The sequence below is a fragment of the Phyllostomus discolor genome, chromosome 3, assembly GCF_004126475.2.
Source record: "Phyllostomus discolor isolate MPI-MPIP mPhyDis1 chromosome 3, mPhyDis1.pri.v3, whole genome shotgun sequence".
In the NCBI taxonomy this organism is placed as follows: domain Eukaryota; kingdom Metazoa; phylum Chordata; class Mammalia; order Chiroptera; family Phyllostomidae; genus Phyllostomus; species Phyllostomus discolor.
Genome location: NC_040905.2, coordinates 184,331,504 through 184,475,682, shown reverse-complemented (window position 1 = coordinate 184,475,682; position 144,179 = coordinate 184,331,504). Strand labels below are relative to the sequence as shown.

General features: G+C 42.8%; 1 protein-coding gene and 2 pseudogenes across 2 annotated transcripts; 1 reads left to right on the top strand and 2 right to left on the bottom strand.

The window, feature by feature from the left end:
* Positions 1-839: 839 nt before the first annotated feature.
* On the top strand, positions 840-5,227 carry LOC114490336 (annotated as a pseudogene).
* A 40,625-nt stretch (positions 5,228-45,852) lies between these two features.
* Positions 45,853-121,355, bottom strand: MELK (maternal embryonic leucine zipper kinase). Of its 2 annotated transcripts, XM_036021924.1 has the most exons (18): positions 121,314-121,354; positions 112,856-112,950; positions 110,627-110,712; positions 108,301-108,417; positions 102,796-102,939; positions 101,410-101,478; positions 99,466-99,558; positions 94,808-94,906; positions 80,215-80,283; positions 78,653-78,751; positions 72,176-72,262; positions 64,108-64,239; positions 60,404-60,526; positions 56,113-56,344; positions 53,182-53,263; positions 52,029-52,197; positions 48,994-49,097; positions 45,853-46,387 (listed from the first exon to the last, which is right to left on the bottom strand). In XM_036021924.1, exons 2-18 carry the CDS (start codon positions 112,911-112,913, stop codon positions 46,210-46,212), a joined length of 1,941 nt encoding a protein of 646 aa, XP_035877817.1. In that variant the 5' UTR covers positions 112,914-112,950; positions 121,314-121,354; the 3' UTR covers positions 45,853-46,209. The 2 variants fall into 2 exon arrangements, with proteins under 2 accessions (XP_035877817.1, XP_035877818.1); XM_036021925.1 differs by lacking the exon at positions 99,466-99,558 and having other exon boundaries at positions 121,314-121,355.
* Positions 121,356-143,750: 22,395 nt separating this feature from the next.
* On the bottom strand, positions 143,751-143,845 carry LOC114514710 (annotated as a pseudogene).
* Positions 143,846-144,179: the final 334 nt, after the last annotated feature.

Sequence of the window (144,179 nt, the reverse complement as noted above, 5' to 3'; positions counted from 1 at the left end):
AAATTAGGAGACGGCAATTGTTGGATCTATACCATCTATAGAGAAGACGTATACATAAATTAAAGCTTTAATGATTTTCTTGGATTTGCTGCAACTCCAGAGAGCTAGCGGAAAGCTGTCTCGGGGAAGGCCTGACTCTCCCCAAAACTGTTCTAGGTTGCTTAGCTGCGGTGATTACTTTCTCTTTTTTTCCCCCTTTTTTCCTCCGCCTCTCAAAGGCATGGAGTGGGGTGTGGGGGCAGAGAACCGCTGCCCTTTGTTGCGCAAGAGAAAAAGTATAGGCCTTTTTTTTGACTTGTAGACCCAGCTGCTTCCAAAACAGGATGCGTCCCCACCCCCAACACACACACACGCGCGCGCGCGCGCACTCACCAACAGCTTTCTTTTCTGTGAACAGTCTGTGGGCAGAGTTCAATCCCACATTTTCATCAGATCTGGAAGAACCTCCAAGGGCGTTATTAAATATGTGAAATACGCCAGAAATATTCAAGCAATCCCCATCTGGCCCTGGGAGGGAGGAAGAAAGGACTGGGAAAGTAATAAAGTGTGTTTATTTTTTAATCTAGATGACATGTTTTACATCATTAAAAAGGACAATTATTTTTAAAATTCAGCCTGCACGCTTCAATGGCTCGGGAGGTCTGCCGCCACGGAATCCGTCAGAACCTCCCTGCGCAGCCAGGCCTGGGTCCATCCTCAATGCCAAGGCGCTTTCTTAAACGCTCAAAACCACAGAGGCAATTGTGAGTCATTTTAAAAGCCTTCATCTCTGAGTCACCTTTCCCGGGAGAAGGGGGTCTCTCAGAGGATCCTAAGCTCAGGCAGAGTTTCAAAGGGCGATGGAAGTTGGACAGGGTTCAGAATGCCCAGCCCTTGGCCAAACCACCAGTATCTCTGGAACAAAGCTCGGGTTGTCCCATCAGGAAAACCCTGCCAATTGCTCTCCGGGGTACGCCCCACCTCGGAGCTGTAACCGGTCCAGAGTCGCACGTCAGCGAGGGAAGCAGCAGGGACTGCTGCCCCCTCCGCTGAGGCCAGGCCCAGGCCTCTGTACAAGGTACCCAACGCCCTCGTCCCCCTTCCTTCTCCTCTTCTGCTTTGGATACACGCCTGAGGTCAGTGTATTAAAGTGCAGTTCTGCACTTTAAAGTGCACCCCTTTTGGCTCAGCAAATGGATTTTTAAGAATATTTAGGGAGGCAAGCAAATGATTGAAAAAGTGCAAAGATTAATCTTAATGACATTTATCATGGTGTTATTTATATTAGGTCAAACCATATGAAATTGCCATTTCTTAGGTCAAGAATAGCCAAATGTTAGAAATTTCATGTTGTTCAGTTTAATAATATTTTTAAAAATTAGAAACCCCGCCCTCGCTGACGTGGCTCAGTGGATTGAGCGTGGGCTGTGAACCAAAGCATCACAGGTTCAATTCCCAGCTAGGGCACATGCCTGGGTTGCAGGCCAAGGCCCCCAGCACCTGCACATTGATGTTTCTCTCTCTCTCTCTCTCTCTCTCTCTCTCACTCTCTCTCTCTCTCTTTCTCCCTCCCTTCCCTCTCTAAAAATAAATAAATAAAATCTTAAAAAAAAATTAGAAACCCCTAAATGCCCCTTAACAGGGATGGTTGGCTGCATTTCTGTGCCCATTGGAATATTATGCAGCTGTTGGAAATGATGTCCCCAAAGTGTATTTGGTACAGCATAAAGATTCAGAATTAATTGAAGTGAAAAATAATACATAAAGTCAGATCTTTTTTCAGTAAAAACGAAAAACAAATATGCAGAGATAAGGACCCCAAGAAGTTAAAAAGGGTTTGCATGATTTTTATTTTCTTCTTTTTGTTTATCTGTATTTTCTGACTTTTGTTAACAAATATGCATTGCTTGTATAATAATAAAAGCAAGCAATGAAGGGTTAAAACACACAATAATGAAATGAAGTGTAGAGCCCAGAGATGAACCTGAGATGCTGACCAGAGCAGAAGAGAGGAGAAGGTCCTGCCAAAGCCCCCACCTGAGCACTGCTGCCCCCTGTGTGGGGGCTGGAGGCAGGCAGAGGCGGTGTGACCAGGTGCTCAGAGAAGGCGCCCTGCACTGGGGTGGTCCCAGATGACCCTCTTTTCGCTACATGATCCAGGCAGCTACCAGCACCATGGGCACTCCCTGGCTGCTCTGGGCTGGGCTTGAAAGAGGAGCAAGAGGAGCTGAAAGCACAGGTATAAGCACAGGTCTTATCTGAAAAAAAGCTGGACTTCTAAGGAGCAGGCAAAGAACTGCAGCTCTCTGGGGCCAGATGGTCGCACCGTGTAGAGGCATGAGCAAGCGAAACCCCAACGCATCAACTCCAAGGAGGACCATGGCCAGCAGCTGCCTCAACAGCCGGCTGAGGAGTTTGCAGAGGTGACACAGCACCGGCGGAGGGAGAGCCAGGGGCCCCAGTGAACCACCCCAGAACTGGACCGAGCCACGATAAAGAGGCCTTGCCGGGAGGAGACACACCTCTGTGAGAAAAGCTGTGAAGGGTTCTTCAGCTTCTCTGAGTTCTTAGAACATAAGAAAAATCATACTGACCATCCACCTGTCCTCATCATGAACAACAGTGAGGGGCCGGTGACTTCTCCAGCTCTGCTGAGCCACCAGCCAGAGTCCAAGCAGTAAGGACCGTCACAGGGAGGATGGTAGCAGTTCCGGGGACATGAAGGAGAAGCCAGGGATGGAGTTTATTCTTTACTTAAAGACAGAAGACCACCCTGCCACCACACCCTAGGACTTAGGCTATTTACCCAAAGGCAAAGTGGCTGACACTGTCACTCTTCAAGCACTACGGGGCACCAAGGTGAAGGGTGAATCACCCGAGTGTGGATTCGATTTCCGCCCCCAGTGCCAACAGCATCCCGTGGGTCCAGGAGCAGGTCCTGTGGTTGCAGCAGCAACAGCTACAGCAGATACAGTTCACAGAGCAGATCCATGTCCAGGTGAACACGTGGTCTGCCCACACCCTCCACTCCGGCATGGTGGGAGCTGACGCCCTGAACTTAGGCAGCCACATGTCCCAGCAGCTTTCTGCAGCTGTGACTTTGCTCAGCCAGAAAACTGGAAGCCAGGGTCTTTCTCTGGACACCTTGAAACTAGCCAGGCTACATCATGCAAACATCCCTTCCACCACCAGCTCTGTATCCCCAGGGCTGGTGTCCTCTCCCTGGGGATGTCACAGGGTCCCAGGTGCTTCCAAACTGCCTCTCAGGTGCTTTGATACCTCAGGCCCCAGGTGCTCCTCCAGAGCCCTTTCTCCATTGTGGCGTTAGACCCAGCCCAGACAGGGAAAGGTAAAGGGAAGCCACCCAACGTGATCCTGGCGGACGTCAAACCCAAAGACCAGGCCGCCCTCTACAGGCACAAGCTAAGTACTCTAGCAAGGGTCTGGGGACTGAGTTACTTGCAGATCCACCTCCGTTCCCATACTGGAGAGTCACTCCTTGTGTGCTCTCTCTGTGGCCACCGGTTCACCGCCATGGGCAACCTCAAGGTGCACTTTTGTCGACATTTCCAGGTGGAGGCAACCCCCAGCTGTTTGCTGAGTTCCAGGCAAAATGGCAGCAGGTGTTCCTTATGCACCTGCTGATGAACCAAGTCTCTCTTTAGACAGCAAATCTGCCCTGGTAACAGCAACTCCCAATTTAGGGATACTCCAGAATCTCTCTTCAGGGACTAACCTCAAGGACCTAACTGGTGGCCCACTGGCCAATGACCTACAGCCCAGGCCTTCTCCAGAAAGTGAGAATGGATCCATATTCTCTGGGGTGGGGACAAACCGTAATTCCCCAAGGGTTAGTGGCTTCCAAGGGAGAGGGACACACAAGCCAGGGTCAGAGACCCTGAAGTTGCAGCAGCTGACAGGGAACTTTGACAAAGCCACCACAAACCCCAACAAATATCTTATTTGCCACTGTGTCTTAAGCTGCCAAAGCTCCCTCAAAATATACTACCACACCAACACTGGGGAGAGACTGTTCCCAGGGGGACTAGTGATGGAGCCCTCTCCGCCAAAGGCAACCTGAAGACACACTTCAGCGTTCACCAAGTCAGCACGCCCGTGAAGACGCAGAATCCGTGCCACATCTCTCAGGAGAAGTTTACCGATGCGGTCGTGTTGCAGCAGCATATTCTGATGCACATGGGCAGTCAGATTCCCAGCACTCCCCTGCTGGGGAATCCCTGTGACTGTATGGGGCCCGAGCCAATGGCTGTCAGTGAGGATGGCAGCATGAGTGTCATCTGTCACAATAATATTGTCAAAAGCATCAATGTAGATGACGTTGGCTCCCAGAATGCCCCCCAGTAGCTCCTTGAAGGTCCCCAGGCCTCTTCTCAGCACCCATTTAGCATCACTCATGCCAGGGTGCACTGTGATGCCCCTCTGGATGCCCTGGGGAAGGTGGGTTCTGTTCCTGTAGTCCTGTGAGGACAGAGCAGCAGCAAAAACAGCTCGTTGGAGAGTAATGGCGTGACCAGCGGCTCGTCGTCCTTGGCGATAGGAGACCAGGAGTATCAGAGCCAAAGCCCAAACACCATGGAGTCCACATCCTTTCAGGCCCTCTCCCCAGCCAATAGTCAAATGGAAAGTATCAAGTCCAAGTCTCCTGATGCTTGGAGAACACCCACACTGAGATGGAGGTCGGAGCAGTTTCCCGCCAACATTTGTCCAAGTCCAGCCAACCTGTGTCAAAGTTGAAGTTCTGGCATGTTTGGACCTGCGGCCACGTCTTTGTTAGCAGCCCAGCCTGGCTGACAAGGCTGCAACACAGCTGCACGCGGTACAGGAGCAGCCCATCAGCCAGTGCTCTGCAGAGTCACAAGTGCCTTTAGTGTGTAACATGTGGATGAGCTTTCCCCACCAGAGGCAACCTGAAGGCCCACTTTACGATGCGTGGCACCAACCTTAGGAGGAAGCTGGCCATCGAGAAAACCATGGTTCTGTTAAGAACAGAGGCAAAAAGTGTCCCTGAGGTGTTTCCCAAAGAAACTGTGGCCCCTTCAGTAGAAGCAGTCCACCACCTTGCTCGGTGCTGGTCTGGTCACGAAGACCAGCGAGATTGCAGGGATTCAGAGCAGAGGCATTCCTACTCTCCCGGTTTCCCTGGCGGCCAGCTCTGGCGTCAATAACGCCACTGTCTGTGAGATAGACGGCTCTCGGTTCAGCTATCAGGGCCCACGGGTGCTGCTGACTGTGTCCCAGACACCAGTTCCCTCACTTCCTGGGAGAAAACAAGATTGCCATCAGCTGAGCTAGAGGAGAACTCATTCCAAAGGAGAAATGCAGAGTCACCGCTCTCAAACTGTGCCTTTTTGTTTTTTTGTGTTTGTTTTATTTTTAACTTTATTTTTATTGTTGATGCTATTACAGATGTCCCCCTTTTCCCCACCTGGAAGAACTCCTTTTGCTTTTTCACAGACATACAAACAATGTTCACTGTCATGACCTCCAGCAGGTCCTATAGTCACGATGTTGCTATGCTGCTTTGCAAACAAACAAAAAAACAGAAAAAAATCATACTAAAACATACAGTCTAGTGGTTGTTTTCATTTTGGAAAGAAGCGGGTCTTGCAAAACAGCTTTGTTATGTGTGACAAGCTATACAGGAAACCTTTGTACGAGCTGGAGTAACTAGTTCCAAAGACCGTCACCTGCTTCCAGTTGAACTTACTCAAGTACAGTGGGAAAGGCACCTGCTCGGCCGTGTGGGGGAGGGGCGCCGTATTGGTCTGCAGTGACTGTGCTGTAAACAGACAAGGTCTATAAGGTCTATCGTCTTTAGGGACCTGGTTTGTGTGCCCCCAACCCTGCACCTGTCTTTTTTCTTTTCTGAATGTACTTTTTTTTTTAAAACCAGAATGACAGAACTCCTTCCACCCTGGAACCTTAAGTAGGACGCCCTCAAACGAACTGAGCAGCGGGTTGTGGCTGCCCACCAAGACACAGTCCCGGAGGAGCCGGAGAGTGCCAGGGGGTTCCCTGTGCTTTCCAGATGCCACTGACCTCCTGAGCCCGGGACAACTCAGGACGACCTCGGGCGACTTAACTGAGTTCCCCAGTGTGTACTCTATCCAAGCAACGGGTTTCCCATTCTTGAAGAAAGTCATGGAAGGGTGTGTTTCTTACTGTAGGTTCACGTACTGATTTTTATACAAGTTTCCTTGATGTGACTTATGCCAAGTAATCGTGAAGACTCCCGCCCCCGCCCCGAGTATTTGCACGAAGGCCGTGAAGTTGGAGCAGGCCAGTCTGCTCCAACGAACACACACACACGCATGACCTGTGAACACAAGAAAAACATTCCAAGTCTTTTACTCATCTTAGAAATACAGGTTAAACCAGCTGGAGAGCATGTTTGATTAGCAAACTGACAAAGATGATAAGATGATAAAAGCCAGCGCTGGTGAATGTGGGGAGATGCGGTCACCATCAAACACTGTTGCTGAGAATATAAATCAGAACGACCTTTGAGGAGGGCAAACTCAGCTGTTCAGATGAGCTGACCCCCTGCCACCGAGACTCCAGGCCCAGGAACTTGTCCTGAGGAAATAATTAACTGTGTGAACAAAGATGAAAGAATTTTAAGAATTTTACTCTGGGGATTGGTTAAGGAAAGTGGGATACAACTCCCTCACCAATACTAGGCATCCGATTTAACATTTAGTTGCCCAAACCAGTCACAAAATTATTCATTTTTAAGTTTTTTTTTAAAAAGCAGGCTATGAAACAGGATGCAGAGTGAAATCTGTAGAGGGAAAAAGCATTAGAAGCAAATACACCCATGTATTGGCAGTGGGGACTCACGGGGCAGTGGGCTCAGGAGTGATTTTTGGTTTTTTTTCTCATTTGCATCTTCTACATGCTCCACAGTGGCCATTCCATTCTTCATTTTTTATATCTTGTTAAAATTATATTTTATTGTGCTTGAACAATTAAAATTTAAAAATTATATTTATTGATTATGCTATTACAGTTGTCTTGATTTTCCCCCCTTGCCCCTCTCCACCCAGCACCCCCCACTCCCTCAGGCAATCCCCCCACCATTGTTCGTGTCCATGGGGCATGCGTATAAGTTCTTTGGCCACTCCATTTCCTATACTGTACTGTACATCCCCATGGCTATTCTGTAACTAGCTATTTGTCCTTCTTAATCCCCTCACCTCTTTGCCCATTCCCTCACAGCCCCTACCATCTAACAACCATCAAAATACTCTCTGTAGCTGGGGTTGGTGCAACTCAGTGGATTGAGCGCCAGCCTGTGAACCAAGGGGTTACTGGTTCCATTCCCAGTCAGGACACATGCCTGGGTTGTGAGCCAGGTCCCTGGTGTGGGGAGCATGAGGGGCAACCACACACTGATGTTTCTCTCCCTTTCTTTCTCCCTCCCTTCCCCTCTCTCTAAAAATAAATAAATAAATACATAAAATCTTTAAAAACAAAAGGAGACCCTGCAGTTCCCAGACTCGAGTCCACCGTTCTGACCCCACGCTTGGGGCATGCTCCTTAGCCCAGGGCAGCATAAATCTAGAACCAAGTGGATGTTCTAATGCCAGCAGACTGGTGAATCTGGATCCCCACCCTGCCTCTCATTAACTGTGTGTCCTTGGGCCTCTCAGTGGCCGCCCCTCAGAGCTTCAGTTTTCTCATCTGTAAAGCAGTTCTATTAATTTCTGTCTCAAGGAATCATTGGGGGGATTATATCGGAGGAGGAAGCTCTATGCACAGGCTCTAGCTCAGTGTACACAGTTCCCTCCCTGCTAGATGAACCTTGGGCAGAGGGCTGTCTCCAGACACGGCTGCCCGGCGGTGTCCGCCTCTGTGCTTCTCGTCGGAAGGTGCCCTGCCTTCCCTAGGAGTTCCACAGCAGGCTCAGGGCAGACGCTGCCTCTGCCTCCACCCCTCATCCAAACCAGCTCCAGGTTCCTTCTCTACAAACAGTTTCTTTCCTGGGCGGAGAGTGAGGGCAAGCATAATGAGAACAAGAGAGAAGGAGACTGACAGAACGTGTTTCTGCCACGACTCACTCGAGACACATCACTTCCCTACATAGTGGGCTAAACAACGGCTCTCCCAAAGGTCAGTTTCTGACCCTGGACTGGACTGTAAATCTCAACTTACACAGCAAGGCAGACTTTGCACAGGTGACTGAATTAGGGATCTGAGCGAGATTAGTAATCTGGAGAGATTACTCCTTACAGGGTCTTAAGTGCAGTCCCAAGTGTCCTTGGAAGAGCAAGGAAGAGGGAGACATAACACAGACAAGAGAAAAGGCAATGCGACCCCAGAGGCAGAGACTGGAGCGATGCAGCCACCAGCCAAGGAACGCTGGCAGCCACTGGACACTGGAAGAAGTGAAGAACAGATTCTCCCGTAGAGCCACCCGCGAGAGCACGGCACCACCAACACCCTGACTTTGTCCCAGCAAAGTGGATTTTGGATTTCCAGCCTCAAGAACTGTGAGAGAATAAAATTTTGTTTGAAGCCACCAAGTGTGTGCTAAGTTGTTACAACAGCCACAACAAACTAATACCCTTACCCTCTCTGAGTCCATGGGAAAGTTCTGTGACCCCATGATTGTAAACCCGGAGGATTAAACAGAACTTTCTGTTAAGTAATGAAGAAAGTGACTCACTTCTGAATCATTGTGCTCAGTCATTTGACATCAGATGTACCCTTCTCAATGCCAGAGGGCCAGCACAGGCTTGAACACAACCTCATACCCTTGGGGATGGGTGAGGAATTCTCTATGGCATGTATGTGCCTCATATATAACAGGATTCCATGCATAGTTTGTTTGAGAAAAAGAGACCTGAGAAGAAGAAGGAGGAGGAGGAGGGGAGGAGCCGGGGGAGGGGGAGAGGAGGGGAGGGGAGAAAGGAGTTTGGCATAATCTCAAAGAATGTAATTTTAGGAAATGAAACAGCAGCGGAATGAATTGTAAAAACCACTTGCCTAGTCCACTCCACCCTATATAGACCGACAAACCAATGCCCGGAAAGGGCATAGGACACACCCAGGGTCACACAGCTAGTCAGCAGCTAGACTGAAGCTCCACTTTGGGCCTTCCAGCCACGCCCCCCACTCACACACACCACACACACTCACACACACCACACACACTCACACACTGCCACACACACTCACACACTGCCACACACACTCACACACTGCCATACACACAGATTCCTAGTTCTCCTCAGCTGTCAGCCTCAGACAGTTGCCATCGTATCGGTTTTCTAAGAACACTGTAACAATAACTACAACCCGGGTGTCTGAGAACAACAGTGATCTGTTCTCTAACAGATCCGGAAACCAGGAGTCCCCAAACCAGCGTGTTGGCAGGGCCCTGCTCTCTCTGGAGGCCCTAGGGGAGGAACCCTTCCTTGCCTCTTCTAGCTTCTGGCGGTTCCCGGCAATCCTTGGTGTTCCTTGACGAGCAAATGCGTCACTCCAGTCCCCGCCCTCGTCATCACAGGGACTTCTCGCACGTCTCTCTGTCTCTGATGTCCTTTCACAAGGACACCGTCAGCAGATTAAGGCCACTAGTATGATGTCATCTTAACTTGATTACATCCAAAAAGACCCTGTAGCACATTCACAGGTTCTGGATAGACATGGATTTTGGAAGGACACTATTCAACCCAGCACAACCATCTATAACGTATCGGCTCCTTATGCAAAAAACAAAAACAAAAACAAAAAAATCAGGGCTTGAGAGTCCGGCAACAGCCTAGTCACTACATGTCTGAGGCATTTGCTCTGTGTATCTCCTTCTGTTCTGTGTGGTAGTGACATGTGCCCGGTTTTGCCCTTTCTAGAATGTGTGTTCCTCAAAGGCAAAAAAATCAAGTCCCCAGCTCCCTCACACAGCCCTGGCACAAAGGAGGAACTTGGGAACATTTGCCGAACAAATTAATAAGGTGGGATATTTGAAAGCACAGAGCATAGAATTCAGTTTCCGGAAATGAAATGGCAGCCACCTGCCTACCCTCTTCCAGCTTGCTGGTTTCACAGTGGCAGCTGGGTTGCCGTGAATCCGGCAAATGTCCAGGGTCCCTCCCAGCAGGAGCCGGCGAGAGGACTGGCATCTAGCGACCGGCCAGCAGAGGGCAGGGTGGTCTAATGGATGGAGGCCCAGAAGGTTGAGCTTGGCTCCATTCACCCAGCAAACAGACTCGCAGAACCAGAGTGCTGCGAGTCTGATTGCAAATCCTCTGGGAAAACACGTAGTCCGACTCCTCTTTGTACAGATGGAGGAAACTAAGGTCCAGGCAGGAAAAGGTTTGCTCAAGCTCACGCAGAGAATTGTGATCCAGAACTCCAGACTCTACTCCCTGGACCAGTTCTCCAGCTGCCTGCATGATCAGTCTCCTGGGACCACACCTGAACAAACGAGGACAAAAGAGCTCATCACTTCAACATAAGGCTTTCAAAGGGGCCCCTTCCTGATTTAATTCTATGTACACAATGTTTATCCCCTTAGACCTAGTGATGCCACTGCCAGAAATGAACCTCAGATATGCACAAGGATGTTCACTGTGGTATTGTTTATAAGAGAAAAACTGGAAACAACATAAATTCAGACTGTAGGGGGGCTGGTTTAGTAAGTGATGGCATGTCTCTTTCATGTTATGGAGTAGTGTACAATCATTAAAAATATTTTAGTAGAATATTTATTAAAAAGTTCATGGTAGAAACCTAGAGAAATAATACATATAGTATGCTCCTAAATTATAAAATTTATATAGATAGATAGATAGTCTGTCCAAAGTAGTCCAGCCATTGTTAATATAATGAGAATAGTTTGCACGACATCGATGTAACCTGGCAGCCAAGGAGTGTGGACTGGAATGTGCATGTGTGAACAATGATGACTTCACTGTACTAGTCAGTGGGGGCGGTAGATGCTGTTGAGTGAGCGTGTATACTGTGTCGACGTCGCATTCAAAATGACTGTACAGATAGAGCAACGAATCTGCATCAAATTTTGTGTTAAGCTTGAATATTCCTCTGCCAAAACTATTCAGATGATTCAGAAGGCTAAAGCTATGGCCAACTGGTGACTGACAGCCTCATCACGACAATATGCCCACTCATGCATCACATCTCATGCAGAGTTTTTTGGTGAAACATCAAATCACCCAGGTGACTCAGTTTCCCTACAGCCCAGATTTGGTGCCCTGCAACTTCCGGCTTTCCCCAAAACTAAAATCACCTTTGAAAGGGAAGAGATTTCAGACTGTCAATGAGATTCAGGAAAATATGACAGGGCAGCAGATGGTGACTGGGAGAACTGTGTGAGGTCCCAAGGTGCCTACTTTGAAGGGGACTGAGGTGTCATTGTCCCGTGTACAATGTTTCTTGTGTCTTCTATCTTCTTCAATTTAAAGGTCTCTATTTTTCATATACATGGCTGTATACCTTCTGGACAGACTATATATCTATAAACATTATATCTATAAACATTATATATCTATAAACATTATAGATATAAAATCTCCTCAGATCTCATACTCAGGCAAGGTGGTCCCTGCCTGGGGCTGCATAATTTCGGCGGCCTGCGTTTCATAAGCACACACACCCCATCATTACAGGAGACATGGGCACTTCTGTCACCTGAGACCTGGCGATCAGTGCTGCACAGCACAGCCCTAAACGTCACTCTGCGACTGACATCGAGCAAGCCCCGGGCAATGTATCTCACTCTCTTGCCCTCTGGCTGTGAAACAAGAGAGGACTGGGTCCCAATGGCACCACACAGTGTGGGTTGTCCCCCCGCCACTGCCATCGCAGACGGACACTGCTTCGGAGGGCAGGGAAGACTGGAGCAGTGGACATGCTTAAGTAAGAGAAAAGACAAATTAATTTGTCAAATCCTCTCTCTCAGATAGCATGAAATGCAAGCTTTTCTTGCATAACAACATACCATCTCCCAGTAGTGCCAAGTGTCCATGTCCTTGCTTTTCTCCCCGTCCTGATTTGTGGTTCCAGAGGAACTCACTAATTAGCACAAAATCTGAAACATCTGCATGTAGCAGCCGAGGAAGACCTTGCAACAGCAAATAATTTATTTTATTCTTAAATCTGTATATGATGAATAGATCTAGACAAGATATGCATGAAGCATGATACCAGTTGATAAGTAGATGTACCCCTTAGCCATTAAAATAGCATAGAGTTTTACTGTTTTCAATATTTAATTTAATTTAATCGTGTTTAAAAATTAAATAAATTTCAGCCTTATTGGAATAATTCTGATCTAAATTTTAATATTTACTAATTGTAATTTGAATTTTGCCTACCTTAATAATTTTGAATATTTTAGAAGAAAATAACAGTTTCAGAAAAATTATTTCAATGTTCAATATTTAAACGTGTTCTGTGGGACTCCAGCAGAACTCTTCTTGCCCTGGGCCTCCCAAACGTAAGGGGTAGGCCTGTGTTTTAAAAAAAAAGATTCTGAGAGAAAATACACCAGAATTTTAAGGAAGGTTGACTCCAGACTGTGGAATTGCCATAATTATTTTTTAACTGTGTTTTTTTCCTTTGTATTTTTCCAGATGTTCTACAATTAAAACAAAAAAATCTTATCATAAAATAACACCACGTTAAGGGTGCATTTTCAAGTGTTGCACCTCCACCAGGGCAGCTCTCCAATCCCACCCCCACCAGGGCCCTGGGGCAGGTCTCTAATTCTGACCCCGGGCTCCCACAAGCACCCCAGGCTGCTAGCAGGAGGGACCCTAAGGGTGGCCCTGCACTCAGCCCACACCCGGTGCTCTCCCCCTCGGCCAATATCGGTGTCAGTTAACCGGATGTATCAAGCTGCCCCTGAACCCGCCGCGGGCTGCACTCTTGGCGAACCGCATTCTCAGCCTGTAGTTTCCCCTCTCCGTGCCGCCTCTGGGCACGAGTTGGAAACTGGCACCTTCCCCGGGTTTAGGCTGACCAGAGCTCCCCAACAGGGCCGAAACACCCCGCACCTGACCTTCCAGAAGTCTCCTCTGGAAGATGATCCAGCACATTGGGGGTGGGGGCAAGTGCTGTTTTGGTTTACTGATGGATTCTTGAGCCCAGCAGAGGGATCTCGCCATGTAGGGGACAAGCAATGAAGGAAAACCCCTGCATTTCTTCATAGAAAACAGCGGTGGGAACGGAGAGGCAAAGAAGGCAGGATGTTCTCACTAGTTCCCATCCAATCCCGGAGGAGCCACATGACGTCTGCAGCTTCCCGCCACCCCATCCCCACCCCCACCCCCATCCCCACCCCCACCCCCACGCCCGGCAGTGACTGGCGGCTGCATTTCCTTGTCAGGCCATTCCACGGGTGACAATGTTTCCTAGAATTGGGGGAAAAGGACTTTACCGCCCTGTAACCTAGGGGTTCCCCGAAGGGCCTCAGAGCTGAGTCAGCCCCTCCTGTTACACCTGAGGCTCAGAGAGTTCCACGGAGTACAGGCGCTAGGCCACAAAGCAGCCACGTCCAGACGGGAACCCAAGAACCGTCTCTTCCAGCACGCCCCAGGGCCTGAAACTTTCCCTCTCACCTCGACGTGTTACACTGAGCACAGGATACCTGCTACCATCGCCAAGGAGACATCCCCACACTTCAGGGTTTTTAGAAACTTATCACGCCCAAAAGCTTTCCCGGAGCTGCATGCTGAGCCAAGGCAGAGAGGGCCACACCTGCTTCACGGCGGTAGCCTCAGCGGCTCCCAGCTCGCTGCCTGGTGCGCTGGTTCTGCGGTGGGCGTTTTCTCGCATTTTCGTGTCTTCGGCAATAGACCACGATTTGTGATCAACCACAGATGTAGCTGTAATTGACAGCACTTTTTTTCCTTAGTAGATCAATCATCATGCATCAATCAATTGATGTGTCTTGGATTCAATTAAATACGGTGAGATATGGCCAGAGTGGCCAAAACACATTTGTTGAGTGAATAAATGTGCCAAGCACCATGCTAAGGTTCTATGTGCATGCATCACTTCATAGTCTCCCTAAAAATCTTCCTAGGAAGGAAGCAATATTATTCCCCTTGGACAGATCAGAAAATGAAAAGTGAGAACAATTAAGACTTTCCCAAGATCACACAGTAATGGTGGGGCCAGAATCAGCATCCCATCCTGGGTAGGCAGAGTCTCTGTGGTAACCCCTGAGCCATCCAGCCTTCCCCGGAGAAGGCAATTCCCTTGTTAACAGGTAGGGTGACCAGCCATCCTGGTCTGCTCTCATCTGAGGGGTCTCTTAGAACATGGGGCTTGCGGTGAAAAAATCTGGAACGTCCCTGACAAACCAGGATGAACAGTCACCTTGCCACCAAGTTCAAGAGCCCTCTGCTTTCCCTGCTCCTGTCTGTCTGCTCCCTCCACACGGCCTCCACCCCCTCCAGGCTCTGCCCCTGAACAGCCCCCTAAGCCTGTTGGGGCTCCTAGCCTCTCTGGATCAGCAGCCCCTCCACTCCCTGGTGCAGGAAGCTGTCCGTGTCCCGCCTTTCCTGAGTGCGGGCCACCGAGGAACGCTGAGCCCAGATGTTCACAGGACCTGCTGGGCTGTTCCAGCAGCTGAGTGCCCTTCGGCCAGTTCTCAAGGCTTCATTGAGATTACGTACCAGGCTATGGCTCCTTAAATCCCGTTTCATGCTGCTACGTGGATTTGACAAGAAGTGGGATGTTTTCAGGTCCCGGGAAGCTGCTAATATTAGTGCATTCGGACACAAACTGGAAGGCTCCTTTCCCGTGAGAAGGCTTCCAGCTCCTCAGACTGAGGTGGCAGAAATCCAGCCAAGGCCCAAGTTTGTTCGGAAGACCAAGTTGCCATTGGGCAGTGCTTCCTGAGGCTCTTGTTACCATGCACATTCCTGGTCTCTCACCCAAACTTAACTCATCAACCCCCAGCTATGGAGCCCAGATGTCTGAGCCTGAAATAAACTCCTGCAGTTGGTTCTTGCACTTGCTGCAGGTTAGGAAGCACAGCAGGAGACGGTTTCAGACAACCTCTAGGCCCCTGCCTCATGTCACCCCACTCCAGACCCTCCTAAAGCTGGGCCTTCATTCAGGTGAGTCCAGGCTCCTCGTACCCCAGCCACTGGGAGTTTTGACCCCAGCTCCTTCCACCTGGGCCTATCACTGCTGTTTCACAGTTGGACGGGAGGCATTAAATAGCTCAGTGCCCACTCGGGGGCAGCAGCAGCCCCTGGGAAGCCTGCAGTCACAGTTCAAGAACTCGCGAGAAGCCTCCCAGAGCAGAGCCGGCGCTGCTTTACTCACCACACACGTGCACCCTTGGTGGCCCCTCCCCCCCCAGCTTCACCAGGAGCTGGGCTCCCACCCTGTCTGCCCCAGCCACACCCGCCTCAGGCTGCCACCCTCTCCCCGCTCCTCACCTGCTAGACTCCAAGGGCTCCCTCAAGGGCATCGTGGACTGTCCGGTGGCCCCGGTACATTTTACATGAGAACGAGCACAGCGATACATGTCAGCCCACCCCCCCGACCACCCTCCGTAAACACAGGGATGGGACCCGGGGGTTTTGTTCTCCACTATATCCTCAGTACTCAGTACAGAGCCTGGCGAGGTGTAGGAGCCTAATAAATAATTGAATAAACAGCTGGGTAAATAAATCCCCACACAACCCCATGAAACTGTTATTATCCCCTCTTTCACAGCTAAGGAACTGAGGCAGAGATGAAGGAAGTTACACTGCCCAGCTGCTAACTGGCAGAGCAGAACCGGATCCCATTCTGTGGGCCCCAGACCCCCACGCTCCTGTCCACCATGTTGCCCCCGCCTCCGGGAGCGGGCCGTAGCAGGCAGACCTGTGTCCGGTTTGGCAACTGGTTTGCCGTCTGTCCCAAGATCAGTAATCTCCGCATTTGTAATTCCCGGTCCTGGTCTTTCCTTTCTGCTTCTCTTTCTTTCTCCTCTCCCCTCTCTCCCTCCTCAGATCTCCCCTGCCCGTTGTGTCTGCAGACGGATCCTCACCACAACCAGTGAGCCCTCAGAGAGAACCTCTCCAAATAAAGGCTGAGTTGTGCTGGAGACAGAAAAGCCCAGCACCATGCCTGGAAGATTCACTAGCCCACGTGAGTTGGGGAAACAGGTAAGTAAATATTGAAAAGAATTAGTGCTTTTTTTCTTTTAAAGCCTATCTTTCATATGAAGGAAAAATAAAAACAGTTCCTAAAGATGAAAAACAAGTATATTGTTTTGGAAAATTTGGAGAAACAGATATAATAACGACAATTGGAAACTGGCTTCTACCCTTTATAGCAAATCCTGATGAGATGCATCCTAAAGTGTAAACAGATTTGAACAATAAACTTATTGAACCATATACAATTATTTCTGGAGAGAAATGGATGAGCGGTTGGTTAGACAAATGGAAGAGGTGTGAATGATTCTTAACACTCTGATCTGGCAAAATGGTCCTTGGAAATTAATGGAACAAAAAATTATACCGGGGAAAAGAAGCATCATCAGGAGAAAGCACTAAACATAGGAACCATGAAATGAAAATGCATTCTTATGAATAAGAGGATTAATGAAATGAATTTAAGAAAAGGTCAAGTTGGGGAGAATATCTGATGGGCTGCAGCTCCACAAAGCCCCTAAATTTACTGTGGCATTTCAAGCACAGGACTTTGGAAGTACAAAGTCCCTGAGAATTATCCATTCCACACTTTTTTCTATTGATGAGGAACCTCGGGTCCAGAGAGGGTGAGTGACTTGCCCAAAGCCACACAGCAATGTGGGTACCAGTCTTTATGTTGCATAAATGCCACATGTGGATCAAGGGAAGTTGTGCTTCAATCTACTCTAGGCTGTGTTTAGTGGCAGATGCTACACCTCAGAGGGTCCTGACAGGTAGGGGACAGTCCCAAGGAGCTAGCTCAAGAGTCTCCATGCAGAGAATAAACTTTCTAGGGTCAGAGAGGCCTGGGCTCAGATCTGGATTGTACCACTTGCCAGCTGTGACCTTGCAGGTGGGCCTCAGTCTCCTCATCAGTAATATGGAGCCAACACCGCCTACTTTGCAGAATGAGATGCAATATCCCAGGAAACGCACCTAGTACATGGTAGGAGCTAGATAAAGGATGCTAATGTTGTAGGCATGACCAGAATCCATTGCCTTGAAATTCTGAAATTATCCCAAAAGAAAAAAACGTCATGGCAATAAAAGGGAAACAAAACATCATGACAGAAGCAGAGGTCTGACGGGAAGAAATTAGGAATGGAGCGTGGCCCCGAAGATTGTTATCTTTTCTCATAGAAGTCAACTGGCGGGGAAACAATATGGGGGCCACTTGGGGAAGTGCTGGCATCTCTTTCCCAGCGTGGTTCCCAATTGCTTTTGAGGACCACGACTACCCTTCCCCAGGCTGTGCCCTTGAGGGTCCTTCTACAGAACACTGCCCCCAGAAAGAGTCCACTCTGCAGGGGAGTGCAGTTCTTTGTCAGCCCCGCTCTCCCCACCCACCACTTGTGTGGGCGAGTGGTTCAGGGAAAAAGGACAAGAAGGGTCCTAGAAGGAGGCTCCACTTCCCACCACAGAGGGGCGCCAGAGAGGCACTCTCCTCCTGGGGCTGTCTCTGGAGCAGTGCTGTGGGAGCCGTCTGCCTCTGGATTTTGTGGAGGTCAAGATTGGAAACATCCACGTGATTCCTGAGATCTGCAGAGCTGTGGGTGATGCCACTCAGCAGGACCCCGATTGATCCTACTTGCAAGGGAAAAGAGAAGTGAGGCCTGATTAGGGACTAATTCTTCTTCTCTTCCTATAAGAAGCCCAAGTGTGTTTAGCTAGAATTGTTTTCACAAAATAATACTATGAGGAGCTCTGCGCAGACTTGACCTAGGAAGTCCCCATCAGCAGCCAAGACAGGCTCAGGCACTCCACACTAACACCATATAGCCAGAGCTCTCTAAATCCTTCAGATTCAGCTCCCTTTTTTAACCAAACAGCACTGACACCCCAGTTCAATTTCTGCCATGTTCATTGAGCCTCCCCAGTCCCTCTGCTGAATCAACTCCCTCCTCTGGCTCCTGCGACTCCATGTTGACCACTGCACTTCTGGAATTTAGACAAGACCGCATGTCATGTGGCGACGACTGAGGGCAGCCACCACCTTTTCCTTTATTTCCAATGCCCTTAGCTGCACCTAGTTGGGTCCCTGGCACATGGCCATGGCTCAGAGCATTCTTGGAATTATATTAAGTGACGTAATTATGGGGCTGGGCCAAATGGAGTCAGAGGCCAAATTTTCCAACAGTGGTTTTATTGTTTTTATAGCCTGTATTCTTTGAAGGGAAATCCAAGGCAGTTTATACCAAAGAACTTAGAGCAAAGGGTAATAGACTCTGTGTTCATGGGCATGGCAGTGGCTGGAGAGCTGGCATCCCAATCCAGGGAGCTGCCTCAGGGAGATGAAACAGGCTGTTCTTTGGTGATGGATGGACCCAAGGTCAAACTCAAGCTCCACTACGTACTACCCTGGGCTTCATTTCCTTCGCTTGTAACAAGAAGATAATAGTATTTACCTTGCAGGATGGTAGTGAGATTTCAATGTAGTCATGTGCAAAGCCCCTGGCTCATAGCAGGTCCAGGAGTACGATAGTTCTACTCTCCTGTCGTGCCTTAGAGAGACACGAGATAGAACGGGGCTCGGGCTTGAGAGTCGGGCTGACTCGGACGAGCTGTGAGAGCTGCCTTCTCCACACGAACCTGTGTGCCTTTGAGCAAGTTAGTTAACATATACAAGGTCTGTTTCCTCATCTGTAGAATGAGAATAATAAATAGCACCTACTTCATTGGGTGTGAGGGAAGATTAAATGAGATCAGTGAAATGCCAAAAATTGCCTAGGACTTATTCAACTCTAAACAAGTAGTCACTATTATTTTGCTCTTCTTTAAGTTGGTATGAGGCATCTACCAGGCCCAAGTCAGGGTCAGGCTTTGGAAGGGCTCTGTGGATTAGGGGGTCCTGGCTGAGAAGCCCTGCCAAGTCCACAGGGCAGAGGACATGGCGGAAAGCCTCTGACCTGGTGGGCTCCGCAGGCACCGTTAGTTGGACTGTGGAGACGCCCCAGAGGTCCACAGCCTCAGGGGGTGGAGAGATTTTCCAGGGGATGCCCAAGGCAGACAGCTTTACGGCAGCACATTTCCTGGTTCTCAGCTTCCATGTGAATTCCTCCCTAACACTGATCTGCCTGTGCTGAAAGCATCCTTTTGGTTTGCTGGTCTCATCTTCTCTTGGATGATTCCCCCTTCTTCTACTATTCAAACACACTTCTGTGTCTTTTCACCCCGAATCTTAGTATAGTACATGTCCTGCTGAGTCACAACTTCTGGGGCACCAAATAAAGGGACGACCTCCCAGATGGCATTCTCAATGTCACCTTTGATCAAGGCACTCTAACCACCGCTCCCCAAATCCAGGGCTTCCACATACAGCTGTGTGGGGTGTTCACCGCATTGCTCCAGGGGTTGCCACTCCCATCACAGCCTGTGCGACCAGCTCTCCCTGGAGTCTTGCAGTGCGTGGCTGCAGGAGGTGGTCCTGGCCCTGTCCTTCTCATCCAGAGAAACTTCACCAATAAAATTTAACTATTTAATCATTATTTACCAACACTTTCAGTGCGTTCATGTTATTTTTATCAAATGTGTATTACTAACAGTTGAAATGATAACTCAATCCAGAAGAATTTTTTTTTAATTCTTAGAGGCTTATGGTCATAGGAAATAAAAAATATTCAATTTATATACATTTTTTGTTGCAGAGAAGTATGATAGGAAAATCAATAAAAGACTTTCAAGCATAAAAATACATTACATTAGAATTAAATTCTGTGGGGGAAGTGGATTGGAAATACAATTTCCTACTGTTAAATAAGAGCTCATTCATGGATTTTTTTTAAAAGGATGGTGGCGGACATCAAATTGCTATGATATTTGTATTTTATTGGCACATTTAAAACAGTGATGTGAGAGTCTTATTTTACAATTTGTATATTTATAACACACCAGACATTACATCTTTTCCAATTACTTAAAATTGTTTAAGATATTCTAGATGTCAACTTTCAAATGCTTAAGAAAGGAAAATGCTTAAGAAAATCTATGCTTAAGACATAGATTTTTCAAAATTCTTTTAGGAACCCTTGAGCAAAAATGGTGAACCCCACTGAAGCCAACCACTTGGGAGCAGGCGGCCTGCCCCGGCAAGCAGTGCGTCGTCTCCACAGTAGAATGCAAATCCCCTGTGAGGAGTGCTGGCTCTTCCCTCTTTTTCGGGCTGAGCTCAGACTCAGAGGTAGGGGACTGTCTCTGTGGGAAGGAAGGCTTTTGGCTACCAGGTGGGGTTTGCCTGCCTATCTCTTGTCATTCTTCTCCTTGCCACAGAACTGGGGTTTTCTTCTGGGTGACCCTGGGCAAGTGTTCCCCTCCCTTGGGACCCAGCAACTGGCTATCAGAAAGGGGCAGGGGCAGTCTGACCTCTTCCCCCTCAGACTCTGGGCGCTCAGGCGGTGATTTGGGGCTCTGGTTATTCCTCCACCAAGGCTGCCTCACTGAGTGCAAAGCCTTCAACCAACTTGCATGAATAAACTTTTAGAAATATAGATGAGATAGTCAAAGTCTCCCTATTCAAGAAATTTAAAAGTTTAATGTCACATATATTTAAAATAACTTATATAGCCCTGGCTGGTGTGGATCAGTGGATTGAGTGCTGACCTGTGAACCGAAGGGTCGCCTGTTCGATTCCCAGGCAGGGCACATGCCTGGGTTGCGGGCCAGGTCCCCAGTAGGGGGTGCACGAGAGGCAACCACACATTGATGTTTCTCTCCCTCTTGCCTTCCCTTCCCCTCTCTCTAAAAATAAATAAAATCTTAAAAAAACAAAATAAATAAAATAACTTATAAAACATATCAAAATACCAATGTAGTAATTGTAAATTAATATTAATTGAAAGCAATGTATTAAATGTTAATTAAATTAATGCATTCATTTTCAATTAACATATTAATATAGTCTTATATGAATTGCAAGGGTATTTAGAAACATTGCTTTCTTCCCAGGCTCACATTTCATTCATGAAACGATTATATTCATCCTCTTCCCATACATCGTTGACATTGGCATCTTGGTCACCACTGGAGCCACTGCCCGAGTCATCCCACACAGCTCTCCAGAGCGCCCATCTTCACTTCCGTCTGAGTTATTTAGGACACAGGACGCTTTGCATCCGTGGATGAGGCTGTCACTGGAAATTATACTCCCAGCCCCAAGTACCCATTCTCTATTCATGAGCTCTGCAAAGTAACCACTTAGTGTATTGTTTTTTAAAGGGATCTGTAAAAGACTTGTTTACAGCATCCAACACTTGCAATAATAAGGAAAAATGGCTAAATCTGTGCTCCATGGTTTTGTCTCCATTTTTGCTCCAGTAAGTGACCTTTATAAGCCTTTGAAGTGCAGCATTGATTGAAGTTATTGGGAGCTAATATGTCATCCCCAAATAGTGCTTTGTGGGTTAAAATGAAGTGATTGGGAGTGAGCCTTATAACATGAGAGACTTAGCAAGGACTTAAATGGAAGGTAAATCTCTCTTTTCTGAGAGATAATGGGCAAGTGGCTGGTGGGGGAATAGTTGCATGTTGGAGTCTGGCTAGATCCTAGACCCTCCCACCCAGGTTGGGGCTTCGTAGGAGCTGCCCTCCGGGCCCTTCTTTGGAATCTCCCCCAAGACTGCCCCAGCAGCATGGCAGGTTTGAGCTGGGGCAGAGGCTGATGGCGGGGCTGTCATCTGGACCCAGACCCGAGCCCGAGAGAGGAAGCCACGTTTGCTTCATGCTGTGTCTGCACAAACAGCGGCTTCTCCTCTGCTGCCTGCTGTCTCCCAGCCAGACTGTGAGGTGGGTGCTTCTCTGTGAGAAAACTGAAGCTCTAGGCATTTTCCAACTTCATTTATAGACATGAAAACCTGGCCAATAATTAATCTCCAGGTAGTTAATCTTATGCCCAGAGGCACAGAGCTAGCTTTGGAGTTAGACATCGCAGGTTTACATCCTTGTTCTTTCCCTTAGAAGACAGAAGTCCAGCAGTGAGTCCCTTGATCTTTCTGGGCTTTACTTGTCTTACCTGTAAAATGGAGGTAATAATGTCTACCGCACAGGCGTCACGAGGATTAGAATAATGGTACCCAGCCCAGAACCCGGTACATCGTACGCTCTGCCTGTAAGATCCTGGACCCACCAGACTCAGTCTCTGAGAACATAATATAAAAAAAGAACCAGCCACTCCCTGGGACCACATGGCTTCCCCTGGACAACGAGTGGGCACACTGTTTCTTTTTACATGTGTGAAATGCAAGGAAGAAGATAGTACACTGGCCACCTGCCCAGACACGGTACCAGGGATTCAGGCAGGGATGCCGGTGTGTGACAAGCATCTTAAAAATCACTTCTGTGGCTTGTTTCACTTATTACAATAATGATAGAGTGGTGCACAAGGAAATTACAATCAACTCTAATTCCCAGGGAAAATATCGGTTATTTTGGTATGCATCCTTCTAATTCTTTGTTCGTTTGCGATTCCTCCTTTAATCGCAAGCATAGGATCCTATACTTCATATTATTTTTCACTTGCTTTTCTCAATGCCCATGAACATCTTTCCATGATATCGCTATGGTTTCCCATCATCCCAATGGGCACCATGTTCTGTTCAGTGGTTGTGCCATTGTTTTTCTAGACTGACCACTGTTTGGAGGCTTTTGGTTGGTTCCTAATTTCTCCCATTACAAACAAGGTGTTAGAATTTGACAGTGTGGAAAGCACTTGCTCCCATCACTTTGGATCTTTTCATTAACTTGGAAAGAGAGGAATGTGATCATCATCCTTTCCATTTGACAGATGAGAAAACTGAGGCTCACAAAGAAAAAAGTGGTTTGCCCAAGGTCAGCAGCTGGTAGAGCAGCTCCCAGCCTGAGCCTTTTGGGCCTCCAGGCTGGCCAACTGCCTGACACAATACTCCATTTTTCTTTTCTTTTCTTTTCTTTTCTTTTCTTTTCTTTTCTTTTCTTTTCTTTTCTTTTCCTTTCTTTTCTTTTCTTTTCCTTTCTTTTCTTTTCTCTTCTTTCTTCACAGAGGAATGTGATGAAAGGATATTTATGCTTCTTCTGCCTCTTTCTCCCGAGGAGCTTCTGGGCTTTGAGGGACCACTTAACCCAAACCAGAAACCCTGTGCTCCCAATCCACTCCTCACACACTGCAGTTTTATTTTGATCATTGTAGTTATTGGTACTTGTTATTTTCTTGTTTATTTACTCGTCTTTCAGGGATTTTCAGTGGAGCAGAACGAATCCCCAGTGATTAGAGGCAAGGCCTGGGTTGTCTTAAATTCCTACAACACTTGAATTTTAACCAGACATCCGAGTGGGTCAAAACCCATTTATAATGACCTCAATTCAGACTAGAACTTCCTCTTACACACGAGCATGAAAGAGCGTATGCTTGGTGTAATGCACACTGACTTTTCCAGAAATGCAACCACCAGGGAAATTGAGAGATTATTTTACTTTCTTCGTTTTGCAGTTTTCACATCTCAGAAAATGACGTCATCAGCGACAATGCCGTTCCTGGGATTTTAGCCGCCATTGTTGCTCCTGTATCGGTCCGCACCTGCAGCTGTCACTGCAAAAGGAATTCTCGGTGTATCTACCTACATCTTTTTTTAGACCTTACTTCAAATTCTCAAAGACAAAAAGAAACTGTTATCAACATTCATTTGGCTATTATCTTTTCTTCCTTAAATTCAAATATTATAAATAAGCTTAAGCATCTGAATATTCTATGATGATTTCTGGTGTACTTGTGAGCAAACATTTGAATATTAAAATACATTATTTTATAAAAAGTACTTTCCTTTTATTTCTCCATTACATTACAGTGAAAATGCTATATTGCTTATTTAAATTATGTGAACAAGTAGAATGCATTATCTGTGACTTTAATTTCAGAATGATCAAGGAGCCATCAAAAAGATTTGAGTTGCCAAGAGGCCTTTGGGCCCCACCGTGTTGAGAACCCCGGTGTGGTCCGTCTCCCCCACCAGAGGATCTGCTCTGCGGAGGCAGGCAAGCCCCCGGTCCCGCCCCAGCACCCAGAAGAGTACTCGGCAGAGGCCAGTTGAATGAAGGAGTAATGGAGGCATTCCAGGCATTGTAACAAATTTGGGTGGGGGGGATACCCATGGGCTGAGTCAGCCTTTGACAAGTCGATTAGGTAGCATTTCTGAATTTCTTTATCTCCAAGTGCCAAGTAGGATGGGAAGCCTAATCTGCCCGGATGTTAAGAAGATTCAAGGAGATCACGGATCTGAAGACCCCCCCTGCAGAGTCCCTGGCAGGAGGCAGGATTGAGGGGTGCTGAATAATTGATTGCTGCTATTGTTTTTGTCGTGAGATTTCTCAAGCAGTAAACCGTAACTCTCTATTTTCAGCTACCTGGCCCTCCTCTCTACTTAAAATCTGATAGTTGTTATTAATACAATTTTCCTAAGAACCTCCTATTCCCATTTATTTATTTCCTGCCCCCTCCCCCACCCCAGGCCTGAGCTACTTTCAATAATCTCCCTCTAATTGGAAATCGGGGTTGTCAGGCTGACCTTCCTCTCCTCTCCCCAGTTCTCAACTTGATCCTGTCTCTGCCAGAGGCAAACGTCCCCACCACTCCAAGCAGAAGCCACAGGCCAGGAGGGTGCCTCGGAGGCCAGACTCCCTGTGGGCGCCACGGTGGGGCGGCCCCCCCACCACCAGACTTCAGCTGCCACGTGGGGTGTGGGCCCGGCACCTCTGCCAGTCCTCCGTGATGAAATGCCACCGCCCCCGGGGAGCCGTCCCCAGCCTTCCACGGTGGCGTGGCGGCAGGTTTATCACACTCGCTGAGAGAAGACATAATCAATTCCCCAGCTGGCACTTTGCGCTGAATACCCACTTTTTCAGCTTGATAGCAGGACTAAATTAGTTATTTAGCAACTAGGCCCTAATTTAGAGCGAGCGAGAGCCTTGACAAGGATCATTGTTCAAGGCCATCCCCCCTTTGCCGTCAGATGGGAGGCCCACAAATCCCCAGAAGGTGATAAATAGACAATTAGAAAATAGATATATTTGGTTAGATCTACAAGGCTCCCCGGCGCTGTCAGGCTCACAATGAAGGGGCCGAGGTAAATTGGTGGCCAATGAACGCCAGCTGCACGGCCATCCGTCCTGCAGACACTCAGCCATATGTGGCCATTTACAGGCCGTCCTGAAGAATAGCTTGGACCAATAAGACCGGAGGGAACTAAAAATACTTGACAAAGTTGGCTGCTCTTCATTTAACAAGAATAAAATATCTAATGGGGTGTAATGGAGGCCATCAATCACCTACTGCCATTCCCAGCCGTAATACCACACTTTTAACTATTAATGCAACTTTTTTTTTCCCTAATAAGTGAGACAGGCACATCCGCTTTGTACACAGGGTGGATGTTTGTGGAGTGAAGACGAATGGGAGATGCGGGAGAGCTGTGGCAGAGGACGAATTCCAGCTTAAAAATAGAAAGGGATGGCAGGAATGTGAAATGGTGGGGCTGCTGACGAGAACAGTGTGGAGGTTCCTCCAAAAGCTAAACCTAGACTTGTTTTGGGATCCAGCGGCTCCACTCCTAGGTGGACACCCAAAAGAACTGAAAGTAGAGACTCAAACAGATACTTACACACCATTGTTCATAGAAGCATCATTCCCATTAGCCAAAAAGTGGAAGCAACCCAAGTGTCCATCAATGGATGGATGGATAAACAAAAATGTGATGTACACATGCAATAAAATATGATTTGACCTTAAAAAAAGAAGGGTTTCCTGCACCAGGATGAATCTGGAGGGCATTTTGCTAAGACAAATAAGCGAGATACAATAGGACAAACGTGGAATGATTCCATTTGCTTGAGGTCCTTCAAGTAAGTGAGTTCACGCAGACAGGGAGTAGAATGGTGGCTACCAGGGGCTGGAGGGAGCGGGGAGTGGGGAGTTACTGTGTAATGTGCAGCGTTTCTGTGTGTGATGGTGAAAAAGTTCTGAAATTACATAGAGGTGATGGTTGTACAACATTGTGAATGTACGTAAGCCATTGAATTATACACTTAAAAACAGTTAAAATGGTCATTTTTCTGTTATGTGTATTTTATCACTTTTTTAACATTTTAAATAGGAAAGAGAGAGCAGGCAACACATTGAGAATCCGCTCAAATGGCAAACACCGTGTTCAGTGGGTAGGAGCTGATTATTTCCTGCAGGGCAAGGTTTTCCGGCCCCTCTGCTTCTCTCAGTGCCAGAAGCAGTCGTGAGCCCTCCTCCGTGTAGAACAAAGTCCTGGGCTCTGCAGCACACACACAGATCGGTCTGGGCTCGCCTCAGAGACTCCATTCCACTGGAGCCAGCAGACAAGTGCACAAAGAACACACAGAGCTGCAAAGAGCCAGCATTTGGGAAGCAGCGTAGGAGAGGGGCAAGGTGACCTCAGCATCCTAAGGGGAGATGTGACCCAAAAAAGAGGTATGGCACTGGCCATGAAAAGCCCTTGAGCCGGAGCACAGACGAGAGGCAAGATTTGCCCAGGACACACAGTAAAGGTTTTCCAGGCAGAGGAACGATTGTAGACAAAGGGAAAGACACAAGACACACTTCCCTATTTAGCTGCAGTCCGGGGTATGTGAAGAGGAGTAATAGAAGATGAAGGGGGAAACGAGGGTGGAGGTAGTCAAGGAGAGCCTCCACTCATTTGTTGTTCATTCATTCCCTGAATATTTGTTAGTTATTATGATATGCTAGGTACTGGGATCTGTGGATGAGAGATAGGTGTAGTAAAGGAACAGGAAGGCTGGCCTGAGTTGGACAACACAACAAGGAAATGGATTGGCTCACACAACAAAGTCGGAGGCAGAGCAGATTCCTGGATTGACTGATTCGAAGGATTGTCCACGCTGTCACATATCTGAGACCTTTCCTTTTCTTTTTTTTTTACCCTCCCTAGAGAACATTTTTTTCAATTTTTGTTTTGAGAGAGAGAAACATTGATGTGAGAAACATCAATTGGTTACCTCGCCTATGCACATATGCACATGGACTGGAGATCAAACCCACAACCTGGCTAAGTGCCCTGATTGGGAATCAAATCCCACAACCTTTCGGTTATGGCACAGCGCTCGAACCAACTGAACCACACAGGCTAGGGCTCCGAGACCTTTCTGTCTGTAGTGGAGACTGGATCTCACTGACCCATGTTATCTTTTTCCAAAGTACACAGTGTGCTGGAGCACATTTCCCAACCTCCCTTGCAGTGGAGTGTGGCCATACGAACGACTTTTAGCCAATAGAATGTGGGTGCAAGTGTGGACCACCTCCAAATCTGGAGCATAGGAGCCTCCCATGCACAATCCTCCACCGTGTCTGTCCTCATCTGCCAACCAGAACTGGAGGACCCCGAGGTGCAGAGCACGGCAGAACCCCCTGGAGGAAGGAGCACGATCCCCTGAATTACCATATGCATTAGTTTGCAAAGGATGATGAAACAAGGGACTGCAAACTGAGGGGCTTAAACAACCAAAATTTATTTTCTCAGTCTGGAGGCTGGAAGTCCAAGGTCAAGCTGCCAGCAAGTCTGGTTTCTCCTGAGGTTCTCTCCTTGTCTTGCAGATGATACTTTCTCCCTGTTCTCACGTGGGCTTGCCCTGCGCGCTCACATCCCTGGGGGCTCTGTGTATCCAAATTTCCTCCTCTTATAAGGCCACCAGTCAGGCTGGATAGGGCTGACCCTAATGGGCTCATTTTAACAGAATCATCTCTTTAAAGGCCTTATCTCCAAGTAACAGTCATGTTCTGAGGTACTGGGGGTTAAGGCTTCAGTGAATGAATTGGCGGGGAGACACAATTAAGCCCATACGACCACATGAAAGGCCTTTTCCAGAGGCCTGATAGAAATTTACACGATCAAGAAACAAACCTCTGTTGTGTTAAGGCGCTGAGATGTGGGGGGTTGTTTGCTAAACAGCTAATGATAATTACCCTGATTAATCAACTGTTAGTCTGCTCTGCAGTTAGTAGCGAGCTTCATCCTGAGGCTGGCTGAAAGATGGCTGCCGGGAGAACCAGGGCCGTCTGCTTCCTTTTTTGCCCCCACTGGGAAAGTGAGGGGCAGTTGCAGAGGTTCTCCATGAGCAGCGAGTACTCTCCTTTCCCAGAGGCCCCTGCCAAACTGCCCCTCTTGTTTCACCAGCCAGAGATGGGTCACACGCCCATGACCAGTCACCATGGCGGGGGAATGGAGCTAGTCTGACGGACTTATATAAGCAACGTGAGGCCATTTCCCCCCGAGCACCGGGCTATGTGAGGGAGGGAGGGGTACCTGAGTAAAATTGGAAGTTTGTTAGATAAGAGGAAGAACTGATGTTAGGGATGCAACCAACAGCTGATCCAACACCTTTAACGAGTTTCTCTTCATTCTATAGCTGCCAAGGGCCAGAACTCTGACAAGCCCAACACTCTGTGGGCCATTTTTAAAAGGACATGTAGAATATAAGGACTGGAAGAGACTTTTCTGTTATCTATTCTAAGCTAATCCCTTTATTGTATGGAAGGTGAGGTCCAAGACCACCAAGGAGTCAGTGGTGAAATCAAGACTAGAACGTAGGGGTCTGACTCACACACCCTACCTTCCCTCAAGCCACCAGTGGGTCCCATTCTTTGTTGCTCATCAGAAATACCTGGGGAGAGTTCTAGCAATACAGCTTCCAGAGCCTGCCCCAACCTGATTAAATCAATCTCTCACCCTGGTTGGGCAGTTCAGTTGGTTACAGCATCCTCCTGATACACCATGGTTGTGGGTTCTATTCCTGGTCAAGGCATATACAAGAATCAACCAATGGATGCATAAATAAGTGGAACAACAAGTCTATGCTTCTCTCTCTCTCTCTCTCTCTCTCTCTCTTTGTCCTTTCCTCTCTTTCTAAAATCAATAAATTTAAAAACATTAAAAACCAGTCTCTGGAAGTGGAGCCAGGATTCTGTGTTTTAAAAAAATTTCCTTAGTTTATTCTACTTTAAATACAGCTTTGGGGGCCAGAATACCATACCTTTTCTAGAGAAATCATTCTGACATTCCAATTTGCCTTAAGAACAAAAAGTCCTGTGAATTTGGTTAATCTAGGAGTATTTTCAAGTCACCCCAAAAGATGGATCTTCTCTGGGTAAGTCATGCTTTCTCATGGCCTCAGTTTCCCTGGCATTAGATGACACCTCAGTGCCTGACCCCTCTAGCTCCCAGAGCTACTGCAAGGTCCAAATGAGATGACTGGGACGTGAGCATCCTTTGTAAACTGTTCAGCGCTGTTTACAGTAATTGTCAATCCATAGCTGCTTCCAGATCAGCTAAGAAACATTTCAGGGATCTCGGTAAAGGCAGCTCATCCATATGGCCTGAGCCGTCAATCTGAAAGACCCCATGGGTGGGAAAGTCAGGTCCCCACAGATGGAGACCAGCACCTGTCCTCAACCCACCACCCACTTAAGGAGTCTCCCCCTCGGCCACCGCTGGTTTCATGCATTATTCAGTCACTAGAGTCACCCTACAGTGGCCCTGATGGCGTCCTTCACACCATCTGAGAATGTCTCCAGGTAGGGCAGACAAGGAACAAGAAGCAGAACGACTTTGAAAACACCCACAGAGTGCAGATGAGCCAGGTGCTGCGGCAGCGTGGGGCTGAGTGCTCTTTGAGGGGGAGGCAGGAGAGGTCTGAGTGGCAGAGGGGATGATGTCAGAGGGGATGATGTCGGAGGGGACATTGGTGACTGCAGGACGTCGCCCATCGAGTTTCATTGTAATCTTTGTGGCTTGGGCTTTTTGTACTCTTTTTCCCCACCAGCATGCATATTTGGGGTTTATTGAAAAGGTTCCTTCTATTTCAGTTTTTAAATCACGGCTATGCCTCTTAACTCATTTGATCCTCAAAACCACCTTGTACATAAATAGGTTGCTTCCTTCTACTTGAACCTGGCATGCTCTGCTTGTGTCCTAGTTCACCAAGTCTGAATACAGCTCAGTCCCTCTGCTCACTGTTTCACACACAATTGTGAGCCCAAATGCCCTATGTTCCCTTTCTTTTTCCATCTGACTCATGCTCAATAATTAATTCATTTAGCAAATTATATTAATTAGGATGCACAAGAAGCAGGAAACCAACTCAAATGACCTTAAGCAAGAAGGAGGAAGTTAATGCAAGGATTGAAGAGGATCTCATGAAACCCAAGAACAAGATTGTCGTTGAGGCCCAGGTGTAAAGCCTGGGAGCCCAGTCTTGATGACCACCCTCCTCGTCGCCTTCCATGGCTGGGCTCCTATGATTCTCTTTCTCTCTCCCTCTCCCTGTCCCTGTCCCTACCCCCAGGTCAGTCTTCTCCAGTTTTCTCATTCGAAGAAAAGGAAATATGGTACCAAATAGTTCCTGGCCTTTGCCTCTCAGGTTTTTAACCACTGAGAAAAAAAGGTATCTGACCTTCCTTCTATCCTAAACTTTAAATAACTCAGGCAAGGCCCCAGCTGGTGTGGCTCAGTGGATTGAGTGCTGGCCTGCAAACTGAAATGTCCCTGGTTCGATTCCCAGTTGGGGCACATGCCTAGGTTGAGGGCCAGGTCCCCAGTAGGGGGCATGCGAGAGGCAACTGATCACTGTATCTCTTGCACATCAATGTTTCTCTCCCTCTCTTTCTTCCTCCCTTCCCCTCTCTCAAAAAATAAATAAATGAAATCTTTAAAATAAATAAAAGCCTCAGGAGAGGCTTACTGGCCCAGGTACCCACTCCTGGGCCAGTGAGTGTAGAATGGAGTAGAGAAGGCAATCCTAGAGGACCGGGGGACTGGGCTGGTGCTGGGAGACCAAACACGAGGTGCCATTACACAAATCCCTCTCCACTGCACCACGTGTGAGGCATTCATTCATTCAACACAATGTCCTGAGCACCCACCATGCGCTAGCCGCTCTGATGGACACGGGAAGTAAAGCAGTGAACAAGACAAAACCCTGCTCTCGGGGAGTTTATGGACTGTCTGGTAAGACAGGCAATACATAAGGATACCCTAAAATTTATTGTGATTGGGGTGTTATAGGGAAGGGGGGCAGGATACACGTGTATCCTCTGACGCAGTTTGGATGGATGAGACGTCTCATCCATCATGAAACTATGACTGAAGGGTGAGTAGCAGTTACCTGGAAACTCTACTGAGGACTCTGGGAAATTTAAAGATGGAGACCTTGTTTTTAAGAAATGTCAGCCTAATAGCTCTGTGTTTCCCGAAGAGTTCTGTAGAACACTGGATGCACTGCATATTAATAAGTTTCTGGTTTACGAAAATGGTTCTGTGGTCAAACACACTTTGGAAATGCTGGGTTAGACAAAGTCCAGCTCTTCTCTGACTTTCTCTTCTCTTTCCTGCAGAACTTGTTGGAGATTTTCACATGCCAAAGTACCCCCAAAATCTCCAAAGGGATTCCCCTTCCCAACCACACAAACCTTTTAAGTAACATGTTCACGTGCAAGTACAGGTGCTCTGTCAAAAAACCCTCCTGTATGGAGCATAAGAGACCTGCCCAAGGGCACAAGGCACATCAGTAATAGAATCTGGACTCTACTGATCTCCCTACTGGCCTTTTTCTCCCCCATTTTTCTTGAGCGATTAGGTTGTAGATGCAAGATAACCACTTTTCCAGCCTCCTGTATAGCTATGGATGGCCACGTAATGCATTTCTGCTAGTAAGATGTTAAGAGGATTTTGCTTGAAGGCTGTGGGAAAGACTGCTCCTGATATAGAGACTTAATAGAATGAGTTCTCTCACTGCACTCTCTTTCTGCTTTTGAACTCTGTTGACAGAAGACGTGGTGCTGTGAGCTCTTGCAGCTACCTTATGACCATGAGGGAAGGCACTCTCCACGCCGTGAGTGCAGTAGAGCATAAAGTGGGTGGGAATAGCCAGAGCCCTTGGTTACATTGTTAAATTGCTGGGCCAACTCTGTGACCATCCATCTCTGGACTTCTTGCCATGAATACTACTTAAATGAGAGAGTGATACTATTTGCAGCCAGAAAAGAAAAGAAGTCCTTACTAATTCAATCCTCGACTCTGGTGATCTATATTGGGCTTTTAAAATGCAGAATGTCTTTGTGTTTGACATTCTTCTGGTAGAATGCCTCTTAGAATAGGAATACCCAGATTTCACAGAACACTCATATCTTTCAGTGTAACATCTCAGTCAATATTCATGAAGAAAAACACTTCATTAAAAAATTACCACACAAACTCATTGTGACATTATTTACAAAACAATGTCTGAGAAAAGTCTTAAGTCATAGGCCAGCTGTAACTTGTGGGCCATCAGAATCACGTACGAACTGTGAAAAGCACCCCAAGAAACAGCCACAGGGAGGCGTGTTTCAGAAGGAGCTGACACTGAAAGAAGCTTCATCGCTGTGTACAAACAACTGTTAAAACCCCCATTCATAATTTAAAGATGGGAAGGGAAGTTGTAAGCCTTTTTACACCCAGTTATGATTGTTTGTAACTTAAACAAAGGCATTCAGTTCCAGTTATGCTTTAGTAAAATTGGGTTGAGGGTATTGGGTTCACATGTAACACACTGACGTTTTTCTATTTAAAATACTGAAGAACTGGCTCCCAGTTAGTATTTGTGTGCAAAATTCAGGCCTGGATTACTGACAGTACAGATGCCTGTGATTTTATGTGGCCAGAAAACTGAATTTGAATTGTCTTACGAATGTCTTCACTGAACTACAAATCTATATTCCTCTTGTATTAAGAACCAATAAATTGGCTGTAGTAAGAGTTTTTGCACCTTCTGGAGAACAATGATTACACATTTGTTTCCCATTAGGTTCCATACCACAGAGCCACAGGCCTGGTTGTATATGAAACCATCTGAGGTTTTTAAAAATATAGATGTATATGTCCTACCCCAGATAAATTAAACCGAATCCCTGGCCCTGGCTGATGTGGCTCAGTGGATTGAGTGCTGGCCAATGAACCAAAGGGTCGGCGGTTCAATTCCCAGTCAGGGAACATACCTGGGTTGCGGGCTAGGTCCCGGGTTGGGGGCGTGTGAGAGGCAACCACACATTGATGTTTCTCTCCTTCTCTTTCTCCCTCCCTTCCCCTCTCTCTAAAAATGAATTTTAAAAATAAATAAAGTCTAAAAAAATAAAGAGAATCTCTGGAGGCAGGGTTCATGCATCAGTATTTTTTAAACTCCCCAGATAATTCTTAAGTACTCACATTTGAAACCACTTCTCTGAACAACAAATTCCTACAAGAATTTAGGAGTAGGGAATGCATTGATATGTCCAAGAATTAGGAAACCCACTACTAGTTTCCTTTTCTTCTTGGCTACCAGGAAGCTCAACCAAAGTTAGCTATGATAACTCTCTTGTGCCTGGTACTTACTGCAATTGATTCTTTTAATTCTTCAGATGTCCAGATGCTGCAGTTTTTAGAATCTTAACTCACTTTATTACAATAAAATTCCAAGTCTTTGTGTACTCTCACCAGGCCTTTTACCCACTCCTACCAACCATTGTAGTGTACGCGTACACGACCACACACACACATGCACACATACACACACGCACGCACACCAGGGGTTAGCTCACTCCAAGGAAGTCACACCTTCTGCTTTTGCCTTAATCTTTGTTCCCCTTCCAGAAGTCTGACCACCTTAAACATGTTCTACAGTGGTTAAAACCTTGACTAATCCAATTTTCTGTGAATCGGGGCCATTGAGTTTTAATATCAACCAACTTTCTGTGGCTAAAAAAAAACTTTTAACTTTGGGAACAAAATATATGGCCTCATTTATGCCTGATTTCATCAACCAGTTAAAATTTTTGTGTGTTGTTCTTTTCATCAGCTCTGACAAAGTGATATGGAATTAGACACCCTGTGAACTGTTTCTTCACTCTAATATGTGAGCTGCGCTTCACTAGAGGGAATAAAATAATCCACTGTCATTTCTGTTTTTATCATATTTGGTTTTGGCAGAGAATTTATTCACTCTTCACCACATAGTTATTTATGTGCTACAATCTCGCGTTTTTGCATTCCCCAGAGAACGCACCATTAAAACTCTTAATGTGACACCTCATATTTTTAGTACACTAGAAAATAGTTACAATTTTAATTTAAATTGAAATGACTATGTAATAGCTGGACAAATCAGTTTGAGATCCCCAGAGCTCTTAATTGTAATTCTCCATTGTTTTCTATGCATAAATTTTCTTTTCCGAAGTGCTCATTCTGAAATGCTCACTCATTGTTTTTCAGCTGTTCCGTGCTCAATCCAAACTCACTTATTTAATAATTTTCTATGGTGAACAACTTCATGATTAAACTTTAATGTTAAATATAAATGGTTGAACTAATAAGCTTATTAGAGTGTTTAGAAAAGAAAGAGAATTGGACATTTAAGGAATGATGAATTTAAGTATCAAGTGTAAGAACAGAAGACACATCCAATCCAGCCAAGAACAAAGCAGAGACATAGAGTGTGATGTATACAGTAGGCGTGAATGTCCGTCTGCTCTAAGCAGGGGGCAGACGAGCCTCTAACACATTGGAGTTCAGGGCTGGATGGTGTTCTGAGAGGATCTAGTATAACCTACTCATTTTACAAATGGGGAACATGAAACAAGAAAAGGGAATGATTTTTTCAAAATCAACAATGTATCACCAAGGCCAAGCCAAGAGAATCGGAAGCGAAGGGAAAGAAGAGGGGAGAGGACCCTCCCTACTAACGGCAGGCGGGTGGCTTCCCTTCCCGAACCCCCGTGTCCAGCAACGCAGGTATCAGACGGAGCAACAGGCGAGGCCATGGCCTCCCGCGGTGCTGAGGGTGTGTTTCACGGCATCTGATGCTTAGGTTAACAACAGAAACAACGCCCGAGCTACTGTCGGGTCAGGCTCTATTTTAAACTGACGTGGCAATGTTTGAGGACGAGACGTTGAGAACGTCTCCAATAGAAAACGGGCGCAATGCCCCTCAAACCGTCCTCGAAAGGTCTGCTCAGCCTCTTGGAATATTGTTGGAAGCAAGAATATCTATCCTTCCAGTTCACGCCATACCCCGAGACCCCAGGGGGCACACCCACAGGAAGGGTCTAATGAAAGCTGACTGCTGAGCTACCATCCTTCTACCTAGTGAGGAAGATTCAAATCACCTAGAAAAGTCTTCAACAGATAAGCCAGGGTCCAGCACTGACCCTGCCACTCCATACCTTTCTGTGTGACTTTAACCACGTACGTTCACCACACTGGGTCTCAATTTTCTCACTAGAAATTGAGAAAAGAGGCCTAAAGCCCCACCCTTCCAGCCCTAATGGTCTATGACTTCTGATACCATCCCTTAACTCCATCCCCACGTCCTTCACTTGAGGGTTATCGAGCGTCTGGGCTAGGCCGGACTTCGTGGCTGGCACAGGGAGTATCAAGTGAGTAAGACACTGTCCCTGCGCCCCTGGGGCTCAGAGTCCACTGGAGCAGGCTGAGTGGTGTGCACTGGGAGAGCGGCAAGAGAGGTTTTAGAATAAGTATGAAGTTTCTGCCGTGGGCGTTTGAGTGAGTGGTCACGCCATTGTCCAAAAGGATAACATGACCATGGAATGTATCGTTCAAACAAGGACATTTTTTACAGTAAAAGGAGGGATTATTAACAATTATACTTGGACAATAGGCTTAAATTGAGACTATTCCTGGCAACGTGGGGCATAGTCACTATAAAGATGGAGACTACAGGAGAAAAGAAAGTTTAGGGGAATAGTATGGTGGGGCCTAGGAACCCTGCCTTTCAGGTGCCTCTGGAACGTGTGAATGGAGCTGTGTGGTGGAAGGGAGACACAGGGGGCGGGGCTGAGAGATCTGGGCCAGAGACACATGCAGATTTGGGAGCCACCCTGGGCCATAGGACAGATGAGGACATCTACAGAAACGTGAAGAGTCAGAAGAAAACATGGAAGGGCAGACGGAGGAAGAAGCGCAAAGGGAGACTGAGCGGAGTGGCAGGAAAACCAGAAGAGAATAAAACCAAAAGCAGAGAGAGTTGCAAAAGGAGGAAGCGGCGGGCATTGTGGGGCGCCAGGAGGAGATGACACAGTCATCACACGCAGCCCCAGCAAGTCAACTAGGCTGGTGCCTCTGGGTAGTGCCCTCCACAGCCACTCTCTCGAATCCCCTTTAGGCCACAAGATTTCTCACCTGCCTCTTAAACATAGTCTCATTTTCACGAGTCTATTTGTAAATCTGAAAAATGGAGATGCTCTCTGGAAACTACAGAGTGCTTGTTAAAGGATCAAACAGCATCGTGGATGTGAAAAAAGCACTTTGCAAATTATAAATACCATGCTGAATTCCTCTGTCTCTCCCCTACCCAACATCCTTTCTGCCTCCCACATCGGAAATTTCTCCTTTTCACTCTCCTTCCCTCTGCTTTCAACCTTCATCTTCATCAGTCTTGCCTGTCTAGCTTCTACTTCTCAGCAATTCTTTTGTCTTCCTGAGATCAAGTTTCTGCCCCACCAGGCTCCTGAAGCTACCCCTGGCCCCTTTGGGACAGATCCAACGCTCTCTTCTCTCTCCTCAGCCTCCCTGGCCCCTCTGCAGCATCAACACTGCGGTCCATCCCTTTGTCAAGGGTCTCTTTGGGCTTTGATGACTCACTGTTTCCTCTCCCACCTCCCTCCAGCTCCTTACCTGTCCTTCGGAGATGCGGCTGACAACGGCTGGGCCCAGCTGCTACTTGCTCGGGGCTCAGACCTAAGCATACAACCCCGGGGGCAAGGGGAGATGTTGGAGCCATTTTTCCCTTTCTACAGCCAAACCCTACACTGGATTTTCCTATCAAGAAACTCCTGGGGCTCCCACTCTATAAAGTAAAATTTAGATACTAGAGTCTCCTGTCAGGGACTTCACAGAATTATTCCTTCTCAGGACTAGAAGGGAACCTCAAGTGGTTCCATTCAAACATCACCTAATCCTCATAACCACTCCCCAATAGTCCTGGTTGAGGGACTCTCCTGTTTTTCCCTCTCTCTTTTTAAAGATTTTATTTGTTTATTTATTTATTTATTGAGAAAGGGGAGGGAGGGAGAGAAATATCGATGTAAGAGAGAAACACCGATAGGCTGCCTCTTGCATGCACCCTGACCAGGGACCTGGTGCACAACCCAGGCATGTGCCCTGACTGGGAATCAAACCGCTGACTTTCACTCTGAGAGACCATGCCCAACCAACTGAGCTGCACTGGTCAGGGCAGGACTTTCTTGCCACTGCTGCTGCTAGGGCACTGCAGGCACGGGGAACTGGTCACTCCCTGGGCAAGCACCATTCCTTCCCAGATGACTGAGAAGAAAGTCCGACCTCATATCCCAGCTTCTTATTATACCCATGCATTTGGTCTTCTTTATACCCAACGGGTCCTCCGGGAAAGGTCAAATCCCTCTTCCACATGTCTTCAGGTTTTGAAGATGCCTGTCAACCTCCCCCTCAGCCTCACCTGGGAAAGCCTGATCGTTGCCATTCCTTCCTCCACTCCGCATCACGCAGCTTCAGATCCCCTCGTGACCCTGACCTTCTTTGAGTGTAACCATTTACAATAGCGAAGTGTGTGTGTGTGTGTGTGTGTGTGTGTGTGTGAAGTGAACAAGGGGAATTTCTTTTAGTTTTCCTTTAAGTAGTTCATTTTTGCAAACATCAGGGAACAATCTCTGAGAGGCAGCATGACATATGATGACATAGGAACAAGGTTATCCAGAGCCCAGCACACCAGACAGTCTGGAAAACCCTTAAGTGAAGAATGCTCGTCTCCATGAAACCTTGATAATTTAAAGGGGACAATGACTATCTGAAGCAGTCAAGGTCTCCATTAAATCCAGCAAACCCAGGCGACTGGAGGGGCGGGGGGTGCTTCTCGCACAAGGGGACCCTTTGGTCTTTAGCGACATCATTATCTGCAGGTTATTATCATTACTACAAATACTAATACACTTTTATTAAGCACTGGCAATGACCCAGGGCAAGTGAGTTTAAGTTCATATTATATCCATTTTCATTATCGAGAGAAAAGAGGAGAATGAACAAAGGACTATAATGTGAAATTCTAAAGTAGGAAAAATGAAAAAAGGTTAATTAAAAAAAAAACCCACAGAGTAAAGAGAAAGGCTCCAACTGTTCGTAGTCAGGAGCCATGATGGATGGTGGATCTTGTCGCCCTGGACTTGTCCCCTATGATTTCTTCCCATCTCTCTCTCTCTAAAAAAAGATCCTCCTCTCAGCTAAGGACACGGCAGGGACGGGGTGGGGAGGGGGAGGGAGAAGGGCAGTAGACTTTTATCTCTGGGGCCCCTTTGGCTCTGAAGTTCTACAAATCAGTGTGTCCTAATTCTAACATCTAGCCCAAAACAAGATAAAAGTTAACATAAAGATACATTAAAATGTAAAAATAAAACACAAATACGAAATACTGAGAGACACTCCCTTCCCCAAAGACTGTTTTTTTTCTTCCTCTGATGCTAAATTATCAAAGTACACCACTCTTGCCTCTGGGTACACCCTGGCCTTCTGTGCGGCTTCGGTCCCTTAGGACAAATGGAGGACGTTTCCGACGACCCACCGAACTTCTTTGACAGTCTCCTGTACAATTACATCTGTCTGCTCTGTAACTCTGCGCTTGGTAATTTGAAAGATTTTTCTCTGTGTGTTATTTCTCTCCATCACACAGATGCCTGGGGCTTTCAGAGTGTACAAAAAAACAGGAAAAATTCAAAACACCAAGCAGGTCAGCAGAATGGAGAACTAAATATAGAGGCAGTGTGCCGTCCGGGCCAGAGTGTCCTCTGGAAGGACCGTTGTGCTTTGAGTGCGTACTTACATCACATGGTCTGGTGTTTCTAGCCACTTTGTGGGAGCTGCTTTCCTCCATTGAACCAAATAACACATCAGACCTGAATGCCGTTTGTAGTGTCAGCTTTGGGGGAGGGGGCCCTAGAAAAGGTTTGCATGTGTTTGCATGTGTGTCGTGTTTATAGAAACAAACCCAGAGCCAGGCAGTGGCTCACCCAAGGTCATACAGCGGGACTAGGGCTGGAGTCCAAGTGCCTGGGTCCCAGAATCCAGTTTTCTTCCTAGTAAAATGCAGTCTCCCAGTGATACAAAATGCCACGGCTGGTCTCAGACGAGTCTATACGATGCCTCAGAGGAGGACTAAGAGGTCATAACCCAGACCCTTCTCCTCAGACGCTGTGAGAAACAAGTGACTCTTGGAAGGCTGGCTTAGAGTGAGGATTGGGTGGAAAGGAGACAACCCCTCTCCCCGCCAAAAATCCAGGCGCAAACGTGTGCACATCTTGTTGTTGCCCAGTGTATTTCTCATGGAGGCCCTTAGCACTTCGATGGCAGGATCACACGTGTATTCTTCTCCATATCCCACTTAGCACCAACTGTGAAGTTCAAATGCAATAAATATTGACTGAGTCACTGAACTGAATGAAGTTAATAGTGAGTCAATGAATAAATATTCAACAAAGAGCACTCAGGGGGCGTTAAGGATGGCAGTGGGAGGAGTGGGAGTGGGCGTACCCAGCAGACTTGCCTGGACAGGACGACTGCGTGGAGACCAGACGGGCGGGCACCGTGGCGCTGGTCTTCCGGGGCGCGCTCTGGGCAGACCCTGGGCTGGGAGCTGCATACACGTTCCGACAATTCTTGTAACAACTTTCCGATGAGGGCCCTACTTTTCCTGTTTTACACCTGACAACCTGAAGCTTTTAGAGGCCCAGCAATTGCTCGGTCTCCCTGGTAAGACATAACAGAGCTTTGGCAATAACTATTTCGAACATCTTCAACTTTGAAAAATCTGCTAAAAACCCTGAGTTCTCCCCCACGTAATGACATGCTCCCCCCACTGTGGGTGGTGTTCACACTTCCTTTCTCCCTGGCACTGTAAGGTGTTCCAGACTCACACATTCCCTGCTCCCGCCCTAGAATCAGCCACTTCTCCCAGGGGCCTTGGCTCCTTTCATGGGAGGGTTGTATTAGAAACCAAGATCTAGGACTAGCTGAGCTTATTGCTACTGGAGTGTTTTTTAGAGCTTCTCAGCTGATAGAGCAAAGAAATATGTGTGAACACTAACTTGTGTGTGTATGTATATACATATATATATGTAACCATCTGTCTGTAAATGAGAGTTCTTGCTGATGTCCCCTGTTATAATCCAACAACACATGGGTCACTCTAGTTTCCTTTCCTCGTGTGTAAATCTCCACTCCAACAGTGAGGAATGCGGCTTCCATCATCGCCATCTACTTACCTCAACATCAGCACACGAGTGTCAGAACTGCTAACCTGCACTCCCGCGGGAAACAATCTTATCGCCCAGAGCACAGTAGTCTGTGGTTCCTTTGGCCTTCAATTTCCAGTCACTTAGATCAGCACCCTTACTCCCACCCCCTTCAGTGAGGTTGTTTCCTGCATTTGTACTAGTTACAGTCTCTTGTCACTGGATACGTTCCTTCCTGGGATATCCCAAATTCTTAACACCTTTTTATTCACATACAGTAACACTATAGACTGAATGTTTGTGTCTGCCAGCTCCCCCCTAATTCATTTGTTGAAACCTGATCCCCAATGTGACGGTATTCAGAGGTGCGCCTTTGGGAGGTGATTAGGTCATGAGGATGGAGCCCTCATAAATGGGATTAGTGCCCTAATAAGAGGCCCCAGGGTGGTCCCTTGCTCCCTCCACCATGTGAGGTCACAGTGAGATGGCCGTCTCTGAACCAGGAAGCTGGCATCTGCCAGTGCCTCGATCTTGGCATGTCCAGTCTCCAGAACTGTGAGAAGTAAATGCTTAAGCTACCCAGTCTGTGGCACTTGGTTACAGCAGCCTAAACAGAGTAAGACAGCTAAGGTCTGCTGTTTGTGCTGTGAATTTCTGTAGGTTTTGACAATGCATGTTATGTGCCCACCATTACAGCACCACACACAATGGTTTTATCACCCCGGTGCCCTGGGCTTCACTTACTCATCACTCCTTCCCATCCCACTGCCAACCACTGATCTTTTTAATGTCTCGATGGTTTTGCCTTTTCCAGAAGGTCATATAATTGTAATCATACACTAGGTTCAGACTGTTTTTTGTCACTCAGCAATAGGCATTTAATGTTGCTCTATGTCTTTCCATGGCTTGCAAGCTCATGGTATTTTAGTGCTGAATAATATTCCACTGTATGGATGTACCAGATTTTGTTTACCCGTGTACATGCTGAATGACATTTTTGTTGGTTCCAATTTTTAGCAATTACAGAGATGCTATAAACATTCACACACAGGATTTTGTGTCTAACTTTTCAAATCAATTGGATAAAGACCTAGGAGCCCAGTTGGTAGATTATATAGTGAGATTATGTTTAGCTTTGTAAGAAACTATCAGTCTTCCAAAGTAGATGTGCCATTTTACGTTTCTACCAGCAATTGAATAAGAGTTCTTGTTGCTCCACACCCTTGTCAGTACTTGGGATTGTCAGTTTCTTGGGCTTTAGCCACTCTAATAGGTATGCAGTGGTATCTCGCTTTAACTTGCAATTTTCTAATGACAAGCGTTAAGGACCTTTGTCAAAAAAGAAATCAGTTGGCCATTGTGATAGACAGAGGAATGTCCCTCTTCCAGAGGGACACCCTAATTCCTGATATCTAGGAATATATGCTACGTGTCAAAGGAAAATTAAGGTTGCATATAGAATTAAGGTTGCTAAACAGCTGGCTCTAAGATAGGGAAATAATCCTGCATTATGTGGGTAAGCCCCAAGTAATCATTAGGGTCATAAAATGTGACAGAGAGTAGACTGTGGAGTAAATCAGAGTGATGTGATGTGAGGCGGACTCCATTCACCCTTGTTTGAAGACGGAGAAGGGGGCCACGAGCTGAAAAATGCAGGAGCCTCTATCGGAAAAGGCAAGGAAATGTATCCTGCCCCAGAGCCTGCAGAAAGGCTTTCAAATATATAATTCTGTAGGTCTATATTACAGCAAAATCATAAAAATAAGCTCTTTAAAACACATCATGTCGCTGTGGGCCCAGAAGCTCAGTTTTTCAATTCTTATTTCCTTAGTAAACTGTATTCTCCCTATTCAAAGGAAGACACTTAGTAAAAGTAACAAATCCTAAGAAGAATCACATAACACACTCAACTGCAGCAAACCATACTGTAATAAAGTCTGCATTAGGAAAGTTTTCCTGTATCTTAGCCAGTTTGTATAAGATGGTTGCTATAAAAAAATCAATCTTTAAATAAATATCATACATAATCATGCTTTCCTGTATGGTACAATCTCAGGAGAGATGTATTACCTCTATTTCTAGGACAGCAAAGAACACGGACTTTGGAGCCTAGTGCATTTGGTTCAAATCCAGTTCACTTACAAGTGCGATGACTTTGAGAGTTATTACCTTGAACTTCAACTCCTCTAGGTGGTATAAAAGGATACCACCTACCTTGCAGTTAGTGCAAAAAGTAAATGAGTAAATCTGTATAATACATGTTGTAGTGATTTGAAAAAAAAAAATCTCTAAATCAGGGCTCAGCAAACTTCTTCTGTAAATACTTTATGACAGCAAATACCTTATGTTTCGTAGGCCATACAGTCTCTGTCGAAACTACTCCACTCTGCCCCTGCAGCACAAAAGCAGCCACAGACATCACAGGCAGGGCTGATAAAACTCCACCAGAAAAGCTACGGGATGGCCCACGGGTCACGGTGTGCCAGTGCGGGGCCTGGCACACTGTGAGTGCCCGATATCTGACGCTCCTCTGACCTTTGTTTCTCCCCATCACAGCCAACAAATACAATCTTCCATTGCTCCTGCAACTCATCCGCCATTCTATCACTCCCAACATTCGAATTATCCAAAATCACCTAAAACGCCGCTGCCGAAGCTTCTGGGGTCGCTCTACTCCCAATATCCAAATAATGGACTCACTGTCTTCCGCATTGTTGCGCATCTGCATGCCTACAGCGACAAGGAGACCACTCTGTTTCTAAGTGCCTTTTCTGTTGTCAGGTAGCTTGGAGTTTCTCTGAAAGCTCTTTATTGTTAGCTTAGGTTCAAATGGTTGAACTCCTTACTGCGGTTCATTGGTTAAAAGTTTTTGAGAACCATTGTTCCAGACTATACCATCTGTCACAGGGACAGAAGAGTGACTCTCCTCTTATGCTCTATAAAAATAAATTGTACTTTAGAAAATAAAAAACTTTTGTTCTTCAAAAGACACCATCAAAAAAGTAAAAAAAATAAAAACCAAAAACAGCTCTGGCCAACGTGGCTCTGTGGGTTGGAGCACCATCCAGTGACCAAAAGGTTGTGGGACACCCAGTCAGGGCACACATATATATACAGGTATGTGATTCCCGGTCCAGGGGCGTGACACCTCCAGTCTGGACACGTACGATACCGGGCAGGGCACCGATCCCCCGGCCAGGCACATACGGGAGGCAAATGACCAATGCTTCTCCCTCACCTGTTTCTCTCTCTCCTCTCCTCTCTCTCTAAAAACAATGAAAAAAAATGTCCATGGGTAAGGATTTAAAAAAAAAAAAAAGAAGTAAAAAGACAACCCATAGAATGAAAGAAAATACTAGCACACCATGTATTTGATAAAAAAAAAAACCTTATACATTATCAGCACTATAGAATTCTTACAACTCAATAATAATTTTAAAAAGCAATTGAAAAGGAGCAAAGGATCTGCCCCTTTTCTCCAAAAAAAGATTATAAATGGCCAATAAGTACATGAAAAAATGCTCAACATCATTAGTCATTAAGGAAAAGCAAGTCAAAACCACAGTGAGATACCACGACATACCCCCTAGGAAGACTAAACTAGAAAAAAGAGCCCTGGCTGGTGTGGCTCAGTGGTTGAGCACTGGCCTGTGAATCAAGGGGTTGCTGGTTCGATTCCCAGTCTAGGGCAGGTGCCTGGGTTGCTGGCCAGGTCCCCAGTGGGGGACACATGACAGGCAACCACGCATTATGTTTCTCTCCCTCTCTTCCCCTCTGTCTAAAAATGAATAAATACAATCTTAAAAAAAAAAAGGAAAAAGAGATGGTAACAATGTTAAGGAGAATGTAGAAAAAGTAGAATCCTTGTTGCTGGTGAAATCAGAAAATGGGAAGGAGGGTGGCAATGCGTCACTGTTGACGTGACGCAGCAACTCCGCTCCTGGGGACTGAGAGCAGAGGTCCACACAAAAGCGTGTAAACAAGCGTTCAGAGCAGCAGTATTCTCAGTAGCCAAGAGTGGGAACAACCCAAATGCCTATCAATTGATAAATGGAGAAATAAAATGTAAAAAACCCCATACAATGGGATGTTTGTCAGCTATAAAATGGAACGAAGACTGATGGTACATGCTACAACATGGTGAATCTTGAAACCATTACGCTAAATGAAAGAAGTGAGGCCCAAAAGGCCACATAGTGTATGATTCCATTACATGAAATGTCCCGAACAGTCAAACCCATCGAGACAGGAAGTGGACTCGCGGTTGCCCGGGGCTGGAAGGTGGGAAAGTTGGGAGTGACCACTGACAGTCTCAGGCTTTCTCTTGAAGGTGGGGAAAATATTCTAAAATTAGACTGTGGTGATGGTTGCACAACTGAGACTACACTAAACACCACTGAATTTATACACTCAAGGGGTGAATTTTATGATATGTGAATTATATTTTAATAAGACTTACAGAAAAATTAAAAACCCTTGACGGTTTTGCCAAAACAGTGCTGTGGAACATGCAAGTTCCTTCAAATTCTTCACCACTAATTTCCAGCTAAACTTCCAACCCTCATCCTCTGCCGCTTCCCCACTTGCGCCACCTTCTGCACCCGCCCTAAACACATCCTGCGCGCCTCTGCACATACTGATCTCACTGTCACAACGTCACAGAAGCTCTTTTGTTTCTGGTGAACTCGTATGTCCTTCAGGACCGAATGCTGTTTCCTCCAAGAAATCACCCCTGGCTCCTCCAGGCAGAGTGGACCACCCCTCCATGCTGTGAACACTGGCTTTCGCATCTGCCCCTGCTGACGGACTCCAAATGCCCTGCGTTTACCAGACAGTCTCATCTTCAGCCCCAGGACCTAACGCTTCTCAGCACTTAGGAAATGTTTATTGAGCAAATGAATGACAGACTGCTCCCTGACTACTGACTAGAAACAGTGCTATTTTTTCTCCAACTAGTTTAATTGGTAAAATCCATACAAATATAACTTGAGTGCTGGCCTTTGGAGACCAATAGAATGAAATAAAAATACAAACTTGAGGCCAACAGTGAGACTTAAGAAAAATTACCATTAAGTAACATTTCATGGAGGTTCATAGTTCAGATACTTATCATTGTTGAGCGAACACACTTACTCAAGTCAATACTCTTTTATTCAACATATTAAATGTGTTGTTTAACTCTGGTAACCACAGCTGCGACTTAGTTAACGATCTCAATAAATCCTACTTAAATCAGAGACAGGAAAAAATTATGCAAATGAATTCTTATCTGTTTTTCTGCCCAAGGCATATTTGATAACAGATAAAATATACTTCGAATAGTCTCTACTTAATAGTCAGAAAGCCATTTGAGGTTTTATTTGAATCAAAATCAAATACAAAGACAAGTTAAGAAGCCTGCTACAGTCACAAATGGTTTTATTTCAGAAAGAAATTACACATTAAAAGGAGACATAGTTAAAAGCTTACATTCACATATGGAAGTGAATCTAGGAAAGTCAACAGTTATTAATACACAAAACCACATGATTAAAAAAGACAGAACAGATAATGACAGATGGGCTGGCCTTAGATTCATCTGCAAAATAATATCTTTTGTTTAAAAACAAAAATACATTGGTCTTTAAGAGAGCGCTTTAGAAACGAGTTCGCCGGTTGCAGCGGACTCTGAAAATGGAACCGATCACCCCAGATCACCCCAGTCTCCGTGTCACAGCCACACACCCTGCCCCCAGCAGCAGGGAACCCGCCCACCGGTCACACCTTGCAGCTAGACAGGATGTCTTCCACTAATCTCTTGTAAACCCAGGCGTCCCCCTTTAGCCGCTGCCTCCTGATACCCACCACATCGGGTTTTTGAAGCTGGCATACTTCTAGTTCAAACTGCATTGTCACTTTGCCAAAATCTGACTGTGTTTGACACTTCAGTGTATAGCTGTGAAAAACAAGATAAGAAGCCAGTCAAGTAGGAGAACCATGAATATTCTGTATCGTACAAGAGATTTCTAAGCCTCTAGGAGGCCAGTGGAGGAAATAAACCATTATTTCCTACTGAGCAATATATTACTGCTTACACTTTCCAAATGACCTAGCTGTGCGTTAGTGATGGAGGAGGGCTGGTGTTTTCCCAGAAGCTGAACTAGGATTTTAAGAAAGAATAAAGATGAAAAGGCTTTACCAGAATCCTCCCTTGCTCCAAAGAAAAGCCCTTCTTTCATAGCTATACGCGCTATTCACGCTCAAGAAGGCTTCTGGCGCCCTTTCATGCAACTCTCAGCAGTGTAATCCGTGACCATTAGGCCATTTCCACAATGTTCACAACAAAGACAAGCTCAGGGAAGATTAAGAATATTTTTTGTATGCATCTCATCAGAAACTTCTGTCTTTCACATAAATAAAGCTGCAGGCACCAACCTATCAGAAGGACATGTGTTTTTGAGGTTTCTCCGACAGTAATAAGAAGTTCTGATCATTGCAACGCTTTAAGCCAGAGTTATAAAGAAAGCCCAAGGAGATGTCACACTCGCATGGTTGAAACATGCGGCGTATTTAATAGAACTGCCACGTTAACCACTCTGATAATGAGAAGGCCCAGACTCAGGCCCTGGCGGGTGTGGCTCGGTGGACTGAGCGCTGGCCTTCGAACCAAAGCGTTGCTGGTTTGATTCCCAGCTGGGACACATGCCTGGGTTGCGAGTCAAGTCCCCAGTAGGGGGTGCGCTAGAGGCAACCACACACTGATGTTGCGTTGCCCCTCTTTCTCCCTCTCTTCCTGCCTCTCTACAAATAAATGACATCTTTAAGAAAAAAAGGCCCAGACTAAATGAAGCCATAAACACATCTTAAGAAATAGGTATGTTCCTGAAAGCTGCATAAACTGAATTCATGTAAATCAGTTTTTAAATTAGTTTACATTGTATTTTAGTTTTATTGAATTGTCTTACTGATCTTCAATAAATACAAACAATATCCAGGTGGATCAATTAGAAATTTCAGTTCCCTAAATATCTAGGGGCACAGAATTAGGCATCGTTTCACAGAAGTATGACAATATTACTTGTATCTGTTATGTACCATGAGGTTTCACAAAAGGTCATTCTTTTTCTTTTCTTTTCTTTTTTTTTAAGATTTTATTTATTTATTTTTAGAGAGGGAAGGGAGGGAGAAAGAGAGAGAGAAAGACCAATGTGTAGTTGCTGGGGGCCGTGGCCTGCAACCCAGGCATGTGCCCTGACTGGGAATCAAACCTGTGATGCTTTGGTTTGTAGCCTGCGCTCAATCCACTGAGCTACGCCAGCCAGGGCTCAAAAGGTCATTCTTTTTCTTACCAACTTGGTTATGTGTTTTGGTGCTCTGTCTCTTAAAACTAAGCAATCAATATGAACAGTGCCTAAAGGAGTACCCTGCAGTTATGGCTCCTGATGGAAAGAGAGAGCATAGAGCAACTTAGTTAATATGAAAGAGAGAAGGTAATTCTTCCTGATTAGACAAAGATAATAATAGACTGTGACTGAGACTGGTAATATCTAATGAAATTTAGATATAGAATACCACTGGAAAACAAAGAAGTTAACAATAGAGGAGATAAAAAGAAAAGGATCAAGGCAAAGACCTTCTGGGTGATCAAGGAATGAGAAAAACAAATTGCTGATTAACAGCCAGTCAGTGATCTGATAGAGGTCACATGACAGAGACCTGGCGAGGGGTCTGAAACCCTGGCTAAACCCCAAGTGTGACGAGCAGGTCACAGGGAGTTACATGTGTTCTAATGACACCTAAAAAAGAAAGACAAGGTTCCCGTAGGAGTGCTTGCCAGCAGGTACAGAGAGTGAGAAGTAAAATCACTTGTTGCAAAAGATCGTTTCTTAAAACCTTAACTCTAGTTTGATTATTCTATTTATATTTACATGGTTTTGATTGATCTATTAGTGGCTTTTAGCTGCGTTGATAATAATAATTTTAAAGAGACATAACCGAGTTTGGAAGTAGGAACATCTCAGGTGACCAGAGAGGTCAGGCTGCTCAGACAGTGAGACCGCAGCCTCGGGGGCTCTGAGGGCAGTTCACTCAACAGAGGCGGGGGGCGGGGGGGAGCGGAGGTGGGGGAGTTACAGGGAACTGACTTCCTAAAGCACTGAAAACACGCTCCTGTGAACATAGTCTTAAAGAGAGGGAGTCTCTATGAGAACCTTGACTTGTTTGAGGGTTCACAGAAATTAGGGTTACAGCTTATAAATATTATTGTGAAGTAGGACATCAAAGAAAAATAGGATGTAAAAGAAAACTGGAAGAAGTTCAGATTTTCCTATTCTGAGAAGTCTAACTTTCAGAGTGGTGACAACACAGGCACTTAAAAAATGTCTGTAACTCACGTAAAACAAGAGAATAAGTTATGAACAATGGCACTACCAGAAAAACTTTTTGGAACGATGTGGGAAAAATATATATATTCTTTTGAAGGGGAGAAAAGAATCCTGCGTTTTCTTAAAGCTCAAAGGATATCAAGCAATAAATGCAACAGTCTGTCGGTGCGCCTCTTACCCCTTCTGCACAAAGTCGACGTGCTTCTTTCGAAGAATAGACATTATTTCGTTCAAGAGTTGATCTGGATTCACTAATTTGGTTGTGGTCACATTATAGTGAAGCTTAAAAGAGAAAAGGAGGGGTGAGAAGTAAATCTTTACATCAACACAAATACCACCCTACCTGATTCAGAGACCCAAAACTCCTCAATATAGAACGATTTCAAACAAAAATATTTCAGGAAAAATACTGAAAGAATTTACAAGCCACTCCTGGTAAGCTGGATTAAGATGACACTGGGAAAGCTTGGAGAAATCAGGTTTATTAGTAACCATATCCATATTATCCTTTCGACACACTCACCTCCCTTTCCTACCAATCTTTTTACAGAAATAAATACTAAATAATGTCTGTCTATTTGAACTTTACCTGTGTCTCCCTCCCTACACTATGCCAGAGACCTTAACCATCCTGAAATGTACATTGGGGGAAGATGAAACAAATGCCCCAGAAAGTTTCATTTGTATATAGTGGGATACGTTTCCTTAACTCCTTCTTGATTATTTAAAAAAGTCCCAGGAGCTGATTCTGTGACAACTCCATGTGAGAACATAACAAGTATTCCTTTTTAAAAAGTAATGTCAAGGTATTTTTTTCTCATTCACTGAGAGCACAGTTCTCAGATAATTTCATTCCCAACTGGCCTCTAGCCTTCCATCCATTCATTCAACGACTATTTACCGAAGGCCTACTGTGTGCCAGACACTGTTTTAACAGTTCCTAAAAACAGACAGAAACCCTCCTTTCCTAGTAGTACCTTCACTCAAACAAAAATCGTACTTTCTGTGTCACTTAGATTTGAGTTTTTACAAATGACAAAATGGGGAGCTTGGCAAAGATCCAACTACCTCACCTGTCAATCAAGAACCTGTGGCCCAGGGAAGAGACACACATTTCTTAAGGTGGTTTCCCAAAACGTGATATGAACTGTCACTGCAGATGGATATACAACATAACTCTTGATGATGCACAGATATTTTTATTTTAACATTTATATATTTTTCCAATCTGATTAAACATATGTATAATTAGCAAAAAAACAATAAATGTGGTTTCCTTTTAAATAAATGTTTTTAAAAAGTGAGTCCTCTTGCCCTGGCTCGCGTAGCTCAGTGGATTGAGCATGGGCTGCGAACCAAAGCATCACAGGTTCAATTCCCAGTCAGGGCACATGCCTGGGTTGCAGGCCATAACCCCCAGCAACCGCACATTGATGTTTCTCTCTCTCTCTCTTTCTCCCTCCCTTCCCTCTCTAAAAATAAATAAATAAAATCTGTAAAAAAAAAAAAAAAAAGTTAGTCCTCTTGACGTGGTGATAGTTTCATAGGTATATATATAAAGCTAAAAGTATTTTAACTGTACATTATCAATATGTGCAGCTTATTGTATGTCTGTTATACCTCTATAACTCTGTATTTTAAGAAGAGAGTCAATACAGACAACACCAGATAAATAACAGGGCAGATGAGATGCTGAGATGCTGATACGAGGTGAGAGCTGCGTGGCCGGGGTCTGGGAGCCCCAGCTTAAGGCACGAAAGGAACGAGCGGCAGAGCCGTGACGGGCCCCCTGTGCTGGGTCCCAGACCAGGGCTCCTCCCCGGCGCTGCGCCGGCTCTGTCAGGGTGATGACAAACTGAACACTTTCAAATCACAATTCGAGTGATTCCTTTTGTAAAATAACTTATACTACTTTACCCGTTAGTATTTGACAACTGCTTAGCTTCTCATACTATATATAATTGGACAAGTTTCCTTAATTTTCTTTACTTAACATTTTCCAGGGAAATGGCACTATGGTTTTCTTAATCCCCATGTTAAGGTTTGGAATACAACTGTGTCCAACTAGAGAAATCTCAGAATAAAGATAAAATACGCCTAATGAACAGCCATTGGTAACGTAAAACCTCTCGCTGTATTGTACACGTTCAACAAGGCAACAAATACTGATGGGAAAGTCCTCCCTTCACCCACTTGAGGACAGGATATACGTGGGATCTCAGAACATTCTCCCCTGCAGCGCCCCCCTGCCCAGCAGCCAAGCATTTTCCCTCCCCCAAACCTACCCAGATTTGCTCAAAATAAGACTCTCAGGGCAAAACCTACACACAGACACAGTCCCCAAGTTCCAGAAAACACTACCGCCTCCACTCTCCCCCAACCCCCGCAGGCCCGCCCTTCTTGAACACGTGTTATCACGGCCCGAGCAGCGTGGAGTGAGGAACCCCCCACCTGTTTCCACTGCCGCTCCACGGGCTCCTCGGGACCGTGCCTCAGTCACCCCTTACCTCTCACTCCCCTCCCCAGACAAAAGTGTCCTTCGTTAGATGTTCGAACGACAGCTCAGAGAGAATCCGAGAGAGAGAGAATTACTAATTACCTACTAATAACTTCTTTTCTTTCCCTTCCCCACCAGATAGTGCGCACCCCACAGACACATTCAACCTTTTAAAGCACGAGTCTGTCAGCCGAGGCCCGAGCCCCTCAGCCAGCCCTCCTCCCGGCCTGTGGCCCACTGTCTTCCTCCCATGCACGACACTCAGAGTTCAGTTTAACTCCCCCTGCACTCAGATACTTTGTGAGAGCCTCCGAGGCTATCCATGTGCCAGAAGCTCTTCTATGTGCCAGAGATACGACAACTGAGCTCAAGTCCCCAACTACAGGGGACCGTAAGGCAGATCTTCATATGTGCCCCGTGCTTCTGCACCTCCGTGTCGCCTCTGTGGCTAATCCTTTTACCCACACCTGAGCATTTGAATTACAGTTATTTGCTCCTTGAAAGGGCGGCTGTATCTAATTCACCTCTGCATTCCCAAAGCCCCTTGCATAGTAACGTGTGTATTTTAGGTGTTCAAGAATATTGACTCAATGCTGAATGAATGAATAAAAATACTGATCAATTCATTCATTCAGTACGTCTCTTTAAAAAATAAAAAGGAGCCCAGCTGGCAGTCACCTTCTGAAACCCACAGTAAGGACGTCCGGCCCACTCACCTTTAGCCTCCTCGGCCCTCCTTTGGCGGAGCCCTTCCTCTTGCTCCTGCTGAGCACGGTGATGACCTTATCCAGGCCCCTCTCAAGGCTGCCAAACACTTTGGTCCCCTTTCTTTTTGGAGTATCCTCTACATGCACTTGGTTGATATCCAGTTCCACTGAGCGACACCTTAAAAAAAAAAAAAGAAAGAAGCCCACAAGTGGAGGTAGGCCTCCGGCCCCCCTCACTCAGGCGCCCAGGGCCCACCCCTCTCCTTCCTCCAGGAGCACAGAAGTCCCCTCCCACTGGAAGGTAACCACCACTCCCGCCCCCGCCCCCGCCCCCGCCCCCACCCCCACCAAATGCCACTTGGCTTAACTAATTTCCCTCTATCTTTTCCTTTTTAATGGCAAGTATACAGAAAAGTCAAACAAATAGTACAATGGACAACTGTTAATATTTTGCCACATTTGCTCCTTCTCTCTGTATATAATAAATACATTAAATATATGTACATCTTTGCTGAGCCATCTGAAATTAACCCACCTGAAGATATCATGATACTTCCCTCTGAAACACTTCAGCAAACATCACCGATAAAAAAGGACATTTTCCTACATCATCAGAATATCATTATGACATCAAGAAAATAATGTCATAGTACCATCTAATATCTAATTCACATTTAATTCCCTCCATTGTCCTCAAAATGGATCCTGCTTAAAGAAATGACTAGGAAACACCATGCGAGGTCACCTGTACTGCAGTCATTCATATGAGAATGGTTTTCTTTGAAATGCCCTTTGATATCTTTACTATATTATGAGCAACTGCTATCTGTTAGTGGACGCCTGTGCTCTCCTGGCGAAAGAACAGAGCAAGAGAGGCTTCAGAGGGAAACAACTGTGTGGCTGAGGAGGGGGCTACCATCCCCCAGACTGCTGTATGTTAGCTTAAGGGGCCAGCCCTTCTGCTGAGAACTCCCACAATGCTCCCCTGAGGAAGGAGGGGCAGCAGCTCTGGTCATGGCCAAAGACCATCCTCACACAGGCAGCCCTCGGGCTCAGACAGAATCTACGGATGGGTGGCCTTCGCTGGGGTTATCATCTATGAAAGGAGGAAATCTGGTTTCATACACTAAAGATCAAAGAATCTAAAAAACAGAACACTTACCGCCTCTCGGGGCTAATGACACCTGTTCCTGCAGAATTTACTGGCGTTTTGACTGGGGTTTCCCTCGGGCACTGGTTTCCAACTATTAGAAAAACAACAAACACAAATCATATGTAGTTGACATACTATGGTTTCAGAATTTCCATCAATAATGCATGCATCACCTCATTCGCTGACTCAGAAATATTGGAATCACTTCGCCAGTGATGCTAAGGCTGTAATTCTTTACACAAATGTTTCCATGTGATTTATAATAAAAACGAAATCATTTTGCTTTGCACGTGTGGCTCTTTTTCTGCACTGCAAAACTGAGGCCATGCTTATGATTTTATTATAAATATCATATGACAGAGCTCAGTAGATCACATAAATACAAATGTTGTCATTAATGATTCTCCTTCCTACAAATAAAAGTCAATATCTATTTATACAAGGACCCAGTTTATGCCTTTGATTGATACAGTACTGAGAGGTGTTAATTCACATCACAGCTCCATTCAACCTGTTAGGCAGAGAGAACAGTCCCCTGGGAAAGCCTGACTAAAGTTACCTAAAAGGAATGAGCTTTGGTTATTCTGGTCCCTATTCCAGAATTTTGTGTTCTATTCTAGTGTATGTGTACCCCAGATAATCTATGACAAATTTGCATTAATAAATCTGGTCATCAGTGATCAGTTAACTTTTTTGTTTATAATCTAAAAGTTGTATCCCTTTAGAGATAGTAATACTCACTTCATGATATGTGATATCGAGTTCTTAAAAAGAGATCAGAGGTTTGGTTTTGTTTATAACTATTCAGCACTACTCTCACTGGTTCTACCAGAGCAAGAAAATAAGATCAATCAGCATCTATCAAAACAGTTTTCAGCTTTGTGTACTGAGAGCATCCACGACCATACACAGTTACCCTCCCACAAACTGTCCCTGGCTGGGTTATACGGGGTTCAGGAAAATGAAATTGATGTTTATGTCAAAGCTGACTGGGAGCAAAAGGAAAACGCCAAGCGCCAGTGGAAGCTGTCCATCGGGGCTGCGGGCGCTCGTGCCCACGGGTGCCTCGTATGTTTGAAGAAAATCAGCCAGTAACAGACTTTGACCAACACAATCTTCCTCACAGGGACAAGACGTGTAAACTGATGGCACTTCAAGATTATAAATTCTCAACTATCTGTATTTTAAAACCTTCAGAAAGAGGTAAAAAGCAGAAAATACCAATAACAGAAGAGACTATAAGCATCAAAGTCTCTTCTTTGAAAAAGCCCTGCATGAGCTGAAGGCCCATCTCATCTCCCTGCCCAACCCCACTCACAAAGAATGTTGTACCTACATTAAGAGAGATAACAGAAGAGATGAGAGGGCCATCTCATCTCCCTGCCCAACCCCCCACACGCTAGGAAAAAATGCAAGAGCAAATACTATTGAGGTCCTACTATGTGTGAATATTATCTCACTGGAACCTCGTAACAACCACAGGCAGATACATGCACGCACACACAAAATCACCATCATCACACCAAACTAGCCTCGCAATTTGGGGGAAAGCATTGTTCGAGTTGATGAACTAGAAAATGTGATGAACAGGGCTTCCAGCAGATGTTCTGATGAAGAGTCCCACATCTGTGCACACAGGAAGCAGCCCCTGCAACGGGCTCTCCGCCCCGCCGGCGGACTGGGAGCACCATGACGGGGGGTCTGGTAGCGGTTTGCGCGGCAGCGTTTCCGAGCTCGGGTTCTTTAGGGCCTTAACATAACAAGACTAGGTCACGATTGCTGGAAAAAGGCTAATAAAGTTTAGATGTCATTTAAAAAAGTGACATAGACTGCCCTGGCTGGTGTGGCTCAGTGGATTGAGTGCCAGCCTGCAAACCAAAGGGTTGCCAGTTCAATTCCCAGTGTAAGGCACACGCCTGGGTTGCAGGCCAGGTCCCTGGTAGTGGGTGCTCGAGAGGCAACCACACATTGATGTTTCTCTCCCTCTCCCTCCCATCCCCTCTCTAAAAATAAATCAATCTCTTTTTTAAAAAAGTGACACAGGCTAGATCATGGTACATGGAATCCTACCAGGCTCCAATGTACCCATTCCTTCATTCAACAGATATGGTCCCCATTGTATACCAGGCATTGGATGCCTATTCTGAACCAGACAACGAATACAGCCCCTCCTACAGACTATGCCGTGCTGCCACACACACAACAGACTCAGTCTCCACTCTCCTGACACTGTCTTGCCCTAGTGAGACCCAGTAATAGAAGACTGGGCTCTGTTCTAGGCATTGTTTTAAGAGGCACACTAACAAAATAGAATATGTTTAAGTGAGGCCAGCAATCAAAATGCTGAGGGGTCATAAAGGAAACAGCTAAATAATTGGTGGTGATCAAGCTGAAGAGCAGAAACCGAGGGGAATGAGAGGTGCGACGTCTGGACACAGATGTGTGGGAGGCATCGCAGGATACCCTGTCTGCTGGAGGGCGGGAGGCAGCACAGGGCAGAGCAGGACCAGACACCAGGAGTGGAGGTCCGGATGGGTAAGAAGCGTTCAGCAGAGACTTCAGTCTAGTCATTATAGGTGGGAGCAAAGGGGCAAGCAAAATCTAAACCTGGATGACCTTGGGCAAGTCACTTCAATCCTCCGAATCTCAGGTTCCTCAGCTGTGGGAAAGGCAGGTGGGTTAAAGGAGCTCCAACTTACCTTTCAGCTTTGATATTCTATGATGCTATGATTCAACTTCATATAAATGTAAAAGAGAACACCTTATTATCATCTGAGAAAAATTAGAAGTTGACCAATATGCTTTCATTTCAGCTAATGCAAATAGCATCTGATAAAAAAGCAGGCTGACTTCTAGAAATTCCTGGGAGCATTTCTGACCTGCTATACATTTATTTAGCATGGTAAAAAGAAAGGACTTTGAAGGTGTTTCAGCAAATACCTTTAGAGGGTGTAGTGTAATGATTTGGTGTAGTGAGTATCTCTCTTTTATGCTGGTTCCTATTAATTGGAGTCTTTGGCTCTGGAAGTACAAAGCACTCTTCATTCTTTACAGAGGACTTAGGAGTATATATATTCTCTTTGTTCTTTAATTTATTGGCAGATGCTCTGCATAAACCTGGAGTTAATGACTTAGATTCCGGACCATTTGACTCTGTCCAATGCTTGGCAAACTGGAAAAAAAAGAAGTCACTGGATAAAGCACACTGAAGAAGAAGAAAAGTCAATTTCTTTACAACATGCTTTAATCACTTGCAAATTACCTTGTACCATTTTTACTAAAATGAAATACTATCAAAAGGATATTATTGGCAATACCAAGAAATTTGAAAATGTGTATTACATTCTCTTTAGTACATGTAGATCACTTCAGTCTGTTCCATTGACAGGTAATTTTCAACATATTTCAGGCCACGTTTTTACACGAACATACCCAGGTCCATAGGCAATACTGAGACTGGCCACACATAAATCCCTAAAAATTGCCTCCCATACCTAGATCACCATGGTTTGTCTCTTATTATGTTATATGTAACCAAAAATAAGTTTAGTCAGTAATTAAGGCAGAAAGACCATACTAAAATACTCTAACAGAAATGTTGGATAGGAAATACTTTTTAATCCTTTTGAAGTTATGGGTGAGCTGGCAAAATGGTAAAGAAAGTCCTCAGAGGCCAAATTTGAAGCAAGCGCAGGAATCCAGAAATGTAACCAAGGATGAGACTGCCCACCGCCCTAAGGGCATCTACCTAAGAGCTCAGATCCCCTACAGCACGGGTTTTAACACCGCAGAAGCCTTCGACCTGTGCAAGGTGGTAAGTTAGACCCAAAGCTTCCATGAAAAACCAGGAGAAGCTACAACTGAAATAGAAAAAGTGAATGAAATATAAATTTTCCCTGCAAAGGAGTCAGCAAGAAAATGTGTCCAGATTGGCCTTAGCTCTGGAGAAGGACAAAAAGTTCCCTTTATTTGTAAGTAACCACAGGACAGTCTTCACATAGCTTGGGGCCCAATTTCATACTATGTGCATGGTCCCCAAAATCACAAGCATAGAATTTAATTTAAAGCATTCCTGAGTTGGCGGTGTTTCAGGAGCATGGTAGAAGCAAACACAACTGCAGTCTAAAAGCTTTAATCCAATACAACCCAAACTCTGAACCTCAAAGTATTCCCACAGAGACTTTTTTGTTAATAATGAGGAAGCACACAGAATGTCTGCTCTCCCGCTAGGACCCCTAATTGTCATATTGGGGTGGCCAAAGAGTTCATTTAATTTTTTTTCTTTGAGATGGCTCTAGTGGCACTTAGCTGTCTTTAACTTCATCCCAAACAATTTTGTTTGATTGTATTGTGACAGATGTCATATCAGTGTACATTTAAAAAAACTTATCAAAATTGAGGAATTTATGTGTAGCCATTCTAATATTGAAGATGGAAGAAAATGCACATTTTCAGCATATTATGCTTTATTATTTCAAGAAAGGTAAAAACACAAGTGAAATGTAAAGAAAAAAAGATCTATGCAGTGCACAGAGAAGGTGCTGTGACTGACGGAGCGCGTCAGGAGTGGTTGCAAAGTTCTGTGCTGGACACTCTCACTGGACGATACTCCTGGGTCAGGCAGACCAGCTGAAGCTGACAGCGATCACACTGAGACGTTAACTGAGAACAGTGAACCTATCTCCTTAAACCACACAGGAGATGGCCGACATAAAATACCCAAATCAATAACATTATTGGCAAAAAGGAAAAATGTCTCTTTTATTTTACAGAAAAAGCTAAGTAGACTTTTTGACCAACCCAATAATAAAAAGGAAAAGCTATTAAAGGCATAAGAACTGGAAGAAATATAACTGTCATCCGTGGATGATATAATTCTCCATATAAAGCACTCAAAAGTATATACGAGTTATAAGAATTAAAAAGAGTTCAGGAAAGTTGTTGAATATAAAAGATCAAGACACAAAAATCAATTTCATATATACACACCAGTACCAGAAGATTAGAAAAATGTGATTTGTAAGAACCTACCATTTCCAATAGTAAGAAAAAATAAAAGTATCTAGAAAAAAATACAATAAAAGATATATAGGACCTTTTTGGAGGAGTTTAGAAAACCTTATTAAAATGCAATTAACCAAATAAACGGAGAAATGTTTAATGGATAGAAGATTTAAGGGTCTAGATTGCAATTTTTCCCAATTTGAATTTTCAATTCAATGTAATTTCAACTTTTGAGTATGTGAAGTGTCAAGATGATTCTAAAATGTATATGGGAATGCAAAGAGGCAAGAATAAGAAGAAATTGGTCTAAGAAAGAGTAAGCGAAAATAGCCAACCAGATAGAAAAACTATTACAAAATTAAAGTAATTAAGATGTGTGGTATTGGCCTGGCTGGTATAGCTCAGAGGATTGAATGCAGGTCTCTGAACCAAAGGGTCGCCAGTTTGATTCCCAGCCAGGGCACATGCCTGGGCTGTGGGCCAGGTCCTCAGTAGGGGGCACGTGAGAGGCAACCACACATTGCTGTTTCTCTCCCTCTTTCTCCTTTCCCCTCTCTAAAAATAAATAAATAAATCTTAAAAAAAAATGTGTGGTATTGGTACAAATAAACCAATGAAATAAAACACAGACCAGAAACAGACACACTCACATGACAACTTGATATATCATAGAAGTACGTTTATAGATCAGTGGGGAGGGAGTGGACTTTTCAATGGTGCTGGTACAACTGATTACTGGGAATATTAAATCCTTACCTCACACTGTGCAGGAGAATACTGAATAGGTTAAAGACTGAAATGTGAAAAAAGAGCTTTAAAACTTTTAGAAGCAAAAAAGACACAAAAATTATAAACCATAAAGGAAAATAACGACAACTTCAAACTCATCAAAATTAATGACATTAATGAAAGTAAAATGACAAACTTAGACAATATACCTGCAACACATAATCAAGAAAGAATGAGGACTGAGATTAAATCAAGAACTCCGAAACAATAAGAAAAAAGAAACAATCCAATAGAAAAATGGGCAAAGCATGTGAAAAACCATTTCACAGACTAGGAAACACCATTGGCCAATTCATATATGAGATGGTGCACAAGTAATCAGAAGAGAACAAATTAAAACCACAGTGAGATATCACTTTACAGTCCCCAGGTTAGAAAATACTAAATAGCTATAAATATCAAGCATTGATACATGTGTGGAGCAAAGGGAACACCTCTACTTGTGGCTGAAGTGTAATTAACACAGCCACTTTGGGGGAAAACCCTGGCATTATCCGGTAAGGTTGAAGACACTCATTCCACTCCCAAGTACACATATACACCCAACAGAACCCCGACCCGTTCCTACCAGGGGCCTTGCTGTACACAAGAGTTAACGCAGCGGGTTCTGGCTACAGTTTAGGAACTCAGCTTCTAAAAAGTTCCCGGCACTAAGTCTGTCTGCATGGCTGGGCACTGAACGCTGCTGTACCAGGGTGGACAGACTGTACAAAAGTGTGGTGTGTGGTGAACTCCTGCTTTCCTTCTGGAAGTCTAGAATTCCTAGGATTGTGACGATCTCACAGACCAAGGGTGCCTGAGAACCAGCGCCCGAGAGAAACACTGGGAGCTGAGTCTCCAGTGGTTTCCCTGAGCAGAGACAGTCACACCAGCTCCTGCGCTGCACTGCTGGGCAGGAGTGGACTCTGCATGGCCACACAGAGTGGAGGAAATATAAACCATACACCCAAGAAGATCGACAAACTCCAAGATTGACAAACTCCAAGCAGGATGAAAAGATTTTCAAAAGAGGAAAGCAGACCAGTTGCCGTTCTGAGCTGGCAGGGGAGGGAGCTGACTATGAAGGGGCCTGAGGGAATCCAGGGGGCAACAGACTGCTCTCGACTCTTGGCAGTGGTTACACGACTGTGTGCATTTGTCAGAACAGAACTGACGCTGAAATAGTGTGGTTAGCTACTTAACTACATGTAAATTACACCTCATTTTTTAAAAAGAGAAGAGAAGCAGTAAAGTGTTCCAAAATACAATCTTGGCTTCCTTCAACATGGAAATAAATGGCATCCCTTTCATGAATAGTCCAATAATCTCTCATTAATGCTTTCCGTGGTTTAGGAATTCATTAAGTCTGCAAACACACACTAGACCGCATGTTAGAGCCGAGATGTTTTTATAATTGATACAATCTATCCTACTTAAAACAGTAATAAAATTAACCAACCTGTGGTGTTTGGGGAGTAGCCACACCTGTTGGTAAATTGTCTTCACACCATTCATAGTCTATTAATCCAGCCACAAAATTTTCATCACTTGTGGTCACATCTTCTAGACTCAGGTTCTTTGACTATTCAAAAACAGAAGCATCGTGATTCAATTTTTAAAATTGTACATTCCCAGCACAGGGCAAGGCCCTGAAAGCAGATGAGAGAGGGTATATCAGAGGCTTACCATTTCATACAGAAAACAGGAAGTCAAAACATTTTAATTCAGATTATTAGGTGAGAGAATCTCTGACTCTCAAACAATATGTTTTAGAACATTGTATGCTTATGGCTTAGTTTATCATTATCAAATAATTGCTAATGCCAGACAACTCCTTTGCAAATCTATAAATAAACAGCTCTGACAAAGTAGAAGATGGAAGGGAAGCAACTTTGAAATACAGGTTTCTTAGCTGTAAGAACACACAGAGTAGTTATCAATTTTTACTAGGAATAAATTAGCCTTATGAAAGATGTCCTGGGGACAAGATATTTGAGATCCTGTGCTAATAATACCACCAGAGTCCTTTATTTTCCCTCATTCTTCCTCTCTATAAACTAAGGTTATAGCAAATAGACCCTTAATTCTAAGACAATGGAGCACAGTTGGGTTTTTTTTTTTTATTTCTGCCTCCTTCCCTTCCCTTCAATACCTAGTTAGCCTCACCAGGCAATTTTACTTCAGTTTCTGACACCTCATCCTTTCTTTTCCAGTCCCACTGTCACTGTTCTAATTCAAGGACAAATCTTCTCAGGCCTGAGCTATTCAAACAAACAGTATGGTCTCTGCCACCAATCTTTCCACCCTCTCAGCCAGGAATGACAGAGCTCTCCAGGACTGCCAATTACCATCAACTAGACCTAGCTACACGGAGTGCTGAGAAAAATCCTAAAGCTAAGTCTAGGCTCAGTGGGGAAAAATGTGTGTGAATGACAGCTGTCATGGGTACTACAGTAGAGAGTTAACAGCACACACACTCATCCCCGAATGAACAGTTCTATTTGCCACTGGATGATTATTTAAAATTATAGTCATGTCTTGCTCAAAAATCCATGGTTCCCAATACCCAGACTATAGAGTCTAACCTCTCCGACATGGGATTTCAGGGTTCTCTATAATCTCTCGCCTCCCCTTCCGGTTCATGAGCCCTCTCTTCCTCTCTCATTTTCCTCCTACTTGAACTCCTCACTCCAGCTAAACAGGTCTAGCCACTGACAACAGAATATATCTGTTTCAACTGATTCAATAATATGAATGCTCAAATAATTATTAGGGAAATGCTCATTAGATGGAAGTTAAGAATAAATACCTTCCCAGCTTTTTTCCACTCAAAAGCACATGGACTGAGAGCAGGCCCACCCAGACATAAGAAAATCCAATGGCTCAGGAAAATTTCTTAGACCTCTTAGTGAGGTTATCATGAATTTAAAACTTCAGCTGAAGTTCATTCTAAGTACACAGGCATCTAATGCCTTTCTCAGATGACCTTGATCAGAAGCATAGCTCATGCTTTTGAGTCCTGCTGTACCCAAAGGTGTTAGCTTGAGTCTGAGAGTTTAAAGGGTTTGGTGATGTGGGCAGGATGGCCAATGGGCTGATCATCAGTCCACAGACGAAAGATCTGCCTGAGCATAGGGTATTCACTACCCCAACAAAACTCTCCAAGAACAGACTAGAAAACCGTAAGAATAAGATTATCTCACCCCGGCTGGTGTGGCTCAGTGGACTGAGTGCCGGCCTGCAAACCAAAGGGCCGGTTCGATTCCCAGTCAGGGCACATGCCTGGGTTGCAGGCCAGGTCCCCAGTAGGGGGCACATGAGAGGCAACCACACATTGATGCTTCTGTCCCTCCCTTTTTCCCTCCCTTCCCCTCTTTCTAAAAATAAATAAAATCTTTATTAAAAAGATTATCTCACTTCAAAGATTTCTTCACAATTGACAACTTGCGCTAACACTTTTCACTTCTTAGTTTGGTCAAAGACCAACTGGGGAAGGAAGACAGGAGACCAGTTAGGTCAGGCCCACTACAGCTGCAGCACATTGTTGACAAGTGGCAGTACATTGTTGACAAGTGGCAGAAAGAGAGAGCTAAATAAAGTGTTCAAGGGAATTCAGTAAGAGACCATAAAAGAGGGGCCTGCATTTAAACTTTTTTTTAACAGAATTTTGAGACCTAAAGGGGAAAAAATCACTTTACCCACATAACCATTTAGGTTATTCTGGATTCCATAAAGAGGGTCACCCATCTCTGTGCGAATACAGCTTCCAAGTGCTAAATCATTTAAATTGCAACCCGAATTAATCTGAGAGATTATATTACCAAATTCCACACCCATTAGGCAAAGTATTTGGAAGGCAGGATTTGAAGCCATGGGAGATTCAAAGATTCAAACAGAAAAAGAGGCCAGTGTGAGCCAGGTGCTTCCACATCCTGGGTTGGCCAAGAGTTTGTTTCGTTTCTTCCAGAAGATGGCTCTAGTAGTGCTTAGTAGTCTTTAACTTCATTCAAAATAATTCTGTTAGATTGTATTGTGACAACTGTCATATCAGTGTACTTTAAAAAAAAAAACTTGTCAAAATTGGTGAATTTTTGTGTAGTCATTTTAATATTGAAGATGGAAGACACTACACAATATTTTCAGCACATTATGTTTTATTATTTCAAGAAAGGTAAAAATGCAACTGAAAAGCAAAAAAGGATTTGTGCAGTGTACAGAGAAGATGGTGTGATTGATCGAATGTGTCAAAAGTGGTTTGAGAAGTTTAATGCTCGAGATTTGTCACTGGGCCATGCTCTACGGTTGGGGAGACCAGCTGAAGTTGATAGAGATCAAATCGAGACATTGATTGAGAACAATCAACATTATACTGCACAAGACATGGCCAACATACTCTAAATACCCAAATCAATAGTATTGGTGAAAATGAAAAATGCGTCTTTTATTTTATGGGAAAAACTAAGCAGACTTTTTGGCCAACCCAGTACATAAAACTCTGCCATTCAAAATGTCCGTGACAAAGGAAAAGGAGACAAAGACAATAAAATGGAAAGAAATAATTTGGTTACAACTGACTCATACGAAGACTGAATTGTGTGAGCTATTGCTACTGCTAAACAAACAAAAACCTAAATCCTTAATATAAATGAATATTAAAATAGCCATTGAAATATTTCATGTCCTATGAAGTATAATATGTCCTGTATTCACAGGTCCTATTCCCAACAATTTAATTATCTACAATTCAGTAGAGCTGTGTCCTTTAAAAGCACTTGCATGTACAGAAATTATATAAATGAGCATATTAAAAATAGACCCTAAGGAAAGAGTAAAATATAAACTACATTATCTATAGGCAGTAGGTTCATAGGTAAACACTATTTTCCTTTAGCTTATCTGTGACTTAAAATTTTTCTACAACAATCAGGAATTACTTTTGCAAAAAACAGAGGAAAGGGAGGATTTTTTAAAAATGCCATGCTAACATTTGAAATTTTAGAGTTCAAGTTTAGAATTTCTCATCAAAAATATTTAGATCATAAAATATCCTGCCTCTGGCTCCTCAACACCAGCAAAGTTAACTTTCCCAGGGGCATACCCACTCACGAACAGGGCAGGCATGTGGCAGAGCAGTAGGCGTTCACAAAAGGTTCTAATATCTACCTTGACGTTTGTGAGCGGGGTGCCACTGGTCTGTCCGCAGGGAAAAGGAGGAAGCCTTAAACGCACTGGTTTTCCTCGAACCTTCTTGGCTAGAAGCAGAAGATAGGTAGCTGTCAGATGATCATACTGCCACTGGAGGAAAAGAAAATCAAGTGGTTTAGAAGATTAAAGTTGTTTTTTGAAATGATGTTCTATTTTAAATTATTTTTTTCCTTGAAGTAATAGACGTTCAGAATTTTAAAAAACTTTTAGCTTTATAAGGCACACAGTGAAAAACAGTGATCCCTACACTACACCCCTCAAACCCATTTCTACTCTCCCAAAAAAACCACTTTTATATACTTTTAGCTATTTCTTCTGTACTTCTAAATTGTTTGTACAGCTTTAATTTTTTCTTCTGCTGCAGATATTGTCTATAGATTATCCCACCATGTGGAATTTAGCTCTACTACAGTTCCTTCCTTCCCCACACACATCTCCTTCCTGCATCCTTCTGTTGTACTTTTATAATTTTAGTAATCAGTATTTATATTATTATTATGTAAATATATAATATTCACAACTGAGTAAAGGTAATGTTCAAATATTTAATTAGTAAACTAGCCAATCAGAACAGAGGCCAAGAGACGAGTAGGATCCTGGGGACTCCTGTCATGCCGATTCTTAACTTTTTAATGATGGATTTGAGGTGGGACTGGAGGGAGGTGCCTAGGGCCTAAGGGAGTAACAGGGCAACAGAGAGGACACTCAGGGTAGTAGCTACCAATCAGTATATAAATATTAGTATCTCGCCTGGCTGGTGTAGCTCCGTGGATTGAGAACGGGTCTCCGGTTTGATTCCCAGTCAGGGCACATGCCTCCAGTAGGGAGCATGCAAGAGGCAACCACACACTAATGTTTTTCTCCCTCTCTTTCTCCCTCCCTTCCCCTCTCTCTAAAAATAAATAAATAAAATCTTTAAGCAAAAAACAAACAAACAAATATTAGTATCTCAACAACCAGTATGGCCACACTGGCTGAGTATCAGCCCTGCAGCTAAAAGACATGTGGTGCTATCCTAGCATTTCCCGCTTTTATAACTCAGTTTTTCCTGAAGTTAAAATGTTCAAAGGCAGTCATTCATCTTAACTCAACTCCACAGTCTCCAACACACTTCACCTCCTCTCAACATGTTCACGCATATCAAATAATCAGTCTCCTTCCCTAGCTCCCCTTTGGAAACATTCCTCCTGGCGTGTGCATTCCACACTGCACTCTGCACTGGCTTCTTTCTCAGCCTGCAACTCAACTATTGGTCTAGGGATTCCCCTTACCTCTATCCTACAACACACCCCCAGCTCCCCAGATCCCAAGTATCCCACTTTCCTGGTTTACTTTGTTCTAGTGGAACACACCCTCTGGCAACTTCCTGAGGGTGGATGAACGGGAGGCACATTTTCTGAAAGCCTGCTTGCCTAATAAATGACTGCATTCTATTCACGCACTTGATTCTACTTTGGCTGAGTACAGAATTCTAGGTCAATAATAATTTTTGGTTCTGAAGGCATGGTCCCACGGCCTTTTCACTTCTAGTGCAGCTACCGAAAAATCTAAAGTCTGATTCCCAGAACTTTGTGTATGATCGTTTGGTTTTTGTTCCTAAAACTTTTTGGATCTTCTCCTTTTCCCTAGTTCTCTGAAATTTCACTGTAACAGGCCTTTGTGCAGCTCTCTTTTCATCTGTTTTGCTAAGCCCTGGTTAAGCCCCTTTGTTCTTAGAAACTCGGTTCTGGAATATTTCTTCAGTGGTTTCCTCCCCTCTTTCTTCTGTCTTATCTTCCTGCAACTTATATTATTTGTATGTAACCTTTCTTATCCCCTCTATTCTGTTTGTACATCATTTCATCTTTAGGTTCTACTTTTGAAAGATTTCACATTAACTCATTTTCAAACATTTCTACTGAGCTTTTCATTTCTGAGGTCATATTTTAAATTTTCAAGAGCTATCTCCTGAAACAGTTCCTTTTTAGTCATCTTATTCCTATTTCAAGATAGAAATAGCTTCTCTTATCTCTGAGAATATTAATTATCATTTCTTGGCCATTTTCCCCCACTTCCTGTTATCTGTTTTCTTCTGAATATTGTTACTTTTTCTTCCTTCTCCCTACCAACCCCATGCCATTTGTTTTGACCTCTGGCTTTCCTGTTAGAGGCTTTCCTCAAATATCTGGTGATCTTTGGCTGTCTGTCTCCATTTAAAAGTGAAGAATTATAATAACACAGCTAATTAAAGGCTCTGTGGGTAGCCTGGGGCTGCTTATCATCTTGGGGACTTTTCTCTAAGGCAGCGATTTTCAACCGGTGTGCGGCAAGAATTTTCAAAACTTGCTATGCCTGACTACTTAGTCAGGGGCACTGACCTCTTTTCCCTTGGATTGTCAATTTAAAAATGACAACAGCCAACACGACAATAGCTGTCTGGTGTGAATGAATCAAGATTACACCCATTTTTTTGTCAGATTGGCAAAAAATATGTTTTTTGGTGTGCCACAAAATTTTAGTAATTAGTTTATGTGTGCCATGAGAAGAAAAAGGCTGAAAGTCAGTACTCTAAGGTAAACAGACAGGAAACCTAAATTCTCAACCACTGCTATGGTAGGTTTTTTCTTCTGGCTTTTCCCTAAAGACGAATCTTCCGATATTTTCCCCGCCCCCCCCTCCCCCCGCAAGTAGGACAAAATCCTAGTTCCAGCATTCTCACAGTGGAACAGTGAAGGGGGTTAGAGGCAGTGAGTGGTTCAGTGTTCAATATGAGGGCTGGGTGTGTCCCTGCATCCTTTCCAAACGGCTCATCACCCCACCTGAGCTGGGCCCGGTACACGAGTGCCTCTTGTTCAATGTCACCAATCTTCTGCCAGGGTGGGGAAGAGGTGGCTGTCATGGTGCACAAGGTAGAGAAAGGGACCTAGGGGTCTAACTGCCTCTACTACAGACTTTCAACCACCCTTCCCGGTTCCCACCCTGCTCACTTCCCTGATTCCAGAGCTCCCTAGCCCCGCTGACCACTGAGCCTTTCCGGAGCTCTAGCGCTCCGACTGGTTTGCTTCCTGCCCTTTCCTACTACAGGCACCGGGGCCTTCAGCTTTCTCCAAAACCTACGCCAGCTACCACTTATCCACTGTATAAGTTCCAAACTTTTAGTGACATTACTCGTCTCCTCTTTTTATTCTCTTCATTGTGAATTTTTGCCCTTTATCCCTCTGTTATTTTAGTGTGGTTTTAGGACGTGTTGAATGCAAACACATTTGTTCAATCCACTGTGTGTAACTGAAATTTTCTAAATAATGTGCTTAAAAGACTATGGAATCTCTCTGCCTTGCAAAAGTGTTGAATTTTAATAATATTGGGTAATATTTAAATGCCAAGTGTCTCCTCACAAAGTACATTACCCAAAGAGGTTTATTACCAATTCTGCGTTTATTAATGAATTTTATCAGTTAATATTTTAGATAGCCACAACCACAGTATATGCTTTGAAATTTATATAATGGATCTACCCATCTAGTGGGTAGATCCATTGATATCTGTGATAAATTGTCACAGAATACTTCCTTTAATCCAGACGGGGCAGGGGGGAGGCAGAAAAGGTTTCAGGGGAAAAGTACTTGGGAACTGAGTGGAAACTGAAATTTTCTAAATAATGTGCTTATAAGACTATGGAATTTCTCTGCCTTGCAAAAGTGTTAAATTTTAATAATATTGGGTAATATTTAAATGCTAAGTGTCAGTTTCCAAAAATCAAAGCTGGGATGTAGTTAGAAATTAGGAAGTTCTAAAGGCATCTGCAGCAAATGCAAACCACGCTAAAGAAAGCTCAGTCCGACATCCCAGGCCAGACAGCCTGTGTTCCTGAAAGAGTCGCTTGACTCCCCACAAGTAGCTGCACTCGAGGCAGAAGGCTTGGAGAGAGTAGGTAAAACAGGAACGAGGAAGTCCTGGGAGGCTGACATCCAAGTTAGTAGCTGACATTGACACTTGCCAACATCCTGAATTCTGGAAACAGTCTTGTAATAGCATAGTAATACTTAAAACCACAGCCAGATCGGCACACTTTGATCCTAAACAATCTATAGTACACCTTAGCATTATTATAATCTGATTGTAATAAATTAGCGCTGTGGTTTCTACCCCCCGAATGGGCAATCAGGAAGAACTATGGGTAATCACATGCAATGTAGCAGAAAAATTATATAACTTCTAACGCAGGTGCAGTAAAAAGTAGATTAAGAATACGGAATTAAAAGCCTTATAAAATTACAGTCACTCAGACAACAATGGGCATTTTTACGTTCAGGGGATTGGCTTGCTTCTACATTCTGTGGAGTGTACTGTCCTTAATAAAGCTTGCTTACTTCCCTTTACTTATCCAATCACCAACGACCTGGTTACCTGTGCACACTTGTGACAAAACTACATTAAGGATTTTTTCCCCACTTCCCACATCTATAGTCTCATCTACGATAGCCACCTTTTTGAGAAAGATTCCATAGCCTTGGCTGGTGTAGCTCAGTGGATTGAGTGCAGGCCTGCAAACCAAAGGGTCGCTGGTTCAATTCCCAGTCAGGGCACATGCCTGGGGTGCGGGCCTGGTCCCCAGTAGGGGGTGTGTGAGAAGCAACCACACATTGATGCTTCTCTCCCTCTCTTTCTCCTTCCCTTCCCCTCTCTCTAAAAATAAATAAATAAAATCTTAAAAAAAAAAGATACCATAAAGTAATTACAAACAGTGGCTAAGAAACAAGCTGCCGCTTGCTTATCAACAGTGGCATGACCCAGGCACTGCAAACAACCCCTGGACAGTGCAACGGTTTTAAATGGAGTTTCCCAAGCATGCCTAGGAGTCTGACAACCAGCCTCTCAGTTTTCTTTTTCCCTAGACTAAAAAAAAAAAAAAACATCATTTTTATAACGTCTTTACCCTAGCCACTGCATACTACTCATTACGATAAGATGTACAGGGGAGTTCTGTGTTGAATAACAGGTATATCAACACATTAGTTACTCTTTCAGGTGATGTCAATCTACAAGTCTAAAACCACCCACGCCTCCCTTATCTTTTAGACAGTTCCCTCTTTTGAAAGGCAAATGGTAAAGCAATAGGTTTACCAGTTATAAAAAAGTTACCATTTCTAGAAAACTAAAAACATTTTTAAATCCCCTCATTGTTCAGGCAGGTCAAATATTAAAGAGTGGCCCAGGCATCTGGGCTGAGGAGAGGCGGCTATGGGTACGGAGGGTTGGAGAAATCCTTCCCCTGACCTTGATCCCAAGGCCCGCAATCTGTAAACTCCCACCGCCAGAATACATGGGCATTTTCACTGCAGGGATAGGTAAAGGCATGTCGTGGTCTGAACAGGTTCTCAGTGAAGTTTCCCTGCCACATGACTGGCAGGTCCCACAATCCAGAGCCAATCATAGCTGAAGAACAGGGAAAAGTAAGGGAAACCAGGAGGCGGAAGCTCTAGTGCCATGGTTGGGAATCTCTAGAGGGCTGCAATGAGATAGCTCAAATGGAACTCTGACTTCTGCGTATAAAAAGCAGTTCAAGAGCGCTCATGTACAAAGTAAAAGTGAGGCTTCTATCAGTTGAACATTTAGGAATAACATTCTCGCTCCTTGTGCAAAGATCAGCGGCATCGTATCAGCATGGAACACACAACACTGATCTCCCTCTGTCCTAACTCCCCCACAGGTAAAAGCAGAGCTCCCAAGATGCCAGAAAAATAAGACCACAGCTGATCTCAAACCTGGCTTTCCTGAGGTTCTAGAACTTAGGACCAATGAATTCAGCATTTGTGAATTCTCTGAGACTACCTGGACCAGGACTTCCCAATCTCAACCCTATTGACATTTGACCTGGATGATTCTATACTGTGAGAGACTAGTCTGTGCACTATACGATATTGGACATCCCTGGACTCTACCAGGTTTGCCATTAGCACATAAACAAACTCCCAGAGTGAGAACCAAAAATGTTCTGAGGGACAAAAATCACTCCTAGTTGAGAACCACTGACATAGACCAAGGCTACTCAAGCTTTAATGTGCCATGAATCACTCAGGGATTTTATTACGATGCAGATTCTGATTTAACAGATCAGAGGTGGAGCCTGAGATTTGCATTTCTAATAAACACCAAGTGTTGCTGATGCTGCTGGTTCTACAGCACACTTTAAATAGCAAGAATCTAGAGTAATGCCTCCTGGCTGCACCTTGCCATCATTTGGGAAGCTTTTAAAAGTTCCGATGCCTAGGTCACACCCCAGACCAATGAGATCATAAGCTCTGAGGGTGGGACCAAGGCATCAGAATTAGTTTCGAGTTCCCAGGTTTGAGTCCAATGTTCAGCCAAGGTTAAGGAAATGTATTCTATTCATCCCTAGGACTGGAAGACAAGTACAGATACAGACAGGCATTAAGACAGGCATTAAGAATGAGGGGACAGCACAAAAGAAGAGAAACTATCACTTTCCTCACAGCATTTTTGATCTTGGTCATGCCTAGTTCTCAGAATAACTGATAAACTTAGGGAGATGTAACACCAGAAAACAATCTCTATCATGCTTCATTACACATTTCGTCTTCTGTATCAGAAGTAAAGAAAACAATTCCTAGTTCCATTTCACTGCTAGCTTTCAAAATTGTATTTATAGACCAAATAAAGGATACTAATTTAAATAATTTTTTTCAATGATTCTTGAAATTCTGTGTATGTTATTTTTAAGACTCAAATTTTTAAAATGTATGAATCTCATGCCAAATTTCAAATTTCATAAGGTATGGGATTTGCTTTGAAATGCCTAGTTGGAAAGTGCAGATGGGGGAGGGCACTGGGACATAGACAAAATTAGCAAAATGTTAGTAACTATTGGGATGACGAGCACATCAAAGACCATTGTTGTTATACTTTTCTCTCCACTTCCGTAGGTGTTCGAAAATTTCTATAATAACAATTATAAAACAAATTCTATATATTTGAAATACAGACTTCTATTAAAGGCTACCCCCCAAAAGTCAAGCAATTTTTTAAAAGTTGTTTATATAAAAACTTCCCATTTTCACTGTAAAAAACTAAGGACCTATATAGCTTGTAATAGCAGTACTCCCCAGTTCTAGCCGTTCCTTCTCATTCTGCAAAAAAGAAAATTCTCATTCTGTTTTCCAGACATACTCCAGAGCCTTTGCTTGTTATGTCACTAAAAAGAATGCCTTTGCATCTCCACCTCTCTTAAAAGAATTGTGGTTTAGCAAAGTTTTGTTTAGGGGAAAAAGTGCTCAAGGCACTTTCTAATCTTGCAAATTAGAAAACAGAAAAAAATACAAATCATTGGTGATGAAAGATATAGAAATGAAGATGAGAATTTGGGTGCAATCCCAGCCCAGCATTTTGATTATACTCAGAGACAACTCTGAGTGCCTCCATCTCTAGGAAACATGTAATCTGGAGACTAAAGCATCCGCAAGAGCTAAAATAATGCAACACCAGAAATCAGGATAATGATTTCATGGTATGTGGTTCATAAGTTTGGGGTGATGTGATGCTACAGGGCTGCTTTTAGGAAAGAAGGAAAACTGTTCTGTGTTTACCTTGTTTCTACAGCAGAATCATAATTCCATGTTAGAGAAGTTAACATAGTCAAGATCAGAACTCTGTCAATTCCTTGGACTAGTTGGTTCTATTTCTTAATTTTTTCCACTATAATTCTCTTTAATCAATGTCATTTTTAAAAGGCTATCCAGTAGACATTTAAAAGGAGTAGAAGTAATACACGAATACAAAATAAGTGCAACAGTTACACCCATGATAAAATCACAGGCCTGAAAATGCTGTCCTTTTTTTTTTTTTCCTTGAGCCATGTATGGTGATGCCACTTACTGAGATGAGGAAAACTGAGAGAGGTACAGGCTGGGAGAGGGGAGTGGTGGGAACTCAAGAGCCCAATTTCAGTACCTTATTTTTAACGTACTGATAAAATCAAGAACAATGAAATCAAAGGTGTTACTCTCAAATTCATGCTGTCATTTCTTACCAATGAAATCATATCCTCCATTGTCTGCCTGTTGTTTCTGTGATGCACAGAAAGTTCCGTTACACAATCTTCATCAAGGTGAATTAGCTACAAAAAAAAGTGCATAGACTTTATTACAAAATATTTGTTTGGAAAATTTTAAATTACCATAATTTCCTTGTAAAAGCAAACACCAAGATGTAAAAGCAACAGGAGTTTGTCAGATTCTTGGGTAAAAATAAACATTCTCAGGCCCTGGCTGGTGTAGCTCAGTGGATTGAGCGCAGACTGGGAACCAAAGTGTCCCAGGTTCGATTCCCAGCCAGGGTACATGCCTGGGTTGCAGGCCACAACCCCCAGCAACCGCACATTGATGTTTCTCTCTCTCTCTCTCTGTCTATCTCCCTCCCTCCCCCTCTAAAAATAAACAAATAAAATCTTTAAAAAATAAGTAAGTAAAATCTTAAAAAAAAAAGAATAAGCATTCTCCATAATTTTTAAAGATATAAGCAGATGACGATAATTCAAGAAGATCAGCTCTTGCCCTGCCCTTCACAGCCTCACCATCATCTGATCAATTCTTATGATTCTGTTATGTAGTCACGGGACTATAACTCCTTCCAACCACACAACTGCACTGGCATTCTCATCAAAGAGCAGTCATCTGGACATTTAAAACCAGTGATGGACAACAGACTGCTAAAGAGTGGCTCGGACTTACAGCAAATTGTCCCTAGGTTAACTTGGGGTTCAGCACAATCCCAAGAGTCCTTATGATGGTCCCACAGATGCTACACCATCTCCATTATGCTGAAGGTACGAGCAGAACACAATTTTTAAAAAGGGAGGCAGCCTCAATTCAAACTTCCTTTTGAAATCATCCAAGTATTCTGATTCCTGCATGATGTGACCTCGTCAAAAGTGTATTCTCAGAACCAGACAAGGATCACCAAGAATGAGAAGGCAGGAAGGGCCTGGCCTGGAGCCGGCCCAAGGGAGTTCATAAAATCACATAAGAGAATCTTAAGAAACATAATTTTAAATTCATCTTCCCCATGTAAGAAGTCTCTTCACAACAGCCTCAGTAAGTGATGTTTCCCTTTCTGCTTAAAGTACTCCTTTACCAGAACAGTCGAGACGGTTAGCTTCTCCCTCCTGCCCCCTTGGGTCTGCCTCCCTGTGACCCCAACTCACTGTGAGCCAATACAGTCTGACAGATAACAGGTTTTGGAACTAGACAGACCTTGGTTTTCATTGTGGCATCATTAAACAACTGTGTGACCTTGAGCATATCACAATACCTCTCTGAGCCTCAGTTCATTGTCTGTAAAAAAGAGAAGGCATCTGCCCTGTCATAGATGTAACATGTGGCGCGCCCAGTCCAACATCGGAATAGAAGAGGCACTTAAAAATTGGCTAACTATTTTTACTATCAGTCATAATTCTACCTCTTCTTTGGTATAAAAGCCTTTTGGAAATCTGAATATTTCTATTACAGACATCCTTTCCTCTGCGAGTTTTCTCTTTCCTGTCCTTTAAACCACCCTTTTAATGATTAACTCCCCTTAACATTCAGGCCCTTTCTTTCTATCACACCATCCAGGTTGTCAAGTGTTAAAAATAAGTTTCTGCTGTGTTACTTTGACCTTGGCAGCATCCAAAACTGTAAAACCCCCCTTCACGAAGGGCTCACCCTCAGACGCCCAGACACTTTACCACCCAGTCAGGCACCTCCTTGTTAATGTCATCGCTGCTGAAACAAGATGGGAAAGATTTCTGGGGTTCCTTCCATGACCTTAAGTTACTCTCCTTGAAAGGAAAGAAAGTAAGTACAGAAAAGAAAGTAAAGAAAAGGAATGAAGGAAGGAAGGGAGGGAAGAAGGAAGGAAGAGAGGGAGGGAGGAAGGAAGGAAGGGAGGGAGGGAGGACCCTTTTCTTCCCACAGCCTTCCGCTCTGTACCTTTCCCACAAGGTTTGTGTGGGAAAGGAGGGAAGGATAAGGAACAGGTGCTATCTTCTTTTCTGGGCCCCTAAATTAAAAAGAAGGAAAAGAATGGTGTGGACAAGAAACCAAAGTCTGAATATGGCTCACTATTTTAAGTACCTAAATTCTCAGCCACACATACTCAAGTTAAATTAAATACAAAAATGCATGCCAAAAACCAGCCAGTTATTTTGGATTGTCTGTGCCCAGTACAGTCCTCTTCCGTAGGGCAGAAAACAGAACTGAATATAATTTCTATGTGATACAATACTTAGGTACTAGAGTCATATGTGAAAACTGTAGGAGATCATGCATAGAGTTACAGAATAGAATCTATGCCCTAAATCTCCAAGTAAATCTGAATTTTTATAGTTTATTCTTTTTTAAAATTTAATCTTTAGTGTATTTTTTCCATTACCATTTAGTCCCCTTTATAGTTTACTCTTGATGAAACACTATATTGAGAAAGAAAAGCAAAGACTTTGAAAAGCAAGAACAATCCCTTACACCTCTTCTGTACATAAGTGATGTGATCCCTGCAATAGCTCTGTAAGGCAGGCAAGACGGATGAATGGCATAACATGTAAAGCCACTCTGTAAACACCAAAACATAACCCAAACATACGAGACACATTAGCACACCCATATCAGAGATCAGAAAATTAAAAATCAGAAAAATGCATGCAATCTGCCCAAGACTGGCATTTTTCATTCCTAGCCCAAAGTTTTTTCTTCCCCGCCACACTACCTTCCCCGACCTCTCCATGGCTCTGCCCCAGCAGCTATTCCAACAGAGACCAGACAAGAAATGCTTGTCACAAAGGCCACAGCTACACAGGATACAGGGCCTGAGGCTGAACTAGCTGACCTGTCAGATCAACTAGTTCAGCCCTTCTGTCTGGGTCCAAATCTTGGTTCTACACTTACTAGTTGTTTGACCTTGGACAAGTTACTTCGTGATTCTGTGTCTCAGTTGCCTCCTCTGCTAAATGGGGACAATCAACAGCATCTACTTCAAAGGGCTGGTATAAAGATGAAATGAGTTACAAGAGCAAAAAACATAAAGCCCAGAGAATAGCCCCTGACTCTTAAAGGCATTATCCTAAAGGCTCTATCTATATTATAGTGCAGTATAATATACAGAAAGTTCTTGCTACAACAGCACACTATTCTATTATAATAAGTATTCAATAAATATTAGCAATTATTATACTACAATGTAAGAAAAATGACATACTCTTTTGGAACACGCAAACTATGTATTTTACTTTATATTGCACCTCACATTAAAATAAACTTTTGTTGTTGAAATCAGAGACTTTCTTCATTTTGGCACCCGCTCTGCTGCAAACAGCAGTGTACCCTATCCTATTAGAATCACGGCTGAGGAGATAGGCAGAGCCCTCCCACACATGGAGAAATGATGACCCCCAATGGCTGAAGACAGGCATGTGCACCACCTGCTCTCCGCCTCACAAGGGGCACCTCCCCGCTGCACTGCTCAGGCACCTGCGTACTCTGCTGTTCTCCGGCCCTGGGTGTTGGGAGCTGTTAGAGTTAAGTTGCAGCTCTATTTATTCAATAGATACTATGTCACGAAGGGCCAAAGGCAACATGGAGAAAAGAAATGTTAGGAGCTGACAGTCATAGGAGAATCAGGAGGACTGTCAGCTCAGGCTGCACGGCCATTACGGCAGGCGGAGTGATGAGAAGGGTCTATAACAAGTACAGTCCGTTTTTCTGAGACCAGTTGGCCATAGGGAAGAGTATTTCTATTTACTGGTGGGATTGTGCCAGAAAGCAAATACCTCCCAGCCCTACCAAGTCTGCACTGTGGCATGTCTGAGACACGCCTCTAAGCTATTCTGTTGACACATGCATGTGTCCCACTTCGCTGCAGAAGTTTCAATGCATCATCAGAGAACATCTCCAATTATCTGAAAAGGCTATTAAAATTCTTCTTTAAAGTGTTAAAACACTTTTCTTTTTTAAAAAAGATTTTATTTATTTATTTTTAGAGAAAAGGAAGGAGAAAGACAGGGAGAGAAACATCAATGTGTGGTTGGTTGTCTCTCTCGTGCCCCCTCCTGGGGCCTGGCCTGCAACCCAGGCATGTGCCCTGACTGGGAATCGAACTGGTGACACTTCGGTTCGCAGGCCAGCACTCAATCCACTGAGCCACATCAGCCAGGGCTAAAGTATTAAAATACTTTTCTAACTACATATCTCTGTGAGGCTACATTTTCTTCATATGCTTCAATGAAAATATTATCAAAACTCACTAAATGCAAAAGCAGATGAGACACTCGGATGTGTGTCTCCTATTAAAGCCAGACATAACAGAAATTCACACAGACATAAAGCAATGCCACTCTTCTCACTGAATTTATTTTTTAAATAGTTTTTTTCATTTCTCCATTTCCTTATTTATCAATAGGGAAGAAGAATTTTATCCACCTTAAAAGGTACACCTTCCCTAGTGCTCTGGCCTTTGGCATGTGGCTTGCGTTGGAGAATGGGACATTAGTCAACAGGATGCAAGCAGAGGCTTAAAAGATGAGCACTAGGGCTTGTCCACTTTCTTGTTTCTTTTGGAACCCAGCCATCATATCAAGAAGCCCAGGCTAGTCAACTGCACACAGTGTGGCCCAACAAAGAGCCAGCACAAACGGCTGGTCTTTTGGGTGACACCCGGACCACAGTACCACAGCTCAGGCACCAGGTGACTGCAGTCACACAAGCAGGCCAAGGTTAAGACCCACATAGAACCACCCAGCTGAGCCAGCCCAAACTGCTGATCTACAGAATAGTTCATTAGTATTATTTTAAGTCACTAAATTTTGGAGTGATTTTTAAAACAGCAATAGTTAACTATTATACAAAGTCTACATGTCCTTTAGTAATCTTCACGTTATTACCAAGTTCAAGTTGCCATTTGTTTAAAAAATATTTTTTGACATTAATGTAGGAATAATTATTTAAATGATTGCTTAAACTTGCATAGCACTTTATCTTAAAGTCCTTTCATATACATATTAGACCAGTTCTCAGGTGTAGTCCAAAGACCCCTGAGGATCTCCAAGGACAAAACTATTTTTATAATAATACAGTTTTTCATTGTCCACAGCGTTAACATTTGCACCGATGGGACAGAAGCAGTGATGAGTAAAACTGCCGGAGCCCGAGTGAAAAAATCAATGCAAAGGCACCAAACTGACGAACACACTGTATTCTCTGTAGTGTGCTCGGTTAAAAAAAAAATCCAGTTTCAATGAAGAATATCATTGATGACACAGTAAAAAGTATTAATTTTATTTAGACTTGGATATCGGGTGGATGGGTTCCCCAAAATGAACAAAGTGAACTTGTTACTTCAAGGAAAACAACTGGCAGCATTTGCTGCCAATAATGAGGGGTTTTGAGCAAAACTTAGAATTTTGGGAAACTTACATTTGCCACCATGAACTTAACGGTTTTCCAATAATTAAGACTTTTCTGATGAGATCAGTAGTGACTTTAAGGAATGTGGGGTTTTTTAAAAATACTGTATAATGAAAGGTGTTAATATTTGGAACATCTGCATGAATAAGTGAACAGATATTTTCCAAATGACGACGCCCAATGTTATGTGGGAAAGATCCAAAGGACAGACTAGTGGACTTTAATGTAATAAAAAAGTTCACTGATGTGGTGTCAGATTCCACATGCAACTAACCTTTAAGAAACTGCCACTCGTCAAGTTTTAATGGAATATCAAAGACTATCCCCAATTGTCTGAAAAAGCAATTAAAATACTTATCCATTCTCCTACTACATAGCTGTGTGAGGCTGCATTTCCTTTGTATGCTTGAATCAAAATTGACCGAATGCAGATCAGATCCCAGTGTCTTCTATTAAGCTAGACTTTAAAGAAACTTGCAAAAATGTAAAGCAATGCTACTCTTCTTACTAAATTTATTTTTATTTTTCATAAAAATGTTTATTTGTGATAAAATATAATAGGTTTACTACTGTTACCTTGAAATGAATCAATAAACAAATATTAAGAGCATATAGGAGTCTCCAGACTTAAAAGTTTAGGAACCTAACTATAACCTCGTTACTACTCTGGGAAGTAGACAACTGGTTTAACCTACTTTCTACAGACGAACAAGCAGCTTTGGCAAAGTTAAGTAACTTGCCCACAATTCCAAGTGCACTGGTCACAAGCCTGATTACACACGAGAAACACCTGGGAGCTTTAAAAATACCCATTAATTGTTCTGGAATGGAGCACACGCATCTTTTTTAAGGTCCCAGTGATTCTCATGCGCAGTCCAGGTTAATAACCACTCTCCTAGAGATAAACAGGCAAATGCGGTATATAATTAGGTTGCAAGTCTCCCAAACACCAATCTTACGAGTAAGTCTGTGAAGTACATTTTATGTTGTAGACGATATCATTGTCGGTTATGAATCCACACAAAGATCACATAAAGTTTTTAAAAATTTCTACTGGATTTCATTTTACTTACAGGATTCTTGCTTTGCCACTCAACAGGACAGTTGTAATCTTGCATGACCCAGGGATGGTTCAATAGGTTTTTCACAGAAATCCGTTTCTTTGGGTCCACCTAGTGGCCATTGAGAAGTAGCTAGAGATTAGCATTCCAAACGAAGAACACAGAACAACTCTTCTCCTGAGAACTCAAAATTCATCAGAACAGCTGTAAACTTTATCATCACAAAAATGCTGTCAAAGACCTTAAAATGGCCTTGGAATAAATTCTTTTAAAAAGGCAGTAGAGGCAAGAAAACTATAGCAACCAACATAGGCTTAGAAGATGAATGTTTAACAAACACGAACTTCATTGGTATGGACATTATTCATGAAATTCAGTCAATCTATTGTATGATGTAATAGTCTTTTGCTGGAAAACCTATTCACAGGAAATATTCACCAATTTAATATTCAAACAGCCACAATGCAGGGCATTCATACTGAATATGCAATCTCTACCTCCCGAAGAGCTTACAATCACATAGAACAAGTTGAAAAGCGCACCTTTCTTTTCCATTTGTAATTTTCAAATGTGAGGAGAGGAAAATTAATCAACACAGATTAAGTTTTTTTGGCGTTTAGAAGAAAGGATGAGGTGTTTTCAATCTCATTATAAAGATTTGGTGGTCTGGCCCTACTTAAACAAGGGGGTGAGCCTGAGGTAAATTTTGAATAAAACGTGGAGATGGCATTTAATAGATGGAAAAACTGGGAGATATTCTGAATACACAACAATGAAAAAAATTTGCACTAATAAGGTACTCAAAGTGTTTTCAAAGTGTTTCCCATTAATCTCATTTTACCCTCATAACAATACGGAGGAGCCATGAGGCCCGACCCACAGTCGCCTTTTCATAGGTCAGAACTCAGGTAGGTGGCAGGCGAGTTGACTGGCAGGGAGGATGCCAGGCCTCAGCATTCCAACTTCCGTCTTTCCCTCTCAGAGCCCATCCCACTAAATTGATGGTTCTCACAGTGGGTCCCAGCAGCATCAGTGCCATCTGGGAGCTTGTCGGAAGTGCAAATTCTTAGTCTTGCCCCAGATCTATTGAGTCAGACACCCCCTGGGTGGCACCCAGAGATCTGGGTTTTAACAGGCCCACAGGGCAACTGCAACACATGCTAAAGTTTGAGGATCTCTACACTAGATCACAAGGCCCACTCAGTTGTACAGGAGCTCATTCAAGCATCCATGAAGTATCTACTACCTAGCTAACGTACAAGAGTTGGAGCAAGAAAACAGAAGATCATGGAGCAAGAGCTGGTTAGAGAAAATAGACGATACCCAAGAAAAAGGAAGAAAAACCACATCAGCAAAGACAGACAATAGAGGGCTAAAAGAAAATGCATTTGCAACAGGATTAAGAAAGTATCTAGTAGAGGATATTTACACAGCAGACATAATGAATACAATTTTTCAAGCTAATAGATAAATGGTGCTGCCCTCCAAATACAGTAGCACCAAAGACTCCTTAAAGTTGGGTCAAATAATTCCAACAGACTTCTTATTTAAAAATACTAAGTAACAAAGTTTACCTGTAGCATTTGTTGAAGAAGCAGAATGCTACTGGGAGAGAGCCACTTAGGAACCTCGTATTTACCTCTCTAAAAAAAATTAAAAAATAAAAACATTTAAGAGTTAGGTTCAATCAGCCTTGACACAAATTTCTAAGGTAACAACATGCTGGAGGCTTACTTCCAAGCTTGAAGACTTCACCCAACTGTAAAATTCAATAAACATTATTAATGACATAAGAAATCCACCTCTTGCCTTAAAAAAAAAAAAATCCGGCTCATTAAATGCTATTACCACCCCTAAATGACCCACATAGCAGAGAAGGACTGGAGTACAGCGGCTGTGGAAGGGAAAACACGAAGGTTATAGGGCTTTGGAAGTATTGTTGAAGCAAATTTCAGTTTATAATCTTGGAACAATTATCAGTTGACAAAATAAGGTAGCAAAAAAGCATATTTGGTGACAGAACATAGGCTGTGTGGTTAAGAAGGGGTCATATGTCATCCATAAGGCAGAGTTCATCGTCATTGAGGAAATCCAACGAAAGCCACCTTCTAAGACAACTACCTCTTTCAGGAATGGAATATTTGGTAATTATAATCACCATGTCATCAACTTTTTTAGTCGATGACCAGGAACTTGCTGAACACTAACATATGATAAAATAGCTCTATACAACCCGCCACTCACTCCTGTTTTCTGATTCAGAGGAAATGATACAATCATTTATTTCTCTTAGAGGAAAACAAATTGTTTAATGATGCCAGGATAACAGGTTAATTATTTGAGAAAAATTAAGACTGAACTCTAATTCACAGCCTACACCAAAATTAATTCCACCCAGATTAAAGAGCTAAATGCAAATAAAAAACCATAAGAGTACCTGAAGAAAGCACAGGTGATTATTTTTAGAATCTTTCTAGACATGACAGCAAAACCAAGAACTGTGAAGTCTAACAGATGATGAAGTAAATAGCTGGCATTTCTGTACAGCAAAACCCACCACTAACAAGGTTAATTATCAGCAAATTGAGGAGAAAGAAACCATTTCTACCTAAATGATAGAAGATTAGTACATTTCATCACATAAAATGCTCTCACAAATCGTTACGATGTTACCAGCGCCAAACCTGTTCTTCCTACATTTCCTCCCCCATCTCAGCAAGTGGCACCTGCGTTATCAGTTGCTCAGGCCCAATACCTTGGAGTCATCTTCAGCTCCTCTTTCTCCCACACTTCACACCCACTTTCTCTCACGCTTCACACCCAATCCATCAGCAAAATCTATTGATTGTACATTCAAAATATGTCCAGATTCACCTGTCACTGCCTCCACATCACCGAACTCTCTCATCTGGCACACTCCTAAGTGGTTCCTAGCAAGGAGACTCCTAACTGGTCTTCCTGATTCCACCGCTGTCCTGCCAACCTGGTCTCCACTTACCACCACCAATGTTCTTTAAACATCTGGCCTGGGAGCGCCTTTCCAGTTGCTAGGTGGGACGCTGCCTGATCCATGAATTGCTTATTCCTCACTCTGGCTGCTCTCAGGTCCCACCTGGTCTGAATCCCCACATCTAGTCTGCTCCTTGCTACCCCTCAAATTCACCTCCTAACTCTCTGGGAGTTACAGCCCCAGCTCCACCCAGAGTAAACCTAAATCAAACTCAAGTCAAACACCAGTCACAGTCCTGCCGTAGGGCCTTTGCACGCTTTGTTCCTTCCACCTACAAAGCTTTCCCCAAATATCACCAGTGCTTGTGCCTTAATCTTGGGATTTGTACTTAAATACTAGTGGCATCAGTGAGGCCTCCCCTGGCCACCTTTAGAAACAGCATCTCCTCCGCTACCCCATCATTTCATGCCTACTTTTCTTTAGAGTCCCATCCCCACTTGTCAAATGACATATTTACTTGTTTATTTCCTGCCTTACTACATTAGAATATAAGCTTCTTAATCACAGGGATTTTGTCTGTGCTATTTACCTAGACTATGTCTGGCCCTAGCATATAAAAGATGCTCAATTAATATTTGTTTAATAACTGAAGAAATAGGATTTTTTTAAAAAAGCATACACTCCAAAAGAAAATGGGCAAATAGTCAAAGGTAATGCCCAAAACGAGAACTTTCAAATGGTCAATAAACATGAAAATGTTAAACTAATCTAGTAATTAAAAAGTAATTAATTTAAACAAATATATGATACTATCTGTTGCCTATCAAACTGACAAACTTTAAAAATAATCACTATTGCCCTGGCTGGTGTGGCTCAGTGGACTGAGTGTTGACCTGTGAACCAAAGGGTCGCCTGTTTGATTCTCGGGCAGGGCACATGCCTGGGTTGCGGGCCAGGTCCCCAATGGGGCAACTACACATTGATGTTCCTCTCCCTCTTCTTCCCTTCCCTTCTCTAAATAAATAAATAAATAAAATCTCTAAAAAAATCACTATTATTAAAAGTTCAAGGATAAGAGTGCTATATAGACAACTGGAGAGTATAAACAATTATGAAGAGTAATTTGGGAATGCATATGTATAAAAAGTATTTAAAATTTCATATCCTTAACCCAGCAGTTTCACTTCTGGTAATTTCTCCTCAGCAAACACTTTGGTACGCAAAATTTTATGAATAATGACATTCAGTAACATTCAGACAGAATGGTCTATGGTAACTTTGGGAACTAAGGAACACAGTCTGATACAGCAACTTCGGAGGGTCCCTAAAACTAACGAAAGACAAAATTAATAGGTAAAGACGGGTTAGAAACATAACTAGGCCCAGGGAGACAGGCAAGCACAGAGACACACACACACACAGGACAACAGCAATGGAACGAGGCTAGAAGGGTGGAGGCATGCAGGTGGGGGAGACATTGACATTGACTAGCACTGGCACTGGGGTGCTCTGCTCTTACGAACTGTCTAAAACATAATTCTAAACAGAAACCAGTCCAGCTTACAGGTGAGGGGAGAGACAGACAGGTATGGATTTTGATTACGTTACAAAAATAGTCAAAGTTTCAAAGAAGCCTTATCAAGCAATAAATTTAAAAAGAGAAGGTGCTGATGTCAAAACAGCTCAAACTCTGACTCGGCCTCTCTGGTCAGAGCAGACAGGCCGACCCACAAAGTGTTTCCTGGAAGCGCGAGAGTGTTCCTTTTATAAATGACATTCATTATTAAAACGTCCCTTCTCTTTTATCTAAAGCACCAGCTATTATACAGAAAACCCACTTGCATTCACGCCTTGTGAGGGCATCTTAACACTTGCCAGTATCAGAAACTGACAAAGCTTGTTTCTGAATTATAATAAGCCTCTTACTCACTTCTCCTTACTCTCCTTCGTCCATGGCCAACTGAACCCCAAGTTGATAGGCTCCAGGCCTATCCCCAGGAAGGGGGATTTTTAGATGCTAACTCTTTAGGACTCATCAATAAGTCACAGTTGCCCAGGTCCTCACCTAATTGGCCCCACTCGGCTATCTGAATTTTTCCTTATTCCTGAAACCAAGGCTCCTCATAATTCAAAACCTGAGTGCCTGACTTGCTTTTTTCTTGGCAAACTGACCATTTGATACCTCAGAGATTTTACCTTGTTCTTGCCAGGGTGCTGTGGAAAGTAGAGACCAGCCTGGGGTAAGGACTCTCCCACCTGCTTACACTGATCATATGCTGATGACCTACCTGAGTCTCCAATCACAACCTGCTCCTAGAGTGTCCTGTCAGAACCCCCGCCTCCTCCAATAGGTCTTCCTTCATGCTGACTGTACCAAGAGCCATTTGCTGCTTCCTCTCTGGGTACGACTTACACTGGGTTGAATGGTGCCCCCTCCACCCCCTAAATTCATGCCCACCCAGAACCCGTGAAAACACTCTTATTTGGAAATAGGATCTTTTCAGATGTAACCAAGATGAGATCACTGGGTTAGGGTGGATCACAGTGCTGGGCTAAGAACTTGATATGTTGGCTTCTATTACTACTGCTGCTTCTATTACTGTTACTGCTACTGTACTACCTGTAAAACAAGTAATGTCACTCACAGGTTTACAATAGAAATAAAAGAGAATGTATATGAAAGCACTCAGCACAATGCCTTGCACGTAAGAGACAATAAATGTTTGTTCCATCTGAAATAAATAGGAGAGAGAGGCAGGGATACTCAAAAAGCCATAGACTAAAGATGGGCATGTTGACCAAAAGCCATGCGTGCCAGAGCACTAAATAATCAGTAAAGTGGGGGAAAAAAGGCCGGTCATTCTGAGGAATGCCACACGTCCTCCTAATGGAGCTTTGCCCCACTGCAGCTGCCTCCGGAGCTCAGGATTGCCTGGTAAGAAACACGTAAACTAGTCACGTTCCGTTCCTATCGCCTCCGGAAATGTGCCCGCCCACTTCCCTGTTTGGACAGAACAACTCTGGAGAGTACCGTCCACAAGGCATAAGGCCTGTGACCCAGCACCATGACCTACCCTCTCAGCTGCATTCTCTGCACTGAAATACTTGCAGAAATAAAGTATAGAGCTGAGTTCTGCTGCCAGGCTTAATCCAACATCTTATTTGTACACAGTGCTTTAAAACACATAGGGCATATGCATAAATAGTTTTATCCTGTGCAGTAGGCGGGGATTATTAACCACATTACACAGATGAGAAAACTAGATCTCAGGGAAATCAAATGCTTGTTCAACATTATAATGCAACAGTTCTCAGCTGGGGGTCATTTTGTCCTCCAGGGGACATGAGGCAGTGTCTGGAGACACTTTTCATTGCTATGACTTGGTGGCTACTATGGGCAGAGGGTAGAGGCTAGAAATGCTGCTAAACATCCTACTGTGCACAGAACGGCTCCCACAACAAAGAATTATCTAGTCCAAAAATGCCAATAGTGCCAAAGTTGAGAAACAGTGTTACAGAGCAAAACGGGCAGAGAAAGGACCAGAGGAGAGGTACAGTGCTTTTTCTATGGTGCTGTGCTGAAAGGTCTAAGGAAGCCGAGAAGGAGGCAGAGAGAAAGGCTCCTTATTTAAATATGAAAAGTATGGATCTAGGGTTCAGACAGAAAAACCTTGAGAGGAACAAGTCTGCTTGGGAAGAGCAGCTTCACAAGTGGCCCTGCGACGAACAGAGAGAGAGAGAGAGAGAGAGAGAGAGAGAGAACACTCCTGGACACGGACAACAGCGCGGCGACTGTGGAAGTGACAGGGGTGGGTGAAGGTGGAGGAAGAGGGTTTTGGGGGTATAAATGGTGATGGAAATTTTTTTAAAGGCCCTGTGACAACAAGGGGTGTGTGCTCCTGAGACCTGGTGTAAGCTCAGTCTGGGAAGATCTCTTGTTTATTTAAGGGACGACTGCGTTGCAAAAGAGAGCAAGAAACAGGCAACAGAGGGAGACACCAAGTAGGAGAGGCAAAAAGATCCGTGGGCTAAGGAAATAATTCTGGGAATCCTAACGGGCTTGAAATTGTTCATTTCTCATGGGGAGCTAAGAAAGGCAGGCAATTGCTCCAACACATAATCACAGCACTGTAGTCAGCTCTATAATTGTAAAATATAATCTCATTAAGAGATAATTTGCTCATTTTCTTTAAAATTATAAATTATACTTGTTACAGAGCTATTTTACTTTCAAGCTATTCAACTTTCATTTACTAAATTATTTAGACTTCCCTTATACTTGTGTACCCAGAACTAGAGCACAGTCATGCTTGTCTTTGAATGCAGGGATGGCAAGTGAATGCAGGTGACATTAGCAAGATTAAGACTCGATCTATTAGTAATCATGCTGGGAACTGCAGTTGAGCATTTTAGTTAAGATAGTCAACAAATGCAAAGAATATACAAAGTCTGCCTCTTAAACAAGAGTCACATACAATACACCAAATATCACCGGGTTCTTCAATCAAACCAAGAACGGACGGAAGTATTATTTCCAAGTGAAACATTTTAGAACATTCTAAGCAAAAATACATACTGCATGCAAGTGATACAACACCTTAATTAGATTCAACCAGCAGACTATTACACTGCGACTCGGAACAATAGTTCTGAGCCAAGATTACAATAAATTTCAAAATCTATAACGTGTGAAATTAAATTCCACAATAATGCATAAAAGTCCTAATTTGAATCAATTTTCAACTTGCAAACACATGCAAAACTAAAAAATGAAATTCAGAGGAGAAACAAAGAATATAGAGTATTAGTAAATAATATTAATTAGGAAGGCTAAGTCTCTACTGAACAAGAATTAGACATTTTGTACCTATTCATCCCACTGCAGATATGTTTTTCATTGACCAAAAAAATCAAATACCTACTGCTGGGATATAACGCTTTCATATTATCTTAAAGTGCTTCTGCTCCCCCAAAGCATTAATACAAGACCCACTACTGCACTCAAACAAACAATAAAAGTAGAGAATACTGAAGTTTCCAGGTTGGTACACTTACCTTGTATTGGTGAAACAATACATTGGTCATTAAAAGAGCACAGAATGAAAAGTCACCCTACCCCTGAAGCCTATATAATTTTATTAACTAATGTCACCCCAATAAGTTCAGTTAGAAAAAGGGAAAAGTCACCCTTCTATCTCTCCTTCCCCATATTCCTCTCCAGGAAGAACGGCAACTAATATGAATATACCCCCCCTTCATTTTTACAGCACTACACTTACTGTTCTATACCTTGGTTTTTTCCCTTAACATTGTCTCTCAAATATCATTTCATATCAGTATTTAAAGAGCTTCCTCATTCATTTTTATGGCTGTAGAATAGTCTACCACAAAGATGTACTACAATCTAACAACAACGTCTTCCAAAAGAAAAAGAAAGCCTTAATAAGACTCACAAGCACACAAAAAACTAAGAAATAAAAAGCTGATCAAACAGTAAACAAACTCATGTTTCTATGCTGTGAGAATACAGACCTTTTAGATTAGAATTTCATACAACCCAAGAGCACACCTGAGGCCAGCTCTCCAATCCTGCGCATTCATTCACCGTTATTAACACCATGGATGTTACCAAACCATCCCTTTCAAAAATGGAATAGACTTTATTCTATCAAATTATGGATCCATTAGTTTGCAAACAGTCCATTTTAAAAATACACCACAGGGAGAAAGTCATGGCAGAATAGCCAGGAAAATTTCAGAGGAAAAATAAAATAAAAAGAGGATGCTAATTCTACCAGACATTAAATAAATGGTATTCTGCCCTGGCTGGCGTAGCTCAGTGGATTGAGCACGGGCTGGGAACCAAAGTGTCCCAGGTTCGATTCCCAGCCAGGGTACATTCCTGGGTTGCAGGCCATAACCCCCAGCAACTGCACATTGATGTTTCTCTCTCTCTCTCTCCCTCTCTCTCTCCCTCTCTCTTCCCTCTCTAAAAAAAATAAATAAAATCTTTAAAAAAAAAATAAGTGGTATTCTAATAACACAGTAGTTGAAATAATTACATTTAAGACAAGAGCAGATAAAAAGATAAATGCAATGAAATAAACAACTCAGAAAAATATGTAAATGTCAGAATTTACTATATAATCAAACTATCATTCCAAATCAATAGGAAAATGATGAATTATTGAAAAGTAGTGGGAAAAGCAATTATATTTTAAAATAAATAACCAGGATAAAACAACTATGGTACATTAATATAATGGAATACTACTCAGCTATAAAAATGAAAAATCTATCCTTTGCAATAGCATGGATGGACCTGGAGAACATTATACTAAGTGAAATAAGTCAGTCAGAGAGAGACAAATACCGTATGATTTCACTCACATGTGGAATCTAATGAACAAACTGAACTAACAAGCAGAATAGAGAGAGACTCACAGACAGAGAGCAGGTGACAGCTCTGACAGCAAATGGGGAGGGGGGAGGAATCAAGCCAAAAAAGAAAAAGGATTCATGGACATGGACAGCAGTATGATGACTGCAAGGGGGAGAGGGGTGGGTAGAGGTGGAAGAGGTTAGAATTGGCATAAATGGTAACAGAAAAATATAGTAAGACAACATGATAAATAAACAAACAAACAAAATATTTGTTAAAACTAACACTGGGTCCCTAGAACTATCACAGATCAGGGAAGGCTAAGATGATATGACAACTAAATATAATATGGCATCCTGGAAGAATCCCAGAATAGAAAAAGAACATTAGGGGAAAACCAATGAAATCTGAATAAAGTACAGTTTACTTAATAGCAATGCACCAATGTTGGTTCCTTAGTTGTGATGAATGTAAGATGTTAATAATAGGGAAAACTAGGTAAGAGATAAATAGGAACTCTACCATCTTCGCAATTTTCCTATAAATCTAAAACTACCATATTTTTAAATAAAAATTTTATTAGAAAAAGGAAAAATTGGGTTTCTATCTTACACCAACATTGATTCCTGGTAAATCACAGAATTTGCATTTCAAAATGTAAAAGTACTAGAAGAAGACACGGGGAAAATTTTAGGTATATGGACCATAACACATAGAACGAGGTACTAATTTCTTTGGGATGCTCTACAGCACAGCAGTTAGGAACGCAGACTCTGTCCAGACCATCTGAGTTCACACTCCAGCTCTGCCAATAATCATCTGGGTAACTTCAGGCAAATTACTTTCCCTCTCTCTGCTTCACTCTCCTCCTCTTTAAAAAAGGTGCGATAACAGTACCTACCTCATTGTCTTATTTATTGTGAAGGTTAAATGAGCTGATCAATGTTCATACAAAAATACCTGGCACATAGTAAACACGCAATAAATGATAGCAATTATTATTATTCCTTACTGTAGAAGGATTCTTATAATTGAATAAGAAAATGATCAACAATGAGCAAATGCCATGAACATACAGTTCATAGGGGGATTATACATGCATTTAAAATAAGTTCAAAGTCTCTAATAATCAGGCACATGACTAAAACATCAGATGCCATTTTCACCCATTCAGTTGACCAATATCCAAAATTTTGATAAATGACAATATTAGAGAGAGAGTGGGGAAACAGGCGCTCTCATATACTGCTGGCGAAATAATTTGAGGAGAAAGTTCTGGAGCACAATTTGACAATATCTGTTCATTTTTCAACAGTCATACCCTATGATCCAGCAGTCCCACTCTTCGGTATATATGCCAAGGAGGTATATACAAGGATGCTCACTGAGCATCACCAACACTGGTGGGAAAAGTAGAAAATAACTGAAATGTTCCAACAAGAGAAGAGCTAGATACACTATTTACAGAAAGAAGTTAGTGTCATATGTGGCACATAATGTTGAGTAAAGGAAGATACTAAATAATATTAGCATGAAACCACTTCAGAGAAAAATACAGAATACTTCAAACACAAATAAAAGACATGGAAGAACCAAGGTGATAACAGTAGTTACCAATGTGAAGGTTGCAGGGTAGAGAACAGACATTGAAGGAGAGATCAAGAGAAGTTTAGTTATCTGTAATGTTTTAATTATTATACAGAGAATTTTGTATGCATTACTTGAATAATTAGAATTTTTAAAATGACAAACACAAACTTAAAATAAAGGAAATTTCACAATAAATACCATGCAGCCGTTAGAAAAATAATGAAAACAACCTACACACGCTGCTATGTACCAATATGAAACAATTTCAAAGCAAAGCATTCGGTTTTAAAAGGAGGAGGGACCAAAGTCTATTAACTGTGGATCATTAAAGTCCAGAGAACACGTACACATAAAGGTTTATGTACGCATAGATAAGTCCTACAAATATATATTATAAATTTCTTAATAGTTACTTCTGTGGAAAAAAACAGAGGGTCAGATGGGCAGAAAGCTTTTTTTTTTTAATTGTAAACTCCTTAGTCCTGTTTTAACTTCTTACCATATACACTTTGGTTATTGGTTACACAAATAACCAAATGTCAGTTTCTTGATAAACTACAAGGCTGGGTGATTCAGGCCGATGTTCTAGGAAGGAAGCAGGCAAGCCCTGGGGATGATCGTTCTACTACGGATCACTAACTCCACACAGGGAGTCCACAAACACTTTCTCTAAAGGAACAAACGGTAAGCATTTTCAGTTCTGTGGGCGCACCATCTCTGTCACAATGGCTCTGCTCCATCTCTGTTCTGCAAAGGCGGCCATTGAAAATACATGAGCAAATAGGTGTGGCTGCGTTCCAATAATATTTTATCTAAACAAACAGGTTTGGGGCCACCTTTGGCCTCTGCTCTGTATCCTCTACCCAAGAAGACTGACTGAGGTTTTACCTAACCTTTCCTTGCCTTCAGCAGTCCAGAAAGAAGTTAAACTGCCTAGCTATTTACACATCTAATGAATTGTGCATTACGCTCCTTACTCAAGAGGCAGGGTTGGTAGGAATAATTTCTTGACAGATCAGCCAGTACTTTCTAACAGGGTAAGACAAAAATATGCACCCCCTTCACTCCCTGCCCACCTACCTCCTCCGTTTAACTTGTCCCGAATGCCTGGATATTACTTGAGAGCTGAGTGCATGCCCTCCTGCCGAGTATTCTTCTTACATATGGATTATATCATTTTAACACCACAAATCAAAGATTATAGCCCTATATAATCATTGCTATAAAGAAGAGATATAATTATCCTAAAATCAAAGTTTATAGTTAATGATTTTATACAGTACCTCATTTGTTTTTTACGAGGTGTATATCCACAGGGTATATGAAATTTAGATTGCTGCAAGTCAAATGTCTTTATTGAAACTTCTGTATGGTCAAGCCAAGTATTCAAAACTTCTCCTGGATGTAATTATTAAAGTCATCCTTAATGGAATAAGGTCTTATTGCCATTCCCTACTGCTCATAACCAAGAAATCAAGCATTCTTAGAAGGCTCTGTATTCACAGAAGGATATCAATCCTCGCCCCGGTTATACCGACAGTCACTTTTGTCCTTGTTCAGCATAGCCATATAGCTTCATGAAATTTCCAGAAAAAATAATCCCTAATTTACTGGCACTCAATAACTTGGGTGAGAGAGGTTACATTAACTGAGGGGCTACCTAAAGAATAGGTAGAGTTGATGCTGATCATTCATTCTTCCTGACTGGTGGTCTTCTATGGTGGTGCACGTGCACCGCAGCAGGCATGTAAGAAGATATTCTCAGGTGTGGGGAAAAAGTATTAGGACTTCAATTTATATTCATTTTCTATCTACAAAACCAGACAGAAATGAAGCTTTATTAATATTTAGCACATGGATTGGCACTGGCACCCTAGTCCCTCCATAACCTATACGAGGTGATTCTTGACTGGGACGGTGCTGCTCAACAGACCACTCTCTGTACAGTGTGAAGTGCTGTGCTTTACCTGAGCCCAGTTAAGTGGACTTACAGATTATAGTATCTGATTTAGCTTAAAGAAATCCTTACAAAATAGCCAGTGGTTTTAAGGAGATTCTTGCAAAGAAGCCACAGCTTACAGATAAGACTATGAATACAAGCATAACAAACAAAAAAGAGCTGACACCTCTCCTCTCACTGTGAGCCCATTCCCCAAACACCAGGTTAAAAAAAAGACCTAATCAGAGTTGTCTCAGAACTTGAAATTAGCAAGGCTATTTGAAATATAGACTTATGCACTTTATTAACAATGAACCTCAAATCTAAGGATACACATATATGGCTGTATTGCCATCGCAATTACAAGATTTTTAAAATTCAGAATCCAGAATATGAAAACAAATCTCTCCAACTTCTTTAGTGATGTTTAAAGTCAAGTAACCACATCAAAGCAAATTCCAGGTGAACTGAATATTTAACATTAAAAAAAAAAACCATGAAAGTACTAGAAGAAAACAGGGGTGTCCAACTTTTTGGCATCTCTGGGCTACACTGGAAGAAGAGTTGTCTTGGGCCCCACATTAAATACACAAACACTAACAAAACCTGATAAGCAAAAAGAAGGTTTTAGGTTAAATGTACGATTTTGTGTTGGGCCGCATTCATAGCCGTCCCGGGCCGCATGCAGGCTGTGAGTTGGATATCCCTGATTTGAAGTAGAAAAGCCTTTCCAAATATGATAATGCAAGATTGATAAATGTGACTAAATAAAGATAAAAAAATTCCTGCATAGCAAAAAATATCTTAAACATAAAATCAAAAAAGGTGATATACTGTACTAATGGGGTATAGAAAAACAGGTATTTTCATGCTATTGCTAGTAGTTTTTATAAACTGATGGAACTTCCCTGAAAAGCAATCTGGCAATACCAAAATTACCAATTCACATACCCTTTGACCCAGTAACTCTTCTCTAGGAATTTTCTTACAGATATTTTCACAATGTACAAAATGCCAACCTGAAAATTACTTAAATGTCCAATAACCTAGGATCCGTTAAATAAAGTAAGGTATGTGTATACACTGCAATTCTATGCAGTCGTTAAGAAGAATGAAGAGGCTCTCCTGTGTACAAAATGGCATGACCTCCAAGACACACTGTTAAGGCGATAAAACAAAATGTGGAACAGTGTTTGTGATATGCTGTCATCTCTAGGAAAAACTGGGAAGGGGGTGGCATAAAGAGGTAAAATACATGATCCCTTACATATGTATACATTCACTAATCTGAAAAAAATACATAAAAATCTGATGCGTACTTTGTCACTGGGTAGATAAATAACCTCATGCTAATAAATTTGAGAAATTAGATGAAATGGGCACATTCTTTACATCCAAAACTGAACTCCAGATCATCCCTGCTCTCCCAGGAGTCTTTTCCATCTCAGCTGGTAGCAGCTCCAAATTTCTAGTCGCTCAGGTTATTCCCCTCATCCCATCCACAAACAAATCGTATTATTTACATGTGCGAGTGTAACATGAAATATGACAACTGGACTGATGATTACCAACTTAGAATTAAAAGCACTGTTGAGAATCAGTGTCACTGTGTTAGCTTACCTGCACCAATAGAAATGCCTTCCTTCTATTGATGTAAATGTGCCCTTCCCTTTCTAATGAATCTCCCTCACCCTTGTCTCCTAATTGGAACACCATTGGGGTTTCTGCCTGAATCAGTGCTTCCCAAATAGCTATTCTTTTGTGACCTCAACACTTGTTACCTTTCACTTTGACCTTTTATTTTTAGGTTAACACTTCTGACTATGATAGTGATTACATGAATATTAGGCAAAATTTCACACTGCAATTCCCAAGGTGAGATATAGGAAAAGCTACTAGGCCAAATAAATGTTAAAAACTGAAGATTGAACATAGTGCCCTTAGACTTCTATCAGGCAATGGGCCACCCGAAACTACCACTTTCAACTCTGCAAATTTCCAGAAACAAGAATTGATTTAAGTAGTCTCCCTACCTAAAGTGTGCTATAGACCCAATGGTCCAGCCATAGCAACTTCTTAGCATTATTTCTCCTCATGCTTCTCCCATCTTATGCCTCTGCTCACACAGTCTACCAGGCATGCTCTCTCCCACATCCCTTTCTGAAGCACTTCTGCCCTTCTTTCACAGCCTGCTCAAACCTCACTTCCTCCCAAGCCCCATGCCAGCTCCTGTATGGACTTCATTTACACCTCTGTTATAATACGGCATCCCTGGCCCTTTGCCCTTTTAAACAGATAGCCTTGGGCCTGTCTCCAACAAGAAAGCAGGCCCTGGTGGACAGCGGTCGGTTTTCAGAGATCTTTGTTCATGGCTTTCCGTATCCCACACAAAGGAGACCTTTAGGAGACACTTGTTAGACAGCACTGAACTCAAGCCGCACTCAGAGGAGCTGCTCTGCTGGTCGGAGCCCAGTTTGCTGCAGACACAACATGGCGCTCTTTCTTCGTCTGTGCCCATCTCCTATGGCTAGCTTGCTTTGAATACTGACTCTTTAAAAAGAATTTTACTCTTTTCCTTGCTCTGTATGACTTTGTGTTTTTTTTAATTGAATGATATAATTCACACAACATAAAATTCACCCTTTTAAAGTGTACAAGTCAGTGTTTTGAGGACATTCACAAGCTAGGCGACCATCGCCGCTATCTGATTCCAGAACGTTTTCACCACCACGAGCAGAAGTCCCGTACCCACAAACAGTTGCGCCCGCTGCGGCCCACCCCCAGCCCTCGAAACCACGAATCCACTTTCTATCTCTGTGACATATATGATTTCAACAACGCTTATAGTGGTTTTATTATACCTTAAAGCCAAATTTTACCTTCAAAAAGAAACAGTTTCTCTTATTTTACCATAGGAAAATGTGATTTAACATAACTGACTAAAATATCATTTCAGAATACAAAACGAAAATCACCTGACATGTTTACTTCCCTATTTGATGGTTTCTCTTAAGCTTTTTATTGGAGAAATATAATATACACATTGACAAGTACGCATCTCCTAAGGGCACACCTGAGTGAGTTTCAAAAACTGAGTGCACAAGTGTAGCCAGCACCCACATCAAGAAACAGAACACAAGCCCCCATGCCCCTCTCCCAGTCCCTTCCCACCTCCAGAGAGTAACCACTATCTTGACTTCTACCAGCACAGATTACTTCTGCCTGTTTTTGTATTTTTATAAACAGAAGCATTTAGTGTGCAGTACAGAAAACTTTCACATTGAAATTAATGCTTGGAGTACTCACCATAATCTTCTTGTACAAAACCATGACATTATCGTCATCGAATGGTAGGAAGCCACACATAAGCACATACAAGAGTATGCCCATGCTCCAAACATCGGCCTGAGAGGGAGAGAAAAATAATAACCCCAAAAAACTTTAGGACATATTTGAGAACAGCAGTACACATAATAGAATAACAGACTCTTCACAGATGGAGAAAAGATCTCCAAGATCATCCAATTAAACCTGCTCATTCTACAGACAGGGGACCTGAAGCCCAGAAAGGAAGGCTTCTCCAAAGTCCCCTGGGCCACCCAGGTAGGTCACCTGATACCCAGTTCCGTGCACTCTCCTCTAACGCTGGACTCTAACGCTTTATCGAAAATAATTTCCAGTTGGTTGGGCTGGATTGGGCACAGTAAGAAAGAAGGTGAGGCCAGGTCTCTGATTCTGAAAGATAATTCTACAGCGCTACTAAGGTTTATTACCTGTGAGGGTTATGTAAATACACATGTGGATGTCAAAACAAGCCTTAAAATTTGCTACTGATAATCTGCAAATGTGATAAGCTGCACTGTAAAGTCCTCTCTATGTAGAGAAACCCTAATAAAGTTCAACGATTGACGTTTCAAATACAGAAGCTAGAAACGAGCCTGCCAGCACAAACAGCCCTACAAATCTCAAAATCCCAGAAAGGAGCTTAACCTTTATATAAGATATCCTTGTGCCCCATGAGTCCTACACACTAACTACTTAGACAAGCAGTATTTGTATTTGACCTTTGTCAATAATGATGCCACTATTGGCTAAGAAGTCACAGCTCCCATTTTCCTTTGAGCCTTAGGGAAATTTTAAGAGGTAAGAAGGGCATTTTTTTTTTTTACAAAAGAAAAGGATAGAAAATAAAACTAGAATAGACAAGAAAACAATTTAAAGATACTACAAGAAAGCCCTGGCTGGCGTAGCTCAGTGGATTGAGCGCCGGCTGTGAACCACAGTGTCACAGGTTCGATTCCCAGCCAGGGTACATGCCTGGGTTGCAGGCTGCGACCCCCAGCAACCGCACATTGATGTTTCTCTCTCTCTCTCTCTCTCCAGCTCTATCTATCTCCCTCCCTTCCCTCTCTAAAATAAATAAATAAAATCTTTAAAAAAAAGATACTACAAGAAAATCTCAGATGCATTCAAAACAGGAGAGCCTTAACAAGAGCCTTGAGGAATCTTGTGAGCATTGGGCCTGTGATTAGCACTCCTTCCAGAGGACGGGGCGGAACAGTGAAGAGCGTACAGGTAGGTATGCAGCAGGGCCTCGCTCAGTTCAAAACTTGACCCACAGCTACCAGCTGGGACCCTGTGAAAGCATTTTAATTTTTATGTCTCAATTCCTTCATTTTCTCTATATGATGAAATGGAGTAATAGTATTCATTCAAAGGATTTGGGGGGGACTTAAATAAAAATATAAGCATCGAGCATGTGGAATCCTTGTGCACTGTTGTGGGAATGTAAATTGTTGCTGCCACTGTGAAAATCAGTATGGCAGTTCCTCAGAAAATTAAATTATAGCATTAACATATGACCCATCCATTCTGCGTTGGGGTATTTATCCAAAGCAAGTGAAAGCAAGGTCTCAAAGAGAGATTTGTTCCTATCGGCACTATTCACAATAACCAAACAGTGGAAGCAATCCCAGCTCCATCCATGGAAGAAAGGATAAGCAATATGTGATACATACATACAGTGGCATGTTAGTCAACCTTAAAAAGGAAGGAAACCCTGTCACATGCTACAGCATGGATGAACCTTGAGGATCTTGTGCCAAGTGAAATAAGCCAGTCACAAAATAAGACAAATATTGTATGACGCTACTACATAAGACACCGAGACTGCTCAAATTCACGGAGAAAGAAAGTAGAAGGGCGGTTGCTGAGGGTGGGGGAAAGGGAGAAATGAAGAGTAACCATTTGATGCATATAGTTTCAGTTTTACAAGATAAAAACTTTTCCAAAATGAAAGCTCTGGAGATTGGTTGCACAACAACATGAATGTACCTAACATTAGTGAACCGTACACTTAAAAATGGTTAAGATTTTATGTTATGGCGAGGATTTCTGGTTAAGATGGCAGCATAGGTAAATATCGCTCACCCCCTCACACAACTACATCAAAATTACAACTAAATTGTAGAACAACCATGACACAGAACTGTCAGAAATCAAGATGAATGGAAATTGACAACTACAGAATTAAAGAAACCACATCCAACCAGACTGGTAGGAGGAGTGGAAATGCAGAAAAGCTTGGTCCCACATCCACGTGTGGTGGATAAAAATTTGGGAGGGATATCTCAGGACTGAGGAGCCCCAGGCCCATACCAGGCCCCCAGCCCACGGTTCCAGTGCCAGGAAGATAAGTCCCCATAACTTCTGGCTGCAAAAACCAGCGGGGATTGAGTCAGTGGAAGAAACTTTTGGAGTCCCAGGTAGTTCCTCTTAAAGAACCCACACATGGACTTACTCAGGCTCACTCCCTCTGAGCTCCCTCGAGCTACAGGGTAGCAGCTTGAAAGGCACCAGTAGCATAGAGTGAAGAACTGAAATGTCTGGCACCAAGGTGAGAACTGGGGGACAGCTGAAGCCATTGTCCCTTTTCTGAACCCAACCCTAGAGAGCCACAGAGCCAGCAGGCTGGTGCCTTATCTGAGACTCCATCAATCCTGCCAACACCCCGCCCCAGAAATCCTGAGACTCTACCCCACTCAACTGACCAGCCTACCCAAGGTGCTTTTTCATATGAATGATTGGTCTTGGCTCATGCTTCACAACTCCCTAAATCCTCCCAAATAAGCAACAGCCGGCATCAGTGAGGCCCCAGCCCTGTACCTCTTATTAAGTAGCCCCAGGTCTGGCACTAGCAGTAGCCAGCCTAGATTCACAGCTTGGCTTTGCCTGGGAACCTCGAAGCCCAGCACAAGTAGCAGCCATCTGAGATTGCTTTATAGCTCATGCAGGGTGGCCCGGGCAGAACACAGGTGAGGGCTGACCTTGACCTGCACTACCCAGGAAACCCCAGAGCCTGTGCACCCAGTGGTCAGGTACAGACCACGTCAGAGCATCACCACCCAGCCCCTGCACAGCTGATCCTCCAATGGGGGGCAGAGGTTGGTGTCAGTGGTCATAGCCAGTCCTTGCAGCTGACTGGCCTGGGGAAATCCCTCCCATTGATCCACCAATAGCAACCAAGGCCCAACTGCAAGAGGAGGGTGTATTCGGCCCACATGAAGGACACACACTTCAAGTACCCAGCTTGGGTGATAGGGGAGGCTGTGCCATTGGACCCTACAGGACACCAACCACATTAGGCCATACTACCAAGACATGGAGTCAATAATTTTTTTTTAGGAAGAAAAAAAGAAAGTTTAAGGATCCTTAAGATCCAGATTAAAGATCTAAGAAACAAGACGACTAAATACAATGTATGAGCCTGAACTGAATCCTGGACTAGAGGGAAAATATAGCTCTAAAAAACATTGTTGGTACAATTGATACCATTGAAATATGAATTGTGGATTAAATAAATTGTATCAATTGTTAAATTCCCTGATGTTGACAGCTAAAGTACCATTATAAATGAGAAGGTCCTTGCTTATAGGAAACATATACATAGTATTTAATGATAAAGGGGTATGTCTCCAACTTACTCTCAATTGGTTCAAAAAACAGCATCCATATATATAAACATGGAGAAAGATAATAAGGCAAACAGGAAAAGATATAAACAATTGTGAAATTGACTAAATATACACAAAAGTTTCTTGTTCCATATTGACAACTATTCTTTAAGTTTGAGTTTATATCCAAATAAAAAGTCACCAAAAACAAGTTAGTTGCCATCTTAACTGTTACAAATTAAGTAAACTGGCATATCTCAAAGTTTCTCCCACATAACACTAGCTCCAAAAGACACTCTATACAAAAAGTGGATTCAGCAGGCAAATAAAATTGAGACTAGCTTCTGTGATGATCCCCTCCCAAAGGCTCACACTGTTCGAGAACATATCAAAGATCTGGAGATGCCCTGAACCAAAGAAAACTGTCCACCCTAGCCAGCATTTCCTGAGCTTTTGATGACCAAACCTTTCTTACGATATTAATACCAGTAAAATCAGTCTCCAGAAAAATGGAAGGGGCTGGATTAGCTTGTAGCAGCCAGCGGTAAAGCACGCAATGACCAGGCCTTCTAAGCCTGGGCCTCCTACGCAGGACAACTGGCCTTGAGTAGCTGGCTATGGACAAAGAACAGATTTCTTTCTGTGCTAACCAGCATCTCTGAAAACTGAGCCCACAACCCTGGCCTTGTGCCCTACCCGGCCGGACTAACCGTCTTATGTCTTATGTCATATGTCTTAAATATGACACTGTTTAACGCAAAAGTATCCACAGCAAGGACTACAGAGATATATCCCTGCTTCATAGGTATATTATGTATTATTATATTTATTACAAGTTGTTCATTTCATTTATTACTTTATATATCTCACTCTCTGAATAGCCTGAACTCTTTAATTAACAAGGTTACTTCTTACCACATCATTATATCCCCAGTGCACGGTGCCTGCCTCGCTACAGGTAACCAATAAATGTACATTGATTATATATTGCATTAACCAATAAATAATTACCTCTGATCCCAGATATGATTTGCCTTGTATTAATTCGGGCGCTGCATAAGCAAGACTCCCACAGCATGTCTGTAGATGGTAATCCTTGTTACCCTGTCAATAAGATAAAAATGAAACACATTCATTACAGCCCTTGAGAGAATTAAACCTTTCAGCATGAGCAAAGAGAAGCTGGAAGAAGAATTACCCCAAATAATAAAAGACTTCTGGGGCCAACCCAATACTCTCTGCCTCCATGCATGCACGCACACGCGGTTTCCTCTTCTCTGGGTTTCCAACGGCACTACAGCCTGGCACGAACAAAATCCTTTTCCCCTCGGCTCAGGCAAATCGGGTTCATACTTCCCCACACATCCATTTGCATAATAATCAGCTTAGCATACATCCAAGCACCTCTGTCTTACCAACCCTGGGTACTCAAGGAAAAAAAGATGATTTCCTTATGGACCCTATCTCCAATATCAAACCTCTCCTGTAAATACAGTGGAGCTTTCTTTTTCCCTACAGGGAAGAGAGCAATGTGCTTCGCAGAACAACGCCCTGGGAATCTGATTTCTAGTCTCGGTTAACACCAATCACAACCTGAGCTTCTAGATCCAGTAAAATAAGGAAACTGCTCAATCTCCTCTGCTCCCCAACAGAAATATCAAGACAGTGAAAATGGAACTACTGCCCAACGCCTGTAGTACAGAGTTCTACAACTGCCAAATGACCTGTGAAATTGTGAGGCTTCGTTTCAAACTGCAACGACATGCCCAGAAGTGAGCTCCTCGGCAGAACGCTGAGCCACTCCTCTCCCGACCTCTCCCAGCCACCCCCGGCAGCTTTTTAGATGGTGCCTGTGTGTATCAATCTGTGTCAGCCACAAGCAGAAGGTAACGGAGGCTGTCACAAACATTCTCCACGGCCTCCTGTGGAGAACGTGGCTTAAACCAGTACATTGGCTCAAAGTATGTTTTATCTTTACAAACCAGCCAATGAAAAAAACACCTTCTACCATGTGGGTACCCAGACACAAGGCTCCACTGACAATCTCTGAAGAACCAAGGGAAGGAGAGAAACATCAAAAGAATCAGACCTTCAGCCAAAAGGGCAAAATCTTATTCCTTGTGCACCTAGGTAAGTCTGATTGGGGCAGGAAATGATCATGGGACTCAAAGGCCTGCAGTTTCAACATTCATAGTGAGTGCAAGCAGCTCAGTTTAGAGACTGTGAGTGCTGTCATTACAGATCTCAGGAGGAAGCCTCCACCAGGCAGCCACCCAGGAGCCCTGCTGCAGACAGCAGAGGTGGAAAGTTCAGTCACCTCAAAGAGAAGGTATGCTGGAAAATGCCAATCTCAACTATGGAAATTAAGGAAACACGATGAATTTAAAAGCACATATGAACTTTTCCCTACTTTTATAAGGAAAGGGGGACATCTCTCAAAATGTAACTAATTGTTAGTTACGTAACCATTTGGATAACAAAGAATGGATTTTCACTAAATCCCCCAAACCCATATGAACAAAGGCATCATCTAGTGGCAGCACATTCAAACTGCAAACACATGATCAATTCAACATTCACGCTGTGAGGGCCCTGTGTCACCCCGGCACTGAAAATTCTCTCACAGCATACCCGTGGGGCCTCCAGCAAGACCAAGTCTGGACCTAGAGCAGTGGTTCTCTATCTTGGCTACATATCAGAGTCATTTAGAGAACTTATAAAAGGGATGAAATGTAACATTCTTCTCAATGGATGCAACCAGGCTCAATAAACACCTGGTAGACACTCTGACCGGGTAGCTCGGTTGGTTAGAGCGTCGTCCCGATACATCAAGGTTGAGGGTTTGATCCCTGCTCAGGGCACATACAAGAAACACTCACTGGAAGTCAGTGCAAAACAACACACCCTAGTGTGCATTTACAAAGGAAACAGATACATGTTTACTTCTGCACTTACCTTGGGTTTCCCACAGAGACCAAAGTCAATCAGCTTTACTTTATGATATTCATCAAACAACAAATTTTCCTAGAAAAATGAAGATATTTTCGTAACTAAATAGTGACTTCCTTATAACACATTCCACCTCTAGCCATTTCTAAAAACAATTTAAGGTTTTTATCTTTAGAAGCCTGAGTACAACAGAGTGAAAATCAATTTAAAAAATGAAAGAACAAGAAGTACACAAAGGGAGAGGGGAGAAATGTTGATACTATATCCCGCTTTCCCAAGACACACTGGCATAGACGATTTTCTTCTTGGTGCTCTGAGGTTCAACTACAAACAAACAGTGTGTGCTAAAGGCAAATTTAAACCAAAAGAGTGAGCTCAATCCAAAGGGTTGAGTATAAACAGAAGGAAAACAATAGTGACACCGCGCAATACACTGCTGGAACATTTCTAGGTCCCTGACCTGGTGCCAAGCAACATTAAAATCCAGGTTCACCAGCATCCACGTTAGTTGGAGCCTACAGACTTAAAAGTGTATTCACATTTTTAACCTGTCCTTGAAAAGTACAGTTAGTCGCCCTGGCTGGTATGGCGCAGTGGGCTGAGTGCTGGCCTGTGAACTGAAAGGTCACTGGTTTGATTCCCAGTCAGGGCACATGCCTGGGTTGCGGGCCAGGTACCCAACTGGGGGCTTGTGGAAAGCAACCGATTGATGTTTCTCTCACATCAACGTTTCTCTCCCTCTTTCTCCCTCCCTTTCCCTCTCTCTGAAAATAAATAAATAAAATCTTTTAAAAAAAGAAAGAAAGAAAAATAGTCTGTCCGTGCACTGAACTGTTCCTTTCTGAGGTATAAGGGAATTAAAATTAAAGGAAGACAGGGTTAGGAAGAGTGCTGAATGAAAAATACTTAAAACTCTTTTTTCCTAGAGATAAAATCCTGAGGTTTATATTCCACGGCTGATTACAAAGACATTTATAATGTCACACCCAACTGGCAAGATAAATAGAATGTCAATAATAAGTTCATTGAAAAAAGCCTACTAGAAGTCACAAGTAGGTGGGGAGTGATATATTATAGTGGAGGGAAAAAAAAGCGAAGATAGATTCTAGCCCAGCCAGTGTGGCTCAGCTGGTTGGATGTTAGCCCACAAACCAAAAGGTCGCAGGTTCGATTCATGATCACAGCACACAGCTGGGCTGCGGGTTCAGTCCCCAGTCAGGGCACACACAGAAGGCAGCCGAAACATGTTTCTCTCCCTCTCTTTCTCCCTCCCTTCTCTCTCTAAAATAAAAAATTTTAAAAAGATAGATTCTAAACAGAAAGAATCTAGGAATGACAAGTACATGATGCTGAGCTCCCAGGTGACCCCCTGACTCTAACTCAGTCACTCACTGGTTTGAGGTCCCGGTGCGCATAGCCCTGGCTGTGCACGTAAGCCACCGCAGAGACGATCTGACGGAAGACGACCCGGGTCTCCTGCTCTGACAGACGGTCCTGGGAAATTATGTAGTCAAACAGCTCTCCTCCAGGGCAATACTTCAACAGCAAACAGATAGTGTTACTACTTGCAAAACTCACCTCAAAGGAATTTAAAATAAAAAAATCATACCTCACTCAGAGAAATTAATTAAACATATAAGCAAGGGAACTGAGTACGGCATATTGAAAAATACACTCTCAGGATCAAGCAAATCAAACGTTATTCCAGGAAAGAACAATAGCTCTTGGTCTCGAGCAGCTTTGTTACCAGTAAGTAGAAGTGAAACCAACTACCACTGGGATTTTTAAGTTCTTTCAGAGTCTAATATTTCATCTTAAGGCACCCATATTTAGCGTGGTTACCTAAAACAAAACACCCAGCAGCAATTACTGCTTCTGCGTCCCAAAGACCAGTGATTTCAAGTCTGTACGAGGAGCCCAGGTCCACAGAGGCTCCTCCAAGGTTGTGGAGAATAGATACCAGGTCACAAAGCTTTAGGCTTTCCATCCCTTCTCCTCCAGGGCAGCTTCGTTTTTTCTGTAAACTGGGGTTTCCATTCAAGACCTCACTTCATTTTAGCAGTATCAATTAAAATTATAGTACTGTAGTATACAGCTTTTGACCTCTTAGCTGCACATTTAGAAATTGCTCCTGAAGATATACTCTCATAACAAAAACAACACACGTTCAAGATCATTCACTGAAGTAGCACTGTTTGTAACAACAAAAGACTGGAAACAACCCAAATAAGTTCACACGATATAAATGATGGCACTCATATAAAATGGAATTCCACGTGGCCATAAATAGGAAGCTCTTCATGAACTGACATAAAACAATCTCCAGTATTAAGAGAAAAAAGCCAGGTGTAAAAGCAAGGTGTAAAACTTTTTGTTTACACCATATATATTGATGGTGGCTTACCAAAAGCATTACACGTAAGAGTACGGACTGTATGATTCTATTTATATCAAGTTCCAGAATAGGTAAAACTAATATACAGTGACAGAAATCAGATCCGTGGTTGCTGAGAAGGGCAGCAGGGAGGTGGAGTGGCAGGGATTAACACCAAAGTCAGAATAAAACTTCCTGGGTTGATGAAAATGTTTTCTCCCCTGACTGGGGTGGAAAGAACACAGATGTGTACCTTTCCAAACTGTGCACCTGTGTGCATTTTATCATATAAAAATTATAGCTCAATAATCAATTGTGTTCAATGCTATCCAATGAGATTGACATTTAAAAGCCTACTTTACAAAAGAAATATAAAATAAAGTAAAACAAAAGCATAAAAAATCTCTATAAATGTACATAAATGGTCTACAAGCTAAAATGTTAAATGGGGGAAAAAAACCACAAGGTACAGAATAATATAGTATGTGACCATTTGTGTGACATAAACCAATAAACGACACATACATAGATCTGTATAAAATATACATAGGGCCCTGGCTGGTGTGGATCAGTGACTTGAGTGCTGACCTGCGAACCAAAAGGTCGCTGGTTCAATTTCCAGTCAGGGCACCTACCTGGGTTGCAGGCCTATTTCCCAGTTGGCGGTATGCGAGAGGCAACCAATTGATGGAGTTATCTCTCGCACATCAATCTTTCTCTCCCTTTCTTTCTCCCTCCCTTCCCCTCTCTCGAAACATAAATAAAACCTTTAAAAAAATTAAAAATGAATAAATAAATAAAATATACATAGGGAAAAAAGGTAGCCTCCAGCCAAATGGACGTATAGGTAAATACGCTTCACTTCCTCGCACAACCAAAAGGACAACAACCAATTTAAAGCAAAACACAACCAGAATTGCCAGAAATTCAAACTGTATGGAAGTCCGACAACCAATGTGTTAAAGAGGAAAAATTCATCCAGACTGGTAGGAAGGGCAGAGATGGGCAGCCGAGACAGAGAGGATGTGCAGCAAGGCAGCGGCTAGCAGATCAGGTGGACAAGGCGGCAGCTGGCAAGGCCGGTGGTCCCACATCCATGTGCAGATAAACTGGGAGGAACAACTAGAGATCGAGACAAACTGCGTAACCCAGGGTTCTATCGTGGGGAAATAAAGCCTCAAAACCTCTGACTGAAAACACCTGTGGGGATTGCGGCAGTGGGAGAAACTGTCTCACAGGAGACAGTCTCACAAGAGAGTCTGTTGGAGGGGTCCCCGGGGTCCTAGAATGTACACAAGCTCACCCACCCAGGAATCAGCACCAGGGGAGCACAACGAAGAGTGCAATTCACTTGTGGGTAGCAGGGGAAGTGATTGAAAGCAGGGCAAGAGCCGAGCAAGTAGCATTGTTCCTTCTCGGACTCCTCCCCCACACACAGCACCACACACAGCAAAGTGGGTTGCCCCACCCTGGCAAATACCTAAGGTTCTGCCCCTTACAACATAACAGATGCACCCAAAGAAATATGGCCCAAATGAAAGAACAGATCAAGACTCCAGAAAAAGAACTAAACAATAAGGAGACAGCCCACCTATGAGATGCAGAGTTCAAAACACTGGTAATCAGGATGCTCACAGAAATGACTGAATATGGCTGCAAAATAAAGGAAGAAGTGAAGGCCATACAAAGTGAAATAAAAATACACAGGGAACCAACAGTGAAGGGAAGGAAATAGGGACTCAAATCAACAATTTGGAACAAAAGGAAGAAATAAACATTCAACCAGTACAGAATGAAGAAACAAGAATTCAAAAAAATGAGGAGGCTTAGGAACCTCTGAGACAACTTTAAACGTTCCAATATCCAAATCAAAGGGATACCAGAAGAAGAGGAAGAGCAATAAATGGAAAACTTATTTGAAAAAATAATTAAAGAAAACATCCCCAATCTGGTGAAGGAAACAGACATACAAGTCCAGGAAGCACAGAGAGTCCCAAAGAAGTTGGATGCAAAGAAGACCACACCAAGACACATCATAATTACATTAGCCAAGATTAAAGATAAGAAGGGAATTTTAAAAGCAGCAAGAGAAAAGGAGACAGTCACCTACAAAGGAGTTCCCATAAGACTATCAGCTGATGTCTCAAAAGAAACCCTACAGGCCAGAATGGGTTGGAAAGAAGTATTCAAAGTCATAAAAAGCAAGGGCCTACATCCATCCAAGATTACTCTATCCAGCAAAGCTATCATTTAGAACTGAAGGGCAGATAAAGTGCTTCCCAGATAAGGTCAAGTTAAAGGAGTTCATCATCACCAAGCCCATATTACATGAAATGTACAAGGGGCTTATCTAAGAAAAAGATCAACACTATGAACAGTAAAATGACAACAAACTCATAACTATCAACAACTGAACCTAAAACACAAAAACAAAAACAAACTAAGCAAACAACTAGAACAGGAAAAGAATCACAGAAATGACGATCACATGGAGGGTCATCAGTGGGAAGGGGGAGGTGGAAAAATGGGAGAAAAGGTACAGGGAGTAAGAAGCATAATAGGCAGGCACAAAATAGACAGGGGGAAGTTCAGAATAGTATAGGAAATGGAGAAGCCAAAGAACTTATACATATGCCCCATGGACATGAACTAAGGGAGGAGGAATGCCAGTGGGAATGGGGATACTGAGCAGAGGGGGATAAAGAGGAGAAAAAAGAATGGGACAACTGTAATAGCAAAATCAATAGAATATACTTAAAAAAGACAAAATAAACTTGTGCTATGGAAGTTTGCACTGCAGTAAAAAACATACACACACACACACACACACACACACACACAAAGTATTTGTAAGTGCATGGAAAAGCTATAGGAAGCACGAGAAAACTGGATGACTGGGATAGAGGACAGAGAGCATTCTACTTTTTAATATATACTCTCTTAAACATTCTCTATTTTGTCCTAGGTTCATGAAGGGTTTTTTTGTTGCTTTTGTTTTGTTTTTTAAGTATTTTATTTGGACAAAGGGATCGGCTTTTTAAGAAGTCTGTAAAATCACCACTATCAACCATGTGGGTGGATGTACAGTGTAAGAAGAAAATAGTTCTAGGTCCAAAACTTTCAGCATTATGAATTTAAAATGTGCTTTAAAGCAGAGCTAATCTGTGAAAATGATGTGAAGTTACAAATTATTTGGCTGAGGCCAAGGAAAATAAAACAAAAGATGAATGATGTGAGTTCTAAGGACCTTACACTTCAAGCCAAAAAGGTTTAGTTAAAACTGGAAAAAAATTGGTTCCTATAACACACGCACTGAAGGCTGTGGGCTGAACTGTGTTCCCCGAAGATATGTTTAAAGTTCAAGTCCTAACACCCAGTACCAGTCATTGTGACCTTATTTGTAAATAAGATCTTTGTAGATGTAATCAAATCAGATGAGGTCCTATTGGATTAAGGAGGACCATTTGAAGACAGGCAGAAAATAGAGGGATGCATCTATAAACCAAGGAATGCCATGGATTACCAGCAACCATCAGAAACCAGGAAAGAGGCAAAGAACAGATTATCCACAAAGAATCTTGCCCACACTTTGATTTTAGTCTTTAGCCATCAGAATTCTAAGACAATAAATTTCTATTGTTTTAAACCACCAAGTTTGTGGCCATTTGTTACAGCAGCCCTAGATTAATACACCATATAAACTGAAATGAATCCTTCCCCCTAGAAACAAATTCTCACATATTCTGTCCATTCTACCACACCTCCCCATGAGGAGCGTGTTAGAAAGGGTATGTTTACAATGACTTGCCAATTTATTATATATGTCTACTTGATCTAAATTGTTATAGACAGAACTCAAATAGGTAAGCCACTTAATATTTATTCTAATCTTTCAGGTAAAACATACTTTTCTCTTAATTACTGATAAAGTGAATGGAAATGATATGAATGTTTGTTCACACCCGAAATTCCTATGTTGAAATCCTAACCCGCAAAGATGACATTAGGAGGCAGCCTTTGGGAGCTGATTAGCACATGAGGAAGATGCCCTCGTGAATGAAATCAATGCTCCCATATAAGACTCTTGAGATTGGAGGGAGGTAGAAGAGGGTGAAGGGAGGAATAAATGGTGATGGAAGGAGACTTGACTTGGGGTGGTGAACATACAATATAATATGCAGATGATATAGTATAGAATTGTATCCCTGAGACCTACATAATGTCATTAGTCAATGTCACCCCAATAAATTCAATTTAAATTTTTTTTTAAAAAGAAGCTCCAAAGAGACCCCTTGCCCCTTCTACCATGTAAGGACACAGCGAGAAGACCCCAGCTCTAAACTAGGAAGACAGGCTTTACCCAACCATACCAGTGCCTTGATCTTGGCATTCCTAGTCTCCAGAACTGTGAAAACTAAATTTCTTTTGTTCACAACCTTCCCAGGATGTGATATTCATTATAGCAGCTCAAACAGACTAAGACAGTGAACAAATCCCTTTAGGTCTCTAACCGTACTACAAACCTCAAGGACTATGAATATTTTGTTGGCTGTCTCTAACACATGGTAGAGTTGACATATGTGCTGATGTCTCAGGTTCTTCAGGGCGTCAATCTCTGTTTTGATCCGGGGCAAATCACTCTGTGACAAAACATTATGTTAAACATTCAGTAAACCAGTGTGGGAAGTGTTTCAAGCATCAGTATGAACAAGTTTAATACTGAGTAGCAAAAGCAATCAACACTCTCAAAACCAATTGTTCAACAATACAGAAAACGTACAACAAAACTTATTTGTATATACATTCAAAAAGGCCTTGAGGGTTTTATGAAAGACAAATTCGACGTGGGTCAATAGTACTAAGTCTAGAAAAATTTTTTAAGTCTCAAACTCAGTTAGAAGGTTAGCATTCCAAAAAAAGAAAATGACAGAAACACTGCTTAGTATGCATGCCTGAGCTACCACTTTTATTCTTAGCGATATTCCACAAGAGGCATGCTGAGCTGAAAATCAGTGAGCGTAGGTGAAAGGTATGAGGGTATTCACTGTTTCAGTCTTCCAATATTTCTAGGGACTTAAAATTTTTCAAAATAAAAAGCTGGCCCTGGCTGGCGTAGCTCAGTGGATTGAGCGCGGGCTGGGAACCAAAGTGTCCCAGGTTCGATTCCCACCCAGGGTACATGCCTGGGTTGCAGGCCATAACCCCCAGCAACCGCACATTGATGTTTCTCTCTCTCTCTCTCTCTCTCTCTCTATCTCCCTTCCTTCCCTCTCTAAAAATAAATAAATAAATTTAAAAATAAATAAATAAATAAAAAGCTGGTTGGGAAGGAGGAGGATGAGCTAAAGGAATTTTAAAATCCATATTAAAGATAGAAATCTAGAAACCCATGAAGTAACATGTAAAACTTTATGATAAGAATGGATTCAACCTAATCATCAATGGCTTAAGATCCAATTATCTAGGACCATGCAACCAGGTGTCAGGTCTTGGCCAAGAATCAATGGTAACTTTGACTATCCTAATATGATCATCTTATTTTTTTGAGGGTGGGGGGAGTGGGAGTCTGATAACTAGGACCCTAGAAGTAATCAAAATATCATTCAAGTCCTAGGACGTAACTAAAATAAGCATAACAACAGAAAATATAAAAAGTTTAGAAATAAATTAATGAATTTTTAATTGAGAGAGAAACATCAGTTTGTTGTTCCTTTTATTTATACATTCATTGGTTGATTCTTGTACCTGTCCTGACTGGAGATTGAACCCGCAACCTTGGCATATCAGAACAATGCTCTAACCAACTGAGCTACCCAGCCAGGGCTTAGAGTAAGTTTTGAGTATCAATGTGGTAAAGCATTTTGTGACAAAAATACACATTTTGTCTGTTATTGTAGTGTTTATAGTGTTTAAGTGACTAAGTCATACTAAAGTTGAAATTAAATTTTAAATTGCTTAAGGAAATTAATCAGATTTGTAATGTTTAAATGCTCAAGAAAAATGGCTTTTAATGCCCTTTTATTCACTTAGTAAATATAATATTGAGCGCAGATAAACAAAAATATTGAAAAGCCTGAATTATTGATTGAAACTAAACCATATGAGAACTAATGAATTAGAAGAAAAAAAATCACTCAGGGTGAGTACAAACACTGGAAAGGGTATAAAAGACCCATAAAGATCATCAAAAGAGACAGATGTTTCCCTTAATATAAAAGCAAAGAACTTTATGTATCTTATAACCAAGACCACAAATGGAATGGGCTGCATTGGAAGGTAATGAGCAGCTCAAGCCAGGAAGCATTCATGTAGAGGAAAAAGAGGCTGATCAAGGAAGGGAGGATTTCATTAGATAACTTCTAAGTTCACTTTGAATAAAATCCGGGGATGTAAGAGCTACGTACCCTATAAAATAGGTAACACTGAGTAAGAGTGTCATGAGAAGACAAAGAGGGGCAATATATTAATACCCAGAAACACCTCCAAGACCACCAAACAACAGCAGAAAAATGGATCCTCTGGGCTTCAAATATGCTCCATTGCCTTGCATTAAAATTAAGGATAACCCCTTCCCTCAGATTACTTTTTAAAAGATGCCAGTTATACATAATTATTGATTTAAAAAGCTAGAGAAATACTATCCTCACAACCAATGGACATGAACTAAGTGGTGGGTGGCAATGCTGGAGGGTGGTAGGGTGCAGGGAGGATGAGGATAACAAAATTAGGAAGAAAAAAGAAAAAATGAATATTATTCTAATAAAAGTAGTAACTAGAACATTAGAGCAAATTTGCGTTTTAATTCAAAAAATTGACCTATAAATATTTTTAAAATAATTTTAAACTTACCCCTAGTGCATTTTTATCCATGATTTTTATAGCTACCATTTCTCCAGTGAGGATATGGCGGGCAAGTTTGACCTTTGCAAAGCCACCTAAATGTAGGAAAATTATGACGAGATAAGCAAGACAGACCCAAATATCAACATTGGAGCAAACCAAGGGCTCAGGAACAAATACTGTTCTGTTAGATTTTAAAAGGCTCTATCAATCCATACTTTTCCATAAGTTTATGGCTCTTTCTTCCTGCCGCTTCCAAAGTGTTAGCCATTACCCTAACCTCTGCTCATCCAATGTCTAGCTGAACTTTTTTTTTACCATAATAGATCTTTAATTTTTTATTTTTTACTGTTTATTCTATTAGCTGTCCCAATTGTTTTCCTTTTTGCCCCCCTCCACCCAGCCCACCACTCTCTCCCACAGCCAATCCCTCTTCGTTGTCCATGTCCATTCGTACATGTTCTTTGACCAGTCCCTTCCCCTTCCTTCCACCATTCTCCCCTCCCCTCCTACAGCTATCAGTCTGCTCCATATTTCCATGTCTCTGGTTCTATTTTTCTCATTTGTTTATTTTGTTCGTTAGATTCCAATTATAAGTGAGATCATACAGTATTTGTCTTTCACCGCCTGGCTTACTTTGCACAGCATAATATTCTCCAGTTCCGTCCATGCTGTCACAAAAGGCAGGACTTCTTTCTTTCTGTTGAGTTTTATTCCTTTGTGTGAATGTATCAATTTTTTAATCTACTCATCTACTGATGGGCTCTTGGGCTGTTTCTAGTACTTGGCTATTGTAAATAGTGCTGCTATGAACAAAGGGGTGCATATGTGTATATTACCAGCAGTGGAATCACTAGGTCATAAGGCAGTTCCATTGTTAATTTTTTGAGGAAATTCCACACTGTTTTCCAGTGGCTACACCAGCCTATATTCCCGCTAACAGTGCACTAGGGTTCCCTTCTCACCACATCCTCACCAGCACTGGCTGTTTGATTAATCAATGATGGCCATTCTGACAGGTATGAGCTGGTATCTCTCTGTGGTTTTGGTTTGTATCTGTCTGATGGCTATTGATGTTGAGCATCATTTCATATGTCTATGGGTCATCTGTATGTCCTCCTTGGAGAAGTGTCTATTCAGGTCCTTTGCCCATTTTTTAATTGGGTTGCTTGACTTCCTGGTGTTGAGTTCTTTCCACATTTTGGAGATTAAACCCTTATGCAATGTATCACTGGCAAATATGTTCTCCAGTATATCTTTAATGTTTTAATGAACAAGTAGGAAAACAATTCACTCTTTAGAAATTTGGTTTATAATTAATATTGCTAGAACACAAAGAAAAGTTGCTGAGACAAAATATGAACTTCCAATCAGTTTTAAAACTGTGAAGAAATCATGTTTCAAAACTGAATCAAAAGCAGGAAAGTCTACACTTTAGGTATCTAAAAGAAAGTGCCAACTTAACATTTCTAAAAAGAAGCTCCTGGTAGCCCCTCCCATGGTCTTCCGCATTTCAGTAAATAACAACTCCATTTTCCCAGGTGCTCGGGCCAAAACCCAGGGGCCATCCTTAGCCTCTCTCTTTTGTCTCATACCCCATATCCAACCCATCAACAAATCCCACCGGCTCTGCCCTCAAAACATATCAATGGTTAGTCTCCTTGGGGAAAAAAGAAAGGTGCTAACTGGAAATAATCTTGATATTGATATGAGCAGGACACACAGGGGTTTATATGTATGTAAAATTCCATCAAGCTTAGTGTACTTTGCATCTTTGACTGTGTTACACCTCAATAAATCAAAAAGTGCACACACATATATGTATATGTGTGTTTCTATACAGAATCCCAGCCTTTCACTACCTTCACTACTACCACACTAATCCAAGTCACCATCATCTCTAGCATCCTTCACCTGAATTACTACAATAACCTCCTAACATCTCTCTGCTTCTGCCCTTGCCCTCCCCTACCCAATCTTTTCACAGCCAAAGAGAGTGACCCTTAAAGCAAAGGTCAGATTATTCCTTGGCTCAAAACTGTCCAATGACTTTTATTCTAGATTAAATGACTGACAAGACCTTCTCTCTTGCTCCACTTTTGCTTATTGAATAGGTTGAAGAATTTTAAGAATTTTAAAACTATGAAGTATAGACCAGAAAGCTCATGTTTGCCCAAATACACTACACTCTCAAATAGTTGATCTATCCTCTCCCCCCGCCAAAAAAATGACAATTACCTGTCCCAACAGTTTCATATAATTCATAGTATTGGAGAAGTTCATCATAATCTTTCATAGTACTTCCGGAATTCCAAATTTATAAAAAAATTAACCTGTAAAACACAAATAGTAGAAGATCAAGAAAGGAACTATTATGACATTATGTCCTCCACTCTCGTAACTGAAAATATAAGTAAGTCTTGGGCATACATATGATGCTGGAAAAACTAATTAGCTACATAAAAAAAAAAAAAAACACTGGATTCCTATCTCACAGCATACATAAAAATCAATTCCAGATCAAGTAGAGATTTAAATATGAAAGGTAAACTTTTAAATTTTTTAATAGAATACTGTCATGATTTCAAGATAGAAGAGGATCTTTTAAAGTGCTAAGTATAAAAAAATACATTAAACAATGTTAAAAAAAGGACTTCTGCACATCCAAAAACAGCATTTAAAAAAAAAATGTGAGAAAACATTTGCAACACATACAAAACTGATTTTTATCCAGAATAGACCCCAAGTCAAAAATATAGAGAAAGATAACACAACAGAAAATAAGCAAATGAAATATAAAAGCTGGAGGCAGGGAGGCATAAGGGGACTAAATGGTAATTGAAGATATAATAAAGATTATATTTTTTAAAAAAAGAAATACAAAAGCACTTCACAAAGAAATACAAATGACCAATAAAAACATGAAAAAAAATGCTCATTACTCATCAGGGAAATGCAAATTAAGATTCCAATAATACATAATTTTAAGATACCTATGATACATATTTTATTTCACATATGTTACATATACTCTGAAGTACATATCATATATTCAAGTATATATTAAATAATATACAAAATTTGTTGTAAAGGTTTTAGGTAGATCTTATTCTGTCTTCTTGAGTTTTGAAATTAAGTAGTATTACAAAAACCCATAGGATTGAGAAGGGCCCTGTTATGTGCATTAATATGTAAGGTCACACTCATGCCAGCTTTGTTTCACTTGCAGAGGATACGCTTTTAGCTGACTTTAACTACAGGCTAGCAGTGTATCTGGCAGGACTAATCAGACTATTAACCTGACTTTTCTTTTATTCACTCAGTTATTCACACATATGTGTTTCCTGAGCACCTATGATGTGCCGGACCCACGCTTGGTATGAAAGCCATAATGGAGAAGAAACAAAATGTGGTCCCTGCCCTCATGGATCTTGCATTCTAGTAGAGAAGACAAAAGGCAAATCATCAAACAATAAAATTAAATAATTACTGGGAAAGAAATAAGCAACAGTGGTTAGAATGAGTCACTGAGAAGGTAATATTTAAGCCAAGACCTAATTCAAAAGATAAGAAGTGAGAAAAAGTGATGTTATCAGCTGGACTGGTAATCAGACTGGCTATTCCTACCAAAACTTGAACAGTATTTCCAACAGGACCTGGACAAGACCATGTAAACCTTGTTTCTACACAAAGCTGTTAAAATGAGAACAATCCTTTATGTGACTTACTGCTTCTTTCCCATAAATATACAGTCGTCCCTCACCATATTGTGGTTCACTTATTGCGGCTTCACTGTATCACGAGTTTTTAAAAAATATATATATCTAATTCTGTATCACGGAGTTTTCGCTTATGATGGGATTTTGCGGTATATAGTTATTTACATAATATTTATGATTTTACTATTTTTGCCTAAAAAATAAAACACAAAAAATGTTAATTCAAACATATTAAAAGAATATTAAATTGAAATCAAATACAGTATTTCATCAGCGGATAAATACCATACTGTATACAATGGAAATGCAGTATGCCACTACTACTGTTTGCACAAGTTTGCCAATGCGAGATTGTACACGGCACACCATTGGCTGATGGAATAGAAGGTGACTAACCACAGCACTGTGTTCTGTATCCTGGGCGCTGATTGGCTCAGTGACTGTAGCATCAGTCTGTTTGCTCTCCAGCTCTGTGCCCATTTGTTCAGCATCTCTCCTTATCCACTTCACATCAATGTCTGATCGCCACATGTACTGTTGCTCTGCAGCGTTGTGTTTTTGTGAAATTTTCATAAAAGTCTGAATTTATTTCAAGCCCTACGATGCCACCCAAACGTTCTGTGCCTTCTAAGGCTTCTGACAGTGAACCCAAGCACTGGAGGAATATGCTTACCATCAAAGAAAAGGTGGAACTTGTCAACATGTTAGAGGAAGACAAAAGCTATGCGGCTGTAGGCTGCCATTACGGAATCAACAAATCTACTGTTTGCTACATAAAGAAAGACAAGAATATTAGGTCTACAGGAACAATGACTTTTAACAAGACTGCAAAGAGAGTGGTCACTTCCCACAATAAGGCCATTGTGAGGATGGAGTCTGCACTGGCCCTGTGGATAAATGACTGCAGGAAGAACATCTTGCTAGATACCAACACCATCCAGACGAAGGCCAAAAAACTTTATGACAGTTTTGCGGAAAGCACGGACATTCAAGACGGTGACGAGGATGAAAATGAGGACGATGACACAGAAGCAAGACCCCAGTGCTTCTCCCACCAGACCAACCCCATTCAGTGCCAGCAAGGACTGGTTTGACAAATTTCAGAGACTCTTTGGACTCAAGAGTATTTCTCCACATGGAGAAGCTGCCTCTACAGATAAAAAACAGCACCAGCAACTCCCCATAACTATGTTCATTACTCAGACAAAGAGATCAGTTACGCCTACACCTTTAGCAGAAATAGTAGTTACGGCCCAGGGTGAAGATACTGCACCTGATGAAGCACCCGATGAAGTGGTGCCTTCAGAAGAGCTGTAATGCTCTTCTTGGCTGTGCAGTACATTCATCTCATCATCATCACCTTCATCACCATCAGTACTCCACAGCTACATAATTCATGATCTTCATCATTCAGGTTGTAGTATACTTCACTGGTGAGTACCCACATAGAATTTTATATGTTGTTAAAATTACATAGGTTTAAGAGTGTAGAAAGTGTTTAAGAGCATATGAAATGTTTATAAGAGTGTGGGAAAGGTTAATAAGAGAATGGGAAAGGTTTATAGGAGTGTGGGGAGGGTTTATAAAGCCTTAAAATATATGTAAATAATAAAAAGAAATATAATGCCACTACTTCATGGATTTTCACCTATTGCGGGGGTCTCTGGAACGTAACTCCCGCAATAGGTAAGGGATCACTGTATCCCAACCCTATGCCATTCTAAGATACCCAAATGCTGAAATGCCCCAGCTCTTTGATAGTAGTCATTCCAAAACTGGTTCCTGCTTCCCTAATTCCTTCTGAAAAATCACCCACCATAAGTCCAAATCCTATGAGCACCTTTCAACTTACTCTTCCTTACTGAGATGCTCTGAGGTCCTATGGAGGATGGTTTCTCTTGCAGCAGCAAACTAAAAACGCCTATTTTTTTTTTTTGCTATAGATTGTGTTTTTAGTGGTCTTTGGTTGGTGAACCTTAAGAGGAGCTGTTGGCCCAAAAAGAATAAAAGGAAGAGCATTTTAGAAAGAAGGAATTTAGGTGCAAAGATCCCAGAGGAAGGAAAGTTGACATGTACTGAACTAAAACTGCTTTTAGAAGTACCAATAAATGGAAGTATAGATTTAGAACAAGGGCAATTGTTTAGCCATATGGGAGAAAAAGGAAAGAAAAAACATTGGATCTTCATCTCACACCATACACAAAGTCAGTTACGGTTAGTATAAAAAGACTTAAGAAAGACAAAACTGTGAACGTAGACAGCTGAGGCCTCACCCATACCAGAAGGAGGCGTAAGAGGAAGAGGCAGAGAAAGAAGTTAGAAAAGAATTAGAAGAATACAGTTTCATAGAAGCTAAGGAAGAAAAAAGTAAAACTGGTAAAAGAAACTTTCTGGGAGGGAGATTTGTAGATACATTTTCTAAAAGTACCCATATATAGGTCAAGTCCCAGCACTTGAGTAGGTGCTACAGATTGGAGCTTTCTTTATAGGTAGACATGGATTCAAAGGTGAACCTACACAGAAATGGTTTCTCTAAGGAGCGCTTCTTCCTAGAGGCTAATGTAGCAAGACAAAACTCAAGATTTCAACCTTGGGAAGAGATGCCCCCACACCCCTTGCATAGCCAAGCAGGAATCAGAGGGGCCCAGGAAAATGGAGGTCACTGAGTCACGCACAAAGAGTCTTCTATACAGTCCAGCACAGGACACTAAGGCTCTGGAGTTCACAAAGGGGTTTGAGGCCAAGACCCAGCTAGTGATGAAATCCTCCTTTGCCTGGCCTCTCTCCTGTGTACCAATCTCCCTTGGTGACCTAACCATAGACTAGCTATGGCAGCACAGGTTTCAGGATGCTAGGACCCCATTCTCTCTAATAATTTGAACGGCTGAGTTACAGGTATAGCCAACTGACACCTGGGAAGCAGTTTCACCTGGAAAGGGCAGAGAAAATCATCCTGATCACTACTCCTCAGTAGTTAAAACCTGGTGCTGGTGCTCATTTCTAGAGCCAGATAGTCTCTCTTCTAGAGTCCTGGCAAGCCCGCTGAGGGCTCTGGCATTGATGGATGGCGAGAACCATGTTCACTACCTTCAGGTTCTCTGTTCTTCATCCTGTCTCATCCAGAGCTGAGTGACCAGCACGTTCCTAAGCCTTAAAAACAGCCCTGCCCTGGCTGGCGTAGCTCAGTGGATTGAGCGCGGGCTGGGAACCAAAGTGTCGCAGGTTCAATTCCCAGTCAGGGTACATGCCTGGGTTGTAGGCCATGACCCCCAGCAACTGCACATTGATGCTTCTCTCTCTCTCTCCTTCTCCCTCCCTTCTCTCTCTAAAAATAAATAAATAAAATCTTAAAGAAAAACAGTCCTAACATTGGAAGACCTAGAGTGTGAGTTCTACCTCAGGAGTTAGTGAGTTTATAAAGGAAAAGAAAGAGTAGTAGTCAGCAAGGTCTATTAAGTGAGTATGGGTCATCTTCTTAATTGAGGTGGAGAAAAAAAATGAAATTATCAAGGGCCAGCTCAAGGGCCAAGAAAGATTTTTTTTTCTTTTGTCCTGACCAGGAATTGAACCCCCCAACCTTTTGATGTACAGGACAACACTCCAACAAACTGAGCCACACCGACCAGGGTCACAAGAGATATTTTTAAAATATCCTTTTAGGTGCTCACTTCCACAAGACATATACTAAAATGTCCTTTTAGGGAGGTAGGGGGAGGTAGAAGAGGGTAAAGGGAAGGCTAAATGGTGACGGAAGGAGACCTGACTTGGGGTGGTGAACACACAACACTATATACAGATAATGTATTACAGAATTGTACACTTGAAACCTATATAATTTTATTAGTCAGTATCATCCCAATAAATTCAATTAAAACATTTTTTAAATAAATAGAATAATCTATTAAAATGCCTAAAGCATTCTGATTTCACGTATCTTTTTACTCTGAGCAAGGAGACAGCACAAAGATCCTATCTATTCTCAGTGGGCACATAAGGGACAGGATTAGAAATATCTTTGGCAGCAATACTAACTCAGAAATCTTTGAAAGGGCATTTGTCAGTGCAGCAAATGTGGGAATGAAGTAGAACCACAACCTGCCCCCGCCACCCCCCAAAAAAACAGGAATCAAAGGACCAAGAAATTTCAAAAACAGCCAATAACGGCAGTAAAGGTATAAAGGTCAACACGAGACGGAGAAACGTTTGGAATCCTTATGGCGGGTAAGAGAAAGAGCAGGAGATTGGAAATGGGGGCATGTCAGGCTATAAATGTTTGTAAAGTTGCCTGCTATAAAAGTGCATGTCTAACTCTGGCTGGTGTGGTTCAGTGGACTGAGCACTGGCCTGCAAACCAAAAGGCCGCTGGTTCAATTCCCAGTTAGGGCACATGCCTGGATTGCAGGCCAAGTCCCCATTTGGGAGTATGCAAGAGGCAACTGGTCAATATTTCTTGTGCGCATGAATGTTTCTCTCCCTCTATTTTGCCCTCCCTTCCCCTCTCTCTAAAAATAAATAAAATATTTTTAAAGAGTTATTTTATTTATTTACTTTTAGAGAGAGGGCAAGGCAGGGAGAGAGGGCAAGAAACATCAATATGTGAAAGGTTTGGTTGCCTCTCACACGGCCACAAATGGGGAACTGGCCCACAACCCAGGCATGTTCCCTGACTGGGAATTGAACCAGCAACCTCTCAGTTCACAGGTCAGCAACTCAATGCACGGAGCCACACCAGCCAGGGCTAAAATCTTTTTTTTAAAAAGTGGGCTATCAGGTTCATTACAGAGCAAAGCCTCAACTAATGCAGCATTGGCATATTCAGATCACAGGGGCTAAAGAGGGAACACAAAGAGACATTTCAAAGTTTAAAACCCATGAGATGGCAATGGACAAAGGGAACGAAGTAGGCCTTAGGAAATACAAGAATCCTAATTGCCACCACTGCACGTCTAAATTCCATACAAGGACTGGGTTACTCCAACTTGCCACACAGAGAAAGAAAGCAAGTATATGATGTTGGAATTCACTTCTCCTGATGAGTGTCATAATTAACTTCTTGACGGATTTCTCCAAAATGACTTTTAAACTTCCAGGTCATGGCCTCTGGTCAACTAATAAAGATCAACTTGCACCAATGTAAGATTGAACTTGTGTACCCTCTCTTTTTCTTTCTTCAATTTTATTTATGCTGGTTCTAAAGTTTTGTAAATATTTTACTTTTAGAGAGAGGGGAAAGGAGGGAGAGAGCGAGAGAAATATCTGTCGATCAGTTGCCTCTCACATGCCCCAAACAGGGAACCTGGGCCCTGATCAGGAGTTGAACTGGTAACCTTTTGCTTCGTGGGCCAATGCCTAACCCACTAAGCCACACCAGTCAGGGCTGTTTCTAAATATTTTAAGTGCCCTGGTTATCCTCTAGTTTGGAAATATTAAACACAGGAAAGACTTGTGATTGGACTTGCTAAAGGAGGTATATGATCCGTCAATATGGAAGGCAGCCCCTCAACTGTAGACCCTAATTAGACACCTAAATGTCCTTCTGAGTATGACTAAGTAGAAGGATTGGGGGCACATATAACTGGGGTCTTGAATTTCTCTGAGGAAATAAGAAATTGCTTACATAATGGGGGGAGGTTTATCATTAAATTTTATAGGATAGCAACACATTTTCTTTCTTTTTTTTTTTTAGAGATTTTATTTATTTACTTTTAGACAGAGGGGAAGGGAGGGAAAAAGAAAGGGAGAGAAATATCAATGTGTGGTTGCCTCTGTCGCATCCCCTACTGGGGACCTGGCCCACAACCCAGGCATGTGCTCTAGACTGGGAATCCAACGAGCAACCCTTTGGTTCACAGGTCAGTTCTCCATCCACTGACACACACTGGCCAGGGCCAAGTTTTCTTATTAACATGGCATTATTTAGGCTATGCTATTCATTGCTGCATAACACATTTACCTTATCTAGTGAGCTTGGTAAGACACTAATGCTGAGGCTATTTCAAACGACAAGTAGAATACAGAATGACTTATCATGTGCCTTGTAATACATTTAATTAACATTCAGTCCTGCACCCTTGCAGAGGCTTCTGGGAGCACCAGCAAAGAGGCATTCATTCCTAAAGGTTTTAAGGGATTGATTTGCTCATCTCATTGATCCACAGCAGATACACAGGAAAGGCAGAGTCACTGGTGAAACAAACCCATGAAGGTGTGCAGTAAGGGCATTTCTGATTTCTCCCACAAAACATGGTTAAAAGAAACCAAAATGGGAACAAAAAATTTAGGAACACTGGCCTCTGAGCAAAGCTCCAGGCACCTCTGATGTATCCCCCTCCTTCACCTTCCCCCATTTCACTACCAAAGAAAAATACCAAAGGTGAAGCTCAAGAACAATTACTCATCCTAGATGCTAGAGGCCTGTTCAATCTCTTGGCATGGTCTCCTCTGGAAGTGTCCCTTCTTCCCACAGGTTTCTTGGAGGGAGCTGCTCTTTTTACTGCTACAGCACTCGGTGCATATTCCCCTTTCAGCGTGAGCCTCTCAAGCCATTATTTGGAGAAAGGGAGACGAAGGCTTTGGACTCTGAAAAGGTGATGATAACACATACCACCCTTCCTTTTTTACTGGACTGCCCCAGTAAACTGAGTTGCATGAACAGAAATAACTCCGAGCCCTTCTTTGAATTTCTTTCGCGGAGAAACGTCATAGCAACGCGGAATGGGAATTCACATCTGTCGAGCTGCTGGGTGACAAACGTTTTGCCTGCACACCTACCTTACTGATAACCCTGCGGTAATTTCGATCGTTACCCCCATTTACGAAGGAGAAAACCGGGGGCCTCGGAAAAGCGAAATATGTCATCCAGTGAAGTGGATCGGTAAGGTGTGGCTCCGGTAAAATTCTCAGCCGGGAGCAAGCTGGGCTCACGCCGCTGTTCCCACGCACCGCAAACTGCCGGGACACCGGCTGCAGACACTGACCTGAGGAGCCGAGAGCGGGACAGATCGCGGCCGGGCAACAGGGACAAAGGTACCCACCTAAGGTTGCTGGCGAAGCGGTGGGTGGGGAGAATCCCTCTGAGCCTTTAGGAGCCTGTGGATTTAGCCGCTTCCGCCCGCCAAGAGAATCAAACCTCCCGGGCCGGAAGGGGCGGGAAGGGGCGGGGTGCGGGCGGAGTAAGTAAGGCGGGGGCGTGCGTTCTTTCTGGACCGGAAGCGGGAAGTGCTGGCCAGGCAGTGGATGGTCCAGTGACCCTTGGGACACGTGAGAGGTGATTTAAATCCTTGGTCTTCAAACTGGGGTATGTCTGTCCCCGCGGGCATGTTGAGATTCTCTAGGTGGCGTGGACACACAAAGTTTCACATAATTCAACTTTCTTACGTTCCCTAAAACTGACCTGCTGAAAAGTTGCTAGTAGTCAGGGTTCTCATTTTAGTACCCCCCCCCCCCAAATCTTACTAGAATGTGATGCCACGAGGAACAACAACACAAAACCCAGAGAGCAAATCGTCCATTAGATAATTCAAGGTACCAGAAACACCAATCCAGCATCATAATTGAAATTCTAATACACTTTACTGTTAGGCCATTATGTGATTTTCATTGCTGTATAAATTAGGATCGTAATGATAACTTGATCCGAAACAAAAAAAATAAAAAGCATAACCACAAGAAAGAAAAATATTAAGTATAAATTTACATATAAATAGACTTTTTCTGAGAACAGTTTTTAGGTTCAGGGCAAATTTGAGAGGAAGGTACAGAGAGTTCTAACCACTCTGCCCCCACACACGCATAGCCACTCCCGAAATTAATATCCCCCACCAGGGGGATGTGTTACATGTGTACATGTGTTACAACTAATGAACCTCCATTGACATATGGTCACCCAAATATCATGTACATTTGAGGGGTTTACACAAATGTATGATGACGTGTTACGTAGCCGAGGTGGCTAAAAAACAGGACCCGGAGCCAGAAAAGTCCAATTAAGGGGTTTTATTACAGGCGGGACAATGCGATCGATTGGGAGGGCTGGGTCCGGACAGCCCCAAGGGGAAGGGTAGAAAGGCTTTTCTGGTGTATAGCAGCCCCCCACCCCCACCCCCGCCGAAGGAGGGTAAGTCACCCTGCTGATCTGCTCCAGGTGTACAGGGTATCTGATCAGGGAGGGCTGATTCTGTAGAAAGCTGGAGGGAGAAGGGAGAGGGCAATGAGGATTCCACCAGTTTCTGGCAGGATGCCGGCAGCTACACCTAAATTGCTTCTAATTTGGGGAATTTCGTGGTCAGGTGTTTAGCCAGTGAGGTGTCCCTTCTTTGTCCCAGCATAGGCGGTAGCTTAGGTCCATGTCCCAGTACATTCTAACGGTAACCACCATTATAGTATCATGTAGTTTTACTGCCCTAAAAATTCTGTGATCTGCCTATCTGTGAAGCTGTATAGTGTATATATGTATTTTTATCGCAGTGAACTACAATAGAGTGCTGGATAAAAGATTTTCAAGCCAAAAAATTACATTAATACTCTGTGGAGTGGAGTAAGGAGGAAAAAGAAAGAAAATAAGCAAGTATTTAAAAATAGTTTGTGTATTTTTGTTTATGCATTTTTTAATGAGTGATGCTAGGTACCAAATCACTTCACTATTTCCCATTAACTGGGTATCTTTAAAGGAGTGATGTTATAGCTTTACTTTGAGATGCTCACAATAATCCAACTTTTAAAAAATATACAGGGGTGGGCAAAAGTAGGTTTACAGTTGTGAGTAAACAAAACATTTATTCTTTTATTACTTATTGCACTATTTATTTGTATTACCACTGTAAATCTACTTTTACACACCCCTGTATTTACAATAATCCGCAAATTACATCCCTTCTGACCATTCAAAATTATGATGAAAAAATTTAGATGACTATTTAAAGTTTTTCAAAATTATTTTGAATGTACACATTCAAAAGAGTTTAAATATTACTGAATTAAGGAGAGTAATTATGCCACAAGAGAAAACAGTTCAGTGAAAGGAGGCTGGGCTCTGTGGGCCTGTTTCCTCATATGAACAATGAAGAGGTTGGATTATAATGTTGCTGCTCCCTGTTTCATGAGTCACTAACTGGGAGGGTCTGTCCATTTGGGATATAACATCTCTACCAATAATAATGCCATTAGCAACAATAATAAGACCCATTACAAATTTTTGAACTATTAATGTGCACTTACATGCATCATCTGTATAGCTTAATTTCCACCCCTCTCACGCAGGGTCATTTGTGCTGTTCATCCTTTCATTGGTCACCAGTATCTGCCCTATGCCATGCCTCAGGGTACTGCCAGAGACAAGGAGGAAAGAGATGTGGCTTCTGCCCAACGTAACTCAAAGACAGAAGAGGCAGATCCATAAACAACTATCTCTTACTAAAGCACCAAACAAGAAGTACTAGACAAAAATGAATGCAGCCATGCTGGTTAGAGCTCCAAGAGAGAAGCAATTATTTCTGACCAGGGGACTGAAGTATTTTGTAATGATGTTAGCCCCCCCCGCTGAAAAAAAAAAAAAAAAAAAAACCACCAGAAGAAAATTTCCTAGACAGTGAAAGCTATGTAGGCAGCAGCACAGAGGTAAGAAAACACAAGTCTCCTGGGAGAAAAGCATTTGGGGTGGAGCACAGAAGACTCGGTGTGGTGAGGGGGAAAAAAGTAAGTAAGAAGGGGACCCACTGTGAAGGCCCTTGTGTGCCCAGCTGGAGTTGAGAGGGGTGCTGACCAGGAAAAGGAGATGAACAGATACACTTCAGAGAAAGCCCAAAAAGCCACTCTGTTCAGCATCAGAATGTCCCATACCTGGCCAGAGACCTGGTGTCTTTGTAGCTAATCCCAGACTGGTACCCAGTAGGAGCTCAAAAACTTTCTTTTTGAAGTAGTGTGTGTGTGTGTGTGTGTGTGTGCGCGCGCACGCCCCACAATTCTCCCCCAGCCCATTAAGATGATGGAAGTGAGCATCTGGCCTTTGGTCATCAGTCCATACCAGTTGCTACCCCTGTTTCTCTTATTCCTGACAGCCAGGGCCCTTCTGGGCTGGAAGCACTCTCCCCCTCTGTGCCACATGTAAGAGCGTGGGAATCAGGCTGCTCCTTCCTTGGAGTCAAGAAATCCCCAAGCTTCAGCTTGGCCTCTTGGGGGCTCTGTCTGGAAGGCAGGCTTGTCCCTCCACATACCACCAGAGTCTCTGTTCCTATTATTTTCCCCTTTGACTTTTCTTTCTCCCAGTCCCAGGGAAACCTCTTCTTTATTTGAGGGTGAGGTTTGGGAAGCCCCTCTCTCTCTCAGAGAGATTTTATATATTTCTGGAGTCTGCTTTAATCATGGAAGGGTACACATTTTGGATACCGAAGCAAGAAAGCCTCTTTGATTTTTCTTACATCTCTATTACACCCCTTCCCTGCAGGCACAGACAACCAAAAAAGCAGCACCTTGAATGAAGGAGAGAATGAAGGGGCGAGTTAAGGGGAGAGTGGTGAACTACATGGACAGAGGAATATTGTTAAACATCTCAAAAAACTGTATTCCAGCACACATAACAGCTCAGTACATTTTTAATGACGTGTGAATGAATGAGCATCCACATTTGCCAGGAAAACAGTGATCCTACATTGTCTCCCAGCTTCAACTCAGCTGCAGTACAGTGTGTGCCAGAGAGCCACGACCATCGGAAGAAAGGTCATCAGGAAGGTCATCTTCTACAGTAACCAGAGCCCACAGACCACCCTCCTTGAGTACAAACAACACTTGAAATAGCTTTAACTCTCAGTTCAGAAGCTATCCACACCTACCAGGATTCCCAGAATCCCTGAAGCTGGGTTGGAATATGGAAGGCCCAGTCTGTTCATTCGGAGAAATATTTCTGGATTAAGGCAAGGCAGCAGGTCCCAGGTCAGAAAAGTTCAGGCCAGGACACTGGGACCAGATGGGTGCTGATCAGGCAACTCTGGGCCTGGCTGCCTGGCCTCTCTTATGTACTCAGTAGTCCTCTTGCCTCCTGTGACAGCTATTGTGGACCCCTCCTTGCCATGAGTTCATCACAGAAAATCTTCCTTGGCTCTGCCTCCCCCATTGCAGGGCTGGCAGAGGACTCTGGAATGCGCACAGAGCTGAACTGGAGGACAGAGAGAAGGGCTCAAAGAAATGGCCATGGCAGCATCAGAAGGCCTTATGGGCAGTCCTCTGAAACCTCCAACCCCACAGCTGGGTCATCACTGTGCCCTTGGCAAAGCGTGCAGAGCCCTCCAGGAATCCCAGTGAGTTCACGCATCTTTTACCCCCAAGGCCCTGAGGGGCCTGCACCGGGCCTGGGATTTTCAAAATCATGGCCAGGATTCTAAGGCTCTCCACTGAGCAAACTTGTACCAAGTGCTTGCTGTGTATAGAGACCGAGATGACAGTGATACCACTCACTCATTAATTGACTCAACAAATATTTACTGGCACCAACAAGTCCCTGCTCTCACAAAGCTTACCTTCTAGTGGGCAAGACAGAGAACAACCACATAAACAAAAATTATTTCATTTTATACCTTGACACTTATTAAGAAGACTAAGTATGGTCCTGGCTGGTGAGCCCTGGCTGGTGTGGCTCAGGGGATTGTGCACCAGCCTGCAAACCAAAGAGTCACCGGTTTGATTCCCAGTCAGGGCCTATGCCTGGGTTGCAGGCCAGGTCCCCAGTAGGAGAAGCAACCACGCATTGATGTTTCTCTCCTCTTCCTCACTCCATTCCCCTCTCTCTAAAAATACATAAATAAAACATTTTGTTTTAAAAAGAAAGAAAACTAAATATGGATGGGGTTAGGTAGAAAGTAATGTGGGGAGGGAGTTGACAAGGTAAGATAAGGTGGTCTGGAAAGGCCCCTCTGAGGAGGTAACAAGAGCAGAGGTGTGAAGGGTGAGAAACAGAGTCTGGGGGAAGAACATCCCACACAGAGGGAACCCCAGAGACAGGCTCGGCATGTTTAAATGGGCCTGCATGGCTGGAGAGAAGGGAGCAAGAGCTGAAGAGAGAAGGGAGGAGCCGACAGGCAGGGAGGTGGGAGCCACGGGCTTGCAAAGGGCACTGCAGCTTGTGGAAGCGCTCATTGCAATTTCATTCCAACTGTGATGTCAGGTCACACTTGGGGAATGACATGGCCTTATTTACATTTTTAAAAGACCAGAAGGCAGCTATGTGGAGACCTGACTGGAAAAGGAAGGGTTTAAGCTGTAAGGCCAGTCAAGAAAGTTATCTCTGTCAAAGTGGCTGATGGTGGCTTAGGTCTGGGTAACAGTAGTGGGTGGTGAAAAGTTGTTGGGATGCTGGATGTATTTTACAGGAAGAACTCACAAAACTTCCTGATGGATTGGATCTTGAGGGGTGAGGAAAAGAGAGGAGTTGAGGATAATGCCAGGGTTTCTGAGCTAAGCAACTGGATGAATGGTGATGCCATCAACTCAGAGAGTTGTGTATAGGAGTGGAAGTGGGAGGAGGTCTGGAATCAAGAACTCTATCTGAGCCCTGGTCGGGTAGCTCAGTTGGTTAGAGTATCTTCCCAATATGCCAAGGTTGTGGGTTCAATCCCCAGTCAGGGCACATACAAGAATCAACTAATGAGTGCATAAATAAGTGGAGCAACAAATTGATGTTTCTCTCAATCAATAAAATATTTCAAAAAATTCTATTTGAGGCTTATTAATTTTGCACTGGCAAATAGGCAGCTAGGTATGTGATTCTGGAATTCTGGACATAGGTTGAGACCAGAGACAGCCTGTGAGTCATCTGTGCAGAAGTGGTATTTAATCTCCCAGATTAGATGAGATGAATAGGAAGAAGTGGAGATGAAGAGGTTTGTGAATTGAACAAAGGGACATGCCACCATGATGTGGTCAGGGAGAGAAAGAGTGGCTAAGAAGGGACACGGACAACCACAAAGTACTGGGAAGCCTGCAGGGAGGCGCTTCAAGGAATGCATCAAAAGCTGCTGTTAAATTAAACCTAAGGTGAGAAGTGGGAATTAATCATTGGCCAAGAAAGGTGGCAACTGTGGGAACCTCTCAGTGAAGTGCTAGGGCACTTGCCTCGCTGGAGTGGACAGAGAAGAAAATGAAAGCTGAGGAAGTGAGAAGCATCTGAGAAAATCCCAGCAGGAAACCCTCAGCTCCCATGTTTCAAGAGGCATCTTAATGAAGATGCTATTCAGTGAGGAAGGTGAAGTAGAAAACTAAAGGGGAAATTGAGACTTCCAGGAAATAGAATAGTGGAAAGTTGTTAAAACTCTGAGGCCCAAGGAGCAAGAGGAGAAATCGTATTAACTGAAGTTGGGGGAAGAGACACAGAAAGCGGCCGCTTGGAGCAGAAGTGGTCGTTGAGGGAGGTGGCACTCAGAAACACAGCAAAGTTGGAGGGGGAGCAAAAGAATAAACTGGGCTAAATTCAGTTGGAAGCCACTGGAAACCAGCATGTAAGGCAGCCCAGAGACAGAATCCACAGAAGCCAGCTTCCCTGGGGAGGGATGTGGGGAGAATGGACCAGAGAATGGAAGAGAGCTGGGGGGAAAAATCACAGCTGTAAGCGGGGGGAGGGAGAGGACAGCAAGTACAGGTGACTCTTACAGACCCAGACAGAAGGTAGTGAGGCACAGAAATGGTTGAGAGAGGGAGTGTAGGTATTATTCCCAGCCTCACCCCTGTTTTACCAGGGACCCTGTAATTTAATGTTCCTGGGTATTTTGGAAATTAAATGAGATGATGGACATAAGGTTTTTGGGCACCAAAAATTGTAGCTATTTTTACATGCTACAAACATAGTACTAAGATATAGCATTAGTTTATTTTCAAAGTAGCTTTGCTACTTAAGAATCGTGGTGATTTAATGTAAGTGCAATGAGGAAAACAAGTACCCCCTGGCTGAGATCTCACGGATCTCTCTTGGAACCTGTGGCCATGTGCACTGTCACCACCTGGTGGCAGCACACGGCAGTCATGGGCTCCATTGTTTGGGAGGGCACGCCTTTCAGGGGTTTATGGACAGAAAGACAACCAGACCTGATGTAGTTCCTGTTAAAGCGCACAGCACCACCTTTGAAGGTGCCAAAAAAATCAAACCTGAATCCAATTAAGGCTCTTGCTCCAACTACCAATTTGCAGGAAACACAGGAAAGAAAGAAACATGTTAAATGACCTCATGACGATGTAAGCAGCAAAACCAGGGGATGGGAATATGGAATCTATCCAGGACAAACACTCTAATTTCTTTAAAATAAAATTTAAAAAAAAATAGCCCTGGCTGGCGTAGCTCAGTGGATTGAGCACAGGCTGCGAACCAGGTATCGCAGGTTCGATTCCCAGGCAGGGCACATGCCTGTGTTGCAGGCCACAGCCCCCAGCAACCGCACATTGATGTTTCTCCCTCTCTCTCTCTCTCTCAAAATAAATAAATAAAAATCTTAAAAAAATAAAATAAAACAAGGAAAAGAAAAGGCTGAAAGAGTAACGTATCACAGTGAAAAGCATTCAGGGAAATGTGAACGCTGACTAAATATTAAACATTGAATGATATTAAGAAATCACTGTTACATTTTGGCGGGGGTGGTGCTGGTCTTGTGATTATAGTTTTTCAAAGGAATTACTTTCATTCTCTTCTTAAGGAGATACATATTGATTACCTCTTAGCCTTTTGGCTAAGATTAAGTGTGAAAGAGATACTATTGAAATATAGTAGGTATAATGATAGGATGTCTGAGATTTACTTCAAAATAATCCAGCGGGGAGGATGAGGAAAGGGGAAGATGAAGGTGAAGGTGGAAATGAAATTGGCCATGAGTTCGTAATTGGTGAAGTGGAGTACTAGAACTTGGAAGTTAACTATGCACTTGTGTTGGGGACTGTACGTTTGAGTCTCCCCAACATTTCTTATGTTAAAGCCCTAACCTCAAGCTGACGGGGTTAGGAGGTGGGACTTGGGGTGGTAATTAAGTTTAGATGAGATCATCCAGGGGAGCCCCCATGATGGGGTGAGTGACCTTATCAGAGTAGGGAGAGGCACCAGCGTTTCTCTCTGCCAGATGAAAAGATGAGAAGACAGAAAGAAGACAGCCGTCTGCAAAGCAGGAAGAGGCCCTTCAACAAAACTTGGCCATGCTGTGACCCTGATCTCAGACTTCCCAGCCTCCAGAACTGTGAGAAATAAATGAAATAAACGTCTGTTGCGTAAGCTACCTAATCTATGGTTTTGTTACAACATCACAAATGCAGGGGTGGGCAAAAGTAGTTTCACAGTTGTTCATATCAATTACAATATCAATATAATGCAAGAATATATAAGAGTACAAGAATAAACTCTGTGCTTCACATACTCACAATTGTAAGCCTACCTCTGCCTACTCCTGTGCTTGGTATTTGGTCAGCAGACCGGCAGCACAAGTGTCACACGAGAACTTTTTTAGAAAGTCAGAGTCTCGGGCCCCACCCTAGACCCACTGAGTCAGAGCCTGCAGTTTAACAAGCTCCTCAGTGAATCATAGGAACACTAGAGCTTGCGAAGTATCAGATTACGTTATTCTTTATACTTCAGTGTATGCTTAAAACTCCCATCATAAAGATATAAAAACTAAGAAACTATAAAAATAAAGTTGATAATGTATTATAAATATTACATAAAATCTTGTTAAATATTGGTTGGGGTGAGCTAGGTGCCACTCAGAGAGCAAACATTTCTATCTTTTTATCAGTAATAATTATAGTTACAGTGTGTTATGTTATGAATAAAATGCAGCTCATGTCAACATAATCTCTGCAAAAAGCCTCTAGCATACTATTGTTACAGATTTCAGGAATGAGTAAACTGAAGTTTAGAGAAGCCAAATGACTCATCCAAGATCCCATAACTTTTAAGTGGAAAAACCAGAACTCTAAACCAAGACTTCTAACTCCAGAACCCAATCTGTTTCTACCACTACACCATAATTCTAGGAATCAAAATGTGTCCCTGGCATCTGTGGTTTGCTTTTATATAATTTGGATTGGGTTTTAGTCTTTTATATGTCTATTTAAAAAGTTTCTCAAAACACGGCTGTTGTTCCATGGTTACTTTTACTTCCTCCTCTGAGCTCTACTGACGGTCTGCTGGGAAAATGATGCAGCTCTGGCTTTTAAGTCTTACATTACTCAAGAGAAAATTATCTCAACCCTTGAATTTATCTCCTTCGCAGGATCTTGAAACTTTAGGACTGAAATGATGGAGTTACAAGAACGGCATCGGTGTTTCATGAATTTGTGTGTAGGTTGAAATCACTTGGGGAACTCTAAAAATTCCTGTTGGTCAGGTCACAGCTCAGGCCGATTCAACTAGAATCCGTGCGGGAAGAACCCAGGCCCGGGTTCCCCAGGCAATTCCAGTGTTCAGTCCAGTTTGAGAAGCTGTTCTCGATGGGTACAGTGCCACCATCTAGGGAACGTTTTGGAAATTTGTGGAGGAATTTTGATTGTCAGAATACTAAGAATGGCGAAAAAAAAAAATAGCTGTAATACCCGCTGCTGGTGAGGATGCGGAGAAAATGGGTTACTCACGCATTGCTGGTGAGAACGAAAAATAGTAGAGCTGCTCTGAAAAATAGTTGGGCAGTGCCTTTTAAAACCAAAAGCGGACCTGACATGTGACCCAGCAGTCACTCTTGAGCTTTTATGTCAGAGAAATAACAATGTATTTTTCTCACAGAAACACGTTCATAATGTTCATAGCAGCTTTAGTCACAATAGCCAAAAGCTGGAAACTCCCACATCTTTTTTTTTCTAATTCCTTGACTTTATTTTATTTTTTAAAAGTTTCAATTGCAGTTGACATACAATATTATATTAGTTTTAGGTATACATACCACCTGTTTTTAAAGAGATGAATGGTTAAAAAACTATGGCACATCTATACCACATGCAATGATTAATTTTAGTGTCAACTTGACTAGCCACAGGGTGTGAAAATTAAATGTTACTTCTGTGTGTATCTGAATGAAGTTAGCATTTGAACTGGAGGACTCAGAGGAGATTACCCTCCCCCCCCATGTGGGTGGGCATCATCCAATCGTCCAATCCATTGAGGACTGAACAGAGCAAAAGGCCACAGGAGGAAGGATTCACTCCGTTTTCCCTGCTTCACTGCTTGAGTTGCCGGGACATCTTCTTTCCTCTTCTGCCCCTGGACTAGGTTTACACCATGGTTCTCAGGCTTGGGGGCTCTGAATTACACCCCCAACTTTCTGGGTCCCCAGTTTGCAGAGGACAGGTTTTGGGACTTCTCAGCCACCATAATTGCATGAGCCAATTCCTTATAGTAAATCTCTTTCTGTCTCTCTGTTTGCCTCTACCTCTCTTTCCTTCTCTCTTTATAAACACACACACACACACACACACACACACACACATATATTTCTCTAAACATAAGTATAGATGTATAGATATATATACACATTTGAAGGGGAACTAGAGACATGTGCCCAGCTGGATTTTCGGATCGCCATGAATCAGCAACTGATGGGTGCTAATATTCCCAGGCTCTGTAAAGGGTAGTGTCTAATGTAGTTCTCTTATTCCTGCCCCCCACCCTGTGTGTTAAATGTGTGGAAGAAAGATGACTTGTTCTTGTCCAAAGCCCTCCGCATCTGAAGAGCTATACCTGAGGAGCCTCCTTCACAGCTCAACCTGATCTAGGTGGTAAGATCTTAGACCTCAAACCAATGCCTTAATGGAATGAGACTTTCAGATGAGGGCGTGAGCATATTTTACGTGTGGGAGAGATGTGAATTGTTGTGGCCAGAAGAGTGACTGTGGTAGATGGTCTCCAAGCATGGCTTTTATCAATTCCTTCCCTCCCTGTGCATATGTGCCATTCCACTATCAAGAGATAAAATCTACTTCCTCACTCCTTAATTTGGGTTGGCCTTGGGACTTGTTTCAGGCAAAAGAATATGGCAGAATTGTCCCTGGATCAGTATTAGACCTAGCCTGTAACAGAATTGGTTTGACACCCTCTCATAAGCCAGCCACTACATAACAATGAGACTATCCCGAGACCACCACCTTGTGGGGAAGCCTAAGGCAGCCCTGTGGAGAAAAAGACCATGTGGAGAAGCACTGAGGTGCCTGCAGCTGCCCAGCTGTCTGCTGAACGCACCCGAGCCACCCCGCCATTCTCATGTGGAACAAAACACCACCCAGTCGAGTCTGGACTTAATTCCTGACCCACAGATTCATGAGAATAAGATACGTGTTTTGTTTTGTTTTGGGGGGGAGGGGGGTTCTTTCTTTTTCTTTTTTTGGAGAGAGGGGAAGGGAGCAAGGAAAGAGAGGGAAACATCAATGTGTGGTTGTCCCTCACAAGCCCCCAACTGGGGACACGGCCCACAACCCAGGCATGTACCCTGACTGGGAATTGAACCAGCAACCCTTTGGTTTGCAAGCCAGCACTCAATCCACTGAGCCACACCAGCCAGAGCCAGATGCTGTTTTTTTAAGCCACTGAGTTTTCAGATAGTTTTTTCGGCAGCAAGAAATAACTGTTCTCTGGATGGCTCAAGACATTCCCCTGCAGGAAAGCAAATACTCTTACCTTGGATTAAATACTATTACCCTGGGAAATTTCTCCTGATACAGATTCAGAGCAAGGTTCTCATTTTACAGGACAAGTTTGTTTTCCAACATGTATATAAAAACTTAAACATCAACCCTGGCTAGTGTGGCTCAGTGGACTGAGTGCCAGCCTGCAAAGCCAAGGGTTGCTGGTTCAATTCCCAGTCAGGGCTAGGTCCCTGTGGGAGCACAAGAGGTAACCACACATTGATGTTTCTTTCTCCCTCCCTTCCCATCTAAAAATAAATAAAATCTGAAGAAAAAAAAAACCTTAAACGTCAAATTTCAACCATGTAACTGTATCACCCCCAAATTTCTGAAAAATAGACTACAAAACAAAGACAGAGTAAACTTTGCAACAAGACAGCCTTAAATAGCTGAGCCATTTTCAATTATCATGATGTACATGCAAACTGTAATTTAAAAGACCATGAGCCTCAGCAGGTTCCCAGGCCAAGACTGGACTGTATATCAACACGCCCATTCCGGCCGGGGGAAATGGGTACAAAAAAAGAATTCAGGAGAAAGTCCGGCCAAGCCTATTTTTTCGGCTCCATGAAATTCCTTTGGCCACTCCCATGGATGTACTTTGTACCAGACCACCCATGTGGATACACACAACTCATTGCAGTCCTGCCTGGAGACTGAAGACAAGCCACAGCCACATCAAAAGCATTAACAAACTAAATATCCCTGAGTCCTTTGCAAATCACCAGTACCATTTAGGCCCTTGATGGCCTGAAAGGGAACCCCCATTTCCCCTGTTCTGCAGTGGCTTTTACCTGCGGAGAGAAGTGGCATCACCTACCAGGAATATCTTCCTCCCCTCCCCACTCACCTTCTGCATCGTAAAGTGATGACAACAATTATCTCTAGAAAGGCATATTCACAACCCCATGTGCACGTAGGTATGAATACGTGGGTTTGTCTGTTCCAGGAGGGGAGAATACAATGAAGAAAGCAGCCCCTCCACAATAAAACACTGGAAAATATCACACCGACAAAGTCTCCATCATCAAAAATATCTTTAATGTTTTCCTCATCCATACAAATACTGTCGCACTTTTATAAGGATTCTAAATATTTCATTGGACAAATAACAGTGACTACTTTCAAATACATGTTACTGGTATTCTTTTAAAAAGCCTTTTCAAAAAACAAAATGAGACTTTTTATATTGGAAGCCTGAAACATACAACAGTGGACAAAACAGTACAATAAACCACACACTCATCACTAAGCTACAACACTTACCAACTCATGGTCAGTCTGGTTTCATCTCTACCCCTGCCTCCTACCCCCCGCCCATATTATTTGGAAGCAAGCCCCAGATATCGTATCTTTTCATATAAATATTTTAGAATGCATGTCTAAATAAGAGTTATTTTTAAACATAACCATAATGTCATCCTCACATGTAAAAAATTAATAAAACTTCTTTAAATGTAATCAAATATCCAAAATACATCCAGACATTTCCTTGATTGTCTCATTGTTTTTTCAGTTTGTTGAAATCAGAATTCAAATAAGATCTATATCTTGCAATGTTCCTTAAGAATCTTTTAATCTATAGGATTTTAGGCTCTATGGGCTATACAGTTTCTTTTTTTTTACGATTTTATTTATTTATTTTTTTAAAGAGAGGGGTAAGGAGGGAGAAACAGAGGGAGAGAAACATCAATGTGTGGCTGCCTCTCACACACCCCTACCAGGGACCTGGCCCACAATGCAGGCATGTGCCCTGACCACGAATTGAACCAGTGACCCTTTGGATCGCAGGTTGGCACTCAGCCCACTGAGCCACACCAGCCAGGGCTGGCCTGTACAGTTTCTGTTGTTACTACTCAATTCTGCCACTGGAGTGCAGAAGCAGCCATAAACAATATGTAGGTTAATGGTTATGTTTCAATAAAACTTTATGGACCCTGAACTTTGATTTTCATATAAGTCTTATTATTATTCTCACTTTGACTTTTTTCAACCATTTAAAAATGTAAAAACTCCATTCTTAGCTCACAGGCTTTACAAAATCAGGCCATGAACTGGATTTGGTCTACAGGAAGGATTTGGCCTATTGGCCAAAGTTTGCTGACCCTTGCCCTAGATCAAAACTTCTGCACAACTTTTTCCAGATTTGAAATCTGGCTTTTGGGGGGATGGCAATAAGTTACAAATACATGGGATGACCCTCTACCAGCTTAGAAATAAAAATGAATCTCACATCTCCTTTTAATTGCTGGGTGACTATCTAGACCTTTGAGGGCTAAAGCCTCACTTTATTTCAAACATGCTTTTTAACATGCTCTTCATAGGTGAAATGAAGGCTTGAGAGAATCAGGAAGCCAGGAAAGAAAAGTAACTGACCATGGCCCACATCCTGCAATTTGACCATTGATAAATAAATAAATATTAATAAATAATAAATAAAAATCTCCAGCTTCTTTAAATAAGCACCTATGTGAAAAAGATGCCTAACATCCTGTTAAAATTACCTTGATGTTTTAGCAAAATAGCATTACGGATGCTCAGTAATGAGTGAAGGGTTTTTGTTTTTTTTTTTAAATATTCTTAACCTTGGCTGTACTGGAATCATTTGGAAAACTTTTACAACTCCAAATGCCTAGGCCGAACCTCTACCACCAGTTACTACAGTCTCTGGGGAGGAGAACTCTCCAGGTGATTCTAATTTGTATCCAAGGTAAAGAACCACTGCTATAGTATAATATTCAGAATTTCTGATTCTTATTTCTGCAGGTGCAGTGGGTCCTGTCCAATGTTAAAAGACACAAGTTGTAACACTCACATAATCCTGTGTAGCCTAACTCCTAAGTAGACTCAGATCCTTTGATTATAGACACCTGGTCTTTCTTTGCACCTTGAACTGTGTGCCAGGGCCAGGTGAATTCCAAGTGGACTCTTGAATTCCATATCTGTAATCTTGGCAACAACAACAAAAAATGCTGCAAGTACAAATCAATTTTAAAAATAGCAAAAGACTTGAACAGACACTTCACAGAAGATACATAAATAAGCATATGAAAAGGTTCTCAACATCTTTAGTCATCAGGGAAATGTATATTACAGCCAGAATGAGATGCAATTTCACACCCACTGACAATACCAAAAGATTAACGATACCAAATATTGGCAAAGAGAGAGCAACTGGAATCCATACAGTGCAGACGAGAGCGCAAAATGGCACAACTACTTAGATACACTGTCTAGCAGTTTTTATGAAGTTAAACACTCACTTATTTGAAAACCTAGCAATCTCACTCCTAGGAAATAAAAACAAATATCCACTAGTAATCTTCAAGAGTGTTCATGGCTTTACTCATAATAGTTCAGAACTCCAAACAACTGCAGTGTCTATCAACACGGAAATGGAGAAACAAATCATATTATAGTCATACAATGGAATACTACTCAGCAATAAGAAGGAAGGGAGTGGACCAGAAGGAAGAAAACAACATACAATCAGAAAAGAATGAAGAAATAAGAATTCGAAAAAATGAGGAGGGGCTTAGGAACCTCCAGGACATCTTGAAACGTTCCAACATTTGAATTATAGGGAGGGGTACCAGAAGGAGAAGAAGAAGAGCAACAAGTGGAAAAGTTATTTGAACAAATAATAAAGGAGAACTTCCCCATTCTGGCAAAGGAAATAGACTTCCAGGAAGCCTAGGAAGCTCAGAGAGTCCCGAAGAAGTTGGACCCAAGAAGGAACACACCAAGGCACATCGTAATTACATTAGCCAAGGTAAAAATGAAGGAGAGAATCCTAGAAGAAGCAAGAGATAAGGAGACAGTTACCTACAAAGGAGTTCCCATCAGACTGTCAGCTGATTTCTCAAAAGAGACTTTGCAGGCAAGAAGGGCCTGGAAAGATGTATTCCAAGTCATGAAAGACAAGGACCTACATCCCAGATTGCTCTATCCAGCAAAGCTTTCATTTAGAATGGAAGGGCAGGTAAAGTACTTCTCAGATAAGGTCAAGTTAAAGGAGTTCATCATCACCAAGCCCTTATTATATGAAATGTTAAAGGGATTTATCTAAGAAAAAGAAAATAAAAAACATGTATAGTAAAAGGACAGCAAACTCACAATTAGTAACAACCACACCTAAAACAGAAACAAAAACAAACTAAACAAACAACTAGAACAGGAACAGAACCACAGAAATGGAATCACATGGAGGGTTAGCAACAGGGGAGTGGGAGGAGGAGAGAGTGAGAAAAGGTGCAGAGTAAGTAGCATAGACGGTAGGTAGAAAATAGACAGGGGGAAGGCAAGAGTAGTATGGGGAATGTAGAAGCTAAAGAACTTATGTATGACACATGGACATGAACTAAAGCGGGGGAATGTGGGTGGGAGAGAGTGTACTGGGTGGAGGGGAGAGAAGGGGGTAATGGGACAACTGTAATAGCATAATCAATAAAATATATTTAAAAAGAAAAAAATAAGGAAGGAACAATTAATGCACACAAAAAGCACAGATGAATTTCAAAAACTTTATGTTGAGTGAAAGAAGCGTGACACAGAATACGTACTATGTGATTCCTTTTATATGAGGTTCAAAGAGAGGCAAAACTAATCTGTAGTACAGAAATCAGAGTGGTTTTCTTTCTTTCTTCTTTTTGTTTGTTTATTTTTAGAGAGAGGGAAAGGGAGGGGAAAAGAGAGGGAGAGAAACATTGATGTGTGAGAGAGACCTCGATTAATCGGTTGCCTCTCGCACACCCCCAACTGGAGAACTGGCCTGTAACCTAGGCATGTGCCCTGACTGGGAATTGAACCAGTGACTCTTTGGTTTGCAGACTGGTGCTCAATCCACTGAGCCACACCAGCCAGGGCCAGGAAAGTTTTCTTTTTTAAAAATTTTATTTTAATTATTGTTCAAGTACAATTTTCTATCTTTTACTCCCAACCCAGCCCACCCACCCCCAAGACAGTTTTCTAATGGCTGGGGAGGAGAGGTACACAAGGATTGACCAGAAAGGGGCAGGGGAATGATGAAACAAATATTCTCATTGCCCACGTGAATACAATCATCAAAATTCATAGAACTGTATGATTAAGATCTATGCATTTTATTCTATGTAAGTTACACCTTAATTTTAAAAAAACTTATGAGAAGAAGAAGGCTGGAGACCACACATCATTGATCCCTCTCTCCAGGAGGGCACAGGCTCTGAGAACCACTCTCACCATAGCTTGTGTCCCAGAGCTTCCTTCCCAAAAGCGGCTAAGTAAAGAATAGTTTGAAGAACATCAGATAGCGCCATTTTTTAGCTCTGCAGTTCTGCTAGAGTGTGGAGTGTATAAAGGGTAGATTGGGAAACAGAAATGCCAAGGAGACTCTTAAATGCCAGGCCAAAGGGCTTGATCCTTACCGAAGGCAGTGGAATCTGCTGGGGGCTGTGAGCAGAGACTGCTTCTCAAATAAATGCCTTCTTCTTGAGGGCTTCACTGATTCACCTTTGATTCCTTCTTAATGCCTTTTAGAATTCAGAGGAATTCACTAAACCTGTTAGCTGAAGTTCCTCCTCCTGGATTCTATCAAACTCATAATCTAGTCCTTTAATGATTAGCAGAAACATGGAGGCTACTGTTTGCTTTGGATGCAAACCTGTTTTACCTTTTCCTAATCCCAAGGAGATGCTTCCATGGAAATTTTCCAGAGAAGCTTACTTGCTTTCTTCCTTTTCCTCATCTCCAGTTCACTCCTTACACGCTGCAATATTTCCCCTTCTACTATTCTTCTTAAGCCACTATCACATAGAACTCCAGTTCTATTAATTAGGACTCTATATTATTTTATCTATTGCTGTGGAACAAGTTACCCCAAAACTTAGTTGCATTAAAACAATGATAATCATTTATTATCTTTCACATATTTTTGTGGGTCAGCGTGTCAGACGGGGCACCACCAGAATGGCTTGTTTCTGCTCCTTGCTATCTCGGATGTCAGCTGGAAGACTTGAAGACTGGAGGCTGGAGTCACGCGAAGGCTCATTCACTCACATCTGGTGACTGATTCTGGCTGTCAGATGAGACCTTAGCTGGGATTGCTGGCTAGAATACCTACTACATGTGGCCTCTCCAATTGGCTTATGTTTCCTCATAATGTAGTGGTAGGCTACAAAGGCAAGGAGGGAGAGGGAGGGGGAGAGGGGGAGGGGTAAGAGGGGGAGGGGAGGGGGAGAGAGGGAGAGAAGAATCTCTTTTTACCTTAGCCTCGGATTTCGCATAGCATCAGCATAGCATACTCCACTGAGTCATGAGGCACACCCAGACTCGAGGGGTGGTGGGGACACAGGCCCCTCCCCTCAGTCGAAAGACTATTAGTCACACTGCAAAAAAGCATGTGCAGTGGGATAAATATATTGATCCAAAGGCATCTTTGGAAAATACAATCTGCTACAGACTCTTTTGGTTTCACGTTACAAAATCCCAAGACTAACTAGTTTAAAGAAGAAATTTTTTGACTCACATATGTGAAAACTCCAGGGGAAGAGCTGACTTCAGATAAGGCTTGAATAAATCTTAAGCTATGTCACCAGATCCCAGTTTCTCTTTCTTTATCTCTGAGCTCAGCCTCTTCTGTGATGTGAGTCCCAGAGTCTCCCCTTGTAGCGGCAAGATGCTGCCATGGCTTTATCTGCACAGCTTCTCTTGCTCAATTACTTCAGGAAAAGATCAGTCTGTTTCTTTATTTCACACAAACATCCCGGAAGTTGAGTTTCTTTGGCTCTAATTATCCAACTGGTGCCCATTCCTGAACAATTCGCTGTCATCAGGAAAACGTTCTGAGTGAATTGGCCTTAGGCCTGAGTCACTTATCCATCTTTTGAAGCTGAGCCAAGGTCAGCATCACCGTAAGCCATGAGTCCTCTGCAGCAGATTAATTCAGCCCTGCCCCTGGAGTTTGTACATATGTGAGTCAGTGAATTTCCTCTTTGTTTAAGCCAGTTAGTCTTGGGTTTTCCGTAACATGAAACCAAAAGAGTCTGTAATGATGGCATTTCCAGAGATGCCTTTGGATCGATATATCAGTCCCATTGCACCTGCTCTTTTCTAGTGTGACCAATAGTCTTCCCGCCAAAGAGTGGGGTCTATATTTCTTACATCGCAAAAAGTCTGGAGTCACATACCTATTTGTGTCCATCCAGTTGTTCAACGATTCGGGGCTGGTAGAGCTTTAATTCTCTTGATCTTTTTATTTTTCCCGCAAAATGTTTGCCCCAGTTCTTGTCATTATTTCTGTCTAGACATTATGTCTCCTTTGTGCTATATATCACATTGCCACTACTCACTGCAAAGTGATTGGGAAAGTGGACACAGGTGAGGCAGGCAAGGGACGGCTTGGAACAGTGTTAGGTTACCCAGCCCACAGTCTGTCACATCAATCCCTGGGTATGGAAATGGGTCTGTTTCACCTGAACCACATGGCTGAAAGTTCGAAGGGATGTCTCTTCCATAGCAAAACTAGAATGCACTTATCATAAGAAGGCCAAGGAGATGCTAGACGGCAAACAGAAGAAATAACCACCACCTCAATGTCCTTTTAATTCTGCGATAGTCTTTTCTTTCTGTGGGAACTTCCAAAGAAGCTCTAGTGACCTCTTATTGGTAATTGCCAAATATTGTAGAAATTTAAGTAATTTTTGCGTTAGATCTCACTTTTGCATTTGACGCTGTTGTTTATGTCCTCCTTTCTACAACTCACTGCTTCTTCATTGAGACTTCATTTCCCTTACTTCTGTGATGGAGCTGTTTTGGTTGTCTTTAAACCTTGCTGTGCATATGATTTATGCATTTGAGAGGCCCCTCTGCTCACCTTGTCCCACACCCATGGGCCTGACTGCCGCCAAACACCTTTCTTATTTTGTCTCCTCCTTTCTCTTTGTCATGTTTCTTAATTTGACTGCTTAGTTCTGGCATTTTCATTCTTATTTCTAGAATAAAGAAATGTAACGTTCGTAATCTCCTTGTAAGTAGAGACTTGGCCCATCCGCATACATTTTGTTTTGTGGTGCTCTCCTTTTGGTAAATATCTAAATAGATCTTACTTTCCTTGAATTTGTTTTATAATATGAATAATACATATTCTGCTTTCTTTGTGTCTGCACTTGCCTGTTGTCTTCTCCTAAAGGTTGTGTTTAATGTTCCTGCTCATTCATATGTTGCACACACTTGACTTAAAAACATACACTTGACTTCCATGTAGTATACACATGGACCCCTTTTACTCCTCCCATTTATCAGTTTAAATGCCAGTGGCTGCACACCCAGGTAAACTTCTGGACTGTAGAATTCTGCTGAAGGTCATTTGGACCCCTCCCTCCTCTCAGAAGCCAGGCAAGGATGAATGCTTCAAGCCTGAAATTTCCACTCATTTTTGCTGAGCTCCTTGCAAATGTTGGAGAGTGATGCACTGGGGAAACAGAGTGGTGGAAAGAAGTGCATTGTCATGATTTCACCAAATGACATCCATTTGTGCCCCAAACTCTATGTCCCTAATGTACTTTACAGAGGCCTGTATTGTGGATCTTAACCCACCCCAGTCTAAATTGTATGAACTCCTTTCTGGGATGTTTGACAATGTATAAATAACTTCCGTACTTTCTCAGGAACCACCCTGTAAATATTAATTGACGTAAGGATAAAAGAAGAAAACATAAATGTAAGTATTTACAAATAGTGCTGCCTGCCCTTTTTACCCCCTCACTGAGAGACTAACAGAAGCTGGGAGTAGCCAGACTACTTTCCAGGAGAAAGAATGGGGGCAGGAAAGGCGGAGGAGGGATGTCGGGGAGGCTGGAGATGGGAAGAAAGGCAGGCAATCAAATGTGCCATCATCTGAAGAGTAGAACTCTGGGGCACAGAGCTTTGTAATGAGGATTTTCGTAAAATAAATGTATGTTTGTGATATTCTCCTCTGTGTTCAAGGGCATTCAGTAAAGATTTATACTACTTTTCAAGGTTTTTTAGAGTCCCATTTGTGTTCTCTTAGATGCATCATTGAGCTAATTTTGTCCTCAAAGTGGCACGCTACATTCCAGTTAAGTAATCATTTTTAATACTAGTACTACTAATATCACCTACTCTTTATTGAGTGCCTATGATATGCCAGCTCCATACTATTTTTGTAATCTCACTCATTGCATTGAAAAATGTTCTAATGGACTGCAAAAATTTTCATACCATTGTTAATTCATAGATGATTGCATTTAAAATCTATTCCTGAACTCATAAACTCATTCGACTACAGGGATCAGGCTCTAGTGAAGTGCAATGTAATTAACAGTGTAAAACTGATACTGACCGTGGGGGTCAGGTGATATAAGGGACGTGTAGAAACTGGTCATCTGACCAGTCCATGCCCCAAGGAGGTAGCGCCTACTTAGTCTCAGCCAATTTTTTCTCTAAGGAAATGTGACCTCATTGTTACTGGACCTTCCGTAATTTTTCCAGAGAAATCAGAAATGCCTCTCCATATATTTCTTTTTTAAAAGACTTTTTAAATTTATTTTTAGAGAGAGGGGAAGGGAGGGAGAAAAAGGGAGAGAAACATCAATGTGTGATTGCCTCTCACATGCCCCCTACTGGGGACCTGGCCCACAACCCAGGCATGTGCACTGGCTGGCAATCAAACCCAAAACCCTTTGGTTCTCAGGCCAGAACTCAATCCACTGAGCCATACCAGCCAGGGCCCTTCCCATATATTTCTAATTTTAAATTTCTTGTTCTCTTTGAAAATTGTTGAATATAAATCTTTTGGGTAACCATCTTGTGGCCTCTCTGTATTAAAATGGGCCAAAGAAAAAAGATGAAATTAAAATTAGTGTCATTCAGTAAGAAACGCTTAAGTCACTTGGTTCTTGAGAGAAAGAGAGAGAGAGAGAGACACCAAGACCAGAATGAGGACAGGTTTTGTTGCAGGATTTTTTATAAACTTGGTTTCTTTATTAGTTTGCACACTTTGAGGTCTGTATTTCTCCAATTCAGCTGCTGGATTTCCCTAAAGGAAAATGGGTACTGGATGGGAATGCACAATGAAATCGTGAAGAAAAGTGCTCAAATGTAAAAGATAGGCTGTGCTCCAGCCAAGTGAGGCAACCAGATCTGTTCTGGGCTTCCCTCCACATTTCCAGCTATAGCGATTTCTGGGGCTGGTCCCTACTGGGGATCCAGAGGAGAAGCCCATGTCTTACAGTCCTCCCACCCGCATCACACACTCTGGCTGAGCTCTGTTTTCTAAGTCAGAGAGGAGGTAGGGATGAAGGAAGAGAATGGGAGTAGGAGGAAGGAGGAAATTTCTTTCCTCCTTCAGGCTCAAATAATTTAAGAGCAGGGAGGCACCTTAAGTATTCTCCGTCCATTTTTTTAAAAAATCCTATATTTCTTTACATCACAAAATTAAGATATACTTGTGGTAACGGATTGCTATAAATAGAAAGTAGACATCCCTTCCTCTCCTGCCTTCATTTGCAGATGGAGAAACATGCTCACAGAGGGAAGTGACTATGCAGTGTCACCTAGTTAGAATGCAAGGGAAGTTTTCATGGAGACAGACACCGGGATCGAGCAGGGCTGTTTCCCATGGAAAGAAAAGAGGCTGGAATGTTGAGAAGCTTTATTCAATTATCTCTTCTTATATCTGGGAAGAGACTGGGAAGAAGAACAAAAAGACTAGGGCTGTCTTTAAAAAATATATTAAGAGCTCATTGTGGTACTGTACTTAGACTTTTATATGGTTTTTTTTTTCATGTCAGATGTGTAATGTGCCGATGTCGTAACAAGATCTGTGGGAGGCATATGTCACACAAGAGCCAATCATCATGCTTATGAATTACAAAAGGACCGCTGTTTTTTTTTTTTAATGTAAGCCTTACTACCCCCCTGGGAGGTAGGTACGGTTATTCTATTATTAGAAATGAGAAAACTGAGGATTGGAGAGCTAACTAACTTGCTCAATGTGACACTGCTAGAAAAGCAGAGTACCCAGAACCCAGGTGTCTCTGATCTTCACGTTTCAATCCCATACAGCACCTGTGTAAATTAAAAACAGGTGTCTCTGCTTCTGGGCACGTGAAGCTCTGTATCAAGTCTCATGGATATGGGGGTACATTCGGCTGTTCATTGGCTATGCACTCCAAGTTCCTGGCCCTAAACCACTATGCAATATGGTTTATCAA

Bases quoted from the DNA above. Each gene is read 5' to 3' on its own strand.
- MELK (XM_036021924.1), bottom strand. From the start codon at position 112,913: ATGAAAGATTATGATGAACTTCTCCAATACTATGAATTATATGAAACT. The intron at 80,284-94,807 runs GTGAGTACTCCA...AATTTTTTTTAG, and splicing joins TTTTGTACAAGAAGATTATG to AGAGGTAAATACGAGGTTCC. The intron at 53,264-56,112 runs GTATTTGCTGAA...TTTTTCTAATAG, and splicing joins TTACACTACACCCTCTAAAG to TTGGAAACCAGTGCCCGAGG.